We start from the raw sequence: 139,658 nt of genomic DNA on the forward strand, positions 1-139,658 counted from the left end.
CACCGAGCTACTTCAATGATGTGTTCATCCACAGCCGAGCTGTGGACGTGAAGACCGACGTAGAGATGCACAGGGTGCATCTCCGGCAGCTACTTGAGCTTAAAGTCTTCTGGAAGTACGACTGGCAACAGGTGCCATCGTAAAGACCGAGAAGCGCGTCGTGAACGTGCGCTTCTCGTACAAACAACGAGTGTTTGTCGAACGCTTTATCGTCCTGGACCTGGACGATAAGTTCGACGTGGTAATGGGCATGCCGTGGCTTTCACGACAGGATCCGGTAATAGACTGGAGGAAACGCACGCTCGTGCTCTTCGGTCGCGACTTCGGAACCGAGTGCAATGGTCCTGTTACCGCAGCGCACGCACCAGCAGGTGCGCGCGGCTCACCAGTCGAGACAGCGCTTAATGCTGCTGTCCCGGAGTGCCCAAGAAGTGCGCGAGGGCGCGTACAAGTGAGATCAACGTCGGCAATGCTGGCGACGTCAGAAGAAAAAGATGTACTGGTTCCAGGAACCAATACCCACGTTCAAGCGTGTAAAGGACAGTCCCTGACCCGAAGAGGTCAGGTCGACAACGACGCCTCGGCTCCGGGAGCCGACGCACCCTCAGTAATGAGGGGCTCCGCCAATGAATGGCGTCGAGGTGACGAAGGCGTGTCAACTCCGGGTGTTGACGCTGCAAACAGTGCGGACGGTTGCAAACGTACCGCACTGACGCAATTTGCATGCTGTCGTGCAGCCGGGCTGCACGACGAGGCGCCATGCGATCAAGCCGGGCTTGATATCGCGCGCCCGCAGACAGGGTCTGCCGGCGAACAACTGTCCACGGCCGGGCCTGGACCACAAGAACAACCGTGCGGAGCCGGACTCCGCACAACAAGAAGACCGCGCATGTGGAGGACGCTGCGCAAGTCTCGGTCCGACACCGAGACGCCACGAGAACTGTCTGCTGAGCAGACTGAGGTGGCGACGCCAGATGTCGAGACGCTAAGCGTTTTGACGCGCACCGATACTGGATTCCAGTATCGTGAGATGGAATCTCGCTAATCCTCCGCCGGCGGCGTCGGAGTTGACCTCGCTTCCAGTCATGAGCTGGAAGCGCTTCACACGAGACTTGCGCGATGGACGCATCGGGCAGGTTTGCGTTCTTTCGAACAGCGAAAGAACGGAGAGCGAGAGCGAAGAGCTGAGACAGCTCTTCATGGGAAGTACCACTGAGAGTGAAGACACTCTCAGTGCGAAGACGAAGCGAGAGCGCTTCGAGGAACAAGGTTGGGACTCGTTAAAGTCGAGTCCCTATTACGAATTATTGAGGGAGTACAAAGACGTACTCCCGGAAGAGATTCCTGCGGAGCTTCCGCAGGATAAGGGTATTCAGCACGAGATTGATCTCGTGCCGGGCACGAAGTACTGTGTCACGCGGCAGTGGCCACTGCCGCGAGAGCAAGTAAAAGCGATCGACGACTTCTTTGAAAGTCGTCGCAAAGCAGGACAAGTGCGGGAATCACAGTCCCCGCACAGTACTCCGACGTTCTGTGTCAAAAAGCCACAGGGCGGATGGCGCATCGTTCATGCGTATAACAAGCTGAACGATGCGACGGTACCGGCGCAGACGCCGATACCACGAAAAGATGTCATCATCGATTCGATGGCCGGGAGCACCGTTTACAGTGCTCTCGATTTGCGAGACGGATTCTATCAGATCCTAATGCGTGAGAGCGATATCCCTCTCACGGCAGTGAGCACGCCAAGCAGCATGCTCTGGGAATGGCTAGTAATGCCGCAGGGGCTTAAGAACGCCCCTGCGATCTTCAACAGGTGCGTGACGCACTTGTTGCGCTCGGTGAGCGACTTCGCACCGAGCTACTTCAATGATGTGTTCATCCACAGCCGAGCTGTGGACGTGAAGACCGACGTAGAGATGCACAGGGTGCATCTCCGGCAGCTACTTGAGCTTATGCGAAAACATAAGCTCTACGCGAATCTGAAGAAGTGTATATTCGGGGCGAGCGAGATACCCCTCCTCGGGTGTCTCGTAGGGAAGAATGGTGTTCGCCTTGACCCGGAAAAGGTCAGAGTGGTTAACGAATGGCCAACGCCTTCAAGTGTCAAGGAACTGAGGCAGTTCCTTGGCTTGGCCACGTACTTGTGTAAGTACGTGGAGGATTATGCGTGCAAGATCCGCCCGCTGTCACAGCTTCTTAAGAAAGAAGCTGTGTGGAATTGGACACCCGATTGCCAAAAGGCATTCGATGCAGTCAAGCAGGGCTTGACTGAGGCACCGATCGTTGCAGTGGCTGACCAAGATCGGTCATTTCACGTAGTGTGCGACGCATCCGACTTCGCGATCGGATGTGCGTTGATGCAGCACGATCACGAGGGCCGTGATCGTGTCGTCTACTACCGATCGCGTCAGCTGAAGCCAGCTAAGCGCAACTATCCGGTACATGACAAGGAACACCTTGCCATGAAATACGCACTCGCGAAATTCCGAGTGTATTTGCTTGGAGGTAAACCATTTGTCATCTACACCGACCATGCATCACTGCGCACTGCAGTGAAGTCACCACACATTTCACAGAGAATGGCGAGATGGCTCTCATTCTTTGCGGAGTATAACTTCCGGGTCGAATACAAACCCGGATGATTGAATGTAGTGGCCGACGTGTTATCACGTCGGCCGGACTACGCGGAAACTGCTGACGGCAATACCATTGACGTCATGCGATCAAGCAAACCCACATCGTCCCTGTTGGGTGATGGGAAGACCGCGGACGCGCACGACGCGGACGCGAAACTCTTGCTGGCCTATGGCACAGCGCCTTCTGACAAGTCCCGTCAGAAGCTGCCCAAGCACTTTTCGTGCGCGTGCACACCGCTATCGAGTGCACGACGGAATACTGCTTTATAATGCAGTCGACGACAACGCGGACCGCGTTGTCGTGCCGAATGACCATGACCTGCGACTCAGGATCATGTACGAATACCATGATGCCCCGACAGCGGGACATCTCGGACGTGAGAAGACATACGTCCTTCTCACGCGCGACTTCTACTGGCACCACCAGTATAAGTGGATGCGCAAGTACATCCGTGCTTGCGAGGTATGCCAACGCGTAAAGCCTGCGCCATTCGCGCAGGCTCCGTTACAATCACTACCGACTCCGTCGGAGTGTTGGAAGTCCATGTCTTTGGACTTCATCTTTGGTCTTCCCCCGGACAGCGGAGGGAACACCGGTGTTGTGGTCTTCGTCGACCGCTTGAGCAAGATGGTACATCCTGCTGCGGTGCCGGCAGAAGTGACCGCGAAACAGACGGCCCGTCTGTTAGGTCGACATGGTGTTCAAACACCATGGCATGCCGACCGACATCGTGTCGGACAGAGACCCGCGCTTCACAGCGCACCTATGGCAAGAAGTGTTTACACTTCTTGGGAGCCAGCTTTCAATGTCGACTGCGGATCATCCGCAGACGGACGGTCAAACCGAGCGCGTAAATCGCGTGCTCGTCGATATGTTGAAGAGCTACGCTCACTCGTTCCAATACTGGAGCGAGTGCTTATCGATGGCAGAGTTTGCCATCAATAACTCAGTGCATGCCTCGACCGGGCATACACCATTCTACGTGAATGCCATGCGGCATCCACGTCTACCGAGTTTACTCGGAGTGATGGCTCCCACTTTAAGTGGGGGAGGATCTACGACTGCAATACAGCAGCCGCAGAAAACCGCTGACACTTGCACAGTGTCAGCTGCATCAATGAACAAACCACATGAGTCTGCACAGGACGCAGACTCCTCCACCAACAAGGCCAACGACCACGGGTCTGCGCAGGGCGCAGACACCACAAAGAACCACGCAGAGACCGGGCCTCTAGCGGAGAGCGAGCTGAATGACTTCAGCTCGGATGCAATCAGTTTCATCACCAAAAGACAAGCCGTAATTCGGTTTGTCCAAGACACAATAGCAGCTTCTGTTGATCAACAGAAGCTGAACGCAGACAATGTGGGCAGAGGCAACACAAATGAATTCAAAGTTAGTTCGTTGGTTTTGTTAGCTACTCAAAACCTGCCTAAACATGCAGTTTCGGACTTCGGAGCAAGCAAGCCTGCTCCGCGCTTCATCGGGCCGTTCACTGTGTTGGCACGGTACGGCAACGCATACACGCTAGACATACCGTCTAGCATGCGCCTCCATCCGACCTTTTACGTCGGACGGCTGAAGCCATACCTGCAGCACGAGCCATCTAGCTCGGCTGACCCGAAGCCTCGGCAAGAGCCGAGGCAGAAGCGGAGGACTTGGCCTCGGCGACGAGCAGCCTCTCCTCCAGCGTGCGTACGCGCTGGAGCAACCCCTTCATCTGGGTCCCCAACTTGACCTGGATATTCGAGGCGGTCTGCGAGACCGCCGCGACTGGGGCCTTCTGGTTCGCCAGCTCCTGCTTCAGAGCGGCGAACTCAGCGCCCTGCAGACGCTCCACGGCGGTCACCCGGTCGTGGAGAGACGTGTACTGATCAGCTCGGGGCTGATCATACCCGGGGCGTGTTCCCACCCCCGCCACCGCCGATCCGTGACGCCCGCGGCTCAACCCGCTGGATTGTTGAGCGGATTGTTGACCATAGTATCCCGAAAACGAACCCTCAAGGGGCTCGTTTTCGTATTCGTTGGAGAGGATTTCCTCCCCATCGAGATACATGGGAGCCGCGGAACGTCTTGCTGGAGGACGTTCCGGAACTGGTGAGGGCGTACGAAGAGCAGTACGCGCTGGTGCAGCGGAAGTAGTGCGAGCGCTGCGGTCATCGCTAGCGCCCGAATCCTCACGTGCTAAGAACTTAGCACGGAGTGCTTTGAGACTCTCGGGCACACGGAATGACGTGTACCCGTTCAGGTCGCGGTCGCTCAAGCGGACCGCGCCTGGGAAGCACTTCGCGCACTGAAAGCCCTCGGGCACAGCGCACGGCACATTAGCCTCCTCCGCAGCAACGTGGAGTTGCTCCAACTTTCCACGCTTCGAGTATGTCTCGAAGCAATCACGCGCTTGCTTAATCCGATCACGGTAAGCACTCGGCTTCTTGTTGAAGTTCTCAACAAAAGCATTCCAACTTTGACAAAGTGCCTGCCACTCGGGCACTTTGCTGCGAGAAGATGTCTTCTTGCTTTGAAACCATCGGAGCTCATGGAAGAGTCCGATGTAATAATCACGCCTTTGATGAGTTTCCGCATCAAAGTACAGCTCCGCAGCCACAGCGCCATCTTTGATGGCGCTGCACACATACAGCGGCACCTCATTCGGAGGTACCGAGTTCCCATACGGTCCGTGATCTCGGACGCGAACGGCATCCACGGATCGCGCGCTGCAGGCGCAGCGCGCGGAGAACTGAGAGCCCCAGCGGAAGCGAGTGGGGTATCACTCTCAGTTCGCGAACGCTTCGAACTCGAAGCGTCCGATTCGTCCACTTCACGCGGGCGAATGGTCTTAGCGTGGGGTCGAGCGATTCGCTCGACACTGAGTCTTTGCGCTTCGAGGACGAGTCCTTCTCGTCCTCCAAGTCTTCATCATCGTCGTTGAAGTCGACGACGTCGCCATACTTCGCCTTCTGGAGCTCGAAGTAGTCATCGATAGAGAGATGACTCTCCACCGCCTTCGGATGCTTCTTCTGGGGCGCGCTCATCGTTGAATGAGCGCGGGTTTCTTCTCCAAACGCGGAGAATTGACGAATGGTCAATTCAGAAGATTGACGTGCGGAGACCCCGCGCGTCTAACCTTAAGGGGGGGATGGTGTAACGGGGTTACACGCACAAGTGGCTACAAGTCACTTGTGATTTTAACAGATAAGATATCTGTTAAAAGTTTTAGATACTTCCTCACCTTGGTGTAAGTCACACCAATGGATACGCCACCACAATGAGTACTCCACACCTACCCAAAGATCCTATTGGTAGAAAGCAGCATCTTTCTACCAATTAGAGACGTGCATATTGGCGGGGCTCTGACAGCCAGCCGCTGTCAACCCCTTTCATAGATGATAAACAGTTTTAGCAGATTTTAGAGGAAGATCAATTTACAAACAATACAGTTCTCATTTTACCTATTCTAAGTCACTTGGATTCTTTATTTGATTTAAATTATACTTGTGGATTCAAGTATAATTAACTCAAGTAATTACTAAGTACTTACGCTTCCTCATACACGTTGCGCAACGTGTAAGCAAAAGTAGTGAGTCAAGTTAGACCCACTACATCCATCGTGTAAGTCGCGCGTGAAGCGCTTCCAGCTCATGACTAGAAGCAAGTCAACTCCGACGCTTTTGTCGGAGGATTAGCGAGCTCCATCTCACGATACTGGAATCTAGTATCGGTGCGCGTCAAAACGCTTAGCGTCTCGACGTCCGGCGTCACCGCCTCAGTCTGCCCGGCAGACACTTCTTGTGGCGTCTCGGTGTCGGACCGAGACTTGCGCAGCGTCCTCCACATGCGCGGTCTTCTTGTTGTGCCGAGTCCGGCTCCGCACAGTTGTTCTTGTGGTCCAGGCCCGGCCGTGGACAGTTGTTCGCCGGCAGACCCTGTCTGCGGGCGCGCGATATCAAGCCCGGCTTGATCGCATGGCGCCTCGTCGTGCAGCCCGGCTGCACGACAGCATGCAAATTGCGTCATTGCGGTACGTTTGCAACCGTCCGCACTGTTTGCAGCGTCAACACCCGGAGTTGACACGCCTTCGTCACCTCGACGCCATTCATTGGCGGAGCCCCTCATTACTGAGGGTGCGTCGGCTCCCGGAGCCGAGGCGTCGTTGTCGACCTGACCTCTTCGGGTCAGGGACTGTCCTTTACACGCTTGAACGTGGGTATTGGTTCCTGGAACCAGTACATCTTTTTCTTCTGACGTCGCCAGCATTGCCGACGTTGATCTCACTTGTACGCGCCCTCGCGCACTTCTTGGGCACTCCGGGACAGCAGCATGAAGCGCTGTCTCGACTGGTGAGCCGCGCACACCTGCTGGTGCGTGCGCTGCGGTAACAGGACCATTGCACTCGGTTCCGAAGTCGCGACCGAAGAGCACGAGCGTGCGTTTCCTCCAGTCTATTACCGGATCCTGTCGTGAAAGCCACGGCATGCCCATTACCACGTCGAACTTATCGTCCAGGTCGAGGGCGATAAAATGTTCGACAAACACCAGTTGTTTGTACGAGAAGCGCACGTTCACGACGCGCTTCTCGGTCTTCACGATGGCACCTGCTGCCAGTCGTACTTCCAGAAGACTTCGAGGTACATTTACCTCCTCGAAGTCAAGACTCGGTAAGCTCCGCAGTCGAACAAAATTATTCGACGCGCCTGAATCTACCAATGCTCGAAGAGAGTAACTCGCTCGCTTCGAGTAAACCTTCAAGATGACCAGGTTCTGCCTGTCATCTTGTTTCTTGCAGTGAGAGCTGGTCTCACTAGGGGCTGCAGTCCTCAGTGTCGCGTGCCCGATGTCGGCACGTGTTACTGCATTACCAGTAGGGCGCCCCGCGCCTACTGGATGTTCGCGTTTTTGTTTGTTCGCGGCGATGCCCGGCATCGCCACAACGGCCACCTCCTGGGGACATGGGAGCTGTGCACTCCCGCGCAAAGTGACCGATCCTTCCGCAACGGAAGCATCGCACGTTACCTCCTTGCTGCTGGTAGCCAGAAGTCGTTGCGTTCGAGAGGTCCATAGGTGCCGGACGTCCCGTCCTCGCTACCGGGCGCGGTTGCGGCTTCGGTACATTTGCATGGAGTTTAGCCTGCCGCAGGCTAAACTCTTCTTGCATGGCAAGGGTAATTTCAACTTCGAGAGTACACCTTTTTCCAGGCCAAGTTCACAAAGAACAAAATCAAATGCACTGGAACCCAAATCAAATGCACACTGTGCATGTTCAAGTGCACAATCCTACTATATAGAACGTGCCGACTTTTATTATGTTGAGTAGGCGATCCAGTCATAAGGATCCCCCCCCCCCCACTGCGCGCCAAAGCAACCACGTTGGGCTCGGCGGCACTCCCTCACTTCCACCAATCCGGCTTGTCCCTCCTAGATTCCGCCAATAGCTGAGCTGCCTGCTTTGTCCTTGGGTTTGCTCGCCTCGTGCGGTGGCCGGGGGATCTCACGCACGCTGGCCGTTGCCCGCTTTGCAACCTTCTTCGTGAGCGTCATGCCGTCTCGCTACAACCGCTACGCGCTCGCTATCAAGCTTCGCATCCTGGACGCTGCTCGCACTGGAGGTGACTGGCAAGCCGTGGGTGAAGCCACCGGCGTCAACATCAACACTGCTAGCTCCTGGCTACGCTGTTATCCTACAAGCTCTGCTGCTTTGCAAATCCCATCGCGTGGCGGAAGACGGGCGCAGAAGATCAAAGCTGATGGACTTGCCTTTCTCATGGCCAAGCTGGCGGTCGACCCTGATCTAACGCTTCGCCAGCTCGCAGACGAGCTAGAACGAGCCTGCTCCGTCTCGGTCTGCGCGCAAACCGTGAAGAACCATCTGGATGCAAGTTTCATTACGATGAAGCAGTTCCACAAGGAGCCTCAGTACATGAGCACCGAGCAAAACAAAATCAAGCGCATGGACTTCCTCGTCCGATTGCAACAGCTGCAGGCCGCTGGAAAGTCCATTATCTACATGGACGAGACCAATTTTAATCTTTGGTCGTCCCGCACGCGTGGTCGCAGCATTCGTGGTCGTCGCGCTGTCAAGAAAGTGCTTGCAGGGGGTGGCCAAGATCTGCAGGTGATTGTCTGTGTGGGCAAGGGTGGGGTCATTCACTACGAGACGAAGCTGAGCAGCAACAAGTACCACCACTCGAATGACTTCATTCGCAACACATTGCGAAAGTTCGCGGACGTGAGCAAGGTGGTGGTGGTGGTGCTAGACAATGCACCATGCCACGCCCGCGCAGAGGTCGTCTTCGAGGAGCCGGAGTTTTGGCAGCAACTTTCCTAAGTTTGGGCCCCTATTCACCTATGCTGAACCCGATTGAGAACGAGTTCTCAGCGTTCAAGTCGGCTGTGAAGGACTTCATGACAGGGCGCCGGGCGGAGATCCTCGCTGTTCCGCCTGGTACAACGAAGAAAGCGCACCGCCAACGCTTCCTGATCGAGGCTGCCGAAACGCTCTTCCCCCGCGTTGCGACCGCGCCGCTTTGTTCATCATGCTACCGCCACACGCTCAAATTCCACGTCAAGGCGGCGGCGTTCGAGGACATGCCAGTTGGTTGCTAACCTGTAGCAAGAAGCAAGTACTTACAATTTGCATATTTGTCAGGGTATTTGAGTTGGAAGGTCTACTGTACTTGCTTAAATGCACTTGAACTTGCACAGTGTGCATTTGATTTGGGTTCCAGCGCATTTGATTTTGTTCTTTGTGAACTTGGCCTGGAAAAGGTGTACTCGGGTACTCTCGGAAGAGTAGGTCTTCACAGGCGCATCTCTAAGTCCCTTCATGAACGTGACGACCTTGGTCGTCTCGTCTATCGGGTTGGTCACGACGTCCGAGACCAAGTACCGTGCACGCTGCGCGTAAGCATGGACGTCATGCTTACCCTGCTGCAGGTCGAGGAATTCCGCCCTCGACCGGAACTCATTTTGCGGGGGCTCAAACGCTTGTTTGAGCTCCTCTTTGAATATCTCGTAAGTGCTGAAGCACGTAGGATCGGAGAGTCGGCGTCCGTACGCCCAACTCCTTGCGCGTCCGCCAAGGCAGGACATGGCGAACGCGACCTTCGACAGCGGGTCGACGATGCGTCGAGCCGCTATGGCTGTGTCGAGCTCGACAAGCCATCGGAGGAGAGGCTCGCCCTCTCTTCCCACGTAATTGCTTACGCTCACCTTTAATGGTTGAGCACGCGGTGTCGTCCCTGACGACGCCGTCACTGAGGAAGCAGCATCACGCTGCTCCTACATGATGAACCCCAGAGCAACACCATGTTGCTCCGTCGGCGATAGCGTACGCAGCATCGTAGCTATCGCCGCTTCTCCAATGACTGTTGACAGTCGTTGGAGGGCTTCCCACTCTGGGTCAGACAGGTGGGGGCAGTCAGCACGTGCAACATGCGTTGCAGGCATGTTGGAGCTTTCCATTGGCGCCTCCGTGCTCATGTGGTTCTCGGCTCCGCGTTCGTACACCGCGTACGAACGTCAAGCAGTCGGTCGTTGGACGGACTACAAAGTGCTACCAGGTGTAGTGGGTCTAACTTGACTCACTACTTTTGTTTACACGTTGCGCAACGTGTATGAGGAAGCGTAAGTACTTAGTAATTACTTGAGTTAATTATACTTGAATCCACAAGTATAATTTAAATCAAATAAAGAATCCAAGTGACTTAGAATAGGTAAAATGAGAACTGTATTTGTTTGTAAATTGATCTTCCTCTAAAATCTGCTAAAACTGTTTATCATCTATGAAAGGGGTTGACAGCGGCTGGCTGTCAGAGCCCCGCCAATATGCACGTCTCTAATTGGTAGAAAGATGCTGCTTTCTACCAATAGGATCTTTGGGCAGGTGTGAGTACTCATTGTGGTGGCGTATCCATTGGTGTGACTTACACCAAGGTGAGGAAGTATCTAAAACTTTTAACAGATATCTTATCTGATAAAATCAAAAGTGGCTTGTAGCCACTTGTGCGTGTACCCCGTTACATGCAGCGCGCGGAGAACTAAGAGCCCCAGCAGAAGCGAGTGGGGGTGTACACTCTTAGTTCGCGAAAGCTTCGAGCGTGTTACCCCGTTACACCATCCCCCCTTAAGGTTAGACGCACAGGGTCCCCGCACGTCAATCTCCTAATTGACCATTCGTCAATTCTACGCGTTTGGAGAAGAAAATCCCACGCTCATACAACGATGAGCGCGCCCAAGGAGAAGGACTCGACGTAGTCATCGATGGAGAGATGACTCTCCACCGCCTTCGGGTTCTTCTTCTGGGGCGCGCTCATCGTTGAATGAGCGCGGGTTTCTTCTCCAAACGCGGAAAATTGACGAATGGTCAATTCAGAAGATTGACGTGCGGAGACCCCGCGCGTCTAACCTTAAGGGGGGCATGGTGTAACGGGGTTACACGCACAAGTGGCTACAAGCCACTTGTGATTTTAACAGATAAGATATCTGTTAAAAGTTTTAGATACTTCCTCACCTTGGTGTAAGTCACACCAATGGATACGCCACCACAATGAGTACTCCACACCTACCCAAAGATCCTATTGGTAGAAAGCAGCATCTTTCTACCAATTAGAGACGTGCATATTGGCGGGGCTCTGACAGCCAGCCGCTGTCAACCCCTTTCATAGATGATAAACAGTTTTAGCAGATTTTAGAGGAAGATCAATTTACAAACAATACAGTTCTCATTTTACCTAATCTAAGTCACTTGGAGTCTTATCTGATTTAAATTATACTTGTGGATTCAAGTATAATTAACTCAAGTAATTACTAAGTACTTACGCTTCCTCATACACGTTGCGCAACGTGTAAGCAAAAAATAGTGAGTCAAGTTATACTCACTACACGTGACGTCAGTCCATGACTTCTGGACGTTCTTGGATAGCTGCAAGTACCACTGACGGGCGGGGCCTGCCATTAATTAAGTCTCCGAACAGCGCACACACTCCTTCTCCCGTCATTCCGTCGCAACGCGACGCGGACTTTACCCGGTTGAAGCATGCTCGAGTTTTCTCTTCGCTGGCGTCTCGGCCGTGGAATTCCTTGAGTTCAGAAAACGCGGAGAGGCGTACTCGGGTGAGACCCGTTCCGGCCGTCGCGGTTGAGACCGCGGCCACGGTTCCCGGCGTCCCGGTTTCCAGATCGAACAAGTCTTCCAGATCCTCGTCTTCATCGCGCGCCTGGCGCTTGGACCTAGGCGTCGATCGTGAACTCACGGACTCCATGGCAACGTCCGCCGGTTCTCGCGGAGTTGTCGCTTGTGGCATCGTCCTGACAGTCGGTGCTGGCTCGGTGCGAGTTTGCACACTCGTGGTGTGCATCATCGTCGACCGCATCAGCCGGATGATCGCGTCTTCCAATGCTTTAGGGATCACGTCTCTTCGGGGGACGGGGTCTCCGTCCGCGTCGATGCAGCTGTCAGCTGCATGATTCGCGGCGGACGACCTGGCATTAACATTCGTTTTGGGGACTCGATGCTGCTGTCCGAGCCCACACTCGACTGGTATTGGAGTCGTAGCAGAGGCGGCGGAACCCCCCCCCCCCGATCGTCGCGGGGCGGTTTGGCCTCGCGTTTGACCATCCCGACTAACTCAGCCAATTGCCCATCATAGCTTTGATCAAGTCCTTCCAGGACGCCAGCTCCCAGTCGAACACTCTCTCCATTTCGAACGCACCCAGCATGAAGCCCGACGCACGAAGCATACCGAAGAGCGCGTGCACTACCATCCGCACGTCCGTGATGCTCTCCCAGTCCGGTTCTTGGATCGGTCCGGTGAGCTCGCTGATCAGCTTGGGACGGACGAAGCTCAGAATCGGGTCGCGTTCTAGCAGGTTCTTGCTTGATCGTTACCCCATCTTCCGGAGTAGTACTCCCGGGTCGCGGCACCATTGTGGAGTAGCGCCCTCACAAAAATCTGCAAAGTCGTCCTCACACAAACCTGTCGCGTCCGCTGTCGGTGGGCGCGTTGGGTATTTCCCCGGGACTTGAGTAGTGTATCTCAGGATAAGGTAACGAGTAGCTCGAACTTGGAGCGTGAAGTCTCCTTACTGGGACGGTCTTATCCTTGATCCGTCTTTTCTCCTTTCTTGCCCTTGAACATGTGCAGTTATCGGTGCGTCGCGTCCTTGGGGTGCGTGACGTTATCGGGGCCGACGCGGTCTTGTGCGGCGTTATCGGGGCCGGCACGGGTCTTCGCCTTCAGCGACACGTTATCGGGCGTGCTTGAGCGGTATCGCTTAACGTGTCCCTCCTGTTGGGCACGGGTCTGAGGGTGAGTACACCGACGACCGAGGGACGGGGGGCCGCGTTATCGGGGCGGCTCTGCTTGCCGGCACTTGGAAGCCTTGGACCGAAAGGGAAAAATCCACTTGATCGGCACAAAGAAGATTCGGGACTGAGCCTTACACCTATCCTATGCTACCGACTGACTACTTGAAAATTACTATGCCACGGTTCCATGCCTAACCCTACTTCGATGACGCATGCCCTGATTTATGACGCTTGATCTCTGAGACGGGGTCCTCGAGACCGCGTCTCAGGGGTTCCTCGTCCTAGACCTGAGACGGGGTCACTCAAGCGGGTTGTCACTAAAGTGAGGTAGTCCTAGAGCCCTGAATGACAGCTCCGACTCAGACTTGGCATCTGAGGCGTTTTTCACCCTTTCCGCAGAAGATTCCGTACAGGTCGCGTTCTTTCACTCTGGACGACGTCCTCTGGCGCGCCTCGCTCGTCACTTCTCGTCTCACGGTCTGCTTCCCACATGAACGTCGCAGGTTGCCCCTGGGCGAAGGATAGCTCGGTCGATCCACTATCGGTTGTTGTTTGGCTAACCACTGTTGATAGCGTTCAGCCTCCCACGTCAGCAGGGTCTCATCACGCGCTTTCTTGTCCGATTTCTGCACCGACCGCCATCCCATACGCTCGTCGGGTAATAATCGCACTGCTGTAGCGAGTCGTCGGGGCATGTCTCCGTGCACTGCACTTATCAGCGAGTCATCGACAGTGTCTCCAATCACTTCATCGTCACCTTCTCCACTTGCAACATCTCCACCGATGCTTCTGCCTCTCTCCTCTTAAAGCACCGTCGTTATCACATCGTTGCCTTGCTCATTTTTCGTCCATTCGCTCTTGCCCACGAAAGCGTAGATACACTCCGCTTCAATCGCAGGCTCGGCTAACTGTGGCAGCCCGACTGGGACCAACCCAGTCATAGTTGGCGGGCTGCCTAATTTAAATGATCCGAGAAGGGTAGCTCCTGGAGCTCGGGCGTGATGTATTTTTTGTCCACCTTGGCCTTGACGATTTTTGTGAGTTGTTGGAAAACCTCTCACTTGTCAACATCGTGGACCTGCTTGCACAGCTTGCAGCGGTGTCGGCAGTAGTGCGCTGAGTGATGTAAGCCTCCGCAGGCTGCACACGGCCCGTACTGACGAGATTTCTCGTCGCGATAGCCGCGACTCTAGAACCGATTGTCCCGGCCTTGGCTGCGGCCCGCTGAGTCACCCCTGGGTTGACGGTTGTCTGACCACGCGCAGGTACCTTCAGCGACGACTCGTCGCTCCTTGTCGTTGGCTGCTGCGAGGTAGTCGTCGCTGCCGTCCGACGAGTAGCTGTCACCCCAGTCTTCGCCAGAGCACTGTGAGTCGTCGGAGCCGTGTTCACTTCCATCTTCGCTGTTGCTGACGTCATTATATCGGTGGCGTGGGGCTGCAGATCGCTCCGAGCGTCCCGCATGTTCCGTCCATGAAGTTCGGCGATTATGTCGGCGACAGATGCTTCAACTAGGCTCACCCGAGGCATGTTGCGTGAGTTGTAGCGACGACGCTCATAACCTCGTTCGCGTCGGTCACGACGGTTGTAGGCATCTCGCGAGTCGTCGCGGCGGCGGTCATCACGTTGTCGAAAGGCATCTCGAGCTCGGGAGTGTGGCAGCGACGACTCGCGAGACGAATTGCGCTCGTCAATCTTCAATATCGCTTGGATCATTTCCTCCAACTCATGGATATCCGAGATACGCAGATGGCACAAACGCGGTTCGAGTCCCCGGTCGCCGCAGGTCTCGAGGAACCGCTTGACGTGGTCGCGTGCTTTGCGGCCACTGCTCTCAAACCGGATTCCGGCGTTCCTGGCATACCCATTGACCGGTTTAGATAGTCGCAGACATGTTCCTTGTCTTCACGCTTGGCAGAGTAATAGCGAGTCTCCGCTGACGGGCTGAACTGGGAGCAGTAGTACTTGATGAAGGCCTCGCTCAGGAGACTCCAAGTTCGCTTGGGTTTCTTGGGCAGTTGTCGATACCAATGCAGAGCGCCGTCCCGAAGACTCAGCTCGAAAGGCATACACCACTCATTGGGTGATGCTCGCGTCCCTTTCATCTCGTAGCCAAAGGCGCGAAGCCATTGCATCGACTTGTCGTTCTTGTTCCTGGTGCCCGAGAACGCTTTGATCTGCCCCAGTGATCGATGGGTTGCCACTTCAATCCTTGGGGTTGCATTCAGCGACTCGAATTCGGTCCCTGCATGGATTTGACGCAGGTATTCGCACGACTGCGCCCTGCCATCACCGGTGAAGTCCGCTTCTTCGTCTGACTAGTCGTCGGTGGACTGGTAGCGACGACTCTTGCTCCGTCCGTAACTGCTTCGCGTGCTTCTGTCCGTTTTTGAGTCATCGGTGGTGCGTCTAGTGCGGTCCGAGTAGCCCGTAGGTGGTGGAGTCACCATGTAGGGGTCTTGAAAGTACGGTGATCGCTCCCCAGACGCGCTAAACACCCTCCCAGTGGGGTTTTGGCTTGGGTTTTCGTGCTTTGTCCTTTATTGAGTCGGCGGCAGCGGTACGCTAGCCTGGTTGACGACTTCACGGGTCGCACGAGACGTCTGTGAGTCGTCCAGCGTGAACGAGTTCACGCCAAAGGCAATGGTCACGAAGCTCACGGGGCGAACCAACTCGTGGTACAAGTCGGCCCAAACAGCTTGGCGAGTCATCGTCGGCTCGAATAACTCGCCCCAGTCACTCTTCTTCATTTCTTCGTAAAGTCTACCGAGAACCTTGTTGGCCGCCGGCGTGTCACCGTTGAGTGGTGGCCGGTTGCCGGAGGTTTGCTCGGTCATTTGAGTCGTCAGGACTGGTGACCTTGAGTCGTCGGCGGCGTCCTCAAAGTCTTCCAAGTGATCATACGCTGGCCCTGGGCCATCCACATAATCCAGTTCGTCCGCGAGGTTGCGCGTCACGGAGCGCGTGTCATCGTCAAACTCAACCGCGAGGTTTCGCGACAACGAACGCGGACAGCACTGCATCTTGCGGAGTCTCGGGTGTCACCACCGCTGGCGCAGGCGCCTTCTCCTCCAGGTAGTCGTCGTAGTCTTCATCCATTTCTTCGTCCTTGGCGTCGGATCCAGTCATCGAGTCGTCGAAGCCGACGGTCCGCTCAGCAATCGGGTCGAGGTGCGGCGTGATCAGGACCGCAGTCGAGTCGTCGCCACGCGTTCCGCCAGTCTTCATTGGAGTTGCTGGCACCGCTGAACGTGATCCTTTCGCCATTTTCTTCGTCTTTTTTTCTTCTTTTTCTTGTTCTTGTTCTTCTTCTTGGTTGCTCGTAAAGTCGATCGACCTGCAGTAGCACGAAACACAGAACGTCACACCAATCCCAGGTCGCGGCACCAGTTGTCGTGTAGGAACACGCGCTAATTTATATTTTGGCACACTTTCCCCACCAACAACACCCACCAAGTCATCGAAGACTCCATGGGCTTGTTAGGGTTAGAACCTGAAGGCCCAGGAACTTTCCCTTGCACCGGGTTGGTGTTTCCTCTGTGCACCGAACTTCCGCTAGTCGACCGACGGAAGACTCAGCGTCACTAGCCACGAGTAAACGCTAGCACGCTCTCACACACAAAATATACCTCGCAGGCCCTCAGAAGGAAGGGTCCCGGCCTTTTACGGCATGATACGAGGGTGCCGGAGCTATACTCCGGCGGGAAGAAATAAATGGAGTGCGCTCTCGCTCCTCCAGTTCCTGGCGACGGCTCGTCGCTACCAATACACCGGCCACTAACTCTTGGCCATCCCAGGGATGAACACACGCTACACTAGTAGATGTGCCCACCGACAGTCATAATCCTACCTACCAGGTTTACCTTGAGCGGTAGGTCGTTCACTGCAGGCACCGGTGTCGCCCTTGCGTGATTGAGAGGAAAAGCTGTTCTGTTATTGTTGCCCGAAGGCTTATCTTGTCTTCTCTTAAGTTTCCTATCGATCAATATAATATCAAGTATAAACGCGTCCGTTTTTGGACTGCCATCACCCATCACTAGGGCGCGCATGCGGACTGGGTGGTCGTACTTTCTCGTTGACTACCACCCCATGCGCTCACCGGCGTGCAGTCCCATCGTTGCGGCGTGGTCTGGTTCGCCGGTACTCAGCTGAGTCTCCGTTGCCATACTCGTAATAGCTCGACGACCTTCCTCTGGGTCGCCGAGTTCATTGTTCCAATAAATTTCACGTTCATGTCCGTCGGGCCCACACTCCAATTCGTCGCCTCTTCTGTACATCATCTTAGGCCGTTGCGCTTTGCCCACGGAAGCGAACACGAAGTTCGCTTTGACCGCCGGCTCAGCTGCTTGTGACAGCCCGATGTTATCCAACCCAATCGAAGTTTGCGGGCCGCTAGTTTAAATCCTTCGGCTCGTAGATATCGTGGAAGTCGGCGGTGCCCGCCGACTTGTCCACCGATGTGCGGACGAACTTGGTGAGTTTCTCGAGCCGCTGGAACATATCGCAGCGACCCACATCATGAACCTGCTTGCAGAACTTATATCGCCGGGGACAGAAGGGCGCTGAGTGGATGTTGCTTCCACACGATGCGCACGGACCGTAGCGAGGACGCTCGTTGAAATCGCCTCGGCGATCTCGGCGGTCATAAGTCCGCCTGTCACGGGTGTCATCTCGGCGCTGGCGCTCGGCCAATTCATCTCGGCGAGCTGGGCAATCACTCGCGCGTAGCCCCGCCGAGTTGCCCCATCCTCAGGATTGGTCACTCACAGCTCCATCGTCTACATAATTTTGGATCTTGTCGGAGTCAGCGTCGCTGAAGCTGCTGTAGCCACTTTCACTGCTCGACGACTCGTACCCGCTGCCTCGACTGGCGTGAATCGGATGTGGCGAGGCGGGTGAGCGCCTTTTGCCGCCCAGGTGTATAGCACGATGCCACGGGGCCGCCCGCCCGGAGAATTACTCCTCCTTACGGATTTTCCCAATGGGGTCAGACTCCGATAGCAGCACTAGGTGCTCCAAACGGAGGTGGCGTGTAACCTTGTGAATCCCTGTAGGTGTCGTTTATCTTCGATAGAACGAACTTCACCTAGTGAGTTGTCTTCACAATGATAAGGTCTTGGGTGTAGAGCGCTTACGTTACTTCAAACGTAGGTCTCCACGACTGGGGTTGAGATCACAAGCAGATCCTTCCAGCCAAACCTTCAAAATCAGAGAGTTAGTATGCAAATATACAAATATACAGCCGCTACTTATTCTTTGGGGAGCCCTTGAGCGGGGGGCCCGTACACCGGTCTACTGGAGTTTCTTCCGGACCACCGGTCGAGTCCGAAAGCACCCTTCACTCACGCGCACCAGCTCTCCCAAGGAGATAATTAGCTCCAGGCGGAAGACTTTCCAAACGTTCGACTCCAAGAAAGGAGAACAACCTCCGGTCAGACAATATACAATCCTATCACACAGTAGTCAATCGATCGGATCTAGGGGTGACTACACATAACCTCCTAGAAACGCAGTTAATATGAAATGGGACCTCCGAACGAAGGACCAACAACTGGAATATGAAATAGGACAGGTCACCTCGGAGCGCGCGTCGCCCGATCACCGCCTAACTTGGTCTTAGCCTTTGGGAGAGTTCCACGGCGGTATTCGCGGTCACGACGCGTCCAAACGCAGGTCTTGTAGCTTAGGGCCGCCGGCAGGGTTAATCCCTCCGGTCGAGGCTTGTTCCTCTCGCTTACTTGACAGCACACCTCGTCCCTGGGGACGGGGAAGCACTTGCGCCCTTCTTGGCAAATTGAACTCTCGGATTATCTTTTCTTAGGCTTCTGTATCCACTGTTCTCTCTGGAATCAGCTCTTTTATCTTGGTTTCACTATAGTCGGGGCGTGGCGTAATCACGTCGCATGTCGAGCAGGTCATGGATAGGGCAGGAATCTGGTCGGTGCATAACATATCATGGTCGGTCGTCTTGGTCGGTCGTTAACATCTTGGTCGGAGTATACTTGAAACTTGGAAGGCCTTTCTGGGTACAAATCAGGCTGGGACAGGGCGCGAGTGGTCGCCCATCGAAGATCTTCGTCCGGAGCCTGGTGTCTGGAATCCTGCGTGCGGGGTCCGGAGATCAATGAGTCTGGAGTTTGACTTGACTTCACTATGGCGGGAGTCTGGACGATCTTGAGCAATCTTCTTCGGCTCTCTGTCTGGACTTGCTTGAGCCTTCTTTCTCGCTTGTGTCTTCGCTCTTCTCTTGTGTTCTTCCGTCGCATGTCTTACGGGCCTGTCGCTGGCCAAGTCACTGAGCAGACTTGGGTAAATTTTCTGGAGCCGCTTCGTGTCACGGAGCCGCGGTACAAGCCATCCACCGAAGTATCCGCCGCGTTGACTCGGCGCTCTCGACTCTCGTCGCGGCGACTACAGCGATTATCTCGGCGCGACTCGTGTCGGTCATCTCGTCGTGCTTCGCGTCGATCATCTCGGCGACTCTCTCGACGGTCATCTCGGCGAATCTCTCTGCAGTATTCTCGCCGAGTGTTATCACTCCGCCGAGTTGCGCTTACTCGGCTGCCGATCATACAGTCACGCTGCTCCTTCCTCCTGTCGCCAAGTATCTTCTTGTTGATGATTTGCTCCACCCGCTGAATGTCGGCGAGTTGGAGTGGAAACAACAAGTCTATGACTTCGTCGTCACCGCAGTTGAGTAGGAACTGCTCGACGTGGTCTTCTGCGCTTGTACCGCACTTCTCGTACTGGATCATGGCGGTGCGGGCATATCCGTTGAGTCGGATGAGGAAGCCGCATATCGGCTTGTTCTCCTTGCGCATAGCCGAGTAGTATCGGGTACGCGCTGACTGGTCGAATTGCGAGCAGTAGTAATCGAGGAACGCCTCGCTGAATAGGCTCCAGCGCTGCTGCGTCTTTTGCGGCAGCTGGCGATACCAGTTATCAGCCGCTCGACCGAGACTCAGCGTGAATGGCTCGCACCACGAGTTTCGAGGCTGGCGAGTCCCTTTCATCGCATAAATGAAGCGCGTCAGCCACTGCAAGGAGGTATCGGAGCGGTACCGCTTGCGCTCGAACTCGGTGTTCTTGTCGAGCGAGCAGTGGGTACGCACTTCCAGGCACCTGTAGTTGGTCTGTTCCTCACCGTCGTAGCTGAGTCGGCGAGTTTGTGTCTTCACCGACTCGTTGGAGTCACTCCTGTCGTCCCATGGGTCCTCGCCGAGTTCCGCCTCGTCATCCCCGAAGTCAGCGATCCGCTTGGCAATGGTTGGCTCGGCTACGGGAGCCCGCTCCAGGCTGAACTCGGCGTGCAGCCGACGTTTCCAATGAGTCAGCTCGTTCCCAGCTCGACGGACATCCCAACCCGATAAAATCAAGCTGTGGGGCCGGCTCCTGCAGCGATAACCCATCGCCTTCAGCAGCAACGTCGTATCCTCGACGAGTTGGTCCAGACTGGTGCTGTGGATTGGATGAGTCAGCTCGGGTCCCAGCACCGGCCACTTCGCTTGCGCCATTGCGACCGGCGCAAACATCATCATCCACTCACTGTGGATTCTCATCTCCTCGCCGAGTCGCCTGAGCACCTTGTTGGCACTCGGCGTGTCAGCGTTCCGGGTTGCTCTTGGGATAAGGGGTGGACGTTCCCCTTGAGCAACCCCTTGATCACCATCATTTTCGTCTTCGTCCGCGCTTGGGCTCAGCTTGGCGACGAGGCTGCGCTCAACAGGGCGCGGATTTCCCATCCGACTGACCTGGAGCGACAACTCCTCCACTTCGCTGAGTAACTCAGCTGTCGACTTGACATATTCGTCGACTTCTTCACTCTCCTCATACTCATCATCATATCCTTGGCCTCGAGCGTCGCCATCCCCGAACTCGGCGCTCCGGGCCGCATTCATCGTCATGGGTGCAGCCAGCGGACTCGCCGAGTCCAAACTTCTGGCCGAGGATCCAGCTTGCGCTGGGCTTCCTCGACTCGGCGATAACGATCCCTTGGTCATCCTACTCACTTGATCTCACTCGACTTGGTGACTTGGTACCTTCGACAACACGCACACCGTATTCCAGGGTCGCGGCACCAGTTGTGGTGTAGCAGAACGCACAAATTAGTCCTTGCACACAGACACAACAATCGCCGAGCTAGTCGGTGCTTATTGGCCTGTGCTAGGTTGTCTCCAGCGGTCCGGCCCTTCCGGGACTTGTCCTTGGCGCGCTCGGCGAGTTCCTTGCCCTACCCGGGCCGACTTGTCTCTTGGCGCTGCCTGTCATCACCCTACAGGCTATGCCTCTCGGGTGCTGATGGCAGACATAATCCAGCCCGCACAGGGACTTACCGGACAGAGTACGCTTGTCTTGGACTTGGAAAATTCTGCTCTGTTTGTCTGTTATCTCTCCGGAGAGCCGCTAGGGCTCTTATCTACTTTTCCCTGCGTCCTATACAAATACCTAATGAAATGAAGGAGTTTTGGATCTCAACTGACCCCTCACTGAGTCCCTATGTAACTATCTTGAGATCCCGCTGACTTCTTGACTGAGTGAGAATTACCGTATCTTCTCTCACTTTGCAACTCCAGACCGCTCTGACTTTGAAACACTTTCGTACTCGGGTAGAATTACCGTGATCGCTCCACTCTGAGACAGCAGACCGCTCTCACTCTGAGACACGTGGTCAGTACCGTGGTCGCTCTGACTATGCAACACTAGACCGCTCTGACTTTGAAACGCCTTCGCTTGTCCAGGCTGCTGCCACCGAAAGTCGGTGTCGGGTCACATGCTGGTCATCGAATTTTGGTGTGGCACTACACCACAGTTGTCCGATGAAGCGCTCAAGCGCTGTCGTGTTGGCCTTCGTATCGAAGTCTTTGTGAAGCAGTGCCGACGCAATTGCGTAGTACTGGCAATTTCCAGTGCGTGGCGTTTGGATTTCTTGTAGCCCGCAGTCTTCCATCACTGTACTGGCCCTGACCTTTTCGTTGTGGTACGTGGACAACTTGAGTTTAAGGCATTATTCGTGACCTGATGCCACCGGGAGTTGCCGTTGATTCGCGATGGTTTGTCCTATGCGGTCGCGCTGCTTCGCAATCTCGGCAATACGTTGACAGAATAAATAGCGTACTTCATCGGCGATCGTGCGACCTGGGTCAGGGGGGGGGGGTAGTGGGTCTAACTTGACTCGCTACTTTTGCTTACACGTTGCACTACGTGTATGAGGAAGCGTACGTAGTTAGTAATTACTTGAGTTAATTATACTTGAATCCACAAGTATAATTTAAATTAGATAAGACTCCAAGTGACTTAGATTAGGTAAAATGAGAACTGTATTGTTTGTAAATTGATCTTCCTCTAAAATCTGCTAAAGCTGTTTATCATCTATGAAAGGAGTTGACAGCAGCTGGCTGTCAGAGCCCCGCCAATATGCACGTCTCTAATTGGTAGAAAGATGCTGCTTTCTACCAATAGGATCTTTGGGTAGGTGTGGAGTACTCATTGTGGTGGCGTATCCATTGGTGTGACTTACACCAAGGTGAGGAAGTATCTAAAACTTTTAACAGATATCTTATCTGTTAAAATCGCAAGTGACTTGTAGCCACTTGTGCGTGTAACCCCGTTACACCATGCCCCCCCTTAAGGTTAGACGCGCGGGGTCTCCGCACGTCAATCTTCTGAATTGACCATTCGTCAATTCTCCGCGTTTGGAGAAGAAACCCGCGCTCATTCAACGATGAGCGCGCCCCAGAAGAAGAATCCGAAGGCGGTGGAGAGTCATCTCTCTATCGATGACTACTTCGAGCTCCAGAAGGCGAAGTATGGCGACGTCGTCGACTTCAACGACGATGATGAAGACTTGGAGGACGAGAAGGACTCGTCCTCGAAGCGCAAAGACTCAGTGTCGAGCGAATCGCTCGACCCCACGCTAAGACCATTCGCCCGCGTGAAGTGGACGAATCGGACGCTTCGAGTTCGAAGCGTTCGCGAACTGAGAGTGATACCCCACTCGCTTCCGCTGGGGCTCTCAGTTCTCCGCGCGCTGCGCCTGCAGCGCGCGATCCGTGGATGCCGTTCGCGTCCGAGATCACGGACCGTATGGGAACTCGGTACCTCCGAATGAGGTGCCGCTGTATGTGTGCAGCGCCATCAAAGATGGCGCTGTGGCTGCGGAGCTGTACTTTGATGCGGAAACTCATCAAAGGCGTGATTATTACATCGGACTCTTCCATGAGCTCCGATGGTTTCAAAGCAAGAAGACATCTTCTCGCAGCAAAGTGCCCGAGTGGCAGGCACTTTGTCAAAGTTGGAATGCTTTTGTTGAGAACTTCAACAAGAAGCCGAGTGCTTACCGTGATCGGATTAAGCAAGCGCGTGATTGCTTCGAGACATACTCGAAGCGTGGAAAGTTGGAGCAACTCCACGTTGCTGCGGAGGAGGCAAATGTGCCGTGCGCTGTGCCCGAGGGCTTTCAGTGCGCGAAGTGCTTCCCAGGCGCGGTCCGCTTGAGCGACCGCGACCTGAACGGGTACACGTCGTTCCGTGTGCCCGAGAGTCTCAAAGAGCTCCGTGCTAAGTTCTTAGCACGTGAGGGTTCGGGCGCTGGCGATGATCGCAGCGCTCGTATTACTTCCGCTGCACCAGCGCGTACTGCTCTTCGTACGCCCTCACCAGTTCCGGAACGTCCTCCAGCAAGACGTTCCGCGGCTCCCATGTATCTCGATGGGGAGGAAATCCTCTCCAACGAATACGAAAACGAGCCCCTTGAGGGTTCGTTTTCGGGATACTATGGTCAACAATCCGCTCAACAATCCAGCGGGTTGAGCCGCGGGCGTCACGGATCGGCGGTGGCGGGGGTGGGAACACGCCCCGGGTATGATCAGCCCCGAGCTGATCAGTACACGTCTCTCCACGACCGGGTGACCGCCGTGGAGCGTCTGCAGGGCGCTGAGTTCGCCGCCCTGAAGCAGGAGCTGGCGAACCAGAAGGCCCAAGTCGCGGCGGTCTCGCAGACCGCCTCGAATATCCAGGTCGAGCTGGGGACCCAGATGAAGGGGTTGCTCCAGCGCGTCCGCGCGCTGGAGGAGAGGTTGCTCGTCGCCGAGGCCAAGTCCTCCGCTTCTGCCTCGGCTCCTGCCGAGGCTTCGGGTCAGTCGAGCTAGATGGCTCGTGCTGCAGGTATGGCTTCAGCCGTCCGACGTAGAAGGTCGGATGGAGGCGCATGCTAGACGGTATGTCTAGCGTGTATGCGTTGCCGTGCCGTGCCAACACAGTGAACGGCCCGATGAAGCGCGGAGCAGGCTTGCTTGCTCCGAAGTCCGAAACTGCATGTTTAGGCAGGTTTTGAGTAGCTAACAAAACCAACGAACTAACTTTGAATTCATTTGTGTTGCCTCTGCCCACATTGTCTGCGTTCAGCTTCTGTTGATCAACAGAAGCTGCTATTGTGTCTTGGACAAACCGAATTACGGCTTGTCTTTTGGGGATGAAACTGATTGCATCCGAGCTGAAGTCATTCAGCTCGCTCTCCGCTAGAGGCCCGGTCTCTGCGTGGTTCTTTGTGGTGTCTGCGCCCTGCGCAGACCCGTGGTCGTTGGCCTTGTTGGTGGAGGAGTCTGCGTCCTGTGCAGACTCATGTGGTTTGTCCATTGATGCAGCTGACACTGTGCAAGTGTCAGCGGTTTTCTGCGGCTGCTGTATTGCAGTCGTAGATCCTCCCCCACTTAAAGTGGGAGCCATCACTCCGAGTAAACTCGGTAGACGTGGATGCCGCATGGCATTCACGTAGAATGGTGTATGCCCGGTCGAGGCATGCACTGAGTTATGGATGGCAAACTCTGCCATCGATAAGCACTCGCTCCAGTATTGGAACGAGTGAGCGTAGCTCTTCAACATATCGACGAGCACGCAATTTACGCGCTCGGTTTGACCGTCCGTCTGCGGATGATCCGCAGTCGACATTGAAAGCTGGCTCCCAAGAAGTGTAAACACTTCTTGCCATAGGTGCGCTGTGAAGCGCGGGTCTCTGTCCGACACGATGTCGGTCGGCATGCCATGGTGTTTGAACACCATGTCGACGAACAGACGGGCCGTCTGTTTCGCGGTCACTTCTGCCGGCACCGCAGCAGGATGTACCATCTTGCTCAAGCGGTCGACGAAGACCACAACACCGGTGTTCCCTCCGCTGTCCGGGGGAAGACCACAGATGAAGTCCAAAGACATGGACTTCCAACACTCCGACGGAGTCGGTAGTGATTGTAACGGAGCCTGCGCGAATGGCGCAGGCTTTACGCGTTGGCATACCTCGCAAGCACGGATGTACTTGCGCATCCACTTATACTGGTGGTGCCAGTAGAAGTCGCGCGTGAGAAGGACGTATGTCTTCTCACGTCCGAGATGTCCCGCTGTCGGGGCATCATGGTATTCGTACATGATCCTGAGTCGCAGGTCATGGTCATTCGGCACGACAACGCGGTCCGCGTTGTCGTCGACTGCATTATAAAGCAGTATTCCGTCGTGCACTCGATAGCGGTGTGCACGCGCACGAAAGTGCTTGGGCAGCTTCTGACGGGACTTGTCAGAAGGCGCTGTGCCATAGGCCAGCAAGAGTTTCGCGTCCGCGTCGTGCGCGTCCGCGGTCTTCCCATCACCCAACAGGGACGATGTGGGTTTGCTTGATCGCATGACGTCAATGGTATTGCCGTCAGCAGTTTCCGCGTAGTCCGGCCGACGTGATAACACGTCGGCCACTACATTCAATCATCCGGGTTTGTATTCGACCCGGAAGTTATACTCCGCAAAGAATGAGAGCCATCTCGCCATTCTCTGTGAAATGTGTGGTGACTTCACTGCAGTGCGCAGTGATGCATGGTCGGTGTAGATGACAAATGGTTTACCTCCAAGCAAATACACTCGGAATTTCGCGAGTGCGTATTTCATGGCAAGGTGTTCCTTGTCATGTACCGGATAGTTGCGCTCAGCTGGCTTCAGCTGACGCGATCGGTAGTAGACGACACGATCACGGCCCTCGTGATCGTGCTGCATCAACGCACATCCGATCGCGAAGTCGGATGCGTCGCACACTACGTGAAATGACCGATCTTGGTCGAATGCCTTTTGGCAATCGGGTGTCCAATTCCACACAGCTTCTTTCTTAAGAAGCTGTGACAGCGGGCGGATCTTGCACGCATAATCCTCCACGTACTTGCACAAGTACGTGGCCAAGCCAAGGAACTGCCTCAGTTCCTTGACACTTGAAGGCGTTGGCCATTCGTTAACCACTCTGACCTTTTCCGGGTCAGGGCGAACACCATTTTTCCCTACGAGACACCCGAGGAGGGGTATCTCGCTCGCCCCGAATATACACTTCTTCAGATTCGCGTAGAGCTTATGTTTTCGCATAAGCTCAAGTAGCTGCCGGAGATGCATCCTGTGCATCTCTACGTCGGTCTTCACGTCCACAGCTCGGCTGTGGATGAACACATCATTGAAGTAGCTCGGTGCGAAGTCGCTCACCGAGCGCAACAAGTGCGTCACGCACCTGTTGAAGGTCGCAGGGGCGTTCTTAAGCCCCTGCGGCATCACTAGCCATTCCCAGAGCATGCCGCTTGACGTGCTCACTGCCGTGAGAGGGATATCGCTCTCACGCATTAGGATCTGATAGAATCCGTCTCGCAAATCGAGAGCACTGTAAACGGTGCTCCCGGCCATCGAATCGATGATAACATCTTTTCGTGGTATCGGCGTCTGTGCCGGTACCGTCGCATCGTTCAGCTTGTTATACGCATGAACGATGCGCCATCCGCCCTGTGGCTTTTTGACACAGAACGTCGGAGTACTGTGCGGGGACTTTGATTCACGCACTTGTCCTGCTTTACGACGACTTTCAAAGAAGTCGTCGATCGCTTTTACTTGCTCTCGCGGCAGTGGCCACTGCCGCGTGACACAGTACTTCGTGCTCGGCACGAGATCAATCTCGTGTTGAATACCCTTATCCTGCGGAAGCTCCGCAGGAATCTCTTCCGGGAGTACGTCTTTGTACTCCCTCAATAATTCGTAATAGGGACTCGACTTCAGCGAGTCCCAACCTTGTTCCTCGAAGCGCTCCCGCTTCGTCTTCGCACTGAGAGTGTCTTCACTCTCAGTGGTACTTCCCATGAAGAGCTGCCTCAGCTCTTCGCTCTCGCTCGCCGTTCTTTCGCTGTCCGAAAGAACGCAGACTTGCTCGATGCCTCCATCGTGCAAGTCGCGTGTGAAGCGCTTCCAGCTCATGGCTGGAAGCGAAGTCAACTCCGACGCCGTCGTCGGAGGACTAGCGAGTTCCATCTCACGATACTGGAATCCAGTATCGGTGCGCGTGAAGACGCTTAGCGTCTCGACGTCCGGCGTCACCGCCTCAGTCTGCCCAGCAGACGGTTCTCGCGGCGTCTCGGTCCCGGACCGAGACTTGCGCAGCGTTCTCCGCATGCGCCGTCTTCTTGTTGTGCGGAGCCCGGCTCCGCACAGTTGTTCTTGTGGTCCAGGCCCGGCCGTGGACAATTGTTCGCCGGCGGACCCTGTCCGCGGGCGCGCGATATCAAGCCCGGCTTGACCGCATGTTCCTTCGTGCAGTCCGGCTGCACGACAGCATGCAAATTGCGTCAGTACGGTACGTTTACAACCGTCCGCGCTGTTTGCAGCGTCAACTCCCGGAGTTGACACGCCTTCGTCACCTCGACGCCATTCATTGGCGGAGCCCCTCATTACTGAGGGTGCGTCGGCTCCCGGAGGCGAGGCGTCGTTGTCGACCTGACCTCTTCGGGTCAGGGACTGTCCCGTACACACTTGAATGTGAGTGTTGGTTCTCGGAACCAGTACATCTTTTTCTTCTGACGTCGCCAGCATTGCCGACGTTGATCTCACTTGTACGCGCCCTCGCGCACTTCTTGGGCACTCCGGGACAGCAGCATTAAGCGGTGTCTCGACTGGTGAGCCGCGCGCACCTGCTGGTGCGTGCGCTGCGGTAACAGGACCATTGCACTCGGTTCCGAAGTCGCGACCGAAGCGCACGAGTGTGCGTTTCCTCCAGTCTATTACCGGATCATGTCGTGAAAGCCACGGCATGCCCATTACCACGTCGAATTTATCGTCCATGTCCAGGACGATAAAGTGTTCGACAAACACTCGTTGTTTGTACGAGAAGCGCACGTTCACGACGCGCTTCTCGGTCTTCACGATGGCACCTGTTGCCAGTCGTACCTCCAGAAGACTTCGAGGTACATTTACCTCCTCGAAGTCAAGTCTCAGCAGACTTCGTAGTCGAACAAAGTTGTTCGACGCGCCTGAATCTACCAAAGCTCGAAGAGAGTCACTCGCTCGCTTCGAGTAAACCTTCAAGATGACCAGGTTCGGCCTGTCATCTTGCTTCTTGCAGCGAGAGCTAGTCTCACTGGGGGCTGCAGTCCTCAGTGTCGCGTGCCCGATGTCGGCACATGTTACTGCATTACCAGTAGGGCGCCCCGCGCCTACTGGATGTTCGCGTTTTTGTCTGTTCGCGGCGATGCCTAGCACCGCCACGACGGCCACCTTCAGGGGGCATGGGAGCTGTGCACTCCCGTGCAAAGTGACCGATCCTTCCGCACCGGAAGCATCGCACGTTACCTCCCTGCTGCTGGTAACCAGCAGTTGTTGCGTTCGAAAGGTCTATTGGCTCCGGATCTCCCGTCCTCGCTACCGGGCGCGGTTGCGGCCTCGGTACGTTTACATGGAGTTTAGCCTGTCGCAGGCTAAACCCTTCTTGCATGGCAAGGGCGATTGCAGCTTCGAGAGTACTCGGGTACTCTCGGAAGAGATAGGTCTTCACGGGCCCATCTCTAAGTCCCTTCATGAACGTGACGACCTTTGTCGCCTCGTCAATTGGATTGGTCACGATATTTGATACCAAGTATCGTGCGCGCTGCGCGTAAGCATGAACGTCATGCTTACCCTGCTGAAGGTCGAGGAACTCCGCCCTCGACCGGAACTCGTTTTGCGGGGGCTCAAACGCTTGTTTGAGCTCCTCTTTGAACACTTCGTACGTGCTGAAGCACGTAGGATCGGAGAGTCGGCGTCCGTACGCCCAACCCCTCGCGCGTCCGCCAAGACATAACATGGCGAACGCGACCTTCGACAGCGGGTCGACGATGCGTCGAGCCGCTATGGCTGTGTCGAGTTCGACAAGCCATCGGAGGAGAGGCTCGCCCTCTCTTCCCACGTAATTGCTTACGCTCAACTTTAATGGTTGAGCACGCGGTGTCGTCCCTGACGACGCCGTCACTGAGGAAGCAGCGTCACGCTGCTCCTTCATGATGAACCCCAGAGCAACACCATGTTGCTCCGTCGGCGATAGCGTACGCGGCATTGTAGCTATCGCCGCTTCTCCAATGACTGTTGACAGTCGTTGGAGGGCTTCCCACTCTAGGTCAGACAGGTGGGGGCAGTCAGCACATGTTGTTCTCGGCTCCGCGTTCGTACACCGCGTACGAACGTCAAGCAGTCGGTCGTTGGACGGACTACAAAGTGCTACCAGGTGTAGTGGGTCTAACTTGACTCACTACTTTTGCTTACACGTTGCGCTACGTGTATGAGGAAGCGTAAGTACTTAGTAATTACTTAGGTTAATTATATTTGAATACACAAATATAAGTTAAGTAAGATAAGACTCCAAGTGGCTTAGATTAGGTAAATTGAGAACTGTATTGTTTGTAAATTGATCTTCCTCCTAAATCTGCTAAAACTGTTTATCATCTATGAAAGGGGTTGATAGCGGCTGGCTGTCAGAGCCCCGCCAATATGCACGTCTCTAATTGGTAGAACGATGCTGCTTTCTACCAATAGGATCTTTGGGTAGGTGTGGAGTACTCATTGTGGTGGCGTATCCATTGGTGTGACTTACACCAAGGTGAGGAAGTATCTAAAACTTTTAACAGATATCTTATCTGTTAAAATCACAAGTGGCTTGTTGTGCGTGTAACCCCGTTTCAGAGGGGGGTCCACAGCAGGCACGTTTTGGGCTCTCTCAAGTGATTTAGTCGCGTTCCCTTCCTGCGAGCGGCCCGTGTTCGTGGAGACGGTCATCGGAGTAAATGAATCCTCGTGTTTCCTGCTGTCGGGGCGGTCCTTGCTAACGGTATGTCATGTATCACTGTCAGGTTCCGCGCTGACCTGCTGTAGTTTCTTCCTCGTAGGGGAATGCTCAAGAAGCCTAACAGGGTTGTGCGCCTGGTACTGCTGCTGGCGGTTGCGTGTGTCTGCAGCCAAGAGAGTCGGATGCCTGGAGGTAGTTTCGGTAGTTTCATCAACCCAAAGCTCCGACAGCTCGGATAAGCTGGTTATCGTCGATGGTTGTTGCGGGAGCTCAGAGATGATTGAAGCAGTCACTGTTAGACAGTAGTACGTGCTCCAGTAGTTATCCGTCACTGTGTACGTCGATCGGATATACCCGGTGGCCCCGCAGGCGAAACATGGCGGCACTGGACTGCGGCTGACATGGTGGATCAGGATCTTGGTGCCCTGCCAGTTAATAAAGTGCATGTCAGCAAGAAACTGAGGAAAGTGTGAGCTCCGGAAGAAGATATCCCATTCCCATGTGTCCGTCTGAAGGGTTTGGCCACCTACTCTCGGTTCTTGCCAAGTCATGTACACCCCGGTGAAGTTGGCCTGGATGTACGCATCGATTGCAGCCTCGTCTAGGTAGCGGGATAAGTTAAGCAACGGACATGGTAGTGTTCACGCGGCTGCTCATGACGAATTCCATCTACGCCCACTTGTCGCGCCCATACCATTCTCGATCGTTGCTCTTGTTCCATCGGGGTCTCGTCCACGGTCTCATGGGCATTACGGAGCGGGAAGTGCCGATTACGGAATAGTAATCTGTTGAACTCCTCGTTCCATTCCGTTGCGCGTTCACGTGTCCATAAGATCAAGTGCACAGCATGGCGGCCGTGGTCGTAGCAAATTTGTTTTGCTTCAGTACAATGACTTTCGCCGGACCACTATTGTCGATCCCTAGCAAGAATTCGCTCGTAAAGCGTTTTCGTGTTTGGGATTGCGGATAGATCTTGAACTTGGGGTCAAGCTGTAAGATGAGGTCTCCTTCGACTTGCGCTCGAATGATATTCTGGATCCGTCGGAGTGCCTGTTGAGTGCACACCCGTTTTAGGAAATCCGGTAGCCTGGCGCAAAGGATCGTGCCTTCGACTAGTCGCTGAATTACATTTTGCTCTTCCTCGGTCGGTTTACGAATCACACTTGGGTACCCATAGCGGGTTTCGCAGAGCTCACGTAGGGCCAGTATCTCTTCCGGTTTGTACGCATTGCAGAGAAAACGAAACGGAGATGATCCTCCCTCCGGCGCTGAGGTGGACAGCTCTTGATGTTCAAACGTGCGTTGCGACCATGGGTTCCCGATCGGTCCTGGTTGCGCTTGCATTGCTTTTTCAAGCATATCAAGATTTTCGCTAAGGGAGTTACGGGATCTGTAAATGGCTCGGGTCAGGGTTTGCAGTTTGGCTCTCCATTTACGCGCAGTTGCGGTAGCTTCCTTTATGTCCGCTAAAAACAAACGAAGCATTTTTTTCAGTTTCCATCGGCTCCAGTTCCGGGTAGCGTCGGCGTGTTGGTAGCAGCCACTCGGGTCGGCAAACACTTCAGCAAAGAGCTGATACAGGAAATCTGCCACGTTGTCGACCTCCATAGCTTGCTGGACTGTGAGTCCCTGGAGTTGGATCTTCAAATACGCGTACATTTCGACGAACGAGAACTGCTCCGCTTCCGCATCGTCGTAGAGCATTGGCTCCGATGACGTCCCCATCGACTCATCGTCCGGCGCGTTCTTAGCAGCATTGGGCTCTCCATCCGAGACGCTCTTCTTTTCTCCATTGGCCTCGCAGGGGCCGCCGGTTGGAGGAGCTCCTTCGCTATCCAGCAGAAACTGGGGAGCCGAAGACTCCTACTCAGGCGGTGAGACGTTCTCTGATCCAGCGACCGGTGATGTCAGGTCAATCACCTGGTGCTGCGCTTGTTGGAAGTGTTCCTCCCCTCCGTGATCGGGTGGATCGCTTGGTGGGCTCTCGACCGGCCGCGCTAGGTGCCTATCCATCCCGTGGGGCCGCCTTCGAGAAGTTCGAGGTGCCCCTAATAGAAGACTGTGGTGAAGTGAATTTCAAGTTTTGGAGAGAAGGAAGTAATAGATCCAGACTGCGTCACAAATCCGCAAGACTGACGGACCTGGATCCCGACCCTGGAAATGGAGGCAGATTATTACTGGTGGTGGATTATTACTAGCGGCGGATCTGGGCTATGGGAAGCTTTGCGAGATGCATGGAGTGTGTGGAAATAATATTCAATGGACCCCGAAGATGATGCAGGGCGCGAGGATGCTAGATCCAAAGGTTGGAGGGATTTGATTCCTGGATCTGGAGATATGCTTTGGATCTGAGACAGTGGCCTGGCGGAGGTAATGAAGAGACACGCAAGGAAGACAGAAAGGCCACGTAGAGTTAGTAGGCAGTGATGGAACGATAGGATCCACAGGGATGATAGGATTTTGGGATAGGACCGGACTTAACTGTGGTGTAGGAAACATCAGTTTTGTGGAGCACCCAGGTGGAACAGTGTACCAAATCCGCCTAATAGTGGAATCGACGGTACTACTCGGCTGGATGGTACACTGTGCCAGACCGCCGAGCTCGCCGCGCTCGCAGTACCGAGACGGCCAGGAAAGCAGCACCGACGGTACTACTCGGCTGGATGGTACACTGTGCCAGTCCGCCGAGCTCGTCGAGCTCGCAGGCTTCACGAGCGCACTGCGGCCGACTGAATGGGAATCAAGAGCACCGGAGACCAAGGACGGTTGGCGCCACGCAAGGAGAAGACGCACGTACGGCGGGCCGAGTGCGGGGACGCTAGGAGACGCTCAGCCGAGTTCAAGGCAGTTTCCAGGCCTTGAGCTCGGCTAAACAGAGCCGCCGGTCGCCCAGTCGACGCGGTGCACGGCCAGAAGGCGCACAAGAGGACCAAGCGTGAGCCCGGCGAGCCCAGCAGCACTCAGCCGAGTCGGCGAGACCTCCCCGTCGAGCTCGCCGGGTTATCCGGACAACTTATCCGGCTCCGCCGAGTTCGAAGCGTCGCTGAGAGGGTGAAGGGTCGGCCGAGATCCGAAACCACTCCATTTCACTTGATATTTGTATAGGACCTTAGGAATAGCGGAGGCACCCTTTCAGGGCGCCCAGGAGACTTAAGAACAAACAGAGCAGAATTTTCTAGGCCCACAACACGTGCACACTTTCGGGTAAGTCCCTGCACGGGGTCGGATTATGCCTGCCGTCGGTACCCGAGAGGCATAGCTTGTAGGGTACTCGACTGGCAGCGCCAAGAGATTAGGTCGGCCCGGGATTGGGCGTTGGGTGCTCGCCAAGTGCGAAGGAAAAGTCTCGCTAACTCAGCGAGCCGGTACGCCGGACAGCCCGGGTGCCGTTACTCTTCAAGTCGGGTTGCTTCTGCCCCGGCGGCCTGCAAAAGCGCTAGCGCGCCGCCGTCCATCCTTTGGTGGAGGGCACAGGAGTTTGTGAACGGAGTCCGCTAGCTCGGCGGATCTCCGGAGGAGTGGACCTTGGTTGACAGGTGTCGGGGAGAGGCGAGACACCCGCTGTCCCGGTTGGGCCGAACCGCGAGGGGACAACCCCTGCGCAGGCCAACAAGCGCCGACCTAACTCGGCGATTGTTGTGGTTTGTGCTGGAGATCCACATCTGACGATATTTGTGTGTTCTGCAACACCACAACTGGTGCCGCGACCCGGGAACAGGGGTGGGCTTGGGTTTCGAAGGTACCAGCTAACCAAGGTTTGAGAAGAGCAAGGAGAGAGAAGATGGTCAAGGGAATTGTAACGTCGAGCCTGGTGACGGCCAGAGCTAACTCGGCGGAGCAATCCAACTCGACAGACGCGACGGCGGCGATGGTTATGGACGCGACGGCAGAAGTGACGCCCTCCGTCTCGTTTGACGATGAGAAGGCCCGAGACCATGGAAGTGATGATGAGGAAGAGTTGGAGATGAAGGCCGAGTATGACGCGGTGAAGCCGACAGCGGAACTACTCGACGAAGTCGAGGAGTTGTCGCTACAAGTTGGGCGCATGGGAAACCCGCGCCCAGTTCAGCGAAACTTAACCGCCGAGCTCGGCGATGATGCGGACGATGATGGTGACGACGTTGCTCCAGGGGACCGTCCGCCCACAATACCGCGAGCGACGAAGAATGCGGATACGCCGAGTGCGAACAAGGTTTTGGCTCGACTCGGCGAAGAGATGAATACGCAGAGTGATTGGATGGTGATGTTTGGGCCGGTGGCGATGGCCCAAGCGAAGTGGCCTGTGCTGGGGCCGGAGCTGGCCCAGTCAGTGAACAGCAGCGACATTAACCAGTTGGCGGAGGACACTATGCTGCTCCTGAAGGCGATGGGGTATCGGTGTACGAGTCGACCCAGCAGCTTGATGCTGGAAGGATGGACCCCAATGCGAGCCTCGCTGGAGTTGATGCGGTGGAAACGGCGACTGAGGTGGGCGTTCGGGCTCGAACACCCGGCGGGACCTCGGCAATCGATCGCAAAACGAACCGCCGAGCCACAGCAACTCGGCGAAGTCCCCAGCAGGATGCCATTGCCGAAAACGCCGGAGACGAAGAAAGGTCGGCGTGAGGTGTTCCGGGCGACGGAAGGGACCCCGTACTTTGAAGACTCCCACATGAAGACTCCTGTGAGAGAGAGGTCGAGTGGGGCCCGGTACGCCGAGTTCTACGACGCGGCGGACGAAGCCGAACTCGGCGGAGACGACGCCGATGAGGAAAGGGACTACCACGACTCGGCGGAAGACTCGGCGCAGGCGGTAATCAAGCGACTGAGCTTCGACGACACCGACAGCGACAGGACCCAGTACTTGGAAGTGCGTACCCACGCTTCGCTGGACAGGATTGCCGAGTTCGAAGGAAAGCGTTACCGCTCTGAAGCCTCGCTCCAGTGGTTGAAGCGGTTCATCTACGAGATGAAAGGCACGAGGATGGCACAAGATGCCTGGTGCGAGCCGTTCTCGCTGAGTTTGGGGCGAGCGGCGAAAGGATGGTACCGCCAGCTGCCGAAGAAGACTCAGCGGAAGTGGAATCTTCTCAGCGAGGCATTCCTGGACTATTACTGCTCACAGTTCGACCAGTCAGCGCGTACGCGCTATTACTCAGCTCGACGCAAGGAGAACGAACCTGTGTGTGACTTCCTGATGCGCTTGAACGGATATGCGAAGTCGGCCAAGATCCAGTATGAGTCTAAAGGACCAGACGCCGCTGATCACGTCGAGCACTTCTTGTTGAATTGTGGAGACGACGACATCATGGACCTGCTCTATCCGCAGCAACTCGACGACATCAAGAAAGTTGAGAAGATTATCAACCAGAAGATCCTGGGGGGAAAGCGGAAGAAGCAGCGAGACCGGTTCGTGGGACATACAGTCGAGATGGGAAGCGGTCTGAGTCGACTCGGCGGAGTGACCTCCGCCGAGACGACCGGCGTAACGAACGTCGAGATGACCGACAAGGAGATCGCCGATATGACCTACACGGAGATCGCCGAGATGACCGACGCGGAGATCGCGGAGATCGCCGAGATGGCCGATGCGGAGATCGCCGAGATGGCCGACGCGGAGGTCGCCGAGATGATCGGCGAGATTATCGCCGAGACAACCGGCGACAGCGCCGAGATGAGGGCCGGGACCGCCGACCTGCAGCAGCTGCAGTGCTGGAGGATGATCCATACGAGGTGGCGGACCGGCGACGCATGGCTCGGTACGATTCCGAGAGCGACCGCAGCGAAGACAGCTATCATAGCTACTCGGACTCGGCGGACGACTCGGAAGAAGACTACCTAGACGCTGGGAACGTGAGCGATCGCGGTCGTTGGTCTGGTGATCGCAACAACTCGGCGAAGACACCGAGTGGTGATGTTCGCCGAGTTCCGCCCGGGGCAACTGAGCGAACTGGGCGGCCCGCTGAGAGCCGGGACTATGATAGGCGTCGTGACTCCCGTGAGCGCCCACCGTACGGCCCTTGTGCCGCCTGTGGTGGAGCCAACCACTCCGTCCACTTCTGTCGTCGACGATGCAAGTTCTGTGAGCAAGTCCATGATGCACGGCAATGCGAACTGTTCCAACGCTACGAGAAGCTGGCCTCATTTGTCAAAGCAAATGTCGACAAGTCCAAGGTGCCGGATGATTTACTAGACCTCTATACGCCGAGTGATTTAAACTCGGCGGCCCGCCAACACTGACTGGGTTGGACACTACCGGGCTGCCACAGTCCGCCGAGTCGGCAGTAGAAGCGAAATTTGTGTTTGCTTTTGTCGGCGAAGCAAAATGGCCCGAGGAACGGAGTGAGGACGGTGACGGTGCAAGTGAATGCGACGGTAATGGCAATGAGCTCGACGGATCGGACGAAGAACGCCGAGCGATAATGAACAGTGCAGTTGTGACTCGGCGGATGAGAGGGTCGGTGACGACCACGAAGGTTATGAAGTTGCTCCCTGGAGAAAGATTGGGGTGGTGGTCGTCCCAGAAGTTCGACCGCCGAGTTCGAATGAGAGCGCTCGTGATGGGAGCGGTGAACGACCAGCGAACGAAGATCCTACTGGATACGGGGGCGAATGTGACGGTCATAACAGAAGCATTCGCCGTAAAGCTGCGGCTGAAACAGCGAGTCGTGAGCCAAGATATGCAGATCGATGTACAAGGCATTGGGGAATACAAGGTCCCGACTTAGACCAAGGCGACTGTGAAGGTGACACTCGGCTGGGAATTGGCCTACGGGTTCGATGTGTGGGTTATGAACCATCATGCAGGAGTCGACCTGATCCTGGGGACCGACTTCATGATCCCCGCGGGGATCCGACTCGACTTGTTTAACTCGACGGCCAAACCGCCCGACGAGGTGACTGTTCCGTTGCTCCGGTCGAAGAATGCAGCGGAAATGCCGCGGGACAGCCTGTACATCACAGACGGGCCTGCGGAGCCTATAAGCTTGACGAGTAGGCTCCCCGCCGAGTTCAAGTTGCGTAAGCAGCAACCGGACGACTCGACGCATGACTTGTGGGTGCGGCGCACACGAAACTGGGTCTCCAGTGTGATCGTCAACCGGAATGGCAAAGCCGTGCGCGTGGTGCTCACGAACGTGAGGTCAGTGGCCGTCTGGTGCCCTGCCCACTTCTCAGTGATTGCTTGGGACCCATATGGCGTGCTTCCCCCCGAGGGATACGTCCGATTGAACTCGGCGAAGTACAGAGATTGGCAGGTTCTCGCCTATGAAGCGGCTATCGACAAGGTTTTGTTGAAGAAGGAGCGACAGCTGTATGATGAGTGGCTGGCACGACAGCCACTGGCGGTGGAACGTAGACCGTACACGAAGCCTGAAGAAGTGATTGCTCGCCCCCTAGAAGAAGGAGAGAGACCAGAGCTCACGTGCGCCCAGCAATGGGAGCTGATTGCCAAGCGCGAGGAAGAGTCAGCCGAGTCTGCAGGCAGGACGGATCTGTCCGGGCCGCCGGCCACGGATGTGGACCACGTTATCAACTCGGCTAGCAGCAATTGGAACCCCTGGGATGACTTAGCCGAGTCGAGCCCTGATGGAAGGGATGTCGTTGAGGGAGCCAATCGCTCTACCCCGAATCGCTGCCTAGATATGGATGAAAATTCGGCCGATCCGAGCGATCCCGACTCACTGAGTGACTCAGCTGAGCCGAGATCATGTGGCTGACTGGCCAGAGATCCTGTTGGCTCTGACGGTGACCCCCCCCCCACGTCAGTCGAGTTGATCCTGGAGGAGACTGGACCGGGACCACCTACCGGTCGACTCGGCTGTGAAGAGATCGACGTCGGCGGTGTACCCTTGGACGGGGACCCCGAAGGAGGCATCCAGCTACGCTGTCACTCGGCCGCGCGACTTGGCGAAGAATGGAAAGCTAAGGAAGATCAGCGGTCCGCCGAGTTCGAACACTGGAAGGAGAAACTCGGCGGGTATGGAAGCTGTTCATGGATCCTGTGGCGATTGCCCGAGTGGTGCATTGAGATCGCTGCGAGCGCGCACCTTCAGTCGACCACGGTGAACTTAGCCGAGTATACCGGCATGAGCAACGGGGTGACCGCCGCCTTGGTACGCGGGGTCACTGAACTGATAATCGTGGGCGACTCGCGGCTTGCGATCCAGCAATCCATGGGGGTGATCGCGTGTAAGGGGGAAGTGCTGCAAGTCGAGTTGGCACGCCACAAGAGGTTGGTCGAACTGCTGAGTTCGGTTCAATACCTTCATGGAGGGCGTTGCTACAACGCGGCCGCCGACTCCCTTGCGTCGGAAGCCCTGGAGAACAAGGCAGGTCGCGTAATTCTTCGTCGGGAGAGAAAAGCCGAGTTGAGGAAGCTGAACAGAATCCCGGAGGTCATCTACAGGGGCATACCCGGAGCATCCAACTTCCACGGCTCAACAGCTCATGTCAGCGTAAGGCCGAAGAATCAAGTTCGCCGAGTTCATTTTGGCGATAGTTATCAAGAAGGCCACACCGAAGACGTTGCGAATTCCACCACAAAGAAGTTCGCGTCAACTGAGTGTCAAGATTTGTCAACCTCGCCGAGCTGCATCCCGCCGAGTTCTAACAAGTGCAAAAATTGCGAGTCGCACCAGGCCAGCACAAATTCGCCGAGTAGGGCATCAAGTCGAAGTCGGTGATAATCCCTTTCTGGACTCGGCTGACACCGTCTCAGTGTCAATACAAGCTGAGCAACGACGAGGAACAGCTGAGTCCGAAGATAAGAAGTTGAGGCAGGTCAACTCGAAGGCGCTACCCCAAGACAAACTCGGCGACCTCAGTCCTCACCGAGAAGCCGGCGCCCAGAGAGAAGTCGAGTTGAAGAGCGGTCCGACAGCTGAGAAAACGCAGCACACCGAGAAACCTAGAGCTCGGCTGGGCAGGAAGAAATGCGAAGCCCAGATTGAATCCGCTGACATGGCCGCGTCAGTAAAACGTCCAGTCGCCGAGTCTGCAAGGCACCCTTAAAGGAAGGAAGCCGAGTTTGGTTGATTATGGAGCACGTAAAGCCTCGCGTGAAGATGAAGCTTGTTCGTTGCTGGCGTATACCGTTTGTGGCGAAGAAGAAGGCCGATGATCACAACAAGAAACGTGAAACCCGTCTGCAAATGGTGCCGGTTGCAGATGAGGGCTAAGTTACTGCACCACATGTTGACCACCCGCCGAGTGATAAGCAGGCTCGGCGGAATGGAATTGCTACTGCTGAAATTGGATGGAATGTATTGATGAGATGATGGATTACGAATTACACTGAGTTACACAAGCTACATACGACTATGGCACTGCCGAGCTAAGTTACCTCGTAAGACCTGAATGCAAATCGCCAAGTCTCCGAGCTGTGGCCGGCGTTGACCTCGGCTATGCTTCGCCGAGTTCAAGTTCGGCTGGGGCATACCGAGATCAAGCTCAGCCGAGTCCAATTTCGACTGGGGCATGTCGGCGTTGACCATAGCTGTGCCTCGCCGAGTTCAAGTTTGGCTGAGGCATACCAAGATCAAACTCAGCTGAGCCAATCGAGTCTGGGGCATGTCGACCATCTGCAACAAAACAAAAGTGAAAACTGTCCGCAAATGGTGCAAGTTGCAGGTGAAGATTAAAAGCTATTGCACCAAGTGATGATCCACCGACTCGGCGAAGACCAGCAGGCCGAGTCGAGCTGAAGAAAGCTACTGCGTCAAACTGCATACGTTATATGAATTACGAAATGGAGATGTGGAAGAAAATGAACCGTATCAAGCCGAGTTGCGACATCACCCCTGACCGTCGCGTCCCGACGATGGCGCCGAGTCCGCAAGCGAAGCCACGAATGCCAGCAAAGTAACAGCGCCTCCCCGTCGAGCTCGACGCAATTGCGGAGCTCGACGCCTAGTAACCGTAGCCGAGCTCGCGGGGGCAGCGGGGCTGGGTACGATCGAAGTAGAAGTACCAGTCGAGTTGGACTTCGCCGAGTCGAAAGGGTCGTCCGGAAAAGCTGGACTGAATAGTGAGTGTGTCAGCGAAGGCCCGCACAACTTCGGCGAGCTGAGCTGGGACCCAGGCGTCGAGTCGAGATCTTCCACTGACTTGAACTGGAGCTGGACTGATACTTGCCTCCAGCAGGATACCCCTTCCAGCCGTGTTGTACCGCAGTATACCAGGCGGGGTGTGAGCCAGCCTCCACACCAAGTGGCGCCGATCTCAACATGGGTCCAGGTCAGACGAGCTCCAATCCAGCTAAGTTGCTGCATGTCGAGATCGAACTCGGCGAAGGTTGAGTTCGGCGGGGTTCGAACCAGAGTACTAGCCTGGTCCGCCGAGTTCAGCGCGATCTCCTGGAGACGCCACAGCATGACACTACAGCGATCAGCTGCAACCCACTCGATCGACACAAGTATCGCGGACTTACCCTGCTAACGGAGCTGGTGCTTACCCAGTCGAGCTCAGCGGGCTAACGGATCGAGAGCTGGTGCTCATGTGGAGAAGCGAATTCCGGGAAAGGGGTGATTGGGAGCAATCGGCAAAAAGATGGATCTTGACGGAGTCACTATACCGCGGAAGTGACACCCGAGAAGCCAGATCGAGGGGATCTGGTGATGTGGGTGGATCGAGGCTGTCAGATGTGTGTGGCGTCAAAGGGAGACTACTGGATACTACAAGATGACACAGAAGACGTCTACATACGGCAGAGGGCCAGATCCGCACTATCGGAAGTAGTTGGATCCAGATCACATGTACCCATGTGGATCCAGACCCGGGTCACCTGTACCCGGGCGGATCTGAGCTTCTGAGGGATGAGTAGGATACGCTAAGCGGTGGATGGAGCTTACGCCAGCCGAAGGACCCCAGATCAAGACAAGTTAACCCAGATCAGGGACGGTGGGATCCGGATCACATGTACCCATGTGGATCCAGATCCAGATCACATGCACCTATGCGGATCTGGTCCTCTGAGAGGTGGCAATGGCAAGCGAAGTGGAGAAAGTAGTTTGCGACGACCCAAGGACTCAAGATCAGCGAGGATCAGCGTGGATCAAGCGGATTTGGGAGAGGTGGATCCAGATCACATGTACCCATGTGGATCTAGATCTGGATCCCGTACGCCAGGGCGGATCCAAGCCTCTGGTAGACGGCTAAGACGAGGAACGCGAGGAAAGGAGGTCGCAACAGCACAGGGACCCCAGATCAACGCAGATCGACCCAGATCAAGGCACTTCGGAGATCAGCGGATCTGGATCTGGGGATCTGGTGATCTGGCGGATCTGGGACTCAGTGGGTGATCTGGTGGCTACAGCTCAACGGAGGGAATAAGCGACGATGCAGTGAAGGTAGAGGTGGTCCGTAGAGCCGGCAGGTACAGATGGGAAGATAATTCGGATTGGGTGATTGGATTTTGGGATAGGATTGGACATAACCATAAATCAGAGTCTAATTTGCCTTGGACAACGCAAGTGCCTTCGCCTTCGCCTGGAATCGGGATCGACATTGGCCCACCAAGAAGCGGCAAGGTACTGGGTAGCAGATCTAGTGTTGGTTGAATAATCTGGATAATATATTGGCCAGATCAACCTTCCTAGTGAACTCCCTACAAGTGCAGATCCCAGATCACCCGGAGTTAACTACTTGCCCGGGTGATCCAAGACTCTCAACTACCCTGATCCCACTATAGGAAGCGGCAAGTACGACAAAGGGCGACCTACCAACTCGCAACAAGGGCCTACAACACACCACAAGGCAACCACTCGGCCGGATCCAGATCCAGGCCGCCAGATCCAAGTCGGGAATCACTTGATCTGGACCAAGAACCGCGAGCAGAGTGAAGATTTCCGCGCTGCTCCACCGGATCCCCGCGTCTCACCAAGACGTTCCTACTTCAACACTTGGACTCTTCAGAAGTTACCAGAGGAGCAAGATCCAGCCCTACCGACGGGTACACAAGGTGAGGAGTTCAGCACTGATCACGGATCATCGGAGTACCCTCTCCGTTAGTCGGTGTCCGGGCGCTGTTGGGAAGTTGGATCTAGCAATCTCGCAGATTTTGCTGATCCCGCTACACCACACTCACTCAGTCGAGATCAGCGGGGCCCGCAGACTTGCGGGGCTTCTGCGCGGCCATCACCGCGGTCGGGATGCTGAGGGAGGGGCCCGGCCGACTTCGGGTTGCCCGGTCCAGGTCAAAGGGGGTCGATGACCGAGCGCTTACTTGGCCGGACGGCGGGACTTGGCTTCTGCGATTGACGCATCTGCACGCGCACAGACGTTGCGGGACGTAGAGACCACATGTCAGCCAAGGTGTGTGCCAACGCGCAAGTCATGAGGAAGCCTCACCTTGTCGGGGCGACGTCGTCGAGGTCGCGCTCTGGCGGCTCCTGCCGGCTTCGATTTTGGGAATGTGATGACTGGACTGAAGAACTCTATGTGGGACACACCAAGTGGGCCAGACCCCTCACCACCTCGGCTCGGAACATGACCGGGGCAGTTGTGGTGTAGGAAACATCAGTTTTGTGGAGCACCCAAGTGGAACAGTGTACCAAATCCGCCTAATAGTGGAATCGACGGTACTACTCGGCTGGATGGTACACTGTGCCAGACCGCCGAGCTCGCCGCGCTCGCAGTACCGAGACGGCCAGGAAAGCAGCACCGACGGTACTACTCGGCTGGATGGTACATTGTGCCAGTCCGCCGAGCTCGTCGAGCTCGCAGGCTTCACGAGCGCACTGCGGCCGACTGAATGGGAATCAAGAGCACCGGAGACCAAGGACGGTTGGCGCCACGCAAGGAGAAGACGCACGTACGGCGGGCCGAGTGCGGGGACGCTAGGAGACGCTCAGCCGAGTTCAAGGCAGTTTCCAGGCCTTGAGCTCGGCTAAACAGAGCCGCCGGTCGCCCAGTCGACGCGGTGCACGGCCAGAAGGCGCACAAGAGGACCAAGCGTGAGCCCGGCGAGCCCAGCAGCACTCAGCCGAGTCGGCGAGACCTCCCCGTCGAGCTCGCCGGGTTATCCGGACAACTTATCCGGCTCCGCCGAGTTCGAAGCGTCGCTGAGAGGGTGAAGGGTCGGCCGAGATCCGAAACCACTCCATTTCACTTGATATTTGTATAGGACCTTAGGAATAGTGGAGGCACCCTTTCAGGGCGCCCAGGAGACTTAAGAACAAACAGAGCAGAATTTTCTAGGCCCACAACACGTGCACACTTTCCGGTAAGTCCCTGCATGGGGTCGGATTATGCCTGCCGTCGGTACCCGAGAGGCATAGCTTGTAGGGTACTCGACTGGCAGCGCCAAGAGATTAGGTCGGCCCGGGATTGGGCGTTGGGTGCTCGCCAAGTGCGAAGGAAAAGTCTCGCTAACTCAGCGAGCCGGTACGCCGGACAGCCCGGGTGCCGTTACTCTTCAAGTCGGGTTGCTTCTGCCCCGGCGGCCTGCAAAAGCGCTAGCGCGCCGCCGTCCATCCTTTGGTGGAGGGCACAGGAGTTTGTGAACGGAGTCCGCTAGCTCGGCGGATCTCCGGAGGAGTGGACCTTGGTTGGCAGGTGTCGGCGAGAGGCGAGACACCCGCTGTCCCGGTTGGGCCGAACCGCGAGGGGACAACCCCTGCGCAGGCCAACAAGCGCCGACCTAACTCGGCGATTGTTGTGGTTTGTGCTGGAGATCCACATCTGACGATATTTGTGTGTTCTGCAACACCACATAACGGTAAATCAGACTCGAATTTGCTTTGGCCACCGCAAGACCTCCCTCCTTCGCCTGGCTCCGCGAAGTACATTGGCCCTACACGGCGTAGAGAGGTTAGGGGTAGGCGATTTAGTGTTGGTTATTAAGTCTGGAAAATATATTGGCCAGATCCAACCTCCTAGTGATCCATCCTAAGCCTAAACCCCAGATCCACCGGAGTTCTCGACTTGGCCGGTGGATCCCTTCGACTCTCGCAACCCAAGATCCCGTCATAGGAAACGTCAAGTACGACTAAGGAAGACTTACAAAGGCAAGGAAAGGCACCACCACACATACAAGGCACCCCTACGGCCGGATCCAGTTCCAGGCCGCCCGATCCAAGTACACGTGTATTGGATCTAGAGTATATACCGCGAGCAGAGTGAGGATTCCCACACTGCTCGACCCGGATCCCCGCGTCTCGCCAAGGCAATCCTCTCCACCGCTTGGACTGTTCGGAAGTTACCAGAAGAGCAAGATCCAGCCCTACCGACGGGTACACAAAGTGAGAAGTTCAGTACAGATGACGGATGTCGTGTAGGAACACGCGCTAAATTATATATGGCACACTTTCCCCACCAACAACACCCACCGAGTCATCGAAGACTCAATGGGCTTGTTAGGGTTAGAACCTGAAGGCCCAGGAACTTTCCCTTGCAGCGGGTTGATGTTTCCCCTGTTTACCGAGCTTCCGCTAGTCGACCGACGGAAGACTCAGCGTCACTAGCCACGAGTAAACGCTAGCACGCTCTCACACACAAAATATACCTCGCAGGCCCTCAGAAGGAAGGGTCCCGGCCTTTTACGGCGTGATACGAGGGTGCCGGAGCTATACTCCGGCGGGAAGAAATAAATGGAGTGCGCTCTCGCTCCTCCAGTTCCTGGCGACGACTCGTCGCTACCAATACACCGGCCACTAACTCTTGGCCCTGCCAGGGATGAACACACGCTACACTAGTAGATGTGCCCACCGACAGTCATAATCCTACCTACCAGGTTTACCTTGAGCTGCAGGTCGTTCACTGCAGGCACCGGTGTCGCCCTTGCGTGGTTGGGAGGAAAAGTTGTTCTGTTATTGTTGCCCGAAGGCTTATCTGGTCTTCTCTTAAGTTTCCTATCGATGAATACAAATATCAAGTATAAACGCGTCCGTTTTGGACCACCAGTTGTAACTCACGACTCTTCGGCGCTTTCTCTGCGACGTGGCGGCGTTACCGACGACTCAAACGGCCGTTGAAACGCCACCGACGACTCGGGACAGGCGCCGATGACTCATAAGTTCGGATCTTGCCAGTAGGTTCGCCCCGCACTTAGCGAGCTGCAACCGCCCGCTCTTGACTTGGGACCGTCGACGAGTCATCGTCACCGGCCTATTTAGGCCAATCAGCGATCAGGGAGTTTAGCCCAATGACTGGAGATGGGTTGTGACTTGCCAGTTAACGCCGGCGCCTCGAGTCTTCTTCGTCCCTCGTCCCGTCTTTGGGTTTTGGCATCGGCTTCATTTCCCGATACCACAACTGCCCCCACCGCGACTCGAGCCGCGTGCTGGTGAGCGTCGGGGTGCTCCTGTGCCATGGTTGGTTCTTCGCGCGCTGCCCAGTCCGCCGTGAACTCGGCCCTCAGGGCTCTCGGTGTGTCTCGGTCTTCGCTCCAGGTAAGCCGTCTTCTTCTTGTTCTCTCGCCGTCTTCACTTCTAGCCCGGATCTTGGTATCTTGGTCAGTCTTCGCCAGGTCGGGGAAGCTCGCTTGGTGCTGGTAGTTGGCCTGCTGCTCGTGCTCCCTCGCAGTCGACGGTGTCTGATGATGAGAGCGCTGCTGAGTCGACGGCCAGTTCGGCCACGGTGAGTTTCCTGCCGTCTTCTCGCTTTCTGTCATCTTCACGTGAGATGCTGATGCTTGGCGACTTTGTGCGTCTGCTTCCCAGGTTGTCCTGTCATCTCCGGAGTTGGGCTCACTCGCTGTTGGCGATACGCCGAGCCAAGCTTCGCTGGAGGCTTCCACTGAGTCGTCCGCGTCTCTGGCCACCTCTCCGGCTGCTCCTTCGGTACGTCTCGTTGACTGGCACCTTGATCTTGAGCTGCTCTCGCTTACCTTCACGGTTATTGCCTTCGTTTCTTGTCATTCGGGATACTTCTCTGGTTGATGTGCCCGTTGGTAGTGCTGCCGGCGACTCGGTTGCGATCCAGTCGTCGCAGCTAGCCGCTCGGTGCTCTACTTTGAGCGCTGAGGCCAGTCGTTCCACCACCGACGACTCGCTGATCACGGTGTCGCGTGAGGCCCTTGAGCAAATCGTCATGGAAGCCAGTGCTGAGGCATCGGAGCGCGTGATCGCGGTGTTGGGTCCTCGGCTGGATCTCATCGGTCGTCTCAATGTCACCCTGCACCAGGGTCCCAACATTCGTGGTGACCGCCACGTGGGCTCTCGCTTGGCCGCTGCTCGCTCGCTGGAAGACGTGGTGGCGGCGGCTCAGCCCAACATGGGAGTCCACGATGACATTAATCTGGACTTGGCCGTGATGCGAGGCCAGTTGCACTCCGCTGAAGCTGCGCGTGCTGCCGCCGAAAACTCGGCGATGAAGGAGTCGTTCAAGCACGAGAACACCATGGTGTTCCTCAAGCAAGCGCGCGCGGAACTCGAGCATTCCAAGAAAGAGGTCAAGCGTCTGCGGGTCCTGGAGGCTCACTACCTCCAGGAGATGGAGGGTCTTCGTGGAGCCGTGGATGCGCACACCGAGACGGCCGCCCGCTTGGAGAACCGCGTTAGAGTTGCTGACGACGAGTGCAAGCGTCTGGCTCTCCAGCTCACTCGCGAGCAGACGGTGTTCAAGGCTGCCGTGGCGTCGTCGACTGCACAGATCAAGCGTCTTCACGATCTTCTGGCTTGCTTGGATGCCGGCGATGACTCGTCGTCGACTCGCCTCCAGCGCCGAAATGAAGACCTTCAAGAGCAGGTGAAGCGGCTCACGCGCGCCAACAGGACTCTTCAGGCGCATGTCAAGTTTTGAAGACATGGATCCAGACGTCCTCGTGCTGATCTCTGAAGGTTCGTACTGGTCGTTGTGTTGCTGGATGTGCCGGCTTGTGTTCTGATTCTGGCGATGACTCATGCTTTACAGGTTTGTCGACTGGCGAGTTGAACTGGGACCTGCTGGACATTAGCCGGGAGACTCGGCGGGTCCTCAAGGACATGCTGGCTAATGCGGATCCGTCTCGAACCGAGGATGCCATTGCCGTTGACTTGGCCCACGCTGCTTTCCTGGAGTCGGACTCTCATGTTGAGTTGTCGTCGGAGGAGCGGTCGGTTGAGGCGAACAAGACAACGCCGGGGACTCGTGCTGCCGATATCGAAGCGGACCGGGCTTTACGCGCTGCGCGGATTGGTTGCTCACGCAAGCGTTCCTCGCAAAGGGAAGCCGGTTCTCATCATGCTCGTGGTCGGTCAAGCTCGGTTTCTCGTTCGGCGTTGCAAAAGCGGGTCCGTTCCTCGTCACTCCGTCGCAGTCCGTCCGCCAGTCGCCCGGGCAAGAGACCTCGCCGCCCCGCCGAAGACTCAGCTTCCGCTGTCCGTGGCTCTCGTATGTCTTCTTCTCGTCGAGGTGGTAGCCGCGAGTCTTCGGTGACAGCTCCTGGTGATTCTCGGACTTCTTCTCAAGATGGTGAGCACTTGGAAATGGAGGTGGAGGTTGTCGAGTCTTCCGGAAGTGTTCCTGCGGCTGCAGAGTCTCCGTCCGCGTTGGCAGTGCAAGCCCCGAGTGCTTCCGGGGCTTTGTCGTCCAAGGGCAAGTCGAGGCGGAAACCCAAGGGGCGATGGGCTCGTTCTCAGCGATCTACTGGTCCGCCTGCTCGCGCCGTCTTCTCCGGGGCCGCTGCCAAGTCTTCGTCGGACAGCTCACCCGTTGTTCCTTCCCGCAAGCCGTCTCGTGTGGTGGAGTCATCGGATAAAGATGCTGTCTCGTCGAGCACTATTTCTCCTCCTTCCGAGCAAGTTCACGTTGATTCTGGCGCTTCTCTCGAATGGTTCCCAGACACTGGTTCGGAGGCGGAGAATTTGGTCGTTGGATCAGTGATTGAGTTATCGGAGGGCGTCCCTCAATCCTCTTCTCTCTTGGAGCTCCCAGGTTCCGAGTCGTCGGGAGCTATCTCAGGTGTTGGTGTGGAGCCTAAGAAAACACTTCCTGTCCCACCGACGACTCACACGAGTCGCCGTCGACAACCCCGTCGTTCTTCCGTTCCACGCCAGTCTGTGTCTTCCGGAAGCAGCCGAGTCGTTGCCACTTCGTCGTCCACCCCTGGGTCAGATTCCAGCCCCGGCGTCTTCCTGTGGTACCGTCGCCGGCGCGGGCCCAGTTACCCCTCGTCCGATTTTCCAAACAAGTGGCTAAGTGGGCTGTGCCGTACATCGAGCCGCCTTGTACGCGTCCTGGGGCTCTCAAGTGCTGGACCCAGATGCTAAATGCTCGGTTGCCTGCACCGGTGCCCCGGGATCTCCGAATTATTTCCAGTCCTGAAGGTATCGCGGCATTCGCGGACTACAAAACCCCTGATCATCCGTGGCAGAAGCTTCGGTGGCGACTCCCGTCTCAAGCGTGTCTTTTTGACACTTCAGAGTTTGATCCCGACTCCAAGGTATCCCAGCGGGCTTCGCCGATGACTCGAGTGATGGGGTACTGGAGCAATTTTCGTGGGAGCGGCGACTCGGACAACGTCGACCTTGGTTTCTCGCTTTGGGAGCGTGATCACTGGATCCTTCCGAAGGCTGTGGAGACTACGTTCTCCGCAGTTGCCGCCGACTTGGACATGATGGACTGGACTGCCGCGCGGAAGACTCGGACGAGGAAGGACTTGGATACTTTGAAAGCCGCCTGGTCGAGATACGTGGTCGAGCGCAACAAACGCAGTGACCGTCTCCGCGCCAAGGTGGTCCCGTACATCTGGAAGTGGGGCAGCAGCCAGGATCCTGGTTTCTCGGAGGTGAAGCCCGAGTTCATGCTTGAGCCGACCATGCCCGGGTATTCTCTGGAGTACTTGCCTTGGGAGCCCAAGACTGCCGACTGGTTGAGCGAGGTCGCTGCCCTGGATGCTGCGGAGCCTTGGCGGAACGGCTGGATCGATGTGCCGGAGCAGCACCCCTACAACACCACGTTCGTCCCATGCAACCCGTCGGCTCCGCTCTTTGTCCCGGCTGGTTCTTCGCGCGTCGATGTTGGTCGTCGAGTTGTTCCAAGTTCGTCGCTGCAGCCGGGTGAATTGAGCTCAGAATGGGTGGCCAAGTTTGGTGGTGCTCGCGTTCCTGCTGCGTCTGAGTCTTCGGCGACTGCTGCGTCTGTTCCGGGAGGACCAGTTCTGGATGCTGCTGGTGGTTCTGATGACTCGAGCTTGCTTGGTGTCTTGGCTCGGGCAGCCGTTGCCTCCGATCCTGATTGAGTTGAAGTCGGGTTCAAGCGAGTCGTCGGCAGCGTCTTGTATCCATTTGGTTTTTGTTTCCAATTCCGCTTCTGAGTTGCCGTTGAGTTTAGCTGTCCGTCTTGGTAGCGTTTAATTTTCAAATGCAAAAAGGTAGTACTGCAGTAGCTGTTTTCGTCTGTGGTCTTGGGCTGCGTTGCCCCAAGTACAGGTCGTCATGGCGGTGACTCATAGCCACCTAGTCTTCGTCGGCGACTTGAACCATCTGCAGGCGCTGTTCACTTCGTTTTCGCCGTAGGTAATCATAGAGGAGCCCTCCACAAGAAAGGTTAGCGGCTGGCTCCCACGTTGGTTCATCGTAGCCGACCCATTTGACTCTAAACTCGCGCACTGCTCTTTCAGTTCCCGTGGACAACGGCACACGGTCGTCGAGGATGGCTTCAACTTCATACTCTCCTGCCACGTGATCTGGCTCCCAACTATCTTCAGGGAGCAGTTCTTCGTCAAAGTCTAGTCGCGTGTCGTCGACGAGTCCGGGCGCGAGGCGAGTCTTCGGTCGATCTCCAAACTCATCAACCAGCTTTAGTCGGGATATATGGACGACTGGGTAAAATCGGTATCCACTGCGGTCCGGTAACTCGAGTTCGAAGGCATAGTCTTCGATCCTCTTTTTTATCCGGAAGGGTCCATGCCACCGGTGTGCCAGTTTCTTGGTAAGGCCGGGCTTGACTCTCTCCATGTACAACCAGACCCTGCTGCCGACATCGAACGGGACCGGCAGCATTGATTTTCGGCCTGCAATCGGCTCAATTCCGCTAGTCTTCGGTGGATCCACCCTGTCCCGAGAGACATGTCCCCCCTGTCCCACAAACGGTTGGTGTGGGGCACCTGCCGACGACTCGCGAGTCGTCGGTGGCAAATGCGTACTTGGTTTGAGCGACAGGTGACTTGGGACGGGGGTGTCTTGTCCCGTAGACGGTTGGTCTTGTGCCGCCGCCGACGACTCGTGATCCCGAGTCTTCGCCAGTATTGGCTTCTCTCTCCTGCTGAGTTTGGCGTTGTGTTCCCGGGCTCTGCGAGTCTTCTCGGTGGCTTGGTATTCCTTGGCCATTTCCATAGCAATCTGCTGTTGTCTGTTGACTTCGCGGCGCCACGCCAGTGCGTCTGACTGCTTTGGCGTGCCGTGTCGGAGCGAGGATGACATGGCTTTCAGCGTTGACTGGGCATCCCACCCGTGCACCAAGTAGAATGGTGTTTCCTTCCGAGTCGTGTCTTGGGAGTTGTTGATGGCGAAGACTAAGCGCTCCACGATCTCGTCCCAGTCTTGTTGGAACGGGTCTTCGGCGTATACCTTGACGGATTGCATTACAGTTTTGACTGACCGTTCTTGCTGTCCGTTGGCTTGCGGCCGGTAACTCAGCGTTGCTCGGGACCTTGACTGCATCATTTCTGCAAACGCTTGGAACACTTCGCTCATGAACCGTGGGTCGCGGTCATGGTGGATGAGTGATGGCGCACCGAATCGTCGGTATATGCATTCTTCGAATGCTTGTGCCACCTTGAGTGCGCTCGTATCCGCCATGGTTTTCGCAATTATGAAACCCGTAAAAGAACATTGGAAGAGCAGCAGGGCTGTGTTGCCCCTCCGAGTCTTCGGCGGTGGTATCACAAAATCCATAGACACTAACTGGAAAGGCCGTTCCGCCAGCACGTTGCCAGGAGAGTATCCCTTCAGTTGGGGGCGGCTCTTGCTGGTGCTGCAATCGGGGCACGATCTCACGTGCTTCTCCACGTCGGTGTAGAGTCCCAACCAGTAGTAATCTCGCTTGACTCGCTGGTAGGTTCTCACCACACCCTGATGGCCACCTTCCAGCGAGTCATGGCAATTCTGGAGCACTTCTTGAATCATCGTGGTGGGTACCACAAGACGCAGCGAGATCTCTTCTTGCGACTCAGCGTCACGCCGATGACTCGTTCCCATGTAGTGTAGCAAATTGTCCTCCGACAACACGAACATATCTGCGATTTTCCATGCATCTCTGGCGGCTCGGTATCCAAGTTTCTCCACATCTCCACGTAACAAGGTCTTCAGGTTAGCCTATCGCAATTCTTCGTCCTGAGCGGCAGCTATTCGTCGTCGTCTTTCTTCTTGGACTTCCACAGGATCAATGTCTTGTGCGTTAGGAGCTGCTGGTGGAGCTTGAGTCGTTTCTGGGGGTTGAATATCAGGAGGTTTCCGGTTAGGGCGAGTCTTCGGCGGTAGCTTAGGCTTATCGTGTGTGAATCGGACATGTTTTTTCTTGTTCTTGGTCTGCGCCCGAGTCATCGCCAGTAGCATTCCAGGTTCTGGACGTACGAAATCAGCAAATGTCTTGCGTTTCACGGTCGAGACGCCGCTCAGAGTTTGAATAGAGCCTCCTGGACCCAGGTTTTGTGCTTCTGATCCTTGCGGAGGCGACTCGTAGATCACTTCTTGTATCCGATTGAGTCCGGCCAACTCTGCTTTCCGGGTTTCACTCAGAATGACCTTGGAAACTTTTGACTCCAAGGCTTCTGTTGCCAACGAGTCCGCGGCAGCATTGTATTCGCGTACCACGTGCAGGTATTTGACTGACCGCAATCGTGCTGTGATCTCCTTGTGATGATTCAGCTGTGCCATCAGTGATTCCTTCCGGCAAGCTACCACCCCTAGGGATTGCTGGATCGCGAGGCTCGAGTCTCCCACGATCACTAAGTCTTCGGCGCCGAGTTCGATCGCGGCGAGAACGCCGTTGTTCATGCCGGTGTACTCGGCGATATTGACCGTGGTTTTCTCGAGGTAAGCGTTCGCTGCAATAAATATTTTCCACCCCGGAAGGCTCCCCACGATCCATGAGCAACTGCCGTAACCACCGTACTTCTCAGTCTTCGCTGACCCATCGAAAGAGACCACGAAGCCTGTATGAGTCGTCGGTAGGCGTGCATAGAGCAAGTTTGGGTCCATGCGAGTCGTCGGTGAGCCCTTAGTCGGCGGGGCAACCAGTTCCAATGAGTCATCGATATCCGCGAAGTTGGTCACCGTCGCCTGGAGCAACTGGATGAAGGCACAGTCCTTCTCCTTGACTCGCTGGACGATCAGGTGCCACGGGGAGAGCAATACCGCGAATTGCACAGCTCTCCCAAAGAGTGACTTCGACTTGGTAATCCACTCCAATGTGGAGTATTGTTCGTCCCGCCAACTGGGTGTAGCAAGTCTTCAGTAGTAGCAACAGTGCTAGCATCTCTTTCTCCGCCGCATGATAATTCATCTCGGCATCCTTCAATACACGTCCGCAGAAGCAAACAGGGTGCAACTTGTCATCATGCAGCTGTAGCAGCGTGGAGCTCAATGCCCACACATTTGCGATCAGCATGACGTGCACTTCCTTGGTGCGGTCCAAGTAGCGGAGTATCGGGGCTACCGCAACCTTGTCTTGGAGAGCTTGGAAACTCCGGCGGGCCACTGTGAGGTCACCCCCCGGTGCGAAATCGTCTTCTTTGAGCTGGTACAGCCCCGCGCCGTAGACAGCGAAGTCTTGGATGAAGCGGCTGTAATAATGCAGCGCACCTAGGAAAGACTGCATTCCCTTCTTCGTTCGTGGGAAAGACAGCTTAGTGATCGCGTCCAGCTTCTTCGGATCGGGCCGAATGCCGTCTTTTGACACTTCATGGGACAGAAAGTCAACGCGTCCTTGCACGAAAATACTCTTGGTAAAGCTGACGCTGATCCGGCACTCTTCAAAACGACTGAGGAGCCGATCCAGCGTCGCCAAACAACTGTCGAAGTCTTCGCCACCGAAACAGATATCGTTCACGAACGATCGCCGGTCGAACACAGGTACCAGCGACGACTCGTCGGCTTCGTTGGTCGTAAACATATCGGCTTCTGGGCTGTTAATGAGTCGAGTAATGGGTTCAGCTGTCTTCGAGTCATCGCGGGCAGCTGCAAACTTGGTTCGAGTCGTCGCTGTAGTGCCTGGTAGGAGAGGTGACGACTCGAGTCGTCGGCAGTGTTCTGCCGAGTCTTCGGCGGCCTTCATTTTTGCTGCAAAGGCGTTCCCGCCGCCCTTCGGTTGCACAAATCCCCACAACGAGTTGTCTATCATCCGTTGGTAGATCATCGGCGTATTTTTGAGGCCGAAAGGCATTCGTAGCCACTCGAAGTGCCCCAGAGGACACACAAATGCCGAAATCTTGCGCGCACGTAGAGTCATCAGGATGGCCCAGAATCCGCTGGCCGCGTCGAGCGAGCAGAACCACAGGTAAGTCTCCAGGTCCGTGAGCAAGTCGTCGACGAGCGGCATGGCGTACTCCAGGATTGCCGTTACCGCGTTGACCATCTTGTAGTCTATGCAGAGGCGGATGTCTTGGCCATTCTTCTTGAGGACAATGACGATTGGCGAGGCCCACGGGCTGTCCGAGAACGCGATGAGCCCTGCCTTGAGCAGTCCTTTGAGGAGTTCGTACAATTTCTTGAGATGCTTGAATGGGATCCGTCGGGCCCGCTGTTTGATCGGCGCGTGCCCCTGCACATCTATGTCGCAGACCACGCCATATGCCGGCGGAGGGAGTGCATTCCCGCTTGCAATCATGATACTTTCATGGCGTCGGAGTACCTCGATCAGGCTCCTTTGTTGGTCTGCCGACAATTCGGTATTCTTGACGTTCGCCGCCGAGTAGTCGAGTGTCGTCGGCGCCGGTTCCGATAAATCGGGAAGGAACGCTAATTCATGCGCGTAGTCCTCCAGTTCGATGTCCGCCGCCGGATGCTCAGTCGTCTCGTTGCTTCTGTCGTCGGTACCTTCCGTGGCCAGTACGCGCATTACTGCTATGAACGTCTGGTCGAGAGTCGTTGAGATGTCTCCGGCTTCTCGGCTGGGTGCAGTCTGAGTCATCGGTGGAGGCCTCTTCGGACTGCACTCTAGTCCTTGGTCTTCGTCGCGGCGCACCATCGACTCAGCAGTCTCCAGTCCTGATCCAACTGCTTCTGGAGTCATGGCTTCATCGTCAGTCGTCGTCACCCCCGTCGAGTCGCCGGCAGTAGCGTCGAGTCGTCGGTGATGTTCTTCCGCTATCCATTCTGAGTCACCCGTCACCGACGAGTCGTCGGCACTGTTACGTTCACTGTGGACGGGTGGTTTCTCGGCCGAGTCTTCGTCAGGTCGCTGCAGAATGCTCTTAGGCGTCGGGTAACTTACTCGTTCCACCGCTGGAGGCTGCTTGGCCAATCATTGTTGGTAGAGTTCAGCCTCCCACTTGAGTAGTGTCTTGTCCCGTGCGGCAGCGTATGCGAGTACCTGCCACTCGTTGTACTTTGCGGAATCTAGCCGCACGTCGCCCTCAGTCTTCGGCAGCGACCCAATCGGAACCCAGGCTATCACCGGGAAGTGCACCGGACAACTCGCCAGCCTATCCGTGGCGTTGGTACTGACCGGACGTCCCTTGTAGAACCTGGTGACAGTCGGGATGAACGTCTCAGTTCGGCGGATCCACGGCACGTGAGTCGTCGGCTCGGGTTGTCGCCGCTGTAGTTTGAACTCGTCCCATTCGCGGCCCGGTATCTGCAATGGTTCCGTCGGACCGTACGTGACGTGGCTTCCTTCGGCCTCGTCCATCATGTTTTGAGTCTTGATCAGCGGGATCATTACTTCGTCAGGAAGCTTGGCCGTCGCATTGAGGCGGTCCAGCCGGATACCGGCCGGGATCATAAAGTCGGTGCCAAGCACCACTTCTACCCCGGCGCAGTGATCCATTATCCAGACTTCAAAAACATAAACGCGTTCCCATCCAAGGGTGACTTTCACCTTCGCTCGGCGAGTCGTCATCATCTTGCCCTTGGTGATCCCTTGTACATCCATGCAACGTCCATGCCCCACTACTTCGCGGAGTCTCAGTCGCTTGGCAATTTTCTCTGAGATGACACTGACATTTGCCCCAGTGTCCAGCAATATCCTTGTGCGCGAGTCGTTCACGGCTCCGTTCACCAGTGTCCGCATCCTTACGCGCTTGTCAAATTTCTGCGCCGACCACCATCCCATTCGTTCTCCAGCTAAGAGTCGCACTTCTGGAACGAGTCGTCGGCGCGAGTCTTCTTGTATTGCGCTTGTCAGCCAGTCTTCGGCGGTATCTCCCACCTCTTCGTTATCGTCTTCTTCACACCATACACCTCCACCGAGGCAATCGCCTCTCTCCTTTTCCAATTCCGTCGTTTTCATGTCGTTGTCTTGTTCAGTCTTCGTCCATTCGCACTCGCCCACAAATGCAAAGATGCACTCGGCTTCTATTGCGGGCTCGGCTAACTGTGGCAGCCCGATTGGGACCAACCCAGTCGTAGTTGGCGGGCTGCCTAGTTTAAATGGTCCGAAAACAGGAGTTCTTGGAGCTCGGGTGTGAGTTCTTTGTTGTCCACCTTGGACTTGATGATCTTGGTGATTTCTTGGAACACTTCACATTTTCCGGCGTCGTGCACTTGTTTGCACAGCTTGCACCGACGTCGGCAGTAGTGCGCCGAGTGATAGAGGCCCCCGCAGGCTGCGCACGGCCCATACTGGCGAGGTTTCTCGTCGCGGTGACCGCGGTTCTGGAGCCGATTGTCCCGGCCTTGGCTGCGCCCCGCTGAGTCACCCCAGGGTTGTCGGTTGGCGGACCGGGCGTACGTGCCTTCGGCAGCGACTCGTCGTTCGTTGTCATTGGCTGCCGCAAGGTAGTGGTCGCTTCCGTCTGACGAATAGCTATCACCCCAGTCTTCGCCGCAACGTTGTGAGTCGTCGCTGCCGTGCTCACTTCCATCTTCGCTGTTGCTGTCGCCATCATATCTGTGGCGTTGTTGCTGCATCTCGCTCCGCGTGTCCCGCGTGTCCCGTCCATGAAGTTCGGCGACGATGTCGGCGACAGATGCTTCAGCCAGGCTCACGCGAGGCATATTGCGTGAGTCGTCGCGACGACGCTCATAATCTCGTTCGCGTCGGTCGCGACGGTTGTAAGCATCCCGCGAGTCGTCGCGGAGACTGTCATCACGTCGGCGAGCGTCTTCCGAGCGCTCGGGGCGGCGCGAGTCATCGCGACGTCTGTCGTCACGTCGTCGGGACCATCCCGAGTTCGAGAGTGAGGCAGCGACGACTCGCGGGACGAACTGCGCTCGTCAATCTTCAGTATCTCTTGGATCATCTCCTCCAACTCATGTATGTTTGAGATGCGCAGGTGGCACAGGCGCCGTTCGAGCCCTCGGTCGCCGCAAGTCTCGAGGAACCGCTTGACGTGGTCGCGAGCTTTGCGGCCGTTGCTCTCAAACCGAATTCCAGCGTTCCTGGCGTAGCCATTGAGCCGGTTTAGGTAGTCGCAAACATGTTCCTTGTCTTCGCGCTTGGCTGAGTAGTAGCGAGTCTCCGCCGACTGGCTGAACTGGGAGCAATAGTACTTGATGAAAGCTTCGCTTAAGAGGCTCCACGTTCGCTTGGTCTTCTTGGGCAGTTGTCGGTACCAATGTAGAGCGCCGTCCCGAAGACTCAGCTCGAAGGGCATGCACCATTCGTTGGGCGATGCTCGCGTTCCTTTCATCTCGTAGACAAACGCGCGGAGCCATTGCATCGACTTGTCGCTCTTGTTCCTGGTGCCCGAGAACGCCTTGATATGCCCCAGTGGGCGATGCGTTGCCACCTCGATCCTCGGAGTCGCGTTAAGCAACTCGGATTCGGTCACCTCACGGATTTGGCGCAGGTATTCGCCCATCTGCGCTCCTCCATCGCCGGTAAAGTCCACTTCTTCGTCCGATGAGTCGTCGGTGGGCCCGCTGCGGCGGATCCTGCTCCGTCCTGAGCTGCTTTTCGTGCCCCTGGCCGATTTTGAGTCATCGGTGGTACGCCCAGCGCGGTCTAAGTAGCCCGTAGTTGGTGGAGTCACCATGTGGGAGTCTTGAAAGTACGGGGATCGCTCTCCTGACGCGCTAAACACCCCTCCGGTGGGTTTTCGGCTGGGGTTTTCGCGGATCACCCTCTTCGGAGTCGTCGGCAGCGGCACGCTAGCCGGGTCGACCACTTCGCGAGCCGCACGAGTCTTCCGCGAGTCGTCCAGAGTGAACGAGTTCACGCCGAAGGCTGTGCGGAGTCGCTTCGTCCATTTCCAGAGCTCCGTGCCCGCTTCGGCCGGCACCCAGCACTCCAGAGTCGACGGCGAAGGGTGCTCCACAGGCCGAAGCCCCAATGCTTTCAGAAATCGTTCGGTTTCCTTCACCACATGTTCGATTGTCACGGAACTCACTGGGCGAGCCAACTCGTGACACAAATCGGCCCAGACCGCTCGGCGAGTCATCGTTGGCTCGAATAGCTCACCCCAGTCGCTCTTCTTCATCTCTTCATAAAGTCGACCGAGAACCTTGTTGGCTGCCGGCGTGTCACCGTTAAGTGGCGGCCGGTTACCGGAGGTTTGCTCGGTCATTTGAGTCGTCAGGACTGGTGACCTTGAGTCGTCGGCGGCGTCCTCAAAGTCTTCCAAGTGATCATACGCTGGCCCTGGGCCATCCACATAATCCAGTTCGTCCGCGAGGTTGCGCGTCACGGAGCGCGTGTCATCGTCAAACTCAACCGCGAGGTTTCGCGACAACGAACGCGGACAGCACTGCATCTTGCGGAGTCTCGGGTGTCACCACCGCTGGCGCAGGCGCCTTCTCCTCCAGGTAATCGTCGTAGTCTTCATCCATTTCTTCGTCCTTGGCGTCGGATCCAGTCATCGAGTCGTCGAAGCTGACAGTCCGCTCAGCAATCGGGTCGAGATGCGGCGTGATCAGGGCTGCAGTCGAGTCGTCGCCACGCGTTCCGCCAGTCTTCATCGGAGTTGCTGGTACCGCTGATCGTGATCCTTTCGCCATTTTCTTCTTTCTTCGTCTTTTTTTCTTCTTTTTATTGTTCTTGTTCTTCTTCTTGGTTGCTCGTAAAGTCGATCGACCTGCAGTAGCACGAAACACAGAAGGTCACACCAATCCCGGGTCGCGGCACCAGTTGTCGTGTAGGAACACGCGCTAAATTATATATGGCACACTTTCCCCACCAACAACACCCACCAAGTCATCGAAGACTCCATGGGCTTGTTAGGGTTAGAACCTGAAGGCCCAGGAACTTTCCCTTGCACCGGGTTGGTGTTTCCTCTGTGCACCGAACTTCCGCTAGTCGACCGACGGAAGACTCAGCGTCACTAGCCACGAGTAAACGCTAGCACGCTCTCACACACAAAATATACCTCGCAGGCCCTCAGAAGGAAGGGTCCCGGCCTTTTACGGCGTGATACGAGGGTGCCGGAGCTATACTCCGGCGGGAAGAAATAAATGGAGTGCGCTCTCGCTCCTCCAGTTCCTGGCGACGACTCGTCGCTACCAATACACCGGCCACTAACTCTTGGCCCTGCCAGGGATGAACACACGCTACACTAGTAGATGTGCCCACCGACAGTCATAATCCTACCTACCAGGTTTACCTTGAGCTGCAGGTCGTTCACTGCAGGCACCGGTGTCGCCCTTGCGTGGTTGGGAGGAAAAGCTGTTCTGTTATTGTTGTCCGAAGGCTTATCTGGTCTTCTCTTAAGTTTCCTATCGATGAATACAAATATCAAGTATAAACGCGTCCGTTTTGGACCGTCAGTTGTAACTCACGACTCTTCGGCGCTTCTCTGCGACGTGGCGGCGTTACCGACGACTCAAACGGCCGCTGAAACGTCACCGACGACTCGGGACAGGCGCCGATGACTCATAAGTTCGGATCTTGCCAGTAGGTTCGCCCCGCACTTAGCGAGCTGCAACCGCCCGCTCTTGACTTGGGACCGTCGACGAGTCATCGTCACCGGCCTATTTAGGCCAATCAGCGATCAGGGAGTTTAGTCCAATGACTGGCGATGGGTTGTGACTTGCCAGTTAACGCCGGCGCCTCGAGTCTTCTTCGTCCCTCGTCCCGCCTTTGGGTTTTGGCATCGGCTTCATTTCCCGATACCACACGGATCATCGGGGGACCCCCTCCGTTAGTCGGTGTCCGGACGCTGTTGGGAAGTTGGATCTAGCGATTTCCCAGATTTCGCGAATCCCGCTACACCACAAGACCGTTTAGTTTGTTCAAGTAAAGCACTCCGAATTCTGTCGTTTCCTGCTCTTTGTGTTGATTCACACCTTCTTCGAGAGAAGGCTCCCCCCAGTCACGACTTGACGATGTCGTGGCTTGCGCTAAATCGGAAGTGCTCTGAAAAATCTTTGATGGTGAAATGCCTTCAATTTGTGGTTTAATGGTTCTTGCTATTTGACAACACTATGTCAACCTGACCCCATCGCACACCGAGACTCTGATCGCGACAATGTACTAGTACTGGCATCGAATGTTTCAGCATGTCCCAACGTCTGCGCAATTCAATTATCATGTATCCGGCGTTGAGTGCCAACGTTACTTTTGAACGTCATCCTGGAATTTAGTAGGTGTTTTAGTAGTTTTTTAGTACTAATATCGTGGTTTTTCCTTACTAAGTTTATGATAGTACTAACGACTATACTTTGAATTTATACTACTGATATTATTAATAGTATTATAACTATACTAGTAGTCGTGCGTAGTACCAATCGAGATTTTACGACCAAGCCTTGATCAAGTGAGAGTCGATTTATAACAGCCGCATGTGCTTGCTTATCAGCCTCTCCGACGACGTCAATGTACGTGTCGCCATCTTCAGGCTCGTTGTTGTTTTCAGCATTCACATCTACATCGTCGTTGGCCGCGCGATGTTCAGCCAGTTAAGCCACAAAAGCCTCTCCGTAGATGGAGTGCGTGGTCGACCATCCGCTCCGAGTAAACAACGACGGAAGCCTGTGACAACAGTCTCACTGTGCACAAAATTCCAAGCACGGGTCAGCAAGCTTCGAACCACATCGTTTCCCGGTGCTTTCACGAGTGTACTGAGAGTTGCTGCTCATTTTCAAATCATCAATGCATAATGTTGTCCTTGAGAGGCTTGAACCACGCGTAGTCTGCAACTTTTATTCCACGATTGTCACGACTCAAATTTGACAATGAGAGAGATGAGACCTTGCTTTACCGGTAAGCGCCAAAGTTGATTCTTGCTTATGATGTCTACGATCATCTGATAATTCTGACAATTCTGATAATTTGAATCAGGGGTGGGGTATTACAACAGGGAGGGGGCACTATCGCAAGTCCCCACCCAATTTGCTTAGAAATTCTGGGGTGGGGTACTATTAAAGGTAGGGGGCACAATCACAGGTTTACAGTAGTCAATCAGGGATTCGTAGTAACACAGATATCGGGTGATTATAGTATACTGATATCACACTATATAATATAATACAATATTCTAAATATATTTGGATGATAAACCCCATATTAGCAATACTATATTAATATGAATTAATTATTACTACCTTTAAGTTCGAACGGTAGCAACCCCAACTTCGTCGAGCGTGGTGGTTAGATTCCTCCGGTGAATGGAAATCAGGAGGCGCTACGCAGCTTGGGCCAAAGCGAGACGAGTGACAGCAGCGCCAAGGCGGTGGTCAAGTACCTGTTTGGTGATTACTTTGAGCATCTTACAAGGTCGTGGGTGTCTGGTGGTGTCTGGACTACCGACTGCACTCGAGTTTATGGTACGTGTTGCCCGCCTTCTTCTTGTGCGACAACGGATCTTGTCGGCAACCCGCAATTAACTCACTACCTACGAATTTATCCGGCAAATGGGTTGTCCCCCCAATGAGGTGCGACTGTGTACTATATATGGTAATCTGCTCAGCTACCAAGAACTGCTACAGCATCAAGTGGCGACCTGGTCAACACATAGATCTACGAACTGAGACTGCTCTACTAACGTCTAAGGCCGCTGCCCTCCGTCGGCAAGGGTGACAGCTATTGGGTGGGCCATACATCGTTGATGCTTAACAAATACACAGTCAATTCTCTAGAGTTAACGGAAATTACGGAATTGTAGCTGTCGCCCTCCCGGTGGCGAATAACTTTACCAAAGCTACTCGGTCAGCACGTCGTCTCAGAGGCAGCGGTCTCGTGTAGGTAGGGAGCGTCAGCTCTCAATGACTAACCAGCCCGATGCTGGCCCTGCACGCTCTCCGTGCGAGGGATAGGGACAGTGGGGAGGGAGCGATTATCGGCGACCGCAACCCCGGTAGGTCTTTAGGCTGCTCCCCGCAAGCGTTCCGGTTTACATGCAAACATGCAGCGGACTCGGGGCGTCGGCACAAGTGCGCTAGCCGATCCCCGTGTCCCTCGGCCTCGACGCCGGCGCGCATACCGGCGCCGCTGCCCCCTCGGTCTCTCTCCGAGGCCCCCAGCACCCTACTGTCAATTGAAGTATACGCGATCTCCTACCCGCGTACCCCGCTCCGTTGCGGTGCACCCCACTCAGACTAGGCACAACAGCACGACCTCTGGCGTCCGGCTGCCAAGTGACTTTTATTAGTCTCGATCAGATGCCGGTCCTGCACCAAATCTCAACTGAGGGTCGAGCGGCAGACCGCGGCTCGCTACCCTCCTACATCTATCGACCACCTACAAAGCCCGGCGCCCTTTACTACCTACTGGCCCTCCTTGGCCCCGCACTCTACGTCGTCACCCCTCCTGGCGTTGCACTCGTCCCTGCTACAAGTCGTTACCGGGTCACCCCTCCCGCGATCTTCCAGCGCTCTGTCCTTCAATGTCGACTCGACATCTCCTCTCTGCCGATCCTCCGCTACCCTCACCGACCAGTGGTGGTAGCTTGCTGGCTCGCCGTCGTCACCGCCCACTCCGTCGTCACATATTCCGTCACCAGCCCGTTGGTGTTCACCACACTTCTCACGTCGTCGTCAGGTCGATCACCATCTCGTCATGTCCTCTCGTCACATTGAGAGCACCACTACTACACGCCATCCCCGGCTGTGAGATCGCCCTCGATCTTACCCGCATTGTAGTGGGTCTAACTTGACTCACTACTTTAGCTTACACGTTGCGCAACGTGTATGAGGAAGCGTAAGTACTTAGTAATTACTTAGGTTAATTATATTTGAATACACAAATATAAGTTAACTTAGACAAGACTCCAAGTAGCTAGTTTAAGGTAAATTGAGAACTGTATTGTTTGTAAATTGATCTTCCTCTAAAATCTGCTAAAAACTGTTTATCATCTATGAAAGGGTTGGCAGCGGCTGGCTGTCAGAGCCCCGCTAATATGCATGTCTCTGATTGGTAGAAAGATGCTGCTTTCTACCAATAGGATCTTTTGGGTATGCGTGGACCACTCACTGTGGTGGTCCACTTCAATGTATCCATCGGTGTGTCTTACACCAATGTGAGGAAGTATCCAAAACGTTTAACAGATAACCTATCTGTTAAATTCACAAGTGGCTTGCAGCCACTTGTACGTGTAACCCCGTTACACCATCCCCCCCTTAAGGTTAGACGCGCGGGGTCCCCGCACGTCAATCTTTGGAATTGACCATTCGTCAATTCTCCGCGTTTGGAGAAGAAATCCGCGCTCATTCAACGATGAGCGCGCCTCAGAAGAAGTCCGCAAAGTCGGTGGGGAGTCATCTCTCCATCGACGACTACTTCGAACGCCAGAAGGCGAAGTACGGCGACGTCGTCGACTTCGACGACGACGATGAAGACATGGAGGGCGAGGAGGACTCGCCCTCAAAGCGTAAAGACTCAGTGTCGAGCGAATCGCTCGACCCTCACGCCAAGAACGTTCGCCCGCGTGAAGGGGACGAATCGGACGCTTCGAGTTCGAAGCGTTCGCGTACTGAGAGCGATACCCCACTCGCTTCCGCTGGGGCTCTCAGTACTCCGCGCGCTGCTGCTGCAGCGCGTGATGTTAAAGCTCAAGGCTCTCCGCGCGCTGCGCCTGCAGCGCGCGATCCATGGATGCCGTCCGCGTCCGAGATCGCGGACCGATTTGGGAACTCGGTACCTCCGAATGAGGTGCCGCTGTACGTATGCAGCGCCATCAAAGATGACGCTGTGGCTGCCGAGCTGCACTTTGATGCGGAAACGCATCAAAGGCGCGATTACTACATCGGACTCTTTCGTGAGCTCCGATGGTTTCAAAGCAAGAAGACCTCTTCTCGCAGCAAAGTGCCCGAATGGCAGGCACTTTGTCAAAGCTGGAATGCCTTTGTTGAGAACTTCAACAAGAGGCCGAGTGCTTACCGTGATCGGATTAAGCAAGCGCGTGATCGCTTCGAGACATACTCGAAGCGTGGAAAGCTGGAGCAACTTCATGTTGCTGCTGAGGAGGCAAATGTGCCGTGCGCTGTGCCCGAGGGCTTTCAGTGCACGAAGTGCTTTCCAGGCGCGGTCCGCTTGAGCGACCGCGACCTGAACGGGTACACGTCGTTCCGTGTGCCCGAGAGTCTCAAAGAGCTCCGTGCTAAGTTCTTAGCACGTGAGGGTTCGGGCGCTAGCGATGATCGCAGCGCTCGTGTTACTTCCGCTGCGCCAGCGCGTACTGCTCTTCGTACGCCCTCACCATTTCCGGAACGTCCTCCAGCAAGACGTTCCGCGGCTCCCATGTATCTCGATGGGGAGGAAATCCTCTCCAACGAATACGAAAACGAGCCCCTTGAGGGTTCGTTTTCGGGATACTATGGTCAACAATCCGCTCAACAATCCAGCGGGTTGAGCCGCGGGCGTCACGGATCGGTGGTGGCGGGGGTAGGAACACGCCCCGGGTATGATCAGCCCCGGGCTGATCAGTATGCGCCTCTCCACGACCGGGTGACCGTCGTGGAGCGTCTGTAGGCGCTGAGTTCGCCGCCCTGAAACAGGAGCTGGCGAACCAGAAGGCCCAAGTCGCGGCGGTCTCGCAGACCGCCTCGAATATCCAGGTCGAGCTGGGGACCCAGATGAAGGGGTTGCTCCAGCGCGTACGCGCGCTGGAGGAGAGGCTGCTCGTCGCCGAGGCCAAGTCCTCCGCTTCTGCCTCGGCTCCTGCCGAGGCTTCGGGTCAGTCGAGCTAGATGGCTCGTGCTGCAGGTATGGCTTCAGCCGTCCGACGTAGAAGGTCGGATGGAGGCGCATGCTAGACGGTATGTCTAGCGTGTATGCGTTGCCGTGCCGTGCCAACACAGTGAACGGCCCGATGAAGCGCGGAGCAAGCTTGCTTGCTCCGAAATCCGAAACTGCATGTCTAGGCAGGTTTTGTGTAGCTAACAAAACTAATGAACCAACTTTAAATTCATTTGTGTTGCCTCTGCCCGCATTGTCTGCGTTCAGCTTCTGTTGATCAACAGAAGCTGCTATTGTGTCTTGGACAAACCGAATCACGGCTTGTCGTTTGGTGATGAAACTGATTGCATCCGAGCTGAAGTCATTCAGCTCGCTCTCCGCTAGAGGCCCGGCCTCTGCGTGGTTCTTTGCGGTGTCTGCGCCCTGCGCAGACCCGTGGTCGTTGGCCTTGTTGTTGGGGGAGTCTGCGCCCTGCGCAGACTCATGTGGTTTGTCCATTGTTGCAGCTGACACTGTGCAAGTGTCAGCGGTTTTCTGCGGCTGCTGTATTGCAGTCGTAGATCCTCCCCCACTTAAAGTGGGAGCCATCACTCCGAGTAAACTCGGGAGGCGTGGATGCCGCATGGCATTCACGTAGAACGGTGTATGCCCGGTCGAGGCATGCACTGAGTTATTGATGGCAAACTCTGCCATCGATAAACACTCGCTCCAGTATTGGAACGAGTGAGCGTAGCTCTTCAACATGTCCACGAGGACGCGATTCACGCGCTCGGTTTGACCGTCCGTCTGCGGATGATCCGCAGTCGACATGGAAAGCTGGCTCCCAAGAAGTGTAAACACTTCTTGCCACAGATGCGCTGTGAAGCGCGGGTCTCTGTCCGACACGATGTCGGACGGCATGCCATGGTGTTTGAACACCATGTCGACGAGCAGACGGGCCGTCTGCTTCGCGGTTACCTCTGCTGGCACCGCAGCAAGATGTACCATCTTGCTGAAACGGTCTACAAAGACCACAACACCGGTGTTCCCTCCGCTATCCGGGGGAAGACCAAAGATGAAGTCCAAAGACATGGACTTCCAACACTCCGACGGAGTCGGTAGTGATTGCAGTGGAGCCTGCGCGAATGGCGCAGGCTTCACGCGTTGGCATACCTCGCAAGCACGGATGTACTTGCGCACCCACTTATACTGGTGGTGCCAGTAGAAGTCGCGCGTGAGAAGGACGTAAGTCTTCTCACGTCCGAGATGTCCCGCAGTCGGGGTATCATGATACTCGTACATGATCCTGAGTCGCAGGTCATGGTCATTTGGCACGACAACGCGATCCGCGTTGTCGTCGACTGCGTTGTAAAGTAGCAGTCCGTCGTGCACACGAAAGCGGTGTGCACGCGCTCGAAGGTGCTTGGGCAGCTTCTGACGGGACTTGTCAGAAGGCGCTGTGCCATAGGCCAGCAAGAGCTTCGCGTCCGCGTCGTGCGCGTACGCGGCCTTCACATCATCCAACAGAGATGATGTGGGTTTGCTCGATCGCATGGCGTCAATGGCATTGACGTCAACAGCTTCTGCATAGTCCGGCCGACGTGATAACGCGTCGGCCACCACGTTCAATCTTCCGGGTTTGTATTCGACCCGGAAGTTATACTCCGCAAAGAATGAGAGCCATCTCGCCATTCTTTGTGAAATGTGTGGCGACTTCACTGCGGTGCGCAGTGAAGCATGGTCGGTGTAGACCACAAATGGTCTACTCCCAAGCAAATACACTCGGAACTTTGCGAGTGCATACTTCATGGCAAGGAGTTCCTTGTCATGCACCGGATAGTTGCGCTCAGCTGGCTTCAGCTGACGCGATTGGTAGACGACACGATCACGGCCCTCGTGATCGTGCTGCATAACGCGCATCCGATCGCGAAATCGGATGCGTCACACACTACGTGAAATGGGCGATCTTGGTCAGCCACTGCCAAGATCGGCGCCTCAGTCAAGCCCCGCTTGACTGCATCGAATGCCTTTTGGCAATCGGGTGTCCAATTCCACACAGCTTCTTTCTTAAGAAGCTGTGACAGCGGGCGGATCTTGCCCGCATAATCCTCCACGTACTTGCACAAGTACGTGGCCAAGCCAAGGAACTGCCTCAGTTCCTTGACACTTGAAGGCGTTGGCCATTCATTTATCACTCTGACCTTTTCCGGGTCAGGGCGAACACCATTCTTCCCTACGAGACACCCGAGGACGGGTATCTCGCTCGCCCCGAAGATACACTTCTTCAGGTTCGCGTAGAGCTTATGCTTTCGCATAAGCTCAAGTAGCTGCCGGAGATGCACCCTGTGCATCTCTACGTCGGTCTTCCCGTCCACAGCCCGGCTGTGGATGAATACATCATCGAAGTAGCTCGGTGCGAAGTCGCGCACCGAGCGCAACAAGTGCGTCACGCACCTGTTGAAAGTCGCAGGGGCATTCTTAAGCCCCTGTGGCATTACTAGCCATTCCCAGAGCATGCCGCTTGGCGTGCTCACTGCCGTGAGAGGGATATCGCTCTCACGCATTAGGATTTGATAAAATCCATCTCGCAAGTCGAGAGCACTGTAAACGGTGCTCCCGGCCATCGAATCGATGATAACATCTTTTCGCGGTATCGGCGTCTGCGCCGGTACCGTCGCATCGTTCAGCTTGTTGTAGGCATGAACGATGCGCCATCCGCCCTGTGGCTTCTTGACACAGAACGTCGGAGCACTGTGCGGGGACTTTGATTCCCGCACTTGTCCTGCTTTACGACGACTTTCAAAGAAGTCGTCGATCGCTTTCACTTGCTCTCGCGGCAGTGGCCACTGCCGCGTGACACAGTACTTCGTGCCCGGCACGAGATCAATCTCGTGCTGAATGCCCTTATCCTGCGGAAGCTCCGCAGGGATCTCTTCCGGGAGTACGTCTTTGTACTCCCTCAGCAATTCGTAATAGGGACTCGACTTCAGCGAGTCCCAACCTTGTTCCTCGAAGCGCTCTCGCTTTGTCTTCGCACTGAGAGTGTCTTCACTCTCAGTGGTACCTCCCATGAAGAGCTGTCTCAGCTCTTCGCTCTCGCTCGCCGTTCTTTCGCTGTCCGAAAGAACGCAGACTTGCTCGATGCGTCCATCGTGCAAGTCGCGCGTGAAGCGCTTCCAGCTCATGGCTGGAAGCGAAGTCAACTCCGACGCCGTCGTCGGAGGACTAGCGAGTTCCATGTCACGATACTGGAGTCCAGTATCGGTGCGCGTCAAGACGCTTAGCGTCTTGACATTCGGCGTCACCGCCGCAGTCTGCCCAGCAGACTGCCCTTGTTGCGTCTCGGTGTCGGACCGAGACTTGCGCAGCGTTTTCCGCTTGCGCCGTCTTCTTGTTGTGCGGAGCCCGGCTCCGCACAGTTGTTCTTCTAGTCCAGGCCCGGCCCTGGACAGTCGTTCGCCGGCGGACCCTGTCCGCGGGCGCGCGGTATCAAGCCCGGCTTGACCGCATTTTCCTTCGTGCAGCCCGGCTGCACGGTAATGTGTCCCTTCGCCGGCAGACCCTGTCTGCGGGCGCGCGATATCAAGCCCGGCTTGATCGCATGGCGCTTCGTCGTGCAGCCCGGCTGCACGACAGCATGCAAATTGCGTCAGTGCGGTACGTTTGCAACCGCCCGCACTGTTTGCAGCGTCAACTCCCGGAGTTGACACGCCTTCGTCACCTCGACGCCAATCATTGGCGGAGCCCCTCATGACCGAGGGTGCGTCGGCTCCCGGAGCCGACGCGTCGTTGTCGACCTGACCGTTTCGGGTCAGGGACTGTCCCTTACACGCTTGAACGTGGGTGTTGGTTCCCGGAACCAACACATCTTTTTCTTCCGACGTTGGCAGCAGTGCCGACGTGGGTCTCACTTGTGCGCGCCCTCGCGTACTTCTTGGGCACTCCGGGACAGCAGCATAAAGCGCTGTCTCGACTGGTGAGCCGCGCGCACCTGCTGGTGCGTGCGCTGCGGTAACAGGGCCATCGCTCTCTGTTCCGCAGTTGCGACCGAAGCGCACGAGCGTGCGCTTCTTCCAGTCTATCACCGGATCATGCCGTGCAAGCCACGGCATGCCCATTACCACGTCGAACTTATCGTCCAGGTCCAGGACGATAAAGCGTTCGACAAACACTCGTTGTTTGTACGAGAAGCGCACGTTCACGACGCGCTTCTCGGTCTTCACGATGGCACCTGTTGCCAGTCGTACCTCCAGAAGACTTCGAGGTGTATCTACCTCCTCGAAGTCAAGTCTCGGCAGGCTTCGTAGTCGAACAAAGTTGTTCGACGCGCCTGAATCTACCAAAGCTCGAAGAGAGTCACTCGCTCTCTTCGAGTAAACCTTCAAGATGACTAGGTTCGGCCTGTCATCTTGTTTCTTGCAGTGAGAGCTGGTCTCACTGGGGGCTGCAGTCCTCAGTGTCGCGTGCCCGATGTCGGCACGCGCGACTGCATTACCAGTAGGGCGCCCCGCGCCTACTGGATGTTCGCGTTTTTTGTTGGTCCGCGGCGATGCCTAGCATCGCCACGACGGCCACTTCCAGGGGGCATGGGAGCTGTGCACTCCCGTGCAAAGTGACCGGTCCTTCCGCAACGGAAGCATCGCACGTTACCTCCCTGCTGCTGGTAGACAGCAGTTGTTGCGCTCGAGAGGTCCATTGGCTCCGGACCTCCCGTCCTCGCTACCGGGCGCGGTTGCGGCCTCGGCACGTTCACATGCAGTTTAGCCTGCCGCAGGCTAAACTCTTCTTGCATGGCAAGAGTAATCGCAGCTTCGAGAGTACTCGGGTACTCTCGGAAGAGATAGGTCTTCACAGGCCCATCTCTAAGCCCCTTCATGAACGTGACGACCTTGGTCGCCTCGTCAATCGGGTTAGTCACGATATTTGATACCAAATATCGTGCGCGCTGCGCGTAAGCATGGACGTCATGCTTACCCTGCTGAAGGTCGAGGAACTCCGCCCTCGACCGGAACTCGTTTTGCGGGGGCTCAAACGCTTGTTTGAGCTCCTCTTTGAACACTTCGTACGTGCTGAAGCACGTAGGATCGGAGAGTCGGCGTCCATACGCCCAACTCCTTGCGCGTCCGCCAAGGCAGGACATGGCGAACGCGACCTTCGACAGCGGGTCGACGATGCGTCGAGCCGCTATGGCTGTGTCGAGCTCGACAAGCCATCGGAGGAGAGGCTCGCCCTCTCTTCCCACGTAATTGCTTACGCTCAACTTTAATGGTTGAGCACGCGGTGTCGTCCCTGACGACGCCGTCACTGAGGAAGCAGCGTCACGCTGCTCCTTCATGATGAACCCCAGAGCAACACCATGTTGCTCCGTCGGCGATAGCGTACGCAGCATTGTAGCTATCGCCGCTTCTCCAATGACTGTTGACAGTCGTTGGAGGGCTTCCCACTCTGGGTCAGACAGGTGGGGCAGTCAGCGCGTGCAACATGCGTTGCAGGCGTGTTGGAGCTCTCCATGGGCACCTCCGTGCTCATGTGGTTCTCGGCTCCGCGTTCGTACGCCGCGTACGAACGTCAAGCAGTCGGTCGTTGGACGGACTACAAAGTGCTACCAGGTGTAGTGGGTCTAACTTGACTCACTACTTTAGCTTACACGTTGCGCAACGTGTATGAGGAAGCGTAAGTACTTAGTAATTACTTAGGTTAATTATATTTGAATACACAAATATAAGTTAACTTAGACAAGACTCCAAGTAGCTAGTTTAAGGTAAATTGAGAACTGTATTGTTTGTAAATTGATCTTCCTCTAAAAGCTGCTAAAACTGTTTATCATCTATGAAAGGGTTGGCAGCGGCTGGCTGTCAGAGCCCCGCTAATATGCATGTCTCTGATTGGTAGAAAGATGCTGCTTTCTACCAATAGGATCTTTTGGGTATGCGTGGACCACTCACTGTGGTGGTCCACTTCAATGTATCCATCGGTGTGTCTTACACCAATGTGAGGAAGTATCCAAAACGTTTAACAGATAACCTATCTGTTAAATTCACAAGTGGCTTGCAGCCACTTGTACGTGTAACCCCGTTACACGCATCCACGAGCTCCTCAAATTGATTTGCGTTGAGCCATCGTCGCTCGGTCGGCTCACCGCGTCTCGCTGCATACTCCACGTCGTACTCCACTTCGTAGCGACCTGCGCGATTACGCGCGCGCCGTCGTGCCCGCTCCACAATGTATCCTGCTGTCTCGACTTGCAGTAGGGCTGGCATCGGCTCCGGTAGTCGCGGCCTACCCCGCCCTCGTAGCAGTTGCACTGCGCTGCCTGTCTGACCGTCCCCACCGTATACTCCGCCCTTGTCGCGTCCTCGAAGTTCACCGTCGGCACGCACTCGTGCTCCGCCTTCATATTGATCTGCAGCGCCCTCGACGTCACCGCCGCGTCCTCCAGGACTTCCCTGTGCACCGGCCTTCGCACCGCTGTGTAGCCCACGATCCTGGTCTGCATCAGATTCTTCCGCTGCTGTGGACTTCTGCTCGTCACGTGCAGCCTGCCGTTTTGCCAGTCGCGCTTCCCGCACAGCATCTGCCTCTTGCCTTCGCCGCCGCTTCCGATCTTCCTCGTCTGTGGCTTCTGCATCTGCCTGCGCTCGTCGCTTGTGTCGCTGATTGTTCACTGAGGTACGAGATCTCGCGGCCGCCCCCGCCGTGGTGCTGCTACTTACGTCGCTACTGGCTGCCGCTATTCCTGGGCTCGGCGCTGCTAGCGCACCGCCACCTCTTGTAGCTACCGTTTCATGTACTGGTCCACCGGCTGCTGGCTGTTCACCGCCATTAGCGTCTTGGCTAACGTCACCTGAGCTGGCTAGCATTCCTTCGCTTCCGCCGGCGCCCCGTCTTGCCTGCTCCGTACTCCGCTCAGATTCAGTCGCCCGTGTCGTTGCCTCAGGCACCGACGGTTGACTTCCGCCCGCGATGACCGCTCTCGGAGTACCCATTATGTCTATGCTGTCGCCCTCTTCCTCAACCAGCTCTGTCAATATTCGATCTGCCACAATACCCAACGAGTCACTCGGACACTGCGAACTTACTAGGAAGCTTGTGTGCGCGATCAACCGCTCACCATTGTCGTCTCGAATGACCTCCCAATTGTCATATCCAGCATCCTGTACAATTTTCGCCGGGCCCACCCATTGATGAGCCAGTTTGGTGATGCCCTTGCCGCGGGGGCGTTTCAGCACCCACACTAGATTTCCAGGCGCAAACTCTCGCACCTGTCTAGCTTGCCTATCGTAGTACCTCGCGCGTCGTCGCTGGTCTCGCTCCAACGCCACACGCGCTGCCTCCGTGGCCTTCGCCATGTTCGTCACTAATTTGCGGTGATAGTCCGCGTGTACCCCAACCTGCGTGACGCCGTTCACGCGCAACAACTCGTTAGGAGCTCTTAGTCTTCGGCCTAGCATTAGCTCATTGGGGCTGTACCCCGTGCCAGAGTGCCGCGCACCATTATACGCGTACGCAGCACAAGGCAACCAGTGATCCCAATCGTCCTGTGCCTCAGCCACGAATATAGCAACCATGTCCTTCTAGGACCGATGGAACCTCTCTACCAGGCCTAGTAGTGCAGGCCTATACGATACAGGGGTGATTTGCTTCATCTGCAACATGTCCACCAGCGCTTTAATCACCGCGCTATTCAATTCCGGCGCGCCATCCATAACGACCTCGCGCATGGGGCCGTACACCAACACCAGCTTTTTGACAATGAACCGGGCTATATCTTTCGCCGTGTGGCTCGGGACCGCTACCACTGCAAACCTCGTAGCATAGTCAACTGCGGCTACGACATACCGATTGCCGTCCGCCGTCATTGGCAACGGCCCTGCAACGTCTACCGCCCACCGATCACCAGCTTCTCCTACGCCCTGACTCCTCAGCGGCGGGATCACTTCCCTCGCCTTCGTCTTGCGAGTACCGCAATCTCGACAGGACTGTACCCATTTTCGAATCGTAGCCCTCATGTCTGGCCACCAGTAGTTAGGCGTTATCCGCACGTACGTCTGCGGAGTCCGTAGATGACATGCATAGATTGAATCGTGATTCTCTCTGAGCACTTTGGGCCATAGCGACGCTGGCAATACCACTCGTCGCCTGCCGTCGGTCTCCACAATATATACAATGCCGTCGTCAATCACCACAGACTTGTCGCCGTACTTGCCCCTCTTTCGCAGGTTCGCCACCATCCGGTCGTGTGCTTGCTCACTCCGAATCTCACTATCCGCCAGCTGGCCTTCACCGCCGACCGCTGCTGCACCTGGTTGTCCGCCAGTCACCACTCGCACAGGTGCTCGTGACAGAGCATCTGCCACCACATTGCTAGCTCCCGGTCGATAGACTACTTTAAAATCATACTCTTGTAGTTGAAGTGACCACCGATGCAATCTTCCCATCAGGTCTTTCGACGTCATCAGCCATCGTAAGGCTGCATGATTCGTCACAAGGTCAAATCTCCGTCCGTAGAGGTAGGGTCTAAATAAATTCACCGCCCACACCACGGCTGCGCACTCTAGGTCCGTAATGCTATACTTTGCCACTGTTACCGAGTTAATCTTGGACGCATAGGCTATAGGTTGTTCACCATCACCCTGGTCCTGCGTGAGCGTCGCCCCTAGGCCCACCGTCGAGGCATCGGTCACAAGTTTGAACGGCCGCGTAAATTCTGGATATGCGAGGAGAGGACGTTCCGTGAGCGCTCTCTTTAGGCATTCAAACGCTGTTTGCTGGGATTCTCCCCATTTCCACACGACGCATTTCCTCAACAGCATCGTCAACGGAGCTGCCTTGCCCGCGAACTCCGGTACAAATCGTCTGTAATAGCCTGCCATATGGACAAATCGCTTGACCGCTGCCGCATCCGCTGGCACCGGAAACTGCCGCACACTCTCAACCAAACTCTCCATCGGTCTGACGCCAAAAGCATCAAGCTCATGTCCTAAGTACTCTAGTTTTTCGGTAGCAAATGAGCACTTGCTCGCCTTCAGAGACAATCCGGCCTGCCGCAGCCTCTCGAGCACCATGGCTAGCTCCACCACATGCTGTGCCACGTCGCCTCGCGAGAACACGATAACGTCGTCTAGGTAAACTAAGCAACTTCTCCATGTAAGCCCTTGCAGAACTGCGTTCATCATCCTCTGGAAGGTACCAGGAGCATTTGCAAGCCCGAAAGGCATCCGAATGAAAAGGTCGCACCTTGATCGGTGCTTCCGATCCTGTGTGAATTTCGTGACTAACTCCTAGCGTAGTCATCGGAGGACACCCCTCCCTAGGCTCCAACAACTCAGGGTAATTCCGTAATAACATCAACAGCAACTTCTTGTCCTTCTTCTCCATGTCACCGATTGCTAAGTCGCCCTCGTTGCTCAACGGTTCCGCCCGAGCCTTCACCACCTGCTCGATCCACTGCCGAACGCGATCACGTTCAAACCCACCGTCCAGCTCCAACAACTCAGGGTCATCTCTGGTCGGTGACCACGTTTCCAAAGCCTCTCTCGACGGCAACTTAGTCGTTCGTCCCTCGAGGTTCATGATCGGAATCGTCACCTTGCCGTCGTGGACCTTTGTCAGCGTTGGCGCTAGCATTAAGTGGGGCTCGACCCTCTTGTCGGGGATGAACATGCCCTCAGTGCCATCTGGTGCCGACACCGCCAGCTCGACATTGTGACACGTGCCAGTCTGCACACGTGCACGCCGTACTAGTCGTGCCCTTGCAACACCGTTGTATCGTCTCTCGCTGCACCGGAACGGCACGACTTTCTTGACGCCCTCCTCGAACCACTTCATCTCGCAGGCCACGAAGTCAATCTTGACGCCCTTGTCGAGCATCTAATTCTCACCTAGCAGGAACTCCGAAGACGCCCCCTCAACTATGAGCGCGTCCACTGTCATGATCTGCTCGTACTGCGTGCAGAGCCGAAATCGCCACACGCCCAACACTTTAGCGACTGCTCCCGTGAAGCCCTCAACATAGTCAACAGGTGGTAGCATGCTCAGCCGTTCTCCGTACGCTCGCCACGCTTCCCCCGCCACGCAGTACTGCGCTCCGGTATCTAACTTGATCTGCTTCTCTTCACCACAGATCCGCACTCTCGCCGTCGGCAACGACTCCACTGTCGGGGCCTGCAGAGCTCGCAACTGGCCAACTCTGATCAGTCGTTCGCCGCCCTCGTAGTGGCGCACACGCGGGTGCGCGTACACGCTGCCACTGTGGTACGTGTACCGCCGCCGTGCGCGATGCAGCTTCGACTTGTCCTGCTGATTGTCCGTGGCACTGAATGCCGTGAATACCCGCGCTTGTGCCTCACCCTGCGTCAACGCGCTAGCAGCTTCTTTCCTTCGCCGCTGGTGCGTGTCTTCGAACACGAAGTACGCTTCGTCCAGGTACTGCATCTTCGCCAGCATTTCGCGTAGCTCCCTGCGCTCCTTGGCCTTGGCCTTGCGCACCATCCGCTCGTAGCGCCGCCGTGTGCGCGACCGCCGCAGTGGCGTGTCGTGCACCACCTTCTTTTGGTATTCGCCTTCCTGGCCGAGCTCGTCACCAGCCACTGCGTTGTTGCCGCAGTTCCCGGTCCGTGTCGTCGGTGCCACTGACGTATCACGCTGTGGCGCCGTCGTTGTGCCTTGCTCACGATCAGTCTGGCGCTGTCGCCGTGCTTTGCCCCGGGCGATCCTCTTCCGCCGTCGCCGTTCCGCACGGGCTGCCTCGTCGACGATCGCATGTGCTGACGACGCCTCCCTTGCAAGCGCCATGAATGTCTTGGCCGTCGTCGTGTTCTTCGTCGCCATCTCCTCACGCAGAGCTGCCTGCAGATTCTCGGGTGTGCCTCCGTCGCCGCATGTCTCACGCCTTGCCGAAGCCTCGTGGCTGACTCGACGCGGTAAGTCGCCGTCGGGTACACGCACGCCCACGTCGTTCTCGTCTTTGCCGGATGTTCCGCCGTGTTGACCGCCACCAGTGTCCCCATCTTGAGCATCGTCACCGTCGCGAGAAACGTCACCAGTATCATGGGCCTCCAAACCGCCGCCATCGTCACCACGGACTCCATCCTTTCCGCCGCTATCACACTCGTGGTCACCACCGCTACTCGTCGACGCCGCGCGACTACACGAACCGCCATCTCCACTTTGAGGAGGCACACAGGCATGTGCTGCGCCTTCCACAGCTTCGTCCGCCTCCTTGTCACTTGTCCTCGCTTCTTGTGTGCCAGGGCAGCTCACAGGTGGCGGGTCATGTCGTGCTCCGCCATCCCCAGCCTCAAATGTCACTCGTCGTGTCTTCCTCGCGACCTGGCCGTTCCATCGCGTTCCTCGACGCCTCCGACCGTGCCGTCGCTCAGCCTGGCGCATCTCCGTACGCCGTCTTGTCTTCTCACCCGGATCAGTGGAAGCGAGCAGTAGGGCCGGGTCCCCTACGCCCGCTGCCCATTTCCCGCGTTGCCGCTGGGGGACACTGTCCCTGTCGTCTTCTGCCCGCTAGCCTCGGCCAGATCGGCCTTCTTCACGCCGCAGTCCCGCACGAAATGGCCCTCTTGATTGCAGTAGTGGCACCGCGTGCCCGCTCGCGGTACAAATGGTGCGCGTGGTGCTCGCTGCTGTAATCTCTCATAGTGTCGCTGAAGCCTCCCCTCGCGCGTGTCAAACACCGGGTCTGCTGCGCCGCTCTGTGGTCCGTACGCGCTGCCACCTGACGTCCCCTCGACCTTGAACGCCTTGGCCCGCTGCCTTGGGAGGTGATCCCCGCTGGCCTGCCGTTTCCCTCGTTCTGGTCCGAATTGCTCTCGTCCGCTCGCCGTTTGAGCTTTCAAATCTCGGCGCTGAACCTCGCGTGCTCCAACGGGTACCAGTTGGTATCCAGGCGGGATTGCACGCCACCACTCGCCCGAACTGTCTTTCCCCGACAATACCGGTCTACCGGCAGTGTCGTATCGAGGTGGTTTCCCCGCCGTACCCCACATCGGCCCGTACCCGCTCACCACAGTACCAAAATTCCCAGCTGCTCCTGACTGCTCCTTGTCTCCGGGTGCCGATGCTGCCAAGGGCCCACGCCCACGCGAAGCCTCGCGCTCGTCCCAGCGCGCCATCGCCGTGTCCAATCCAACGCCGTAGCCCTCGCCGTACTCGCCCACGTGGGGCACCGCCAGCTCCACCGCTTCGTCCAGCGTCCGCGGGCGATGTCCGCGCACGTGCATTGCTCCTTCGGCACTACTAATGCCCTTCAAGAATGCGTTCACCAACCAATCTTCCTCCACGTCGCCCCGCTCGCCGATCTCTCGCAACGCTTGGGCGTACTCGACAAGTCGCTCGCCACGCATCTGGCGCCGCGCGTTCAGAAGGTCAACAACTTCAGGCCCAGTACGCTGGGTCATATACTTTGCCCTTAACATGTCCGACAACGTGCCGATGGTCTCCTGCGACTCGGGGACCGATTCCATCACGGTAGCAAACCAGCGTTGCGCCTCGCCCTCCAGGTGGGACGCCACCTCATGATAAAGCTGTTTCTCGCGCCATTCGACGCCCATAGTCACGGCCTGCCGACGGACTTCAGCTCGCACCGTCTTGAGCCACATCGAGACCGGCATCACATCGTCAAGACGCTTGAACTTGGTCAGCTTCAAGGCTTTCGCCTTCTCGCGCACGATGATCGGTCGAGCTGGTGCCTGCTCCGCACTGCTCGCCGCCGTCGCTGTCCTTCTTGCTGGAGGAGTACTATCGAATCCAGCGCCGCCTTGTACCCCATTACCGCTAGCACTGGTGCCTCCACGGATCGTTGCCGCAGTCACGCCCGCGTTCATGGCCGTGTCTCCCGCCGTGGTGTCGAGTGTCGACGCGCTCGCCCCCGCGTTTGCGGTGCTGCAGCTCGGGTCTCCGTTGCCATCACCCGACGTTCGATTGCCGCTCGCATCTCCGCTGTTGCCGCCACTCATTCCAGCCGCCCTGGCCACCGGCGTGTTGCCCGCAGTCTGGCGAATCTCTTCCGTCGCTAGCGTCACTGTGGCGCCGTCGTCCGCGTCCAGCGTGATCGTCGCGGTCTGCCGCTGCTTCGCAGCTTCGGCCGCTACTACCGCCGCTCGTTCCACGAAAGCCGCACGCCGATTCGCACGTTGATCATGCGCCGCAGTTCCTTCCGTCGTAGTCATTTTTTTCTCAGTAAACTAAAAACACAATACACAAATATCCCATTAGTTTCGCATCGCGTTCTCTATATCTCTTGTCGTTCGTTTCCGTTCCGCTGCAGGGTTCACCCGCTGACACCAAGCCCGCAGGAGGCTCCAATCATTCCCGCCCGGAAGGTGCCTGTCATGACCACCATGTAGCTGTCGCCCTCCCGGTGGCGAATAACTTTACCAAAGCTACTCGGTCAGCACGTCGTCTCAGAGGCAGCGGTCTCGCGTAGGTAGGGAGCGTCAGCTCTCAATGACTAACCAGCCCGATGCTGGCCCTGCACGCTCTCCGTGCGAGGGATAGGGACAGTGGGGAGGGAGCGATTATCGGCGACCGCAACCCCGGTAGGTCTTTAGGCTGCTCCCCGCAAGCGTTCCGGTTTACATGCAAACATGCAGCGGACTCGGGGCGTCGGCACAAGTGCGCTAGCCGATCCCCGTGTCCCTCGGCCTCGACGCCGGCGCGCATACCGGCGCCGCTGCCCCCTCGGTCTCTCTCCGAGGCCCCCAGCACCCTACTGTCAATTGAAGTATACGCGATCTCCTACCCGCGTACCCCGCTCCGTTGCGGTGCACCCCACTCAGACTAGGCACAACAGCACGACCTCTGGCGTCCGGCTGCCAAGTGACTTTTATTAGTCTCGATCAGATGCCGGTCCTGCACCAAATCTCAACTGAGGGTCGAGCGGCAGACCGCGGCTCGCTACCCTCCTACATCTATCGACCACCTACAAAGCCCGGCGCCCTTTACTACCTACTGGCCCTCCTTGGCCCCGCACTCTACGTCGTCGCCCCTCCTGACGTTGCACTCGTCCCTGCTACAAGTCGTTACCGGGTCACCCCTCCCGCGATCTTCCAGCGCTCTGTCCTTCAATGTCGACTCGACATCTCCTCTCTGCCGATCCTCCGCTACCCTCACCGACCAGTGGTGGTAGCCTGCTGGATCGCCGTCGTCACCGCCCACTCCGTCGTCACATATTCCGTCACCAGCCCGTTGGTGTTCACCACACTTCTCACGTCGTCGTCAGGTCGATCACCATCTCGTCATGTCCTCTCGTCACATTGAGAGCACCACTACTACAGAATAATACCCCGGGCACTATTTAATAGTACCCCTCACAAAATCTCGAAAGGTTACTCTGTATTACCAAAAGGTTACATCGCTACCTTAGCTTACTCGTCGATCAGTGCAGCATCATCAAGAGCGTCGTGCAGCTCGTCCAGGTTAAAGTCGTCCATATCCTCGTGGTCCTCGTCAATGGCATTTTGCCGAATGAGGCGGTGTTGGGGTGCTGCGAACGTGTGCAGGCAGCGCTAGTGAATGGCTGGGGCTGCGTTCTATAGTGAAGTGAGGTGTACCAAGACGACTGGTCATCAGAGCAGGGTAGGGTACGTGAGTTACTGTAGGGTTACTACCGGGCTACTCTGAGTGGTACTATTTGGGTAGAGGGTATTAATCGGGAATTTCCGTTATTACCAGTGCTGATTAGGCGCGAAATTCGCTTTAGTGCCAGTATGCCTCTTAGTAACTATGCAAACCAACCTCTTGGGCTCGGCGACCTGGACGTACAAGAGCCCAGCAGAACCCGACACGGCGACGCCGAGCCGCGTGGAGCACACGTGCTGGTCCTCTGGCGCAAGCTTTGCATCTGCAGCGCTTGTGTTTCTGGCGGAGGTGAACGACTCGTACGTGGAGTTCAAGCCTGAGTACGTCCAGGTGCTGGAGCTGATCGTCGACTGGGAGACGCGCGAGGCCGGCGGTCTGCATCGCAGCGTTGGAGAGATCGGCGCCACAGCAACGGGGGGGGGGGGGGGGGGGGTTACCGGGGAGACAAGAGGACGACCGGGTCGAAGATGTCGCAGTAGCTGCGTTCGAGACCGCAGCCACATGTCTGAGCTGCGTGGAGGCGTGTGCACCCGACGCTCAGCGGCTACTGCGGTTATGTGGGCGACTCATCGATACTCTATGGCGTGTGGGGTGCTTGGACCAGGGTGCGTTGGACCAGAAGTTTCTGTGGCGGGAATTGCTGTGTCGTCACTGGGGCGATGCAGCCGCTGGCTTAGCACTAGAGCTGCTGCTGCTCAATGCGCAATTGATGTGTTCAAGTACATGTAGTGGTGGGGAGGTGGCTTCGACACAAGCGGACGATATTCTAGACGTGGTCGCCTTCGCGTATGCAGATCTACCTGCTGAGCTGAAAGAATTTTGTATCGGCGAAGTGACAACGTTGATCAGCACCTTCGTTGACGAAGGCCCGAGCTACCAGTTCACCCCACGCATGGCTCTGCAGTTGCGGTTGCTGGAGTGTTTGGTGGATTGTCATTTCCTGAGTGAATCTGACGGTGTTGATGTAACAGCGTGGCTTGGTGAGTACTTCCCCGCGTGCTTTGATTGCTGCGGTGCGGCTCTCCAACTTCTGAGCCATCATCCCAGCATTTTGAGTAATAATGAGAAGACCTCAGTTGGAACCATTCGTATGCTGGACTTAAGTCTTCTGGTGATCAAGGCTGGGCTCGACTACTTTGAAACTAGAAGGGGGGACATCGCGGAACTGGCGATGATTCTCAATCCGGCAATAACAGGAAGTCTCGCTCAACTAGCCAAGTTGTCCACGATGTACTCCACTGAAAAGGGCACGCGTACGTCTCCAGAGATGCTTGAAGCGCGCCCGATAGATACGAGCTTATATTTGCTAGCAAAGACGGCGGGTGCGGTCAAGGCAAGCGATTGCGACACCTTGGTCAATATTTTCAAGTTGCTTCTTACGCCATGTACGATGCGTAGAGTTAAAAAAGTGCGTCCGAGTCTGGTATCGGCGTGCTTCGACGCCATGCACCAACTGGTCTCTCACTCCGAAGTGGCTAACATGGTGGGAGCACCGCTGGCTGCTTTGCTGCAGGTCGAGGATCTCAGCTGTAGTGAAGGCAAATACTCACGCAGAACCCCCGAGTCTGTTGCAATTCTCCTATCTGGTATGGACCTTGTCGGCACGGGTATGATTGCTCCCAAAGACCGATCCACTGCGGAATCGCCGGATCAACTGAACGGTACAGTTTTAAGGCCTAGCGCGCCGCAGTGGTTCGATGAAGAAGGCAGTGACGAGGGGGACGGCTCGACGGAAATTGTTGGGCTACCGCGCGATGATACCGATAGGGAGAGTGACCAATGCGAGCTTACACGGACTGACGCGGCCGTGCCGCAGTGGTTTGTCGAAGACAGCGAAAACGAAGAGGTAGCAGACGTCGAGTTGCCGCTGGACGACACCAGCGACTTTCTGGGGTTGGCATCCCTATTAGGGGCTGGTGACGCCGACCACATCGCTGAAGCTGACAGCGCGAGCGATTATGGAAGTACCAGCACTGGGGATCGTCAGCCGCAGATCTAGCGAGTCGTCCTTTGCCCCCTCGCCTAGCTGAGGTGGAAGCACCGACATCGATGGACTGCAAGTGGTCGCACGAAATCACGAGTGGTTGAACGGAATAGTAGGTGAGATGCTGGCAGATGCATGGCGCACGGGTACACGGCGTGCGCTCGCCATCCAGTCGCACGGCGCAGCATTACGAGGAAATTGCCCGACGCGTACGTAACCCGTCGCTGGCGCTCCCAACGAACCTCGTTAGGTTCTGCTGGGAGTTGCAAATCGCTCATGCGCGCCTGCGATCCCAACAGCAGCACGACAGCAGCAAAGCAGCAGCAACAACAAATGCTCTCGCATGCGCGTGGTCGACCGACCAAACACGGAGGACGTCGAAGGCAGTGTGTGGCGATACAGCATTACCACTGGCAAGTTACCAGATCGCTTGGAGGCTGTAGGGGCTATCGGCGACAACGCGAGCACACGACGGAGCGCTACGACGCAGGGGCATCTTGGGCTCACCCAGACGCATGGGCGATTAAAGGTGCCGCAAACCGTCTCTGCCCGGCATCTCGGTGGGAGCATCCACCGCCTGGGCAGGCCCCGACAGTGACTTGACGGCACTTGAGCATTGGTAACGAGCGAGTCACGCTTGGCAGCCCAAGTGAGACTCGAGCTTCTACGGACAGCTCGGCGATGTCGCGAGTATCAAGACGGTGTGTGTATCTTCAGCTTGCTCGACGTCCGAGCCTCGCCTGCATGCCATCGCTTGCTTCGCAATCGCTGGCTACGCTGTCGCCCGCTGCAGCGCGGGCAAATGATCCGTCGAGCTGGTGCTCGCTGCGCGCTGACTGGCATCCAGGCGAAGGAGACAGGATGGCCGAGGAGAGGTCCCAGGCTCGTCGGAATGCTTGAGCTTGAAGCCGAGCTCGGCGGTTCTCTGCGCGGCGCTCGGTCTCTACGTCGGTCGGCGATCAGATGCTTGGGTTCCCACTCTGGTTAGTCTGCTCATCTGATTATTAGGGGTTGTCAATGTCCGCAGCAGCAACTAATTTTTTTTGGTCAAAATGTACATTCATTAATAATATCTAATAATGGCAATAATGGCAGCGTGTTGGGGACGATAGCAATACGCGTGTACAAGTGCTTGCCCATTGCTGCGGCACGTGGAGCTGCCAAGATGTACTATCCGCAGGCATCACGCTAGCCTTGTTCTTACCAGCACGAACCTGAGCAGGTGACGAATCGCTCCAGGCCCTTGAACAGGAGATGCTGAAGAACCCCGCAGCCAAAACCGCCATATGCAGGTTGATATCAACAATCGTACGGGGCAGATGAAGCATGTATGTGGGCGTGAAGTCGGACAGCTTGGGGCTTGGCATACAGGCGTTGCAGCGGGGCCTTCACAGTGTGTTTTGATTATTTACATGTACCGGTAATTCAATTGCAGTGCTTTGGGCCTCCATAGGTAGCTGTCGCTCCGTTAGTGTTCTACGTTAGACTACACTGGCGAAGCCTCCAGCGGAGAACTGCCTCCACTAGCTTCTCTCGGCGCAACCTAGCTGTGCCTCTCCAACTCGGCTTGTGGGCAATCGAATGCACCGCGTTAGCGCACAAACTCGGTGTTCGAGGCGAGCTACATGAAAGTATTCTAGCTCAATACCCTATGACGACAGATTGCGGCCAAGAGTTTGCCGGCAAGCCAGGGCGACGGCCCTGAAAGCGAGGCGTGTTGGTTGGTGTGTTCCAACAACTGACACTGCCTCGTGTTTTGGGCTGTGTACAAAAGCTCTCGCGAGTCTAAGCTCGCCGTGTTTCTGCCCGGAGCAGATGGATATGAGGCTGGTCAGCAGAGTGCCGTCGCGACGAGCGATGCGTCTGGCCCGAGGTCTCTGCCAGCGGAGAGCGGCTCTGACCGGGGCATAAGAAAAGAGGAGCGATGCCCGCCGGACGACGCGCCCTTCAACGCGCCCTGGCGGTGGCGGCGATGGCCGTGGCGCTGGCGGCGGCCTCGGACACGAGCGCCTTCTGCAGCTCCGTCACGTCCTGCCTCAAGGACGGCAGCACCGCGTGCAACACCACCACGGGCGACTGTCCGCCCTGCATCTACGCGCTGGACAGCACATACACGTGCTGGGAGAAGGACAACTCGACCAACACTTGCCCCTTCACGGGCGTCCGCTACGACTGCTGTACGTCCGTCGAGCTCTTCTGCCTAAAGTGCCTAGCGCTCTTGATCTCACCCGCCCCTTGTCTTACCCCCATGGAACAGCCGACTCGTGGAGCACCACGACGACCAGCAGCTCCGCGGCCTCCACGACGACGTCGTCGTCGTCGACCAATTCGAACCGCTCGACCTCTGGCACAGCCACTTCGTCGACCTCTTCGTCCAGCACTGGCACCGACACCTCCAGCTCCACCAGCACCGGTGGACTGAGCTCCAGTCTCATCACGTATGGAGCCATCGGCCTCGGCGCAATTCTTATCTTTGTCATCCTCCTCATCCTCTGCGCTCGGAGGCGCAAGATGCGTCGTCGTCGGGAGGAGCACATTGCGGCCACGGGCGCTGGCAACTTCGGGCGCAATCGCGCACCGTCGGACAAGCGCCCACGTGGCCTGTCGAAGCCTGACAACGGGTCCTTCGCCGGCCCGTACAACAATCTTCTGGACTCCAGTAAAGTCAACTATGCAGCAGCCCCCAACATGAACGCAGGCTACGGAGGCGGCTACGCCGGGCGCCGCAAAGGGTCGCGTGCGGAGCCGATGGACACGATGTCGCGGGTGCCTACGGACGAGTCTCCTCGCAGCTTTGACGGCATGTTGACCGACTCAACACACTCGCCGGCAGTTCTGGGTGGAAGCTCGCACAATTCGCGCGGATCCCACAAGAGCGGTGGAAGAAGCGTGCAGGCTGCGCCGGTTGTCGGGGGAATCGGAGGCTTCTCGAATGTGAACGAGTACGTACAGCAAGACGTGTCACTACGGTGCACATCCACGCCGAATGTGTTTGGCGAGTATCTGCGGATGAAGCAGGAGATGCAGTACGATGACGCCGACCGCAGCACAATGGGCGGAATGAGCGGTGTCAGCTTCAGCGACACCATCAGTGACTTGGACAGCGGCAAGTACTCGTTCCAGTCGTCGCAGGGCATTGGCCGAATGCCGCAGCGGCGGACGGACCTGGATGGTCGGCCTTCGATGGCCGACTCCATTACCGATTCCATTGCGGACTCGGTCACGGACTCGGAGTATGCCGAGCAAATACGTGCTCGCGGCGAGAGTGATTGCTACAGCGAGATGTCGTATAACGACGAGAAGTACTCCTTCAGCAGTTTGGATGGCCTCGACGACAGCCAGGTACGAGAAGGCAAGCGCGAAGTCGAGATCTAAGCCCAGCGCAGATACTCGATATTCTGGTATTTTCTCGTTTGTGTAGTTACTCTTAGAGCGTGTCAAAGAACCCGATTATTTTATGATTTAGTTGGCCTTGGAGGTAGCGCTGCCATATTTTCACTTGATACGACAACACCAGCAAACTCTTGTCATGGCCATCACGCTCGACACTAATATGCACGATGACATCGAGTCGATTGAACGGAGATCACTAAGAAACGCTACAGTACAGACAGCTTATCGATATGCCTCGCATTCATATGTGTAGAAAGAATGATAGCTCTAACAGATCTGCAGTCGCCTTGGCTCAAGTCAGCTCGGCGCTACAAGCAACAAACTCAAAGACGACTCCACCTCCTTCCTCCTTAATTATCATGCCCGTCGGCAAGCTTGCGATACAAGTCAATGCACCTTCTTGGAGGCGATCCCGGTGGTCCTTGCCTCCTCAACGGCATCCTGGGAGTGGCTGTCCAAGTCGCCAGTGTCTTCGTGCCTCCCGCCCAGCGATGATGCAGCTATAGCAGCTTCTGTGTTCACCTGCGCCTCGCCTGTGATGCTTGTGTGCGCTGTGGGGGTCGTACCGGCTGAAGCGGTGGTGGCCGCATCGACCAAGGTAGAGTCGGCCTTGGCGCCGAAGCGCAGGATGCATTCTTCTGAGATGAAGTCCAGCACCTTCTGGTAGATGCGCGAGCGGAACTCGATGCGCTCCTGCCCTTCAAGATAGGATGGTAGCGGCACTACAATGCCATCAAAGTCCTGCATCACAAAAGGGTACGACACCTGCGGCGGCTGCGGCCCATTCGGCAGGAACATGACGCCGCTGCTGGCAGTGGCCAGCACCGGTGTCTGCGTCGTGGACGTCGGTCCTTCTGCCTGGATAGCGGTGGCCGTAGCAGTAACCTCTGCTGCAGCTTCAATCGTCGGAGGGGTGGCTGAGCCAGTCCCGGAAGCTAAAGCTGTGGCATGATCGACCGACTCCGCGTCGTCGGACGTGTCCACTGAACTGGGGAGCGGCTGGCGCTGGGCTGTCGAGACTGCTGGGTAAGGTGCAAAGCGCTCGCTCTTGGACGTCGTGGCGGCTGTGCCTGAAGCCCGGCGCTCTCGCTTGTGCAGCCGGTTCTTGGCGTCGAGCTTGCGCTGGTGCTGGTTCTGTCGGTTGCGGTGCTCGTCGCAGAGGTTGTGGGCCGCGCCCGACGTCTTGAGCGCGCGCTCATTCACGCACTTGCCCGTCTTGTAGAGGCACTTGCCCCGGTAGTCGGGCCGCTCCGAGCCTGGGAGCGCCGCCGCGGCGGCCGAGGAGCTGGCCGGAGGGGAAGCGTGCTTGACGTCCGACATGCGGCTGGCGAGAGCAGGAATAACGAACAGGAAAGGTTAGCGGAGCTGCGGAGTGCGGAGGCTCGTGCGCTCGATGAGGACGCCACCCACGACGCGCGGCAGCCGCTGGTGACGCCGTTGAGCTCCCCTCGAGGGAGCTACTGCCCCACAGCAGCGCACTACGAACCTTGGACTCTGACAATAATAATCGACTGGCTTTGAACGATTTGGAAAGGGTCTCCTGCTTGCCACAATGCATGCCGCACGACGACGGTGTATGGGCCTGCCAGCACAAACTCCAGCTTGTACGTACACTAGCGGGCCAAACGGGAGGGTGAGTATGAACGCTGGATGTTGTTATTATGACGGAATACGCAAAGACGCTCTTCTGCGCGCGCTGTCCAGACCTAGCGATACCGGTCGCGGAAGAGGTTGTGGCGTTGCTTGGCGCCATGCCCGGCCGAGTACTCCATGTACTTGGTGCCATCGGCACCGGAGAGCGCTCCGAGCGACGCCAGTTTCTTCTTCTTGCGCCCGTGGCCCGAGAGCTCGAGACGCGACAGGTCCTCGTCGTCGCGGATGGCCGCGTTCTCGTCCTTGGCGGCGCTCTCCACGTCAGCGCTGAGCACTTCGTTCAGCAGTGCCCGCTGGTCCTCCTTCCGCGTGAACACACCCTGGAACGACCCGGGCTCGAAGAGGTCCGTCACCACCTTGAACGTGTAGCCCTGGTCCACGAGGTACTGCTGGCGCTTGTTCGAGTAGAACATTTCGTGCGTGTCCGTCGAGATGAGCGTGTAGAAGAAGGCATTGAAGCCCCCGGTGGCGTTCGCCTTGGGGCGCAGAATACGACCGAGACGCTGCGCCTCCTGTCGTCGCGACCCGAAGTGGGAAGACACTTGAATAATCACGTTGGCCTCCGGCAGATCGATGGACGTGTCACCAACCTTGGAAATGCAGATGACATTGACCAGAGGTGAGCTTCGGAAGGATTGTAGCAGACGCATGCGTTCCCGCTCTCCCGTGCCTCCGTAGATATAACCCTTGTTTAGCTTGGTCGCGTACAGACGGAGGGCGAACACGTCATCTGAAAAGAGCAAAATCTTGTCTCCTCGCTCCTCATGGTACTGGATGAGGAACTCAGCGGCAGTGAACTTGTTCGGGTTCGCCACATACAGCAGCGCACGCTTACGGGCGCTCTTGGTCTCGCGGAGATATTCTCGGTAGAACTCACCGGTCATGGGGCACCACACTTCCACGCACGACACATTGGCCAAGAACCCGCTCTGGGTCAGATCCATCCAGTTGGCTTCATACAGCTTCGGGCCGATGAGGAAGTTCAGGTCGCCAATCAAATCATCTTCGCGCACAAGCGTGGCTGTCAGACCAAGCTTGCAGTGGCACGCAATTGAGCCGATGACCTTACGGAACATCTTAGCGGGCACGACGTGCACCTCGTCCAGAAGGATGCAGCCCCATTCTCGGCCTTGAATGAGCTGCATGACTTCTTCTGAGGCGCGAGCGCGGCGTCCGCCGAAAGCAACCATTGTATACGTAGTCACGATCACACCAGAGTCAGGGTCGATGTAGTCCTTTGCCACAGAAGTAAAGCGCGCGATCTTTTTCTCTGGAATATTTGTCCACATTTTGAACTGTGCGGTCCACTGCTCCACGGACACAGCTGACGTGCATAGACACAGGCACGACTTCTTGATGGTGGAAGCTGCCGTAACACCCGTAAGCGTCTTGCCTGCACCACACGGCAACACGATAATACCCGATCGTGCACGGCCATTACCGAACATCTTGCTCAGTGATTTCTCCTGGTACTCACGGATGCGCGTTGTGGGCTTCAGATCCATCTCCAGATCTGGGATGGTCTTGTCGTTGCGGAAGTCGTATTCCTCCATGAGGGGGTAGTCCAGATCCAGACAAGCGCGCTTCACCTGCTCCACCATCGTCTTTCGGATCTTGAACGACACTGTACGCACCGTCTTCTGCTGGTCGCCTGACGGTTTGCCAGGGTGGTGCTCGTCAGCAACGTTGTAGTCTTCATTCAGGAGCTTCTGGTACTGCAGGTTAGCCTGGTCTTCCGCTGAAACATCCTTCTGAATGAACTCGCTCGCATCCTCTGCTCTTGGGCCGCCAGGCGCCGCCGGGGGAGCCACAGCCGCGTTGGCTGCGACATCCTCCGCTGTCTCCTTCACGCGAGCCGCGCGAATGTGTTCGTGCTCGAGCAACTTCCGCAGCACTTCCGGGTACAGGCTCTCGACGTAGAACTCGTTGTGGTGCAGCACGAGCTTCGCCTTGCCGTAGCTGAGTGTGCAGTCCTTGATGAAGGCCACGATGCCCGCGGGAAGGCGGTTCTTGGACAGCCGCTCCAGCACCTTGAGGATGCTTTCGGTCTCGATGGCCACCGACACCGCGGCGTAGAGCGAGTAGGGGGTGAGTTTGTACTCGTGCAGGAACTCGGGGCGCGAGACTGGCTCGGAGATGGCCACCAGGAAGTCGTAGGCCTGCTTGTAGATGGGCGAGAAGGCCTCGAGAAAGATGCGGCCGTTGGGGCAGACCCACACGGGCCGCGCCTCGTGGTCGGGCTTCATGTCGAGCGTGGAGAAGTCGTAGTAGCCAGAGGCGTCGCCGTCCCCGCCCGCGGACTGCGCCACCTCGTTGAGCTTCTGCAGGCGGTTCTGGATGCGGCGCGACAGGTTGCTGGAGGCGCCCACGCTGTCCACGGACTGCTGCACGCCGCCGGGCGCCTCCTCACTCTCCATGTACTCAAGCAGGTCCTCGCCCACGGAGCCTCCATAGTCCTCGGCCAGCGACTTGCGCTTCTGCCGCTGCTTCTGCACGCCTTTGCCGCTCATGGTCAATCTCGATCCGACCAAGATGCACCTTAGAAAGACAGTGGTGTGCGGTACATCAAAATGTACGAAAAAGTTGAAAGATTTTTCAGAGCACTTCCGATTTAGCGCAAGCCACGACATCGTCAAGTCGTGATTGGGGGGAGCCTTCTCTCGAAGAAGGTGTGAATCAACACAAAGAGCAGGAAACGACAGAATTCGGAGTGCTTTACTTGAACAAACTAAACGGTCTTCTATTAGGGGCACCTCGAACTTCTCGAAGGCGGACCCCACGGGATGGACGGGCACCTAACGCGGCCGGGCGAGAGCCCACCAAGCGATCCACCCGACCACGGAGGGGAGGAACACATCCAACAAGCGCAGCAGGTGATTGACCTGACATCACCGGTCGCTGGATCAGAGAACGTCTCACCGCCTGAGCAGGAGTCTTCGGCTCCCCAGTTTCTGCTGGATAGCGAAGGAGCTCCTCCAACCGGCGGCCCCTGCGAGGCCAATGGAGAAAAGAAGAGCGTCTCGGATGGAGAGCCCAATGCTGCTAAGAACGCGCCGGACGATGAGTCAATGGGGACGTCATCGGAGCCAATGCTCTACGACGATGCGGAAGCGGAGCAGTTCTCGTTCGTCGAAATGTACGCGTATTTGAAGATCCAACTCCAGGGACTCACAGTCCAGCAAGCTATGGAGGTCGACAACGTGGCAGATTTCCTGTATCAGCTCTTTGCTGAAGTGTTTGCCGACCCGAGTGGCTGCCACCAACACGCCGACGCTACCCGGAACTGGAGCCGATGGAGACTGAAAAAATGCTTCGTTTGTTTTTAGCGGACATAAAGGAAGCTACCGCAACTGCGCGTAAATGGAGAGCCAGACTGCAAACCCTGACCCGAGCCATTTACAGATCCCGTAACTCCCTTAGCGAAAATCTTGATATGCTTGAAAAAGCAATGCAAGCGCAACCAGGACCGATATGTAACTGTGGTGTCGAGAAATGCAGCCGAGACAGGGTGCATAGAAGACTCGAGGTGCCGGCGCCAACTGGCAAGTCACAACCCATCGCCAGTCATTGGACTAAAACTCCCCGATCGCTGATTGGCCTAAATAGGCCGGTGACGATGACTCGTCGACGGTCCCAAGTCAAGCGCGGGCGGTTGCAGCTCGATAAGTACGGTGCGAACCTACTGGCAAGATCCGAACTTATGAGTCGTCGGCGCCTGTCCCCAGTCATCGGTGGCGTTTCAGCGGCCGTTTGAGTCGTCGGTAACGCCGCCACGTCGCAGAGAAGCGCCGAAGAGTCGTGAATTACAACTGTGGTGAAGCAGACCGCGAGATGAGAAGTGATGAGCGAGGCGCGCCAGAGGACCGTTGCCCAGAGTGAAAGAACGCGACCTGTACGGAATCTTCTGCGGAAAGGGTGAAAGACACCTCAGATGTCAAGGCTGAGTCGGAGCTGTCATTCAAGGCTTTCGGACTACCTCACTTTAGTGACACCCCACTTGAGTGACCCCGTCTCAGGTCTGGGACGACCCCGTCCTAGGAATCCCTGAGACGCAGTCTGGAGGACCCCGTCTCAGAGATCAAGCGTCATAAATCAGGGCATGGGTCATCGAAGTAGGGTTAGGCATGGAACCGTAGCTTAGCAATCTTTAAGTAGTCAGTCGGTAGCATAGGATAGGTGTAAGGCTCAGTCCCGAATCTTCTTTGTGCCGCTCAAGTGGATTTCTCCGTTGCGGTCCAAGGCTTCCGAGTGCCGGCAAGCAGAGCCTCCCCGATAACGCGGCCCCCCGTCCCTCGGTCGTCGGTGTACTCACCCTCAGACCCGTGCCCAACAGGAGGGACACGTTAAACGATACCGTCCAAGCACGCCCGATAACGCGTCGCTGAAGGCGAAGACCCGTGCCGGCCCCGATAACGCCGCACAAGACCGCGTCGGCCCCGATAACGCCACGCACCCCAAGGACGCGACGCACCGATAACTGCACGTGTTCAAGGGCAAGAAAGGAGAAAAGACGGATCAAGGACAAGACCGTCCCAGTAAGGAAGACTTCACGCTCCAAGCTTGAGCTACTCGTTACCCTATCCTGAGATACGCTACTCAAGTCCCGGGGAAATATCCGACGCGCCCACCGACAGCGGACGCGACGGGTTTGTGCGAGGACGACTTTGCAGATTTCTGCGAGGGCGCTACTCCACAGGACTGGCGGTCCAAAAACGGACGCGTTTATACTTGACATCTGTATTGATCGATAGGAAACTTAAGAGAAGACAAGATAAGCCTTCGGGCAACAATAACAGAACAGCTTTCTTCCCAACCACGCAAGGGCGACACCGGTGCCTGCAGTGAACGACCTGCAGCTCAAGGTAAACCTGGTAGGTAGGATTATGACTGTCGGTGGACACATCTACTAGTGTAGCGTGTGTTCATCCCTGGCAGGGCCAAGAGTTAGCGGCCGGTGTATTGGTAGCGACGAGTCGTCGCCAGGAACTGGAGGAGCGAGAGCGCACTCCATTTATTTCTTCCCGCCGGAGTATAGCTCCGGCACCCTCGTATCACGCCGTAACAGGCCGGGACCCTTTCTTCTGAGGGACTGCGAGGTATATTTTGTGTGTGAGAGCGTGCTAGCCTTTGGTCGTGGCTAGTGACGCTGAGTTTTCCGTCGGTCGACTAGCGGACGCTCGGTACACAGGGGAAACACAACCCGGTGCAAGGGAAAGTTCCTGGGCCTTCAGGTTCTAACCCTAACAAGCCCATTGAGGCTTCGGTGACTGGGTGGGTGTTGTTGGTGGGGAAATTGTGTAACGGGGTTACACGTACAAGTGGCTGCAAGCCACTTGTGAATTTAACAGATAGGTTATCTGTTAAACGTTTTGGATACTTCCTCACATTGGTGTAAGACACACCGATGGATACATTGAAGTGGACCACCATAGTGAGTGGTCCACACATACCCAAAAGATCCTATTGGTAGAAAGCAGCATCTTTCTACCAATCAGAGACATGCATATTAGCGGGGCTCTGACAGCCAGCCGCTGCCAACCCTTTCATAGATGATAAACAGTTTTTAGCAGATTTTAGAGGAAGATCAATTTACAAACAATACAGTTCTCAATTTACCTTAAACTAGCTACTTGGAGTCTTGTCTAAGTTAACTTATATTTGTGTATTCAAATATAATTAACCTAAGTAATTACTAAGTACTTACGCTTCCTCATACACGTTGCGCAACGTGTAAGCTAAAGTAGTGAGTCAAGTTAGACCCACTACACCTGGTAGCACTTTGTAGTCCGTCCAACGACCGACTGCTTGACGTTCGTACGCCGCGTACGAACGCGGAGCCGAGAACCACATGAGCACGGAGGTGACGATGGAGAGCTCCAACACGCCTGCAACGCATGTTGCACGCGCGGACTGCCCCCACCTGTCTGACCCAGAGTGGGAAGCCCTCCAACGACTGTCAACAGTCATTGGAGAAGCGGCGATAGCTACAATGCTGCGTACGCTATCGCCGACGGAGCAACATGGTGTTGCTCTGGGATTCATCATGAAGGAGCAGCGTGACGCTGCTTCCTCAGTGACGGCGTCGTCAGGGACGACACCGCGTGCTCAACCATTAAAGTTGAGCGTAAGCAATTACGTGGGAAGAGAGGGCGAGCCTCTCCTCCGATGGCTTGTCGAGCTCGACACAGCCATTGCGGCTCGACGTATCGTCGACCCGTTGTCAAAGGTTGCGTTCGCCATGTCCTGCCTTGGCGGACGAGCGAGGAGTTGGGCGTACGGACGCCGACTCTCAGATCCTACGTGCTTTAGCACGTACGAAGTGTTCAAAGAGGAGCTCAAACAAGCGTTTGAGCCCCCGCAAACGAGTTCCGGTCGAGGGCGGAGTTCCTCGACCTTCAGCAGGGTAAGCATGACGTCCATGCTTACGCGCAGCGCGCACGATATTTGGTATCAAATATCGTGACTAACCCGATTGACGAGGCGACCAAGGTCGTCACGTTCATGAAGGGGCTTAGAGATGGGCCTGTGAAGACCTATCTCTTCCGAGAGTACCCGAGTACTCTCGAAGCTGCGATTACTCTTGCCATGCAAGAAGAGTTTAGCCTGCGGCAGGCTAAACTGCATGTGAACGTGCCGAGGCCGCAACCGCGCCCGGTAGCGAGGACGGGAGGTCCGGAGCCAATGGACCTCTCGAGCGCAACAACTGCTGGTTACCAGCAGCAGGGAGGTAACGTGCGATGCTTCCGCTGCGGAAGGATCGGTCACTTTGCACGGGAGTGTACAGCTCCCATGCCCCCTGGAGGTGGCCGTCGTGGCGATGCTAGGCATCGCCGCGGACCAACAAAAAACGCGAACATCCAGTAGGCGCGGGGCGCCCTACTGGTAATGCAGTCGCGCGTGCCGACATCGGGCACGCGACACTGAGGACTGCAGCCCCCAGTGAGACCAGCTCTCACTGCAAGAAACAAGATGACAGGCCAAACCTAGTCATCTTAAGGTTTACTCGAAGAGAGCGAGTGACTCTCTTCGAGCATTGGTAGACTCAGGCGCGTCGAACAACTTTGTTCGACTACGAAGCCTGTCGAGACTTGACTTCGAGGAGGTAGATACACCTCGAAGTCTTCTGGAGGTACGACTGGCAACAGGTGCCATCGTGAAGACCGAGAAGCGCGTCGTGAACGTGCGCTTCTCGTACAAACAACGAGTGTTTGTCGAACGCTTTATCGTCCTGGACCTGGACGATAAGTTCGACGTGGTAATGGGCATGCCGTGGCTTGCACGGCATGATCCGGTGATAGACTGGAAGAAGCGCACGCTCGTGCGCTTCGGTCGCAACTGCGGAACAGAGAGCGATGGCCCTGTTACCGCAGCGCACGCACCAGCAGGTGCGCGCGGCTCACCAGTCGAGACAGCGCTTTATGCTGCTGTCCCGGAGTGCCCAAGAAGTGCGCGAGGGCGCGCACAAGTGAGACCCACGTCGGCAATGCTGCCGACGTCAGAAGAAAAAGATATGTTGGTTCCGGGAACCAACACCCACGTTCAAGCGTGCAAGGGACAGTCCCTGACCCGAAGCGGTCAGGTCGACAACGACGCGTCGGCTCCGGGAGCCGACGCACCCTCAGTCATGAGGGGCTTCGCCAATGAATGGCGTCGAGGTGACGAAGGCGTGTCAACTCCGGGAGTTGACGCTGCAAACAGTGCGGACGGTTGCAAACGTACCGCACTGACGCAATTTGCATGCTGTCGTGCAGCCGGGCTGCACGACGAAGCGCCATGCGATCAAGCCGGGCTTGATATCGCGCGCCCGCAGACAGGGTCTGCCGGCGAAGGGACACATTACCGTGCAGCCGGGCTGCACGAAGGAAAATGCGGTCAAGCCGGGCTTGATACCGCGCGCCCGCGGACAGGGTCCGCCGGCGAACGACTGTCCACGGCCGGGCCTGGACGAGAAGAACAACTGTGCGGAGCCGGGCTCCGCACAACAAGAAGACGGAGCAAGCGGAAAACGCTGCGCAAGTCTCGGTCCGGGACCGAGACGCAACAAGAACAGTCTGCTGGGCAGACTGGGGCGATGACGCCGGACGTCGAGACGCTAGGCGTCTTCACGCGCACCGATACTGGATTCCAGTATCGCGAAATGGAACTCGCTAATCCTCCGACGAAGGCGTCGGAGTTGACTTCGCTTCCAGCCATGAGCTGGAAGTGCTTCACGCGCGACTTGCACGATGGACGCATCGAGCAAGTCTGCGTTCTTTCGGACACCGAAAGAACGGAGAGCGAGAGTGAAGAGCTGAGGAAGCTCTTCATGGGAAGTACCACTGAGAGTGAAGACACTCTCAGTGCGAAGACGAAGCGAGAGCGCTTCGAGGAACAAGGTTGGGACTCGCTGAAGTCGAGTCCCTATTACGGATTGTTGAGGGAGTACAAAGACGTACTCCCGGAAGAGATTCCTGCGGAGCTTCCGCAGGATAAGGGCATTCAGCACGAGGTTGATCTCGTGCCGGGCACGAAATACTGTGTCACGCGGCAGTGGCCACTGCCGCGAGAGCAAGTGAAAGCGATCGACGACTTCTTTGAAAGTCGTCGTAAAGCAGGACAAGTGCGGGAATCAAAGTCCCCGCACAGTGCTCCGACGTTCTGTGTCAAGAAGCCACAGGGCGGATGGCGCATCGTTCATGCCTACAACAAGCTGAACGATGCGACGGTACCGGCGCAGACGCCGATACCACGAAAAGATGTTATCATCGATTCGATGGCCGGGAGCACCGTTTACAGTGCTCTCGACTTGCGAGATGGATTTTATCAAATCCTAATGCGTGAGAGCGATATCCCTCTCACGGCAGTGAGCACGCCAAGCGGCATGCTCTGGGAATGGCTAGTAATGCCACAGGGGCTTAAGAATGCCCCTGCGACTTTCAACCGGTGCGTGACGCACTTGTTGCGCTCGGTGCGCGACTTCGCACCGAGCTACTTCGATGATGTATTCATCCACAGCCGGGCTGTGGACGGGAAGACCGACGTAGAGATGCACAGGGTGCATCTCCGGCAGCTACTTGAGCTTATGCGAAAGCATAAGCTCTACGCGAACCTGAAGAAGTGTATCTTCGGGGCGAGCGAGATACCCGTCCTCGGGTGTCTCGTAGGGAAGAATGGTGTCCGCCCTGACCCAGAAAAGGTCAGAGTGATTAACGAATGGCCAACGCCTTCAAGTGTCAAGGAACTGAGGCAGTTCCTTGGCTTGGCTTGGCCACGTACTTGTGCAAGTACGTGGAGGACTATGCGGGCAAGATCCGCCCGCTGTCACAACTTCTTAAGAAAGAAGCTGTGTGGAATTGGACACCCGATTGCCAAAAGGCATTCGATACAGTCAAGCGGGGCTTGACTGAGGCGCCGATCTTGGCAGTGGCTGACCAAGATCGCCCATTTCACGTAGTGTGTGACGCATCCGATTTCGCGATCGGATGCGCGTTAAATGCAGCACGATCACGAGGGCCGTGATCGTGTCGTCTACTACCAATCGCGTCAGCTGAAGCCAGCTGAGCGCAACTATCCGGTGCATGACAAGGAACTCCTTGCCATGAAGTATGCACTCGCAAAGTTCCGAGTGTATTTGCTTGGGAGTAGACCATTTGTGGTCTACACCGACCATGCATCACTGCGCACCGCAGTGAAGTTGCCACACATATCACAAAGAATGGCGAGATGGCTCTCATTCTTTGCGGAGTATAACTTCCGGGTCGAATACAAACCCGGAAGATTGAATGTAGTGGCCGACGCGTTATCACGTCGGCCGGACTATGCAGAAGCTGTTGACGTCAATGCCATGGACGCCATGCGATCGAGCAAACCCACATCATCTCTGTTGGATGATGTGAAGGCCGCGTACGCGCACGACGCGGACGCGAAGCTCTTGCTGGCCTATGGCACAGCGCCTTCTGACAAGTCCCGTCAGAAGCTGCCCAAGCACCTTCGAGCGCGTGCACACCGCTTTCGTGTGCACGAAGGACTGCTACTTTACAACGCAGTCGACGACAACGCGGATCGCGTTGTCGTGCCAAATGACCATGACCTGCGACTCAGGATCATGTACGAGTATCACGATGCCCCGACTGCGGGACATCTCGGACGTGAGAAGACATACGTCCTTCTCACGCGCGACTTCTACTGGCACCACCAGTATAGTGGGTGCGCAAGTACATCCGTGCTTGCGAGGTATGCTAACGCGTAAAGCCTGCGCCATTCGCGCAGGCTCCACTGCAATCACTACCGACTCCGTCGGAGTGTTGGAAGTCCATGTCTTTGGACTTCATCTTTGGTCTTCCCCCGGACAGCGGAGGGAACACCGGTGTTGTGGTCTTTGTAGACCGTTTCAGCAAGATGGTACATCTTGCTGCGGTGCCAGCAGAGGTGACCGCGAAGCAGACGGCCCGTCTGCTCGTCGACATGGTGTTCAAACACCATGGCATGCCGTCCGACATCGTGTCGGACAGAGACCCGCGCTTCACAGCGCATCTGTGGCAAGAAGTGTTTACACTTCTTGGGAGCCAGCTTTCCATGTCGACTGCGGATCATCCGCAGACGGACGGTCAAACCGAGCGCGTGAATCGCGTGCTCGTGGACATGTTGAAGAGCTACGCTCACTCGTTCCAATACTGGAGCGAGTGTTTATCGATGGCAGAGTTTGCCATCAATAACTCAGTGCATGCCTCGACCGGGCATACACCGTTCTACGTGAATGCCATGCGGCATCCACGCCTCCCGAGTTTACTCGGAGTGATGGCTCCCACTTTAAGTGGGGGAGGATCTACGACTGCAATACAGCAGCCGCAGAAAACCGCTGACACTTGCACAGTGTCAGCTGCAACAATGGACAAACCACATGAGTCTGCGCAGGGCGCAGACTCCCCAACAACAAGGTCAACGACCACGGGTCTGCGCAGGGCGCAGACACCGCAAAGAACCACGCAGAGGCCGGGCCTCTAGCGGAGAGCGAGCTGAATGACTTCAGCTCGGATGCAATCAGTTTCATCACCAAAAGACAAGCCGTGATTCGGTTTGTCCAAGACATATAGCAGCTTCTGTTGATCAACAGAGGCTGAACGCAGACAATGCGGGCAGAGGCAACAAAATGAATTTAAAGTTGGTTCATTAGTTTTGTTAGCTACACAAAACCTGCCTAGACATGCAGTTTCGGATTTCGGAGCAAGCAAGCTTGCTCCGCGCTTCATCGGGCCGTTCACTGTGTTGGCACGGCACGGCAACGCATACACGCTAGACATACCGTCTAGCATGCGCCTCCATCCGACCTTCTACGTCGGACGGCTGAAGCCATACCTGCAGCACGAGCCATCTAGCTCGACTAACCCGAAGCCTCGGCAGGAGCCGAGGCAGAAGCGGAGGACTTGGCCTCGGCGACGAGCAACCTCTCCTCCAGCGCGCGGACGCGCTGGAGCAACCCCTTCATCTGGGTCCCCAGCTCGACCTGGATATTCGAGGCGGTCTGCGAGACCGCCGCGACTTGGGCCTTCTGGTTCGCCAGCTCCTGCTTCAGGGCGGCGAACTCAGCGCCCTGCAGACGCTCCACGACGGCCACCCGGTCGTGGAGAGGCGCATAATGATCAGCCCGTGGCTGATCATACCCGGGGCGTGTTCCCACCCCCGCCACCGCCGATCCGTGACGCCCGCGGCTCAACCCGCTGGATTGTTGAGCGGATTGTTGACCATAGTATCCCGAAAACGAACCCTCAAGGGGCTCGTTTTCGTATTCGTTGGAGAGGATTTCCTCCCCATCGAGATACATGGGAGCCGCGGAACGTCTTGCTGGAGGACGTTCCGGAAATGGTGAGGGCGTACGAAGAGCAGTACGCGCTGGCGCAGCGGAAGTAACACGAGCGCTGCGATCATCGCTAGCGCCCGAACCCTCACGTGCTAAGAACTTAGCACGGAGCTCTTTGAGACTCTCGGGCACACGGAACGACGTGTACCCGTTCAGGTCGCGGTCGCTCAAGCGGACCGCGCCGGAAAGCACTTCGTGCACTGAAAGCCCTCGGGCACAGCGCACGGCACATTTGCCTCCTCAGCAGCAACATGAAGTTGCTCCAGCTTTCCACGCTTCGAGTACGTCTCGAAGCGATCACGCGCTTGCTTAATCCGATCACGGTAAGCACTCGGCCTCTTGTTGAAGTTCTCAACAAAGGCATTCCAGCTTTGACAAAGTGCCTGCCATTCGGGCACTTTGCTGCGAGAAGAGGTCTTCTTGCTTTGAAACCATCGGAGCTCATGAAAGAGTCCGATGTAGTAATCGCGCCTTTGATGCGTTTCCGCATCAAAGTGCAGCTCGGCAGCCACAGCGTCATCTTTGATGGCGCTGCATACGTACAGCGGCACCTCATTCGGAGGTACCGAGTTCCCAAATCGGTCCGCGATCTCGGACGCGGACGGCATCCATGGATCGCGCGCTGCAGGCGCAGCGCGCGGAGAGCCTTGAGCTTTAACATCACGCGCTGCAGCAGCAGCGCGCGGAGTACTGAGAGCCCCAGCGGAAGCGAGTGGGGTATCGCTCTCAGTACGCGAACGCTTCGAACTCGAAGCGTCCGATTCGTCCCCTTCACGCGGGCGAACGTTCTTGGCGTGAGGGTCGAGCGATTCGCTCGACACTGAGTCTTTACGCTTTGAGGGCGAGTCCTCCTCGCCCTCCATGTCTTCATCGTCGTCGTCGAAGTCGACGACGTCACCGTACTTCGCCTTCTGGCGTTCGAAGTAGTCGTCGATGGAGAGATGACTCCCCATCGACTTTGCAGACTTCTTCTGAGGCGCGCTCATCGTTGAATGAGCGCGGATTTCTTCTTCAAACGCGGAGAATTGACGAATGGTCAATTCCAAAGATTGACGTGCGGGGACCCCGCGCGTCTAACCTTAAGGGGGGGATGGTGTAACGGGGTTACACGTACAAGTGGCTGCAAGCCACCTGTGAATTTAACAGATAGGTTATCTGTTAAACGTTTTGGATACTTCCTCACATTGGTGTAAGACACACCGATGGATACATTGAAGTGGACCACCACAGTGAGTGGTCCACACATACCCAAAAGATCCTATTGGTAGAAAGCAGCATCTTTCTACCAATCAGAGACATGCATATTAGCGGGGCTCTGACAGCCAGCCGCTGCCAACCCTTTCATAGATGTTAAACAGCTTTAGCAGATTTTAGAGGAAGATCAATTTACAAACAATACAGTTCTCAATTTACCTTAAACTAGCTACTTGGAGTCTTGTCTAAGTTAACTTATATTTGTGTATTCAAATATAATTAACCTAAGTAATTACTAAGTACTTACGCTTCCTCATACACGTTGCGCAACGTGTAAGCTAAAGTAGTGAGTCAAGTTAGACCCACTACAAATTGTGCCTTATATAAATTAGCGCGTGTTCCTACACGACAGAACCCATGGTCGCTACGCACGTTTGAACATCAAGAGCAGTCCACCTCAGCGCCGGAGGGGGGATCATCTCCGTTTCGTTTTCTCTGGAGTGCGTACATACCGGAAGAGATACTGGCCCTACGTGAGCTCTGCGAAACCCGCGATGGGTACCCAAGTGTGATTCGTAAACCGACCGAGGAAGAGCAAAATGTAATTCAGGGGCTAATCGAAGGCACGATCCTTTACGCCAGGCTACCGGATTTCCTAAAATGGGTGTGCACTCAACAGACACTCCGGCGGATCCAGAATATCATTCGAGCACAAGTCGAAGGAGAGCTCATCTTACAGCTTGACCCCAAGTTCAAGATCTATCCGCAATTCCAAACACGAAAACGCCTTACGAGCGAATTCGTGCTAGGGATCGACAACAGTGGTTACGATCCGGCGAAAGTCATTGCAATGAATCAAAACAAATTTGCTACGACCACGGTCGCCATGCTGTGCACTTGATCTTTTGGACACGTGAACGCGCAACGGAATGGAACGAGGAGTTCAACAGATTACTATTCCGTAATCGGCACTTCCCGCTCCGTAATGCCCATGAGACCGTGGACGAGACCCCTAGGGAACAAGAGCAACGATCGAGAATGGTATAGGCGCGACAAGTAGGTGTAGATGGAATTCGTCATGAGCAGCCGCGTGAACGCTACCATGTCCGTTTGCTTAACCTATCCCGCTACCTAGACGAGGCTGCAATCGATGCGTACATCCAGGCCAACAAAAGCAAAGGTCGTTTGATCACTTGATGTCGGAATGCAAAGTGATTGAATTGAGGTCCTTAGTTCGCTAACTCCTTGCTACCTCTAAGCCAACTGGATTCTCGTCTGGATACACACTACTGGATTCCTAACTGGATACTGAGTCGCTTGAGCCAATCAGCAGCTGCCACGTCGATGCCCATCTTGTACCTACAATCTTGTACCCACGCGACACTGTGGCGTAAACACCTGTCCCGTAATCACCTCCACGTAATCAAGGGAATGCTTGAAGTGCCGCCGAATGAAGGTCGTACCGGTATCTACCGGTACACCGCCGAAGGTCGAGACGCCTTCTTGACAACACTCCCACTCGACTCGACCATTGTTGCTCCTTGGATACCGAGCTTGCTCCGTAAGAAGTCGAACTGCACAGCGATGATCGGCTTGGTCATCAAGTCCGCCAGCATGTCCTTCGTCGAACAGTACTCCAACACCACTTGGCCGTCTTCTACCTTCTCTCGCACGAAGTGGTAGCGAATGTCGATGTGCTTGGTGCGCTTGTGGAACTCCGGGTTCTTGGCCAACGCGATGGATCCTTGGTTGTCCTCGTAGATCTTGACTGGTGACTTGGTCTACATTTCGCCGATCTCACACAGGAATGCCTTGAGCCAAAGCCTGAGCAGCTTCCGTCAACGTGCCTCCGTCGATGATAGCGCCACCGTTCGCTCTTTCTTGCTTCTCCAGCTGATGCAACCGCCGTTCATCATGAACGCGTAGCCGCTCGTACTCCGTCGAGACTCGATGTCGCCGGCCCAGTCTGCATCCGAATAGCCTTGGAGTCCATCCTCGCTGCTCGCCTGAAACTCGATGCCATGTGCTTTCGTGCCTTGGATGTAGCGAAACGCCCTCTTGAGCGCTTGCCAGTGTGTCGGGCACGGATCTGAGGCAAACTGGCTGAGAACTCCCACTGCGGCTGCGAAGTCCGGCCGAGTTCACACCATCAGGTACATGAGACACCCGACTGCGTTCCTGTACGGCACCTTTGCCATGGTCTCCTCGTGCTTGCAACCTCCTTCGCACATGGCCTTGGTCAACTTGAATCCCGGGTCTTGTGGTGTCTTGACAGAGTTGCTATTCTCCATGCTGAACTTCTCCAGGATGTCCTTCGCAAACTTGGTCTGCCGCACCGACACGTTTCCAGTCTTGGGAACTTGGTCGATTTCCATGCCGAGGAAGTACTTGAGCCGACCCATGTCCGTCATCTCGAACCGTACGCTGAGTGCCTTCTTGGTCGACTTGAGCAGCTTGTCGTTATTGCTTGCGAGGATCAAGTCGTCCACGTATAGCACCACGAAGATCATGTCTTGGTCATCTCGCTTGACGTAGATGCAGTGATCTGCCTCGCACTTCTTGAACCCCAGTTCCAGCATAAACTTATCGATGGTCTGGTTCCACATTCGCGGTGATTGCTTCAGGCCGTAAAGGGAGCGCTTGGGCTTGCACACGAAGTCTGGGTGCGCTTCGTCGACGTAGCCGTCCGGCTGCACCATATAGATGTCTTCGTTCAGCCATCCATTCAGGAATGCCATCTTGACATCCATCTGATGCACCGTGAGATTGTACTTGGCCGCCAGACTGAGCAAGATCCAGATCGACGTGAACTTGGCCACCGGTGCGAAGGTTTCTTCGTAGTCGATGCCATACTTCTGCAAAAATCCCTTGGCCACCAGTCGTGCCTTGAAGCGCTCGATGTCCCCAGCCTGGTTTTTCTTGATTCGAAACACCCATCTGCAGCCGATTGCCTTGCGTCCGTTGGGCAATGGCACCAACACCCACGTCTCGTTCTTGCGTAGAGAGTTGATCTCCGAGTCGCACGCTTCCTTCCACTTGGCCGAGTTGCTGGATTCCATCGCCGATAAGAACGTAGTCGGCATTTCTCCTACTGAATCCACAACGAAGGCCGCGTCAAAACCTTCTTCCCTTGTGATCGCTGACATCTCGTCCAGCGTCTGTTGCCGACTTTGTCGCTTGGATCTTGGGATCTCCACCGCTTCCTCTAACGACTGCGTCCGCTGGTGTCGCTTGGTGCCGGGCTCGAAGTCTTCGTCCCGCGCAGTCTCTTCTTCATCATCCTCTTCCAGACCAGACGTCCGTCGAATCTTCATCACGAAGTTCGACGACCGCTTCTTCTTGATCAAAGTTGCGTCTCCCACTGTCGAAGACGTCTTCCATGAACGGCGCATCGCGGCTCACTAGCACGCGACCGCTCTTGATTTCTTCAAACCGATACGCTTTCTCATGCTCCGAGTACCCGAGGAATCGACAACGCACCGACCGAGCGTCAAACTTCGTGCGTTTCTCCTTCCGGACCGTCACATACGCATGGCAACCGAATACCTTGAGGTTCGCCAGCAGTGGCTTGTTACCTGTCCATACTTGGTGTGGCGACTTGTCGTGGGAGGTGGAGCGGGTTGGACACCGATTCCGGAGGAACGTCGCCGTCAACACCGCTTCACCCCAATATCCCTTCGACAGTCCGGCATGTTCCAACATGCAGCGCGCACATTCCACCAAAGTCCGGTTCATCCGCTCAGCCACTCCGTTAAATTGAGGCGTGTACGGAGGCGTGAATTTCTGTACGATGCCTCGGTCATTGCAGAATTTGGCCATTTGGCGCGACTTGTACTCGCCACCGTTGTCGCTACGGGTTTGCTTCACACGGAGCGTTCTCACGCGACCACCCGTCTGAGTTTCGGCGAACGCCACGTACTCAGCAAACATGGCAGCTACCTCGGACTTGTTCCGCAGCAAGTAAACCACACAAAAGTGTGAGTACTCGTCGATGAACGTGACGAAGTACGGTCGTGTAGGAACACGCGCTAATTTATATAAGGCACAATTTCCCCACCAACAACACCAACCAAGTCACCGAAGACTCAATGGGCTTGTTAGGGTTAGTGTAACGGGGTTACACACACAAGTGACAACAGTCACTTGTGCATGACAACGGTCACAAGTGACAACTGTCACTTGTGCATGACATTTGTCACTTATCGTTTAACAGATAAATATCTGTTAAAGGTTTTAGGTACTTCCTCACATTGGTGTAAGACACACCAATGGATACATTGAAGTGGGCCACCACACATGAGTGGTCCACACCTACCCAAAGATCCTATTGGTAGAAAGCAACATCTTTCTACCAATTAGAGACGTGCATATTGGCGGAGCTCTGACAGCCAGCCGCTGCCAACCCTTTCATAGATGATAAACAGCTTTAGCAGATTTTAGAGGAAGATAAATTTACAAACAATACAGTTCTCATTTTACCTAATCTAAGTCACTTGGAGTCTTATCTAATTTAAATTATACTTGTGGATTCAAGTATAATTAACTCAAGTAATTACTAACTACGTACGCTTCCTCATACACGTAGTGCAACGTGTAAGCAAAAGTAGTGAGTCAAGTTAGACCCACTACACCTGGTAGCACTTCGTAGTCCGTCCAACGACCGACTACGTGACGTTCGTACAGGGTGTACGAACGCGGAGCCGAGAACCCCATGAGCACGGAGGTGACGATGGAGAGCTCCAATACGCCTGCAACGCATGTTGCACGCGCGGACTGCCCCCACCTGTCTGACCCAGAGTGGGAAGCCCTCCAACGACTGTCAACAGTCATTGGAGAAGCGGCGATAGCTACAATGCTGCGTACGCTATCGCCGACGGAGCAACATGGTGTTGCTCTGGGGTTCATCATGAAGGAGCAGCGTGACGCTGCTTCCTCAGTGACGGCGTCGTCAGGGACGACACCGCGTGCTCAACCATTAAAGTTGAGCGTAAGCAATTACGTGGGAAGAGAGGGCGAGCCTCTCCTCCGATGGCTTGTCGAGCTCGACACAGCCATTGCGGCTCGACGTATCGTCGACCCGTTGTCAAAGGTTGCGTTCGCCATGTCCTGCCTTGGCGGACGAGCGAGGAGTTGGGCGTACGGACGCCGACTCTCAGATCCTACGTGCTTTAGCACGTACGAAGTGTTCAAAGAGGAGCTCAAACAAGCGTTTGAGCCCCCGCAAAACGAGTTCCGGTCGAGGGCGGAGTTCCTCGACCTTCAGCAGGGTAAGCATGACGTCCATGCTTACGCGCAGCGCGCACGATATTTGGTATCAAATATCGTGACTAACCCGATTGACGAGGCGACCAAGGTCGTCACGTTCATGAAGGGGCTTAGAGATGGGCCTGTGAAGACCTATCTCTTCCGAGAGTACCCGAGTACTCTCGAAGCTGCGATTACTCTTGCCATGCAAGAAGAGTTTAGCCTGCGGCAGGCTAAACTGCATGTGAACGTGCCGAGGCCGCAACCGCGCCCGGTAGCGAGGACGGGAGGTCCGGAGCCAATGGACCTCTCGAGCGCAACAACTGCTGGTTACCAGCAGCAGGGAGGTAACGTGCGATGCTTCCGCTGCGGAAGGATCGGTCACTTTGCACGGGAGTGTACAGCTCCCATGCCCCCTGGAGGTGGCCGTCGTGGCGATGCTAGGCATCGCCGCGGACCAACAAAAACGCGAACATCCAGTAGGCGCGGGGCGCCCTACTGGTAATGCAGTCGCGCGTGCCGACATCGGGCACGCGACACTGAGGACTGCAGCCCCCAGTGAGACCAGCTCTCACTGCAAGAAACAAGATGACAGGCCAAACCTAGTCATCTTGAAGGTTTACTCGAAGAGAGCGAGTGACTCTCTTCGAGCATTGGTAGACTCAGGCGCGTCGAACAACTTTGTTCGACTACGAAGCCTGTCGAGACTTGACTTCGAGGAGGTAGATACACCTCGAAGTCTTCTGGAGGTACGACTGGCAACAGGTGCCATCGTGAAGACCGAGAAGCGCGTCGTGAACGTGCGCTTCTCGTACAAACAACGAGTGTTTGTCGAACGCTTTATCGTCCTGGACCTGGACGATAAGTTCGACGTGGTAATGGGCATGCCGTGGCTTGCACGGCATGATCCGGTGATAGACTGGAAGAAGCGCACGCTCGTGCGCTTCGGTCGCAACTGCGGAACAGAGAGCGATGGCCCTGTTACCGCAGCGCACGCACCAGCAGGTGCGCGCGGCTCACCAGTCGAGACAGCGCTTTATGCTGCTGTCCCGGAGTGCCCAAGAAGTGCGCGAGGGCGCGCACAAGTGAGACCCACGTCGGCAATGCTGCCGACGTCAGAAGAAAAAGATATGTTGGTTCCGGGAACCAACACCCACGTTCAAGCGTGTAAGGGACAGTCCCTGAACCGAAGAGGTCAGGTCGACAACGACGCGTCGGCTCCGGGAGCCGACGCACCATCGGTCATGAGGGGCTCCGCCAATGAATGGCGTCGAGGTGACGAAGGCGTGTCAACTCCGGGAGTTGACGCTGCAAACAGTGCGGACGGTTGCAAACGTACCGCACTGACGCAATTTGCATGCTGTCGTGCAGCCGGGCTGCACGACGAAGCGCCATGCGATCATGCCGGGCTTGATATCGCGCGCCCGCAGACAGGGTCTGCCGGCGAAGGGACACATTACCGTGCAGCCGGGCTGCACGAAGGAAAATGCGGTCAAGCCGGGCTTGATACCGCGCGCCCGCGGACAGGGTCCGCCGGCGAACGACTGTCCACGGCCGGGCCTGGACGAAAAGAACAACTGTGCGGAGCCCGGCTCCGCACAACAAGAAGACGGCGCAAGCGGAAAACGCTGCGCAAGTCTCGGTCCGGGACCGAGACGCAACAAGAACAGTCTGCTGGGCAGACTGGGGCGATGACGCCGGACGTCGAGACGCTAGGCGTCTTCACGCGCACCGATACTGGATTCCAGTATCGCGAAATGGAACTCGCTAATCCTCCGACGAAGGCGTCGGAGTTGACTTCGCTTCCAGCCATGAGCTGGAAGTGCTTCACGCGCGACTTGCACGATGGACGCATCGAGCAAGTCTGCGTTCTTTCGGACACCGAAAGAACGGAGAGCGAGAGTGAAGAGCTGAGGCAGCTCTTCATGGGAAGTACCACTGAGAGTGAAGACACTCTCAGTGCGAAGACGAAGCGAGAGCGCTTCGAGGAACAAGGTTGGGACTCGCTGAAGTCGAGTCCCTATTACGGATTTTTGAGGGAGTACAAAGACGTACTCCCGGAAGAGATTCCTGCGGAACTTCCGCAAGATAAGGGTATTCAGCACGAGATTGATCTCGTGCCGGGCACGAAGTACTGTGTCACGCGGCAGTGGCCACTGCCGCGAGAGCAAGTGAAAGCGATCGACGACTTCTTTGAAAGTCGTCGCAAAGCAGGACAAGTGCGGGAATCAAAGTCCCCGCACAGTGCTCCGACGTTCTGTGTCAAAAAGCCACAGGGCGGATGGCGCATCGTTCATGCGTATAACAAGCTGAACGATGCGACGGTACCGGCGCAGACGCCGATACCGCGAGAAGATGTTATCATCGATTCGATGGCCGGGAGCACCGTTTACAGTGCTCTCGACTTGCGAGATGGATTTTATCAAATCCTAATGCGTGAGAGCGATATCCCTCTCACGGCAGTGAGCACGCCAAGCGGCATGCTCTGGAAATGGCTAGTAATGCCGCAGGGGCTTAAGAATGCCCCTGCGACTTTCAACAGGTGCCTGACGCACTTGTTGCACTCGGTGCGCGACTTCGCGCCGAGCTACTTCGATGATGTGTTCATCCACAGCCGGGCTGTGGACGGGAAGACCGACGTAGAGATGCACAGGGTGCATCTCCGGAAGCTACTTGAGCTTATTCGAAAGCATAAGCTCTACGCGAACCTGAAGAAGTGTATCTTCGGGGCGAGCGAGATACCCGTCCTCGGGTGTCTCGTAGGGAAGAATGGTGTTCGCCCTGACCCAGACAAGGTCAGAGTGGTTAACGAATGGCCAACGCCTTCAAGTGTCAAAGAACTGAGACAGTTCCTTGGCTTGACCACGTACTTGTGCAAGTACGTGGAGGATTATGCGGGCAAGATCCACCCGCTGTCACAACTTCTTAAGAAAGAAGCTGTGTGGAATTGGACACCCGATTGCCAAAAGGCATTCGATACAGTCAAGCGGGGCTTGACTGAGGCGCCGATCTTGGCAGTGGCTGACCAAGATCGCCCATTTCACGTAGTGTGTGACGCATCCGATTTCGCGATCGGATGCGCGTTAATGCAGCACGATCACGAGGGCCGTGATCGTGTCGTCTACTACCAATCGCGTCAGCTGAAGCCAGCTGAGCGCAACTATCCGGTGCATGACAAGGAACTCCTTGCCATGAAGTATGCACTCGCAAAGTTCCGAGTGTATTTGCTTGGGAGTAGACCATTTGTGGTCTACACCGACCATGCATCACTGCGCACCGCAGTGAAGTTGCCACACATATCACAAAGAATGGCGAGATGGCTCTCATTCTTTGCGGAGTATAACTTCCGGGTCGAATACAAACCCGGAAGATTGAATGTAGTGGCCGACGCGTTATCACGTCGGCCGGACTATGCAGAAGCTGTTGACGTCAATGCCATGGACGCCATGCGATCGAGCAAACCCACATCATCTCTGTTGGATGATGTGAAGGCCGCGTACGCGCACGACGCGGACGCGAAGCTCTTGCTGGCCTATGGCACAGCGCCTTCTGACAAGTCCCGTCAGAAGCTGCCCAAGCACCTTCGAGTGCGTGCACACCGCTTTCGTGTGCACGAAGGACTACTGCTTTACAATGCAGTCGACGACAACGCGGATCGCGTTGTCGTGCCGAATGACCATGACCTGCGACTCAGGATCATGTACGAGTATCATGATGCCCCGACTGCGGGACATCTCGGACGTGAGAAGACTTACGTCCTTCTCACGCGCGACTTCTACTGGCACCACCAGTATAAGTGGGTGCGCAAGTACGTCCGTGCTTGCGAGGTGTGCCAACGCGTAAATCCTGCGCCATTCGCGCAGGCTCCATTACAATCACTACCGACTCCGTCGGAGTGTTGGAAGTCCATGTCTTTGGACTTCATCTTTGGTCTTCCCCCGGACAGCGGAGGGAACACCGGTGTTGTGGTCTTTGTAGACCGTTTCAGCAAGATGGTACATCTTGCTGCGGTGCCAGCAGAGGTGACCGCGAAGCAAACGGCCCGTCTGCTCGTCGACATGGTGTTCAAACACCATGACATGCCGTCCGACATCGTGTCGGACAGAGACCCGCGCTTCACAGCGCATCTGTGGCAAGAAGTGTTTACACTTCTTGGGAGCCAGCTTTCCATGTCGACTGCGGACCATCCGCAGACGGACGGTCAAACCGAGCGCGTGAACCGCGTGCTCGTCGACATTCTGAAGAGCTACGCTCACTCGTTCCAATACTGGAGCGAGTGTTTGTCGATGGCGGAATTCGCCATCAACAACTAGGTGCATGCCTCGACCGGGCATACACCGTTTTATGTGAATGCCATGCGGCATCCCCGTCTACCGAGTTTGCTCGGAGTGATGGCTCCCACTTTAAGTGGGGGAGGATCTACGACTGCAATACAGCAGCCGCAGAAAACCGCTGACACTTGCACAGTGTCAGCTGCAACAATGGACAAACCACATGAGTCTGCGCAGGGCGCAGACTCCCCCAACAACAAGGCTAACGACCACGGGTCTGCGCAGGGCGCAGACACCGCAAAGAACCACGCAGAGGCCGGGCCTCTAGCGGAGAGCGAGCTGAATGACTTCAGCTCGGATGCAATCAGTTTCATCACCGAAAGACAAGCCGTAGTTCGGTTTGTCCAAGACACAATAGCAGCTTCTGTTGATCAACAGAAGCTGAATGCAGACAATGCGGGCAGAGGCAACACAAATGAATTTAAAGTTGGTTCATTAGTTTTGCTAGCTACACAAAACCTGCCTAGACATGCAGTTTCGGATTTCGGAGCAAGCAAGCTCGCTCCGCGCTTCATCGGGCCATTCACGGTGATGGCACGCCACGGTAACGCATACACGCTAGACATACCGTCTAGCATGCGCCTCCACCCGACATTTTATGTCGGGCGGTTAAAGCCATACCTCCAGCACGAGCCAAGTGGCTCGTCTGACCCGAAGAGACAGACTCGACATGGGAAACCCTCCTCTCCAGCGCGTAGTCGCGCTGGAGCAGTTAATACAGTCGGGCCTACAGCCCGACCGGCAAGTTCAAGGCGGTCTGGGAGACCGCCAGAGCCTGGACACGAAGGAACAGAGCGGCAACCGCCGCGCTCTGAAAGTACTCCACGACCGTCACTTGGTCGTGGAGCAACACGAGATGAAGGTCAACACGGCGTTGACCATCGGGGCGTGTTTCCACCACCTCCGCCACCGCTGCGAGACGCACGCGGAGAAATTCGCTGGATCGTCCAGCGAATTGTTGATCATAGGAAAACAATCCGAGGTCCGGATTGTTTTCGCATTCGCTGGAGAGGTTTCCCTCCCCAACACGACACGTGGGGACCACGGAACGTCCTGATGGAAGACGTTCCGGACATGCTGAAGGAGTACGAAACCCAACACGCACTACCAGCAAGAAGGTAGTGCGAGCGCTGTAGTAATCTACAACGCCTGACGACTCGCGTGCTAGATAATTAGCACGGAGATCATTGAAGCTCTCAGGTATACATATAGTATACCTGTTGTGGTCGCGGTTGCTAATACGCACCGCCACCTGGACGGACAGTGCGCACAACGCACGGACACCAGCCTCCACCGCAACAGCGTGGAGTTGCTAATACTTGCCTCACTTCGAGAAGGACTCGAAGTGCTTTGGCGCTTGCTTACCCGATCACGGTAAGCAACAGAAATTCGCTTAGAGATGTCGACGCACAGGCGCGGTCGACATCGAAGAATCGTACACAGACACTGTGTTGTCTGTTCCCGTGGTAGCGGCGCACCTTGCCCTACCGCGCATGGTACTCAGCAACAGAGCGTTTACAATCTGTTGCAATGGTGGTCTTCAGCTTGATCGTGCTCATTGTGGATGAGCACGGAAATCCCCAGCACAAACAATTGACAAGCAGTCAATATTAATTGACGTGTCGAGACCGACACGTCTAAGCTTAACGGGGGGATGGTGTAACGGGGTTACACACACAAGTGACAACAGTCACTTGTGCATGACAACGGTCACAAGTGACAACTGTCACTTGTGCATGGCAATTGCCGCTTATGGTTTAACAGATAAATATCTGTTAAAGGTTTTAGATACTTCCTCACATTGGTGTAAGACACACCAATGGATACATTGAAGTGGGCCACCACAATTAGTGGTCCACACATACCCAAAGATCGTATTGGTAGACAGTAGCATCTTTCTGCCAATCAGAGACATGCATATTAGCGGGGCTCTGACAGCCAGCCGCTGTCAACCCTTTCATAGATGATAAACAGTTTTTAGCAGGTTTTAGAGGAAGATCAATTTACAAACAATACAGTTCTCATTTTACCTAATCTAAGTCACTTGGAATCCTTTCTTACTTAACTTATATTTGTGTATTCAAATATAATTAACCTAAGTAATTACTAAGTACTTACGCTTCCTCATACACGTTGCGCAACGTGTAAGATAAAGTAATGAGTCAAGTTAGACCCACTACAGTGGCAGTCTCGCAGTACTCGACGATCACTTCGCCGCGCTTGACTTCGTCGCGGATGTGATGGTACTTGATGTCGATGTGCTTGGCGCGGCCATGGTTGACGGGGTTCTTGGTCATCTTGATGCACGACTGGTTGTCTTCGAAAATCTTCAACTCTGGCGTGATTCCGCCTGCAGCAACCAGGATCTCGCACAGCAGCTTATGCACCCACTTGCCTTCTTGAATCGCCAAACTCAGTGCGATGTACTCGGCCTCACTTGTCAAGAGTGACACACTTGATTGCTTCTTGGAACCCCATGAGATCTGTCCGCCGGCGACTTGGAACAGGTAGCCCGACGTAGACTTGCGATCACTAAGATCACCAGCCCAGTCGGCATCCGAGTAACCTTGAAAGTCGATGTCCTTGCCCGGCGAGAAGCGGATTCCGTGCGACTTGGTCCCTTGAAGGTAGCGGAAGATGCGCTTGACTGCAATCCAGTGCTCGACTTGCGGGTTCTCCATGAAGCGTGGCACGTAGCCAACTGCGAACGCAATGTCCGGGCGAGTCGATGTCATCAAGTGCATGAGTGCACCGACAGCCTCGCGAAATGGCGCGTCCAACTTGGTCAGGGCGTCGCTTGAAACTAGCTTCATGCTGATGTCGACCGGACTTGCAGCGGGTTTGCAGTCTTGCATGCCGAAGCGCTCCAGGATGTCGTTGACGTAGCGAGCTTGGCTCAGCGTAACACTGCCATCCGCGTTGTCGACCACCTCGATCCCGAGGATGAAGGAACACTTGCCACTGTCGGTCATCTCGAACCGCGACTTGAGTTGGCGCTTGACTTCCGCGATCATTTCCGCTGAGCTTCCGGTCACCAAGACGTCGTCCACGTAGACCAGCAGCATAACGCATTCGCCGTCGACGACCTTGATGTAGAGGCATGGGTCGTAGCTTGATACGCGAAATCCGATGGAGCGCACATACTCGTCGAAGGTCTCGTTCCACACTCGCGAAGCTTGCTTGAGCCCGTAAATCGCCTTGAGCAGTTCCACGCAATCGAAACCGTCGTCCAGTTCCACGCCTTCAGGCACGCTACAGAACACCTTCTCCTTCATCAAGCCATACAGGAACGCAGTCACCACGTCGAGTTGGTCCATCGGCCATCCGAAGTACTTGGCAACCGCAATGATCATTCGCAGCGTGACGTACTTGACGACGGGCGAAAACGTCTCGGTGTAGTCGATGCCATACTTCTGCACGAAGCCTTTCGCGACGAGCCGAGCCTTGAACTTCTCGATCGATCCGTCCGCGTTGCACTTGATCTTGTACACCCACTTGGTACCGACTGCGCGCTGGTTGTTGGGCAGTTTGGCGGCGCGGAAAACACCTCACAGCCGCATTGACTTGAGTTCGGCGCGAATTGCCTTGCGCCACTGGACTTGGTCTGGTCCGTTCACAGCTTCTTGAAACGTCTTCGGCTCCGCGCTGTCACTTGCTTCCACAGCATTCGCACTTGCACGCCAGAACATGGGCGGAGTCGAGCCGTCTTCATCGTCTTCTTCGGATTTTTCTTCTTGCGCCGCTGTAGATTCACGTTGGGCTTCGTCTTCCGAGCGTCCAGGCGCACTTGCTTCTTCGAGTCCAGCGCTGCGACGAGGACGCCGAACATTGTCGCGATCTTGGTTGTCCGGACGCGATTTGCGCTTCCCCGCCTGCGTGAACACCCTTGTGCCGGAGTCGTCGGAGACTTGCATGTCGTCGAAAACGTCGGTGAGTCGGTTGACTTCTTCACCATCAGCAGCCTTGTGATGCTGGGTACTGAACCTTGGTACACTGTACCAGTTCCGAGGTACCTGAACCGGTTAACCGAACCGGTCCAATACGACCCCACGTTGATAAGACGAGTAGGTTGATTGGACGAGTAGGTTGATTGGACGAGTAGTGTAGAATGATGGTTGATTAGACGCACTAGTTGATAGGACGCACGGCCGCGTGTCTTGAGCACTAGCTTAGGGTGTAAGCTCGAACAATCCAATCACTTCTGAATTTCGATTCAACCCCCCAAGTGACCTTCCTCGCCTCGCCCCAAGACTCGGCGGTGTCAACGACCAAGTCTCCAAGTGCAAGACCCAACTGCGACCTTCTTCAGGTTATGAGCCCAAGCGCCATGTCCTCTGTCCAAGACACCAAGATCTCCATCGACAAGCTCAACGGCGCCAACTATGTCACGTGCATAGTTGTCGCCGTACTGCGGAAAATCGGGGCACGTCATGGAAAAGTGCTGGACCAAGCAGAAGGAAGAGAATCGAGGTGCACGACGTGGCCGGTTTGGTCGCGGTGCGAACAACGTCCAGTGGCGTGACGACAGCGATGACGACTGCGTCGCGTTCGCGGTCTCTATGGAGTGTGGAGTCTCCAGGACCAACAAGTTTCAAGGCTCATGGGCGATCGACAGTGGTGCCACGCACCACATCTGCAACGACAAGACCAAGTTTGTCGACATCAAGGTGTGCGACGAAGGTGAACTCACGGTCGCCAACGGCAACACGGCCAAGATCATGGGAGTCGGGACGGTCATGCAGCGGGTCACTTTGCCCAACGGCAAGGAACGCGACATCCGCATTCAAGATGCACTTTACGTGCCAAGCATGAACAAGAACCTGCTTTCGGTGCCGCAGATCAACCGAAGCGGACTGTTCAAGGTGGTGTTTGATGGTGCTGAAATGCACATCGCACAGAAGAAGTCGAAGAAAATCGTGGCTTCCGCGGACCTGATCGACGGTCTCTACTGGCTCCGAGTCCCAAGCTGCGCTGCGAATTCGGTGCCCAAGGCGTCGGTCAACGCGGTGGATCTTCATGCGCGTTTGGGTCACGCGCCGAATGACGTTCTTCGGAAGATGGTCTCAAGTGGCATGGTGACGGGTGCGAAAATGCCGACATCGTCGAAGAAGTCAAGCCAATGTCGTGGGTGCCAACAAGGGAAAATGGTGCAAAAGCCCTTCCCAAGCAACCCGAACAAGCGCAAGTACAAGCCATTCGAGTTCCTCCACTTCGACATTTGCGGACCCATGGAGGAAGAGTCGCTGGGTGGCAGCCGCTACCTGCTGCTCATCACGGACGAAGCCAGCGGCTGCATGTCGGGATTCTGTCTGCGAGCCAGGTCGGAGAGTGAAGGCTGCTTGCGCCGATTCATCACCAAGGTGGAGAAGCAATTCGATGCCAGGGTGAAGTTCGTGCGCCATGACGGAGCCAAGGAGTTCGCGACCAATTCGCTCTTGGCGTACTACGAAGACCACGGCATCGAAGTGCAGCCCACGGTTCGGTATGCGCACCAAACCAACGCGACGGCTGAACGTGCCAACCGAACCATCGTGACCATCGGCCGCAGCATGCTTCACTACGCCGGGTTGGACAAGACGTTCTGGGCGGAAGCAGCGATGACGGCGATCTACATCAAGAATCGTCTGCCGTCACCCAAGTCGCCCGACAAAACTCCGTTCGAGACCGTCTACAAGTCCAAGCCCAACGTCAAGCACATGCGGATCTTCGGGTGCAAGGCCTACGTTTTGACGCCGAAGGAGAAGCGACTCAAGTGGGACCCGAAAGCTCGTGAAGGAATTTTCATGGGTTACGAGGAGCGTTCCAAGGCGTATCGAGTTTATGACATCGAGGCGGGGCAGGTGGTCATCTCTCGCGATGTCACATTCGATGAGTCAAGCTTCGATGACTCCAAGGCTGCTGATGGTGAAGAAGTCAACCGACTTACCGACGTTTTCGACGACATGCAAGTCTCCGACGACTCCGGCACAAGGGTGTTCACGCAGGCGGGGAAGCGCAAATCGCGTCCGGACAACCAAGATCGCGACAATGTTCGGCGTCCTCGTCGCAGCGCTGGACTCGAAGAAGCTGAAGAAGGTCGTACTGGGATCTTGCACTGGTTCACTTGGTCGTAGACACCGCCGAGGCTTGGGGCGAGGCGAGGAAGGTCACTTGGGGGGTTGAATCGAAATTCAGAAGTGATTGGATTGTTGGAGCTTACACCCTAGGCTAGTGCTAAAGACACGCGGCCGTGCGTCCTATCAACTAGTGCGTCTAATCAACCATCATTCTACACTACTCGTCCAATCAACCTACTCGTCTAATCAACGTGTGGTCGTATTGGACCGGTTCGGTTAACCGGTTCGGGTACCTCGGAACTGGTACAGTGTACCAAGGTTCAGAACCCTGCAACACGCCCCCTCAATGCGAACACGCGTGAACGCCGAGCGCAGCCGCCAAGTCCTTGTGGCGTGGTCCGGCGAGTCCCTTGGTCATGATGTCGGCCAGCATGGTGGCAGTCTCGCAGTACTCGACGATCACTTCGCCGCGCTTGACTTCGTCGCGGATGTGATGGTACTTGATGTCGATGTGCTTGGCAGGACCATGGTTGACGGGGTTCTTGGTCATCTTGATGCACGACTGGTTGTCTTCGAAAATCTTCAACTCTGGCGTGATTCCGCCTGCAGCAACCAGGATCTCGCACAGCAGCTTGTGCACTCACTTGCCTTCTTGAATCGCCAAACTCAGTGCGATGTACTCGGCCTCACTTGTCAAGAGTGACACACTTGATTGCTTCTTGGAACCCCATGAGATCGGTCCGCCGGCGACTTGGAACAGGTAGCCCGACGTAGACTTGCGATCACTAAGATCACCAGCCCAGTCGGCATCCGAGTAACCTTGAAAGTCGATGTCCTTGCCCGGCGAGAAGCGGATTCCGTGCGACTTGGTCCCTTGAAGGTAGCGGAAGATGCGCTTGACTGCAATCCAGTGCTCGACTTGCGGGTTCTCCATGAAGCGTGACACGTAGCCAACTGCGAACGCAATGTCCGGGCGAGTCGATGTCATCAAGTGCATGAGTGCACCGACAGCCTCGCGAAATGGCGCGTCCAACTTGGTCATGGCGTCGCTTGAAACTAGCTTCATGCTGATGTCGACCGAGCTTGCAGCGGGTTTGCAGTCTTGCATGCCGAAGCGCTCCAGGATGTCGTTGACGTAGCGAGCTTGGCTCAGCGTAACACTGCCATCCGCGTTGTCGACCACCTCGATCCCGAGGATGAAGGAACACTTGCCACTGTCGGTCATCTCGAACCGCGACTTGAGTTGGCGCTTGACTTCCGCGATCATTTCCGCTGAGCTTCCGGTCACCAAGACGTCGTCCACGTAGACCAGCAGCATAACGCATTCGCCGTCGACGACCTTGATGTAGAGGCATGGGTCGTAGCTTGATACGCGAAATCCGATGGAGCGCACATACTCGTCGAAGGTCTCGTTCCACACTCGCGAAGCTTGCTTGAGCCCGTAAATCGCCTTGAGCAGTTCCACGCAGTCGAAACCGTCGTCCAGTTCCACGCCTTCAGGCACGCTACAGAACACCTTCTCCTTCATCAAGCCGTACAGGAACGCAGTCACCACGTCGAGCTGGTCCATCGGCCATCCGAAGTACTTGGCAACCGCAATGATCATTCGCAGCGTGACGTACTTCACGACGGGCGAAAACGTCTCGGTGTAGTCGATGCCATACTTCTGCACGAAGCCTTTCGCGACGAGCCGAGCCTTGAACTTCTCGATCGATCCGTCCGCGTTGCACTTGATCTTGTACACCCACTTGGTACCGACTGCGCGCTGGTTGTTGGGCAGTTTGGCGGCGCGGAAAACATCTCACAGCCGCATTGACTTGAGTTCGGCGCGAATTGCCTTGCGCCACTGGACTTGGTCTGGTCCGTTCACAGCTTCTTGAAACGTCTTCGGCTCCGCGCTGTCACTTGCTTCCACAGCATTCGCACTTGCACGCCAGAACATGGGCGGAGTCGAGCCGTCTTCATCGTCTTCTTCGGATTTTTCTTCTTGCGCCGCTGTAGATTCACGTTGGGCTTCGTCTTCCGAGCGTCCAGGCGCACTTGCTTCTTCGAGTCCAGCACTGCGACGAGGACGCCGAACATTGTCGCGATCTTGGTTGTCCGGACGCGATTTGCGCTTCCCCGCCTGCGTGAACACCCTTGTGCCGGAGTCGTCGGAGACTTGCATGTCGTCGAAAACGTCGGTAAGTCGGTTGACTTCTTCACCATCAGCAGCCTTGGAGTCATCGAAGCTTGACTCATCGAATGTGACATCGCGAGAGATGACCACCTGCCCCGCCTCGATGTCATAAACTCGATACGCCTTGGAACGCTCCTCGTAACCCATGAAAATTCCTTCACGAGCTTTCGGGTCCCACTTGAGTCGCTTCTCCTTCGGCGTCAAAACGTAGGCCTTGCACCCGAAGATCCGCATGTGCTTGACGTTGGGCTTGGACTTGTAGACGGTCTCGAACGGAGTTTTGTCGGGCGACTTGGGTGACGGCAGACGATTCTTGATGTAGATCGCCGTCATCGCTGCTTCCGCCCAGAACGTCTTGTCCAACCCGGCGTAGTGAAGCATGCTGCGGCCGATGGTCACGATGGTTCGGTTGGCACGTTCAGCCGTCGCGTTGGTTTGGTGCGCATACCGAACCGTGGCTGCACTTCGATGCCGTGGTCTTCGTAGTACGCCAAGAGCGAATTGGTCGCGAACTCCTTGGCTCCGTCATGGCGCACGAACTTCACCCTGGCATCGAATTGCTTCTCCACCTTGGTGATGAATCGGCGCAAGCAGCCTTCACTCTCCGACCTGGCTCGCAGACAGAATCCCGACATGCAGCCGCTGGCTTCGTCCGTGATGAGCAGCAAGTAGCGGCTGCCACCCAGCGACACTTCCTCCATGGGTCCGCAAATGTCGAAGTGGAGGAACTCGAATGGCTTGTACTTGCGCTTGTTCGGGTTGCTTGGGAAGGGCTTTTGCACCATTTTCCCTTGTTGGCACCCACGACACTGGCTTGACTTCTTCGACGATGTCGGCATTTTCGCACCCGTCACCATGCCGCGAGACCATCTTCCGAAGAACGTCATTCGGCGCGTGACCCAAACGCGCATGAAGATCCACCGCGTTGACCGACGCCTTGGGCACCGAATTCGCAGCGCAGCTTGGGACTCGGAGCCAGTAGAGCCCGTCGATCAGGTCCGCGGAAGCCACGATTTTCTTCGACTTCTTCTGTGCGATGTGCATTTCAGCACCATCAAACACCACCTTGAACAGTCCGCTTCGGTTGATCTGCGGCACCGAAAGCAGGTTCTTGTTCATGCTTGGCACGTAAAGTGCATCTTGAATGCGGATGTCGCGCTCCTTGCCGTTGGGCAAAGTGACCCGCTGCATGACCGTCCCGACTCCCATGATCTTGGCCGTGTTGCCGTTGGCGACCGTGAGTTCACCTTCGTCGCACACCTTGATGTCGACAAACTTGGTCTTGTCGTTGCAGATGTGGTGCGTGGCACCACTGTCGATCGCCCATGAGCCTTGAAACTTGTTGGTCCTGGAGACTCCACACTCCATAGAGACCGCGAACGCGACGCAGTCGTCATCGCTGTCGTCACGCCACTGGACGTTGTTCGCACCGCGACCAGACCGGCCACGTCGTGCACCTCGATTCTCTTCCTTCTGCTTGGTCCAGCACTTTTCCATGACGTGCACCGATTTTCCGCAGTACATGCAGTGGAGACTTTCACGCTCGGCATTGAAGGCCCTCGCAGCGTCTTCAATCTTCACCTGAGCCGTCTTCTCGCCCTGCCGCTTGATGTGCTCATTCGTGAGCACCTTGATCCCATCTTGAGTGCGCAGCTCTGCGTTGCTCATCTCCAAGTGGAGAACGACGTTCTCGAAACTCTTGGGCAGACTCCTGAGCAAGCAGATCGCCACGTCTTCATCCTCCATCTTGGCGCCGATGTTGCTGAGCTTGGCGCTGATGTTGAGGACTTCATTGCAATGATGAAGCACATTGCCGCCTTCTGCCATCTCCATGCTGAAGAGCTGGCGCTTCAGGGAGATGCGTCCAGCCTTCTGCGACCCCCCGTAGAGCGAACGCAGTCGCGTCCAGGCCACCCACGCTTCCTCGCAGTCGTCGACCACATGATGGTAGTCAGCATCCATGTGGAGCAACATCAGGCCGAACGCGATGTTGCTCGACTTGACGTAGTCGTCCTTGGCCCTCGTGTCCGCGAAGCTTGGTTTCGTCTCGCGGTTCACGACGCTCCACACCGACTTGGTCAGGAACACGCCACGCATGTAGCGGTTCCACGTGACATAGTTGTCGCCGTTGAACTTGTCGATGGAGATCTTGGTGTCTTGGACAGAGGACATGGTGCTTGGGCTCATAACCTGAAGAAGGTCGTAGTTGGGTCTTGCACTGGTTCACTTGGTCGTAGACACCGCCGAGGCTTGGGGCGAGGCGAGGAAGGTCACTTGGGGGGTTGAATCGAAATTCAGAAGTGATTGGATTGTTGGAGCTTACACCCTAGGCTAGTGCTAAAGACACGCGGCCGTGCGTCCTATCAACTAGTGCGTCTAATCAACCATCATTCTACACTGCTCGTCCAATCAACCTACTCGTCTAATCAACGTGTGGTCGTATCGGACCGGTTCGGGTACCTCGGAACTGGTACAGTGTACCAAGGTTCAGTACCCTGCAACACGCCCCCTCAATGCGAACACGCGTGAACGCCGAGCGCAGCCGCCAAGTCCTTGTGGCGTGGTCCGGCAAGTCTCTTGGTCATGATGTCGGCCAGCATGGTGGCAGTCTCTCAGTACTCGACGATCACTTCGCCGCGCTTGACTTCGTCGCGAATGTGATGGTACTTGATGTCGATGTGCTTGGCAGGACCATGGTTGACGGGGTTCTTGGTCATCTTGATGCACGACTGGTTGTCTTCGAAAATCTCCAACTCGGGCGTGACTTCGCTTGCAGCAACCAGGATCTCGCACAGCAGCTTGTGCACCCACTTGCCTTCTTGAATCGCCAAACTCAGTGCGATGTACTCGGCCTCACTTGTCGAGAGTGACACACTTGATTGCTTCTTGGAACCCCATGAGATCTGTCCGCCGGCGACTTGGAACAGGTAGCCCGACGTAGACTTGCGATCACTAAGATCACCAGCCCAGTCGGCATCCGAGTAACCTTGAAAGTCAATGTCCTAGCCCGGCGAAAACCGGATTCCGTGTGACTTGGTCCCTTGAAGGTAGCGGAAGATGCGCTTGACCGCAATCCAGTGCTCGACTTGCGGGTTCTCCATGAAGCGTGACACGTAGGCGATAGCGAACGCAATGTCCGGGCGAGTCGATGTCATCAAGTGCATGAGTGCACCGACAGCCTCGCGAAATGGCGCGTCCAACTTGGTCAGGGCGTCGCTTGAAACTAGCTTCATGCTGATGTCGACCGGACTTGCAGCGGGTTTGCAGTCTTGCATGCCGAAGCGCTCCAGGATGTCGTTGACGTAGCGAGCTTGGCTCAGCGTAACACTGCCATCCGCGTTGTCGACCACCTCGATCCCGAGGATGAAGGAGCACTTGCCACTGTCGGTCATCTCGAACCGCGACTTGAGTCGGCGCTTGGCTTCCGCGATCATATCAGCTGAGCTTCCGGTCACCAAGACGTCGTCCACGTAGACCAGCAGCATAACGCATTCGCCGTCGACGACCTTGATGTAGAGGCATGGGTCGTAGCTTGATACGCGAAATCCGATGGAGCGCACATACTCGTCGAAGGTCTCGTTCCACACTCGCGAAGCTTGCTTGAGTCCGTAAATCGCCTTGAGCAGTTCCACGCAATCGAAACCGTCGTCCAGTTCCACGCCTTCAGGCACGCTGCAGAACACCTTCTCCTTCATCAAGCCATACAGGAACGCAGTCACCACGTCGAGTTGGTCCATCGGCCATCCGAAGTACTTGGCAACCGCAATGATCATTCGCAGCGTGACGTACTTGACGACGGGCGAAAACGTCTCGGTGTAGTCGATGCCATACTTCTGCACGAAGCCTTTCGCGACGAGCCGAGCCTTGAACTTCTCGATCGATCCGTCCGCGTTGCACTTAATCTTGTACACCCACTTGGTTCCGACTGCGCGCTGGTTGTTGGGCAGTTTGGCGGCGCGGAAAACATCTCACAGCCGCATTGACTTGAGTTCGGCGCGAATTGCCTTGCGCCACTGGACTTGGTCTGGTCCGTTCACAGCTTCTTGAAACGTCTTCGGCTCCGCGCTGTCGCTTGCTTCCACAGCATTCGCACTTGCACGCCAGAACATGGGCGGAGTCGAGCCGTCTTCGTCATCTTCTTCCGATTTTTCTTCTTGCGCCGGCGTAGATTCACGTTGGTCTTCATCTTCCGAGCGTCCAGGCGCACTTGCTTCTTCAAGTCCAGCGCTACGACGAGGACGTCGAACGTTGTCGCGATCTTGGTTGTCCGGACGCGATTTGCGCTTCCCCGCCTGCGTGAACACCCTTGTGCCGGAGTCATCGGAGACTTGCATGTCGTCGAAAACGTCCGTAAGTCGGTTGACTTCTTCACCATCCGCAGCCTTGGAGTCGTCGAAGCTTGACTCATCGAATGTGACATCGCGAGAGATGACCACCTGCCCCGCCTCGATGTCATAAACTCGATACGCCTTGGAACGCTCCTCGTAACCCATGAAAATTCCTTCACGAGCTTTCGGGTCCCACTTGAGTCGCTTCTCCTTCGGCGTCAAAACGCAGGCCTTGCACCCGAAGATCCGCATGTGCTTGACGTTGGGCTTGGACTTGTAGACGATCTCGAACGGCGTTTTGTCGGGCGACTTGGGTGATGTTGCAGGGTACTGAACCTTGGTACACTGTACCAGGTCCGAGGTACCCGAACCGGTTAACCGAACCGGTCCAATACGACCACACGTTGATTAGACGAGTAGGTTGATTGGACGAGCAGTGTAGAATGATGGTTGATTAGACGCACTAGTTGATAGGACGCACGGCCGCGTGTCTTTAGCACTAGCCTAGGGTGTAAGCTCCAACAATCCAATCACTTCTGAATTTCGATTCAACCCCCCAAGTGACCTTCCTCGCCTCGCCCCAAGCCTCGGCGGTGTCTACGACCAAGTGCACCAGTGCAAGATCCCAGTACGACCTTCTTCAGGTTATGAGCCCAAGCACCATGTCCTCTGTCCAAGACACCAAGATCTCCATCGACAAGTTCAACGGCGACAACTACGCCACGTGGAACCGCTACATGCGTGGCGTGTTCCTGACCAAGTCGGTGTGGAGCGTCGTGAACCGCGAGACGAAACCAAGCTTCGCGGACACGAGGGCCAAGGACGACTACGTCAAGTCGAGCAACATCGCGTTCGGCCTGATGTTGCTCCACATGGATGCTGACTACCATCATGTGGTCGACGACTGCGAGGAAGCGTGGGTGGCCTGGACGCGACTGCGTTCGCTCTACGGGGGGCGCAGAAGGCTGGACGCATCTCCTGAAGCGCCAGCTCTTCAGCATGGAGATGGCAGAAGGCGGCAATGTGCTTCATCATTGCAATGAAGTCCTCAACATCAGCGCCAAGCTCAGCAACATCGGCGCCAAGATGGAGGATGAAGACGTGGCGATCTGCTTGCTCAGGAGTCTGCCCAAGAGTTTCGAGAACGTCGTTCTCAACTTGGAGATGAGCAACGCAGAGCTGCGCACTCAAGATGTGATCAAGGTGCTCACGAATGAGCACATCAAGCGGCAGGGCGAGAAGACGGCTCAGGTGAAGATTGAAGACGCTGCGAGGGTCTTCAATGCCGAGCGTGAAAGTCGCCACTGCACGTACTGCGGAAAATCGGGGCACGTCGTGGAAAAGTGCTGGACCAAGCAGAAGGAAGAGAATCGAGGTGCACGACGTGGCCGGTCTGGTCGCGGTGCGAACAACGTCCAGTGGCGTGACGACAGCGATGACGACTGCGTCGCGTTCGCGGTCTCTATGGAGTGTGGAGTCTCCAGGACCAACAAGTTTCAAGGCTCATGGGCGATCGACAGTGGTGCCACGCACCACATCTGCAACGACAAGACCAAGTTTGTCGACATCAAGGTGTGCGACGAAGGTGAACTCACGGTCGCCAACGGCAACACGGCCAAGATCATGGGAGTCGGGACGGTCATGCAGCGGGTCACTTTGCCCAACGGCAAGGAGCGCGACATCCGCATTCAAGATGCACTTTACGTGCCAAGCATGAACAAGAACCTGCTTTCGGTGCCGCAGATCAACCGAAGCGGACTGTTCAAGGTGGTGTTTGATGGTGCTGAAATGCACATCGCACAGAAGAAGTCGAAGAAAATCGTGGCTTCCGCGGACCTGATCGACGGCTCTACTGGCTCCGAGTCCCAAGCTGCGCTGCGAATTCGGTGTCCAAGGCGTCGGTCAACGCGGTGGATCTTCATGCGCGTTTGGGTCACGCGCCGAATGACGTTCTTCGGAAGATGGTCTCAAGTGGCATGGTGACGGGTGCGAAAATGCCGACATCGTCGAAGAAGTCAAGCCAATGTCGTGGGTGCCAACAAGGGAAAATGGTGCAAAAGCCCTTCCCAAGCAACCCGAACAAGCGCAAGTACAAGCCGTTCGAGTTCCTCCACTTCGACATTTGCGGGCCCATGGAGGAAGAGTCGCTGGGTGGCAGCCGCTACCTGCTGCTCATCACGGACGAAGCCAGCGGCTGCATGTCGGGATTCTGTCTGCGAGCCAGGTCGGAGAGTGAAGGCTGCTTGCGCCGATTCATCACCAAGGTGGAGAAGCAATTCGATGCCAGGGTGAAGTTCGTGCGCCATGACGGAGCCAAGGAGTTCGCGACCAATTCGCTCTTGGCGTACTACGAAGACCACGGCATCGAAGTGCAGCCCACGGTTCGGTATGCGCACCAAACCAACGCGACGGCTGAACGTGCCAACCGAACCATCGTGACCATCGGCCGCAGCATGCTTCACTACGCCGGGTTGGACAAGACGTTCTGGGCGGAAGCAGCGATGACGGCGATCTACATCAAGAATCGTCTGCCGTCACCCAAGTCGCCCGACAAAATTCCGTTCGAGATCGTTTACAAGTCCAAGTCCAACGTCAAGCACATGCGGATCTTCGGGTGCAAGGCCTACGTTTTGACGCCGAAGGAGAAGCGACTCAAGTGGGACCCGAAAGCTCGTGAAGGAATTTTCATGGGTTACGAGGAGCGTTCCAAGGCGTATCGAGTTTATGACATCGAGGCGGGGCAGGTGGTCATCTCTCGCGATGTCACATTCGATGAGTCAAGCTTCGATGACTCTGAGACTGCCGATGGTGAAGAAGTCAACCGACTTACGGACGTTTTCGACGACATGCAAGTCTCCGATGACTCCGGCACAAGGGAGTTCACGCAGGCGGGGAAGCGCAAATCGCGTCCGGACAACCAAGATCGCGACAATGTTCGACGTCCTCGTCGCAATGATGGGCTCGAAGAAGCAAGTGCGCCTGGACGCTCGGAAGACGAAGCCCAAAGTGAATCTACGGCGGCGCAAGAAGAAAAATCGGAAGAAGACGATGAAGACGGCTCGACCCCACCCATGTTCTGGCGTGCAAGTGCGAATGCTGTGGAAGCAAGTGACAGCGCGGAGCCGAAGACGTTTCAAGAAGCTGTGAACGGACCAGACCAAGTCCAGTGGCGCAAGGCAATTCGCGCCGAACTCAAGTCAATGCGGCTGTGAGGTGTTTTCCGCGCCGCCAAACTGCCCAACAACCAGCGCGCAGTCGGAACCAAGTGGGAGTACAAGATCAAGTGCAACGCGGACGGATCGATCGAGAAGTTCAAGGCTCGGCTCGTCGCGAAAGGCTTCGTGCAGAAGTATGGCATCGACTACACCGAGACGTTTTCGCCCGTGGTCAAGTACGTCACGCTGCGAATGATCATTGCGGTTGCCAAGTACTTCGGATGGCCGATGGACCAACTCGACGTGGTGACTGCGTTCCTGTACGGCTTGATGAAGGAGAAGGTGTTCTGTAGCGTGCCTGAAGGCGTGGAACTGGACGACGGTTTCGACTGCGTGGAACTGCTCAAGGCGATTTACGGACTCAAGCAAGCTTCGCGAGTTTGGAACGAGACCTTCGACGAGTATGTGCGCTCCATCGGTTTTCGCGTGTCAAGCTACGACCCATGCCTCTACATCAAGGTCGTCGACGGCGAATGCGTTCTGCTGCTGGTCTACGTGGACGACGTCTTGGTGACCGGAAGCTCAGCTGATATGATCGCGGAAGTCAAGCGCCAACTCAAGTCGCGGTTCGAGATGACCGACAGTGGCAAGTGCTCCTTCATCCTCGGGATCGAGGTGGTCGACAACGCGGATGGCAGTGTTACGCTGAGCCAAGCTCGCTACGTCAACGACATCCTGGAGCGCTTCGGCATGCAAGACTGCAAACCCGCTGCAAGTCCGGTCGACATCAGCATGAAGCTAGTCTCAAGCGACGCCATGACCAAGTTGGATGCGCCATTTCGCGAGGCCGTCGGTGCACTCATGCACTTGATGACATCGACTCGCCCGGACATTGCGTTCGCTGTCGGCTACGTGTCACGCTTCATGGAGAATCTGCAAGTCGAGCACTGGATTGTTGCAGGGTACTGAACCTTGGTACACTGTACCAGTTCCGAGGTACCCGAACCGGTTAACCGAACCGGTCCAATACGACCACACGTTGATTAGACGAGTAGGTTGATTGGACGAGCAGTGTAGAATGATGGTTGATTAGACGCACTAGTTGATAGGACGCACGGCCGCGTGTCTTTAGCACTAGCCTAGGGTGTAAGCTCCAACAATCCAATCACTTCTGAATTTCGATTCAACCCCCCAAGTGACCTTCCTCGCCTCGCCCCAAGCATCGGCGGTGTCTACGACCAAGTCTGCAAGTGCAAGACCCAACTACGACCTTCTTCAGGTTATGAGCCCAAGCACCATGTCCTCTGTCCAAGACACCAAGATCTCCATCGAAAACAAGTTCAACGGCGACAACTACGCCACGTGGAACCGCTACATGCGTGGCGTGTTCCTGACCAAGTCGGTGTGGAGCGTCGTGAACCGCGAGACGAAACCAAGCTTCGCGGACACGAGGGCCAAGGACGACTACGTCAAGTCGAGCAACATCGCGTTCGGCCTGATGTTGCTCCACATGGATGCTGACTACCATCATGTGGTCGACGACTGCGAGGAAGCGTGGGTGGCCTGGACGCGACTGCGTTCGCTCTACGGGGGGTCGCAGAAGGCTGGACGCATCTCCCTGAAGCGCCAGCTCTTCAGCATGGAGATGGCAGAAGGCGGCAATGTGCTTCATCATTGCAATGAAGTCCTCAACATCAGCGCCAAGCTCAGCAATATCGGCGCCAAGATGGAGGATGAAGACGTGGCGATCTGCTTGCTCAGGAGTCTGCCCAAGAGTTTCGAGAACGTCGTTCTCCACTTGGAGATGAGCAACGCAGAGCTGCGCACTCAAGATGTGATCAAGGTGCTCACGAATGAGCACATCAAGCGGCAGGGCGAGAAGACGGCTCAGGTGAAGATTGAAGACGCTGCGAGGGTCTTCAATGCCGAGCGTGAAAGTCTCCACTGCATGTACTGCGGAAAATCGGGGCACGTCGTGGAAAAGTGCTGGACCAAGCAGAAGGAAGAGAATCGAGGTGCACGACGTGGCCGGTCTGGTCGCGGTGCGAACAACGTCCAGTGGCGTGACGACAGCGATGACGACTGCGTCGCGTTCGCGGTCTCTATGGAGTGTGGAGTCTCCAGGACCAACAAGTTTCAAGGCTCATGGGCGATCGACAGTGGTGCCACGCACCACATCTGCAACGACAAGACCAAGTTTGTCGACATCAAGGTGTGCGACGAAGGTGAACTCACGGTCGCCAACGGCAACACGGCCAAGATCATGGGAGTCGGGACGGTCATGCAGCGGGTCACTTTGCCCAACGGCAAGGAACGCGACATCCGCATTCAAGATGCACTTTACGTGCCAAGCATGAACAAGAACCTGCGTTCGGTGCCGCAGATCAACCGAAGCGGACAGTTCAAGGTGGTGTTTGATGGTGCTGAAATGCACATCGCACAGAAGAAGTCGAAGAAAATCGTGGCTTCCGCGGACCTGATCGACGGTCTCTACTGGCTCCGAGTCCCAAGCTGCGCTGCGAATTCGGTGTCCAAGGCGTCGGTCAACGCGGTGGATCTTCATGCGCGTTTGGGTCACGCGCCGAATGACGTTCTTCGGAAGATGGTCTCAAGTGGCATGGTGACGGGTGCGAAAATGCCGACATCGTCGAAGAAGTCAAGCCAATGTCGTGGGTGCCAACAAGGGAAAATGGTGCAAAAGCCCTTCCCAAGCAACCCGAACAAGCGCAAGTACAAGCCGTTCGAGTTCCTCCACTTCGACATTTGCGGACCCATGGAGGAAGAGTCGCTGGGTGGCAGCCGCTACTTGCTGCTCATCACGGACGAAGCCAGCGGCTGCATGTCGGGATTCTGTCTGCGAGCCAGGTCGGAGAGTGAAGGCTGCTTGCGCCGATTCATCACCAAGGTGGAGAAGCAATTCGATGCCAGGGTGAAGTTCGTGCGCCATGACGGAGCCAAGGAGTTCGCGACCAATTCGCTCTTGGCGTACTACGAAGACCACGGCATCGAAGTGCAGCCCACGGTTCGGTATGCGCACCAAACCAACGCGACGGCTGAACGTGCCAACCGAACCATCGTGACCATCGGCCGCAGCATGCTTCACTACGCCGGGTTGGACAAGACGTTCTGGGCGGAAGCAGCGATGACGGCGATCTACATCAAGAATCGTCTGCCGTCACCCAAGTCGCCCGACAAAACTCCGTTCGAGATCGTCTACAAGTCCAAGCCCAACGTCAAGCACATGCGGATCTTCGGGTGCAAGGCCTACGTTTTGACGCCGAAGGAGAAGCGACTCAAGTGGGACCCGAAAGCTCGTGAAGGAATTTTCATGGGTTACGAGGAGCGTTCCAAGGCGTATCGAGTTTATGACATCGAGGCGGGGCAGGTGGTCATCTCTCGCGATGTCACATTCGATGAGTCAAGCTTCGACGACTCCAAGGCTGCGGATGGTGAAGAAGTCAACCGACTTACGGACGTTTTCGACGACATGCAAGTCTCCGATGACTCCGGCACAAGGGAGTTCACGCAGGCGGGGAAGCGCAAATCGCGTCCGGACAACCAAGATCGCGACAATGTTCGACGTCCTCGTCGCAATGATGGGCTCGAAGAAGCAAGTGCGCCTGGACGCTCGGAAGACGAAGCCCAAAGTGAATCTACGGCGGCGCAAGAAGAAAAATCGGAAGAAGACGATGAAGACGGCTCGACCCCATCCATGTTCTGGCAAAAGGAAGTTGGACTACGAGCTGTAAAGCTTGAAACACTTAAAGACGGCTTCGGGCCGAGATTGCAAAACCAAAAGTAAGATTGATTGAGTGAGTTTTAGCTTCTAGCCTGCCTACTATGCTCTCTTGTTGGCAAAAAGAAAAGCAAACATCTGTGGGAATCGAACCCACGACCTTCGAGTCAAAGACCCGGTACTAACCCACTAAGCAATACAGACTTGTGCAAAGTCATGGACTCCCTACTCCTACATATGCAAATACTATGCACCCACCCGCGCATCCACGCAGCTTGAACATCCAGACGCGCTCCCACGCGCTCGTCCTCATGCACACGCAGCCTGCGCGTCTCATCTTGAGCATTGGACGCCGCCACAAAGCCTCGCACACGCGCACACACACACGCACGCACACGCACGCACACGCACGCACACGCACACGCACACGCACGCACACACAATGGCGCGCCAAGTGTGAAGCCACGCGCACGCATCACCCTTTAACACTCTCCCTTGATGCGCTGTGCCTGGCGTCTTAGTCGTCCATGCCGAGTCCAACGATAAACTGGCGGTGCTTGGGTCGTGCCAGCGCCTTGGTAAACCCGTCCGCGACCATCTCGTCTGTCGGCTTGTACTCAAGCACGATGATCTTGTCTTCCACCTTCTCGCGCAAGAAGTGACACTTCAGGTGGATGTGCTTCGTACGTGAGTGGTAAGCTGGGTTCTTGGCCAGCGCAATGCATCCTTGGTTGTCCTGGAATATTGAAGTAGCACCCACACACTCAGCCCCCACGTCCTTTAGTAGCTGACGCAGCCATACTGCCTCTTGGGTGGCATTGTATAAGGCCATATACTCTGCCTCCGTGCTCGATGTTGCCACTGTCGGTTGCCGCTTCGACTTCCACGAAATCGCACTCCCATTCAGGAAAAACACGTAGCCTGTAGTCGAGCGCCGAGTGTCCAGATCGCCTGCCCAGTTCGCATCCGCGTAGCCGAACAACTCTCCCTTGGTCCGGCCGTTGAACACAAGCCCCAAGTCTTGAGTCGTCTTCAAATACTTTAAAATCCTTTTTGCGGCCACCCAATGAGACTTGTTGTAGTACTCGCAAAACTTGGCCACTTCACCCACAGCTTGAGCAATGTCCGGACGGGTGCAAGTTGCGAGGTACATTAAAGCCCCCACCAACTCGCGGTACGGGTACTTAGGCGCGAAAACTTCGTCCTCCGAGGGTTTCACCAGTTTCGAGTTGCTATCCGCTGGTGTGTGCACTGCCTTGCAGTTTTCTACACCGAACTTTTCTGCGAGTCGCTGAATATACGCTCGTTGGTTCATGATAATGACCTTGCTCTCACGGTCGCGGTGGATCTCGATGCCGAGACAGTACTTTAGCTCACCGAGCTCCTTAATGCTGAACTCACGCTTCAGCGCCTCCTTGATCCCAGTAATATCTGCTTTCGTCTTGCTGAAGATCATGAGGTCGTCCACATAGACGACAATAATGCTGAACTTTGAGCCAGAACGCCGAACGTACACACACGGATCCGCCGCCGATCGACAAAAGCCTTGGCTTTCCAAGTGCTTATTCAGCTTGCTGTTCCATTGACGCGCCGCTTGCTTCGTGCCGTAAAGTGCTTGCATCAGCAAACACTTCTTAGTCGGGTTGCTTTGGTCCTCGAAACCATCTGGCTGGTCCATATAGAGTTCCTCGTCCACGTCACCGTATAGAAACGCGGTGTCAACATCCACGTTTTCAGCCTCCATGTCTTCCTCTGCAGCAATTGCCACAACCATGTTGATGGACTCCTTGCGTGCTACAGGAGCGAACGTCTCCGTGTAGTCAACTCCTGGGCGTTGTGTGAAGCCCTTTGCCACCAAACGAGCCTTGAACTTGATAATTTTCCCGCTCGGGTCTCGCTTGATGCGGAAAACCCACTTGCACCCGATTGCCTTTTTTGTCTGATGGCATATCCACCAAAGTCCAGGTGCGGTGATCCTCAAGCGACTTCATCTCGCTTTCCATGGCACGCAGCCACTCGTCCTTGTACTTGCTGCGCATAACTTCGTCGTATGAAACAGCACGCTCGCCGTCGTCGTCTTCAGTAAGTAGACAGTAGAGGGAATCGAACTCACCCTCAAAATCGTCCAAGTTGAACTCACCACGTCGAGTCCCGGGGTACTCGTCCTGGTAGCGCACAACTCCACGCCTTTTGCGTGCCGGACGCACCATCCACTCCTCCTCGCCATCTCTCCCCGGAGTGCTAGAGCCACGCGTCGGCACAGAGTCAGTCGGCCCGCTGTGATTATCAGGTTCCCGGCGTGGGTGAGTTGGGGGTGTGCGGAAACCTTCCTCAACGCTGGGTTCTTCCGTGCGCTCCTCTTCTTCGTCGTTGCCGATGATATCGATCACCTCCTGGCTGCCCTCCTTACGCGCCGTAGCGAGTGGGGCTTCAGCAAACGTCACACTCCTTGAAATCACGATTGATCCGTTAGTTGGATCCAGCAGTCGATATGCTTTGTGCTGTTTGGCGTAGCCGAGGAAAACGCACTTGATACCCGAGTCATCCAGCTTTTTGCGTTTTTGCTTGGTCACATGGGCATAGCACTCGGTCCCAAAAACGCGCATGTGCTCCAGACGTGGCTCCCTTTTGTAAACCAGTTGGAACGGACTTGAGTGTGGGTTTGAAGTGTTAGGCAACACGTTCCGAATGTCTGCTGCAGTCATCATAGCCTCACACCAGTACGACTTGTCAATCCCGCTCTCTTTCAGCATGCAGCGTGTCATTTCGACCAGAGTACGGTTCATTCGCTCTGCCATACCGTTTTGCTGCGGGTTGTATGGTACCGTAAACTCCTGCTTGACCATCTTGTCGTCGCAAAGAGTCTCCATTGCTGCGTTGCAATACTCACCACCATTATCACTGCGTAACACCTTAACCTTGATGCCCGCGCTTGTTTCTGCCTCTTTGAGAAATTTCTTGAACGCCTCACACACTTCGCTCTTCTTGCGCAGTGGATAGATCGTCACAAAACGGCTTTTCATCAAAATAAAGCTCATAATATACTTGTAGCCCGACTTGGATGCGGGGGTGACAGGCCCCAACACATCAGAGCACACGGTGGTGTCATTGCGTGCACTCTCCCTGGCTTCGAGCTCCTTCTCGGTTGAACTGAATGGCTTGCGTGCTTGTTTCGCAGTCGCGCATACACCACACACGGTTCCAGGTGCAACTTGCGCACCACTGAGTTTTCCGTCCTTAACCATGGAGTTCAACGTGCTGAAAGACACGTGACCGAGTCGCCGATGCCACAGACCAACGTCGTTTTCAGCCACATGACACTCCTCACCACCATCAGTGTTGAGGTACATCAGCTTGCCTTGCTTCCTACCCGTCGCCACAACTTGGCTGCCGCGTTTCACAACGCACCGCTCGCTGTCCATAGTCACGGTCATACCGCGTGCTGTTGCAGCCGTCAGAGAGAACAGGTTCTTGTTTAAGTCTTCAACATGCAACGTGTTTTCCAGCCGCGCGTTTATCCACGAACTTCCAGTCCAGACACGCAAAACAACTGTTCCAAAGCCGAGAATCTTCAAGTTCGCACTGTTCTTTGCGCTCAATATGCTGCGCGCAGTCTTTATAGCCGAGTACTCGTGAAAGGCGTCGCGTGTCTTGCACATGTGTGCCGAAGCACCACTATCCATCACCCAGCTCTCGCTCGCAAAGCGTCGGTCGCGTTAAACGCAACGTTTGACTGGTCTTGGATACTATCATCGGGACTTGCCCTAGAACGGCAATCCCTCGCGTAATGGCCCATCTTGCCACAGTTGAAACACGCTCCGGAGAATCCCTTCTTGCGTCCCCCGCGTGTGTTCTTCTTCTTCTGTTGCTGCTTTCCATTGCCCTTACCGGCAAGAAGCGCGGTCGCCTCTTCGACGCGCGTCGAGTCCTTTTGACGCACTTCTTCCGCAATCAGCTTGCTCACGAGGTCTGCAAGCTTGAAATCGCTCACTGACATGCGAAATGCTTGAACCAGGCTCTCGTAGCTCGATGGTAGACTCCGCAACATCGTCGCACAGACGTCTTCTTCGCTCGGTTCACACCCCGCGTTCTTCATATCCATCACGAGCTTCTCTAACTCCGTTACGTGATTGCTGACGGAGGATGCTGTAAACTTGAACGCCGAGAACTTCTCTTTGAGCCACAGTCGGTTCGCCATGTCTTGAGTCTTGTGGAACGTTTTCAATGTGTCCCACGCTTCCTTCGCAGTCTTGGACGTCACCACGTGCATCAACTGCGAGTCGTTGAGGTTGAGCACAATCGCCGCGTGCGCTTGCTGCTCCTTCGCCGAGGCCACCTCGGCTTCTCCGCTGACCGCATCCCACAATCCCTTGGACATGAGGTACATCTTCATGTTGTAGCTCCACAGCGAGTAGTTCGAGCCGTCGAAAGGCTCGACTTTGAACTTGGTGTCGGTACTTGGGCTCATAACCAAAAGGAAGTTGGACTACGAGCTGTAAAGCTTGAAACACTTAAAGACGGCTTCGGGCCGAGATTGCAAAACCAAAAGTAAGATTGATTGAGTGAGTTTTAGCTTCTAGCCTGCCTACTATGCTCTCTTGTTGGCAAAAAGAAAAGCAAACATCTGTGGGAATCGAACCCACGACCTTCGAGTCAAAGACCCGGTACTAACCCACTAAGCAATACAGACTTGTGCAAAGTCATGGACTCCCTACTCCTACATATGCAAATACTATGCACCCACCCGCGCATCCACGCAGCTTGAACATCCAGACGCGCTCCCACGCGCTCGTCCTCATGCACACGCAGCCTGCGCGTCTCATCTTGAGCATTGGACGCCGCCACAAAGCCTCGCACACGCGCACACACACACGCACGCACACGCACACGCACGCACACGCACACGCACACGCACGCACACACACGCACACGCACACGCACGCACACACAATGGCGCGCCAAGTGTGAAGCCACGCGCACGCATCACCCTTTAACACTGGCGTGCAAGTGCGAATGCTGTGGAAGCAAGTGACAGCGCGGAGCCGAAGACGTTTCAAGAAGCTGTGAACGGACCAGACCAAGTCCAGTGGCGCAAGGCAATTCGCGCCGAACTCAAGTCAATGCGGCTGTGAGATGTTTTCCGCGCCGCCAAACTGCCCAACAACCAGCGCGCAGTCGGAACCAAGTGGGTGTACAAGATCAAGTGCAACGCGGACGGATCGATCGAGAAGTTCAAGGCTCGGCTCGTCGCGAAAGGTTTCGTGCAGAAGTATGGCATCGACTACACCGAGACGTTTTCGCCCGTCGTCAAGTACGTCACGCTGCGAATGATCATTGCGGTTGCCAAGTACTTCGGATGGCCGATGGACCAGCTCGACGTGGTGACTGCGTTCCTGTACGGCTTGATGAAGGAGAAGGTGTTCTGCAGCATGCCTGAAGGCGTGGAACTGGACGACGGTTTCGACTGCGTGGAACTGCTCAAGGCGATTTACGGACTCAAGCAAGCTTCGCGAGTTTGGAACGAGACCTTCGACGAGTACGTGCGCTCCATCGGTTTTCGCGTGTCAAACTACGACCCTTGCCTCTACATCAAGGTCGTCGACGGCGAATGCGTTCTGTTGCTGGTTTACGGGGACTACGTCTTGGTGACCGGAAGCTCAGCTGATATGATCGCGGAAGCCAAGCGCCAACTCAAGTCGCGGTTCGAGATGACCGACAGTGGCAAGTGCTCCTTCATCCTCGGGATCGAGGTGGTCGACAACGCGGATGGCAGTGTTACGCTGAGCCAAGCTCGCTACGTCAACGACATCCTGGAGCGCTTCGGCATGCAAGACTGCAAACCCGCTGCAAGTCCGGTCGACATCAGCATGAAGCTAGTCTCAAGCGACGCCATGACCAAGTTGGATGCGCCATTTCGCGAGGCTGTCGGTGCACTCATGCACTTGATGACATCGACTCGCCCGGACATTGCGTTCGCAGTTGGCTACGTGTCACGCTTCATGGAGAATCTGCAAGTCGAGCACTGGATTGTTGCAGGGTACTGAACCTTGGTACACTGTACCAGGTCCGAGGTACCCGAACCGGTTAACCGAACCGGTCCAATACGACCACACGTTGATTAGACGAGTAGGTTGATTGGACGAGCAGTGTAAAATGATGGTTGATTAGACGCACTAGTTGATAGGACGCACGGCCGCGTGTCTTTAGCACTAGCCTAGGGTGTAAGCTCCAACAATCCAATCACTTCTGAATTTCGATTCTGTTGAGTCTGGGGCTCGACGGCCTGGCGCCGGTGCTGTGCCAGCCCCGCGGAATGCTAGGTGCGGTTCGGAAACCGCTGGGCTTCCCGGGATGGGTACGCAAGCACCGGGCCAGACATAATAAGATTAGGTATATTTAGTTTAAGTATACGAAGGCAAGTGTCGATGTAGTCTACGGTACTACGCTAATGGCTGGTATGGAGCCATTAGGGTTAGGGAGACTGCCTCCTCTCTTTTGATACAGAGGCAGGATTTGTGCGATGAGGAACGGAAGCAGCGGATCGGAAGCGAGGACGGTGTCCCCACTTCCGCTTTTGCTTCGGACTGAGCACGTCTGATAGATAGCATTAGAATAGCGGTAAAGTGGCTAATAAGGACAATTGGCAAACAAAACAAAAGCGTTCTTTCACTTTAACATTTCAAGTTAAGAGTACAAGTGATCATGAGCAACAACGCGAGCAACCCGTTCGACCGTCTCGTCTTTCCGAGCGACACCAAACAGTTCGGGGTGTGGAAGGACCTGATCGTTGGGCACCTTCGCCAGAAGAGTGCGGCTATGCGACGTGAAGCGCTAGTAAAGGGCCTGGTAGAGCCAGCGTTCGCTTACGAGGATTTGCTGCGGACAAGCTGCGAGATTCCCCGTCCGATGGACACGGACGATGCGGAAGCGCAGAGGACATACAAGTGGCAGCTGGCAAATCTCAGCGAGCAAGACACATACATTAGGTCGCTGCTCAACCAGACGCTGCCCAGGTCGTACATGGAGTCGCTGCGCGTCTCGTTCAATGACGAAAGTCTGCCTGTTGCATGGAAGCGACTCGAGACTGTGTTCGGTCAGTCGAATGCGCAAGGGATGGCCGCAATGATTGCGAGGTTTGACGAGGCTCTGGCAATGGATTTTGCGTCAGTGGGCGAGCTCATCTTGCGTGTCAAGGAGGCGCGTAATCGGATCAATCGTCAATCGCGCGAGGCACTGGACGGCGTGACGATGATTCCGAACCAGTACGCGGCGATGAAGGTTCTGGCTTTGTTCCCAAGCCAGTACTGGGGAAACCAGGTGGATTACACCAACGGCGGGTTCCATCTGGACAAGGTTGAAGCATTGCTGCGCAATGTCTTCATGAACAAGAGCCGCCGCGAAATTGAGGCTATGCAAGCGGTGGTTGTGCCCGCAAATCATGTGAGGGCGTCGCAGCATCTGGGCAAGCGCAAGGCGCGTGTTGTTGAGCGGAAACGCGAAGACGAGTGCTTCTATTGTGAAGGGCGCTACAACCGGGACGGTCTCGCGCACATGAAACGTGACTGCCCCGCGATGAAAAAGGACAGAAGCTTGGGCGTGTATCGCACCAACATCTTCAAGAGCCCCACGCTGCAGAAGCCAGTGCCGGTCGCTCACGTGAAGGGGTCAAAAGCGGCCGCCAAGAAAAAGGCCAAGGCGGCGCGCGTCGAAATTCCAGTCGATGCTGCGATGATTCGGCAAATCAAGAGGGCCAAGAAGGTTGCGGTCGCTCAAGTGACAAGCGATGTGCAAGAGCCACGACACAGCGATACGCTGACACCGGAGCAAGCCAAGGCGGATGTTGATGCGCTGATGGCTTCGCCACCGCTGACACCTGGGTCACCAGTCGTTTCGGATACGCCGATGAGTGACGACGACGACGTGGCGGACTTTGAGCCAACGATCGTTCCGGCACTTGCTGGAAAGGTCTCGGAGGCTTCCGGCAACATCGAAGTGGCGGCGAAAGCCATTGAAGAGGCGGTAAGAGATTTGTACCCTGACTTGTTAGAACGAAATGTAATTAACATCACCGGTTATGATTGGGTGCTAGATTCAGGCTGCGGTTATGGACTAACCGCCGATGCAACGCTGTTTTTGAGCAAACGGCCGAGCCAAGAGTTTAGGTTTACATTTGGAGAAGGGACTAAACTTAGCAATACACATGTTGGCTCCATACAGCTCTATTTGAGTAGTCCGGATGGAATTCGTCCTTTTAAGTTCAATAATATGGCTTTGGTGCCTAAAGCAAAGGCAAATATACTTAGTGAATATTGGCTAAAACAAACAGGCTACCAAATAGTGGAAAGTATAGACGGGAAGTACAAGTTTGTACTTTGGAAGCATAAGTTGGCATTTGTAGCCATTGCAGTAAACGGGGCTTACTATGTGCAGGCGCGCACGCTGAGAGACAGGCAATTAAACTGCTCTGCAGTAAAGGCAAAACCGATTGCACCATTAAAAGAACCAGGGTACAGACAAATAAAGACTGCTTTTAGAGAGTGGCATGTAAAATTGGGACACCTCAATAAATACAAACTAATAGAGGTAATGAGCGGAAATCTGATACCAGGACTACCGAGCTTTAGTAAAGCAGCACTGACGAAAGTGCCGTTCTTCTGCCATACATGCACCGAAATGAAAATGCGCAGAATGAGTTACAGAAATATGGTGGGATCTAGGGACGATAAACCTATCAGCACCATACACATGGATACAAATGGTCCCATGAGGACGTTAGGAGTATACGGAGTCCTAGGATCGATCAGATATTTTCTCAGTATCATTGACGACCAGACGTCGTGGCGATGGACGTTTGTCCTCCGCAAGAAAACAGAGGTTCAGATAAAGGTCAAAGAGCTGCTACTGCAGTTGGAAAGAGAGGGAAAATTCACGATTCGTCGTATAAGATCCGACGGAGGGAAGGAGTTCGTGAACGCAGCTCTGAAAACATTCTGCACTGATAAAGGAATAACGTTTCAGACCTCGAATGTGTACAGCCCAGAGGAAAATGGAGCGGCTGAGCGAGACCATCAGACTAAGATGAGTAAAGTAAGGTGTGCGCTACGTGACGCAGAAATGCCGGCTAAATGGTGGCCGGAAGCACTGAAATACATGACGTATGTGCAGAACTGCACGCCAATGAGCCGTCTAAAGAACAAAAGTCCCTATGAGTTGGTTAAAGGAGTGGGTCCAGACCCAAAGACACTCCAGGTATGGGGATGCGTGTGTTTCGCATATGTACCAGAGGTTGTACGAAAGGATAAAAAGCTATCCGCACGGGCAATCAAGTGCAGATTCCTAGGAATATCTGAGGATACTAAAGGATACCGACTGTTTGATGTTTACAACAGCAAGTTCCTAGTGTCCAGGTCGGTAACATTCGATACAGAGAACTGCTTGAGCATAATTACTCGGTCATTTGGGATAAAACCGGATCAGCTCAGCAAGGAGGAGCTAAAGGAGATCGATGTACTAGATACATTATCCAACAACGATGTGACCAATGTGTTTGTTCCTGTGATTGAACAACCGAGGGGGTCATCAGGAGCAGTGGGAGCCAAACGAAAGAAGAGAAAATCGTCAGTATCAGTGGGAGCTAAGCGCAGATCAAGCCGGATCAAAGCCATAAACGCGCAACGCCCAACCCAACAGGACGGTACACGGATCATTCCTGTGTTGTACTCGGACAACAAGTGCTTTCAAACCCACATCGATAAGGCAATTGCAGTAGATACTATTGCGAATAGGATCTCAGTTCCCAAAAGTCTCCGGGAGGCACTAACCGGAGAACACAGGACACAATGGAGAAAGGCATTGGATTTGGAGTACCAGTCACTACTCGATAATGGAACATGGAAGTTAACTCGGCTGCCTCCTGGCAAGAAGCCGTTACCATGTCATTGGGTATTAGCAGTTAAGTATAATGCTGACGGCACCATTGAGCGGTTTAAGGCTAGATTAGTTGCACAAGGAAACCATCAGGAGTATGGTGTCAACTGTGACGATGTCTATGCGCCAGTGGCACGATTCGAATCGCTTCGTCTTGTACTGGCAATTGGAACAATCCTGGATTGCCATATTCACCAGATGGATGTGAGTACAGCCTTTCTCAATGGGTCGATGGAGGGTGAACAGCAGGTGTATATGCACCAACCACCGAAGTACATGTTAGCAGGACATGCGGATTTGGTCTGTGAGCTCAAGAAAAGCATATATGGGTTGAAGCAAGCACCTAAGATTTGGTACAAGGTACTCCACAAGTTCTTCACCAACCTTGGTTTTGTCCGATGCAATAAAGAATACTGCATCTATGTCCAAAAAGTGGGAGAGAGTTGGATCATTGTAGTGGTATATGTGGACGATCTTACGATCATGTCGAAGGATATGGAACTGATCAACAAACTCAAACAGGATCTTTCGGGGAGATTTAAGATGAAAGACCTAGGAGACATCCACTATATATTGAAGATGGAGGTTAGAAGGAACAGAAAGAACAGAACCATGACAATCTCACAGCACAAGTACATTGATGAACTATTGAAAAAGTTCAATATGGGGCATTGTACAGCAGTGACTACACCGCAGCTCAGAGGAGTAGAGCTCGTTGCTGAAACGAAGATGTCAGCTCAGGAAATAGTGGCCCAAAAGTTTGACTTTAGAGGGCTAGTCGGATCACTGCAATATCTGGTAAGAGGAACAAGGCCGGACATTGCAAATGCAGTGAGAGAATTGAGTAAATTCCTTTCGTGTTACAATCAGACCCACTGGGAGGCAGCGAGGAGAGTGCTCAAATACTTGAAAGGGACGTCGACGTACGGTCTCCTTCTTGATGGAAATTCGAGAATGGTGACGTATGAAGTGTACACAGACGCAAGCTTCGCGTGTCAACCCAAAGAACGTAAGTCCGTAACTGGGTATGTGATCACTATGGCTGGAACCAGTATCTCATGGTGTAGCAGCAAACAGGCATCAGTTTCTCTATCAACTGCAGAGGCAGAACTCATTGCACTAAGCGAAGGAGCAAAAGAAAGCGAATGGCTGTGGTACCTACTGAGGGAAATGGGATTTCCGCAAGAGCAACCAGTACAGGTGTGGTGTGATAGTAAATCTGCTATTAGCACGGTCAAAAACGCAGGAAACCATAAGGCGACAAAGCATGTTCAAATTCGCTATTTGTTCACTAGAGAACTAGTAGAAGAGGGAAGATTGAATATCCATTACTGCCGTACGGATGACATGGCAGCAGATATTCTGACAAAGGCACTACCGGCAACACAGTTTGCTAAGCTCAGGGAGCTAATAGGGGTGAAAAATCTTAAGACTACTCACGACACTTAGTGGGAGTGTTGAGTCTGGGGCTCGACGGCCTGGCGCCGGTGCTGTGCCAGCCCCGCGGAATGCTAGGTGCGGTTCGGAAACCGCTGGGCTTCCCGGGATGGGTACGCAAGCACCGGGCCAGACATAATAAGATTAGGTATATTTAGTTTAAGTATACGAAGGCAAGTGTCGATGTAGTCTACGGTACTACGCTAATGGCTGGTATGGAGCCATTAGGGTTAGGGAGACTGCCTCCTCTCTTTTGATACAGAGGCAGGATTTGTGCGATGAGGAACGGAAGCAGCGGATCGGAAGCGAGGACGGTGTCCCCACTTCCGCTTTTGCTTCGGACTGAGCACGTCTGATAGATAGCATTAGAATAGCGGTAAAGTGGCTAATAAAGACAATTGGCAAACAAAACAAAAGCGTTCTTTCACTTTAACAGATTCAACCCCCCAAGTGACCTTCCTCGCCTCGCCCCAAGTCTCGGCGGTGTCTACGAC

General features: G+C 55.7%; 20 protein-coding genes across 21 annotated transcripts in view; 11 read left to right on the forward strand and 9 right to left on the reverse strand.

The window, feature by feature from the left end:
* Positions 1–12,256: 12,256 nt before the first annotated feature.
* Positions 12,257–70,747, reverse strand: IUM83_06204 (Eukaryotic/viral aspartic protease; the record flags this gene model as incomplete). Its single annotated transcript, XM_067930389.1, has 3 exons — positions 12,257–12,452; positions 31,688–31,875; positions 70,451–70,747. The coding sequence occupies 3 exons, from the start codon at positions 70,745–70,747 to the stop codon at positions 12,257–12,259; spliced, it is 681 nt and encodes a 226-aa protein (XP_067800464.1).
* Positions 70,748–73,989: 3,242 nt separating this feature from the next.
* Positions 73,990–77,300, reverse strand: IUM83_06205 (Retrovirus Polyprotein; the record flags this gene model as incomplete). The annotated part of the gene is made up of 2 exons (XM_067930390.1): positions 73,990–75,265; positions 76,129–77,300. The coding sequence occupies 2 exons, from the start codon at positions 77,298–77,300 to the stop codon at positions 73,990–73,992; spliced, it is 2,448 nt and encodes an 815-aa protein (XP_067800528.1).
* A 1,555-nt stretch (positions 77,301–78,855) lies between these two features.
* On the forward strand, positions 78,856–79,695 carry IUM83_06206 (uncharacterized protein; the record flags this gene model as incomplete). Its single annotated transcript, XM_067930391.1, has 3 exons — positions 78,856–79,084; positions 79,506–79,614; positions 79,683–79,695. The coding sequence occupies 3 exons, from the start codon at positions 78,856–78,858 to the stop codon at positions 79,693–79,695; spliced, it is 351 nt and encodes a 116-aa protein (XP_067800462.1).
* A 406-nt stretch (positions 79,696–80,101) lies between these two features.
* IUM83_06207 (uncharacterized protein) lies at positions 80,102–80,710 on the forward strand (the record flags this gene model as incomplete). Its single annotated transcript, XM_067930392.1, has 2 exons — positions 80,102–80,119; positions 80,225–80,710. 2 exons carry the CDS (start codon positions 80,102–80,104, stop codon positions 80,708–80,710), a joined length of 504 nt encoding a protein of 167 aa, XP_067800463.1.
* Positions 80,711–82,619: 1,909 nt separating this feature from the next.
* On the forward strand, positions 82,620–84,070 carry IUM83_06208 (RxLR-like protein; the record flags this gene model as incomplete). Its single annotated transcript, XM_067930393.1, has 2 exons — positions 82,620–82,872; positions 82,953–84,070. The coding sequence occupies 2 exons, from the start codon at positions 82,620–82,622 to the stop codon at positions 84,068–84,070; spliced, it is 1,371 nt and encodes a 456-aa protein (XP_067800468.1).
* Positions 84,071–84,475: 405 nt separating this feature from the next.
* On the reverse strand, positions 84,476–85,408 carry IUM83_06209 (RAN GTPase-activating protein 1; the record flags this gene model as incomplete). The annotated part of the gene is made up of 1 exon (XM_067930394.1): positions 84,476–85,408. The coding sequence occupies one exon, from the start codon at positions 85,406–85,408 to the stop codon at positions 84,476–84,478; it is 933 nt and encodes a 310-aa protein (XP_067800506.1).
* A 386-nt stretch (positions 85,409–85,794) lies between these two features.
* IUM83_06210 (TFIIH basal transcription factor complex helicase XPB subunit) lies at positions 85,795–88,251 on the reverse strand (the record flags this gene model as incomplete). 2 transcript variants are annotated; one of them, XM_067930396.1, is made up of 2 exons in its annotated part: positions 86,468–86,471; positions 86,561–88,251. In XM_067930396.1, 2 exons carry the CDS (start codon positions 88,249–88,251, stop codon positions 86,468–86,470), a joined length of 1,695 nt encoding a protein of 564 aa, XP_067800317.1. The 2 variants fall into 2 exon arrangements, with proteins under 2 accessions (XP_067800318.1, XP_067800317.1); XM_067930395.1 differs by having other exon boundaries at positions 85,795–88,251.
* Positions 88,252–88,524: 273 nt separating this feature from the next.
* IUM83_06211 (uncharacterized protein) lies at positions 88,525–89,067 on the forward strand (the record flags this gene model as incomplete). Its single annotated transcript, XM_067930397.1, has 1 exon — positions 88,525–89,067. One exon carries the CDS (start codon positions 88,525–88,527, stop codon positions 89,065–89,067), a length of 543 nt encoding a protein of 180 aa, XP_067800510.1.
* A 23,709-nt stretch (positions 89,068–112,776) lies between these two features.
* Positions 112,777–114,459, forward strand: IUM83_06212 (Integrase catalytic core protein; the record flags this gene model as incomplete). Its single annotated transcript, XM_067930398.1, has 1 exon — positions 112,777–114,459. One exon carries the CDS (start codon positions 112,777–112,779, stop codon positions 114,457–114,459), a length of 1,683 nt encoding a protein of 560 aa, XP_067800358.1.
* Positions 114,460–114,745: 286 nt separating this feature from the next.
* Positions 114,746–116,182, reverse strand: IUM83_06213 (Retrovirus-related Pol polyprotein from transposon TNT 1-94; the record flags this gene model as incomplete). Its single annotated transcript, XM_067930399.1, has 2 exons — positions 114,746–115,005; positions 115,093–116,182. 2 exons carry the CDS (start codon positions 116,180–116,182, stop codon positions 114,746–114,748), a joined length of 1,350 nt encoding a protein of 449 aa, XP_067800511.1.
* Positions 116,183–116,203: 21 nt separating this feature from the next.
* IUM83_06214 (Copia protein) lies at positions 116,204–118,753 on the reverse strand (the record flags this gene model as incomplete). The annotated part of the gene is made up of 3 exons (XM_067930400.1): positions 116,204–116,963; positions 117,035–117,371; positions 117,436–118,753. The coding sequence occupies 3 exons, from the start codon at positions 118,751–118,753 to the stop codon at positions 116,204–116,206; spliced, it is 2,415 nt and encodes an 804-aa protein (XP_067800320.1).
* A 440-nt stretch (positions 118,754–119,193) lies between these two features.
* Positions 119,194–120,528, reverse strand: IUM83_06215 (Retrovirus-related Pol polyprotein from transposon TNT 1-94; the record flags this gene model as incomplete). Its single annotated transcript, XM_067930401.1, has 2 exons — positions 119,194–119,533; positions 119,615–120,528. 2 exons carry the CDS (start codon positions 120,526–120,528, stop codon positions 119,194–119,196), a joined length of 1,254 nt encoding a protein of 417 aa, XP_067800319.1.
* Positions 120,529–120,549: 21 nt separating this feature from the next.
* Positions 120,550–121,263, reverse strand: IUM83_06216 (putative integrase; the record flags this gene model as incomplete). Its single annotated transcript, XM_067930402.1, has 1 exon — positions 120,550–121,263. One exon carries the CDS (start codon positions 121,261–121,263, stop codon positions 120,550–120,552), a length of 714 nt encoding a protein of 237 aa, XP_067800322.1.
* Positions 121,264–121,571: 308 nt separating this feature from the next.
* On the forward strand, positions 121,572–122,892 carry IUM83_06217 (Copia protein; the record flags this gene model as incomplete). The annotated part of the gene is made up of 2 exons (XM_067930403.1): positions 121,572–121,848; positions 121,955–122,892. 2 exons carry the CDS (start codon positions 121,572–121,574, stop codon positions 122,890–122,892), a joined length of 1,215 nt encoding a protein of 404 aa, XP_067800321.1.
* A 65-nt stretch (positions 122,893–122,957) lies between these two features.
* Positions 122,958–124,121, forward strand: IUM83_06218 (putative integrase; the record flags this gene model as incomplete). The annotated part of the gene is made up of 1 exon (XM_067930404.1): positions 122,958–124,121. The coding sequence occupies one exon, from the start codon at positions 122,958–122,960 to the stop codon at positions 124,119–124,121; it is 1,164 nt and encodes a 387-aa protein (XP_067800324.1).
* Positions 124,122–124,142: 21 nt separating this feature from the next.
* On the forward strand, positions 124,143–125,033 carry IUM83_06219 (Integrase catalytic core protein; the record flags this gene model as incomplete). The annotated part of the gene is made up of 1 exon (XM_067930405.1): positions 124,143–125,033. One exon carries the CDS (start codon positions 124,143–124,145, stop codon positions 125,031–125,033), a length of 891 nt encoding a protein of 296 aa, XP_067800323.1.
* Positions 125,034–125,361: 328 nt separating this feature from the next.
* IUM83_06220 (Copia protein) lies at positions 125,362–127,866 on the forward strand (the record flags this gene model as incomplete). The annotated part of the gene is made up of 1 exon (XM_067930406.1): positions 125,362–127,866. One exon carries the CDS (start codon positions 125,362–125,364, stop codon positions 127,864–127,866), a length of 2,505 nt encoding a protein of 834 aa, XP_067800499.1.
* A 451-nt stretch (positions 127,867–128,317) lies between these two features.
* Positions 128,318–132,268, reverse strand: IUM83_06221 (Retrovirus-related Pol polyprotein from transposon TNT 1-94; the record flags this gene model as incomplete). The annotated part of the gene is made up of 3 exons (XM_067930407.1): positions 128,318–129,697; positions 129,756–131,242; positions 131,689–132,268. 3 exons carry the CDS (start codon positions 132,266–132,268, stop codon positions 128,318–128,320), a joined length of 3,447 nt encoding a protein of 1,148 aa, XP_067800456.1.
* A 685-nt stretch (positions 132,269–132,953) lies between these two features.
* On the forward strand, positions 132,954–133,844 carry IUM83_06222 (Integrase catalytic core protein; the record flags this gene model as incomplete). The annotated part of the gene is made up of 1 exon (XM_067930408.1): positions 132,954–133,844. One exon carries the CDS (start codon positions 132,954–132,956, stop codon positions 133,842–133,844), a length of 891 nt encoding a protein of 296 aa, XP_067800334.1.
* Positions 133,845–134,502: 658 nt separating this feature from the next.
* IUM83_06223 (uncharacterized protein) overlaps positions 134,503–139,658 on the forward strand; it is a gene marked incomplete at both ends in the record, with an annotated part of 38,115 nt that continues 32,959 nt past the window's right edge. Inside the window, one exon of the mRNA XM_067930409.1 lies at positions 134,503–135,062. Coding sequence (XP_067800471.1) covers positions 134,503–135,062 — 560 coding nt within the window. The remainder of the gene's footprint in view (positions 135,063–139,658) is intronic.

This window comes from Phytophthora cinnamomi (genome assembly GCF_018691715.1).
Source record: "Phytophthora cinnamomi strain GKB4 chromosome Unknown Contig1, whole genome shotgun sequence".
NCBI classification, from domain to species: domain Eukaryota; phylum Oomycota; class Peronosporomycetes; order Peronosporales; family Peronosporaceae; genus Phytophthora; species Phytophthora cinnamomi.